At 31.6% G+C, this 125,190-nt stretch overlaps 12 protein-coding genes, 1 non-coding gene and 2 pseudogenes across 20 annotated transcripts; 6 read left to right on the top strand and 9 right to left on the bottom strand.

Moving 5' to 3' along the window:
- Window positions 1-8,430: 8,430 nt before the first annotated feature.
- LOC125835263 (acyl-coenzyme A oxidase 3, peroxisomal-like) lies at window positions 8,431-15,828 on the bottom strand. Of its 3 annotated transcripts, XM_049514405.1 has the most exons (14): window positions 15,378-15,828; window positions 14,400-14,496; window positions 13,199-13,316; window positions 12,989-13,096; window positions 12,688-12,860; window positions 12,475-12,574; window positions 12,056-12,130; window positions 11,829-11,959; window positions 10,651-10,786; window positions 10,450-10,569; window positions 9,604-9,750; window positions 9,421-9,525; window positions 9,231-9,332; window positions 8,431-9,016 (listed from the first exon to the last, which is right to left on the bottom strand). In XM_049514405.1, exons 1-14 carry the CDS (start codon window positions 15,766-15,768, stop codon window positions 8,768-8,770), a joined length of 2,052 nt encoding a protein of 683 aa, XP_049370362.1. In that variant the 5' UTR covers window positions 15,769-15,828; the 3' UTR covers window positions 8,431-8,767. The 3 variants fall into 3 exon arrangements, with proteins under 3 accessions (XP_049370362.1, XP_049370357.1, XP_049370352.1); XM_049514400.1 differs by lacking the exon at window positions 14,400-14,496 and having other exon boundaries at window positions 15,281-15,827; XM_049514395.1 differs by lacking the exon at window positions 15,378-15,828 and having other exon boundaries at window positions 14,400-14,926.
- Window positions 15,829-22,272: 6,444 nt separating this feature from the next.
- LOC125835438 (DNA-directed RNA polymerase subunit beta'-like) lies at window positions 22,273-24,321 on the top strand (annotated as a pseudogene).
- Window positions 24,322-24,345: 24 nt separating this feature from the next.
- LOC125835428 (DNA-directed RNA polymerase subunit beta''-like) lies at window positions 24,346-24,985 on the top strand. The gene is made up of 2 exons (XM_049514558.1): window positions 24,346-24,783; window positions 24,887-24,985. Exons 1-2 carry the CDS (start codon window positions 24,346-24,348, stop codon window positions 24,983-24,985), a joined length of 537 nt encoding a protein of 178 aa, XP_049370515.1.
- Window positions 24,986-31,946: 6,961 nt separating this feature from the next.
- On the top strand, window positions 31,947-35,590 carry LOC125835147 (glucosidase 2 subunit beta). Its single transcript, XM_049514288.1, has 5 exons — window positions 31,947-32,064; window positions 32,146-32,259; window positions 33,953-34,048; window positions 34,782-34,961; window positions 35,048-35,590. The coding sequence occupies exons 1-5, from the start codon at window positions 31,953-31,955 to the stop codon at window positions 35,149-35,151; spliced, it is 606 nt and encodes a 201-aa protein (XP_049370245.1). The 5' UTR covers window positions 31,947-31,952; the 3' UTR covers window positions 35,152-35,590.
- A 299-nt stretch (window positions 35,591-35,889) lies between these two features.
- On the bottom strand, window positions 35,890-37,073 carry LOC125835506 (probable dolichyl-diphosphooligosaccharide--protein glycosyltransferase subunit 3B). The gene has a single exon (XM_049514641.1). The coding sequence runs from the start codon at window positions 36,958-36,960 to the stop codon at window positions 35,956-35,958; it is 1,005 nt and encodes a 334-aa protein (XP_049370598.1). The 5' UTR covers window positions 36,961-37,073; the 3' UTR covers window positions 35,890-35,955.
- A 933-nt stretch (window positions 37,074-38,006) lies between these two features.
- On the bottom strand, window positions 38,007-58,099 carry LOC125835418 (RING-H2 finger protein ATL40-like). Its single transcript, XM_049514547.1, has 3 exons — window positions 58,081-58,099; window positions 56,507-56,847; window positions 38,007-38,513 (listed from the first exon to the last, which is right to left on the bottom strand). Exons 1-3 carry the CDS (start codon window positions 58,097-58,099, stop codon window positions 38,007-38,009), a joined length of 867 nt encoding a protein of 288 aa, XP_049370504.1.
- Window positions 58,100-58,333: 234 nt separating this feature from the next.
- On the top strand, window positions 58,334-66,093 carry LOC125835079 (transcription factor GTE4). Of its 6 annotated transcripts, none has more exons than XM_049514248.1 (7): window positions 58,334-58,657; window positions 59,065-59,202; window positions 59,320-60,596; window positions 60,700-60,745; window positions 60,843-60,944; window positions 61,088-61,192; window positions 65,760-66,093. In XM_049514248.1, exons 2-6 carry the CDS (start codon window positions 59,070-59,072, stop codon window positions 61,147-61,149), a joined length of 1,620 nt encoding a protein of 539 aa, XP_049370205.1. In that variant the 5' UTR covers window positions 58,334-58,657; window positions 59,065-59,069; the 3' UTR covers window positions 61,150-61,192; window positions 65,760-66,093. The 6 variants fall into 6 exon arrangements, with proteins under 6 accessions (XP_049370205.1, XP_049370175.1, XP_049370196.1 ...); XM_049514239.1 differs by having other exon boundaries at window positions 58,481-58,657; window positions 59,037-59,202; XM_049514218.1 differs by having other exon boundaries at window positions 58,475-58,657; window positions 59,037-60,596.
- Window positions 66,094-67,465: 1,372 nt separating this feature from the next.
- On the top strand, window positions 67,466-72,307 carry LOC125835118 (uncharacterized). Its single transcript, XM_049514258.1, has 7 exons — window positions 67,466-67,954; window positions 69,764-70,005; window positions 70,098-70,194; window positions 71,205-71,388; window positions 71,467-71,548; window positions 71,619-71,667; window positions 71,779-72,307. Exons 1-7 carry the CDS (start codon window positions 67,517-67,519, stop codon window positions 71,848-71,850), a joined length of 1,164 nt encoding a protein of 387 aa, XP_049370215.1. The 5' UTR covers window positions 67,466-67,516; the 3' UTR covers window positions 71,851-72,307.
- A 5,097-nt stretch (window positions 72,308-77,404) lies between these two features.
- LOC125835127 (signaling peptide TAXIMIN 1-like) lies at window positions 77,405-78,384 on the top strand. Its single transcript, XM_049514268.1, has 2 exons — window positions 77,405-77,514; window positions 78,078-78,384. Exons 1-2 carry the CDS (start codon window positions 77,405-77,407, stop codon window positions 78,199-78,201), a joined length of 234 nt encoding a protein of 77 aa, XP_049370225.1. The 3' UTR covers window positions 78,202-78,384.
- A 555-nt stretch (window positions 78,385-78,939) lies between these two features.
- LOC125835410 (seed biotin-containing protein SBP65-like) lies at window positions 78,940-81,063 on the bottom strand (annotated as a pseudogene).
- A 1,382-nt stretch (window positions 81,064-82,445) lies between these two features.
- LOC125835179 (protein trichome birefringence-like 39) lies at window positions 82,446-86,282 on the bottom strand. Its single transcript, XM_049514308.1, has 5 exons — window positions 85,990-86,282; window positions 85,092-85,263; window positions 84,647-84,822; window positions 83,136-83,294; window positions 82,446-82,744 (listed from the first exon to the last, which is right to left on the bottom strand). The coding sequence occupies exons 1-5, from the start codon at window positions 86,253-86,255 to the stop codon at window positions 82,456-82,458; spliced, it is 1,062 nt and encodes a 353-aa protein (XP_049370265.1). The 5' UTR covers window positions 86,256-86,282; the 3' UTR covers window positions 82,446-82,455.
- Window positions 86,283-98,529: 12,247 nt separating this feature from the next.
- LOC125835388 (uncharacterized) lies at window positions 98,530-104,241 on the bottom strand. Its single transcript, XM_049514515.1, has 8 exons — window positions 103,928-104,241; window positions 102,525-102,637; window positions 101,639-101,688; window positions 100,572-100,805; window positions 100,245-100,397; window positions 99,698-99,793; window positions 99,584-99,604; window positions 98,530-99,005 (listed from the first exon to the last, which is right to left on the bottom strand). Exons 1-8 carry the CDS (start codon window positions 104,218-104,220, stop codon window positions 98,838-98,840), a joined length of 1,128 nt encoding a protein of 375 aa, XP_049370472.1. The 5' UTR covers window positions 104,221-104,241; the 3' UTR covers window positions 98,530-98,837.
- Window positions 104,242-104,764: 523 nt separating this feature from the next.
- TRNAT-AGU (transfer RNA threonine (anticodon AGU)) lies at window positions 104,765-104,838 on the bottom strand. Its single transcript has one exon. It is a non-coding gene; the product is annotated as a tRNA-Thr (tRNA).
- Window positions 104,839-105,285: 447 nt separating this feature from the next.
- Window positions 105,286-112,148, bottom strand: LOC125835210 (proteasome subunit alpha type-2-A-like). Its single transcript, XM_049514337.1, has 12 exons — window positions 111,994-112,148; window positions 110,911-110,981; window positions 110,739-110,815; window positions 110,258-110,322; window positions 109,468-109,514; window positions 108,731-108,806; window positions 108,228-108,295; window positions 107,277-107,346; window positions 106,943-107,028; window positions 105,988-106,050; window positions 105,592-105,657; window positions 105,286-105,512 (listed from the first exon to the last, which is right to left on the bottom strand). Exons 2-12 carry the CDS (start codon window positions 110,949-110,951, stop codon window positions 105,464-105,466), a joined length of 708 nt encoding a protein of 235 aa, XP_049370294.1. The 5' UTR covers window positions 110,952-110,981; window positions 111,994-112,148; the 3' UTR covers window positions 105,286-105,463.
- A 1,605-nt stretch (window positions 112,149-113,753) lies between these two features.
- LOC125835189 (protein LIGHT-DEPENDENT SHORT HYPOCOTYLS 10-like) lies at window positions 113,754-118,243 on the bottom strand. The gene is made up of 2 exons (XM_049514317.1): window positions 117,631-118,243; window positions 113,754-113,996 (listed from the first exon to the last, which is right to left on the bottom strand). The coding sequence occupies exon 1, from the start codon at window positions 118,175-118,177 to the stop codon at window positions 117,641-117,643; it is 537 nt and encodes a 178-aa protein (XP_049370274.1). The 5' UTR covers window positions 118,178-118,243; the 3' UTR covers window positions 113,754-113,996; window positions 117,631-117,640.
- Between the last annotated feature and the right edge of the window lie 6,947 nt (window positions 118,244-125,190).

Below are 125,190 nucleotides of genomic sequence, written 5' to 3'. Positions count from 1 at the left end.
TGGATACCCGACAATCTTTTTCTCTTATCGCCATCACTCCTTCATTTAAAAACTTAATAATACGTTCTTAATAAAAGTGAATTCATATCAAAGATTGAACTTCTGGATTTTTGGTTAAGAGTGAAAAAAGTATTTGAGAAGGAGAAAGGCAAAATTGTCTTGTGTAATCTATAGGTCACGATTTTGAGTCGCAGAAGCAACCATTAATACTTATTGTATGCAACTAGTTTTAAACATATGGAAAATAAATAAATCACACAAATAAAATCTGAAGAAACATGAATATTTTATTGATACTAGTGCGGATACAATTCTGTTTCTCTCTTGATTCTACTCACCTAAGATTTATCCATGATTCGAGGGCCATTAATGGCGTATTTCTCGAACTAGAATGATTTATATTTGACCTCCACTACAAAAAAAAGGGTTAATTACATGGGGATTTTCCTGGGGATTAGTATGAAAATTTGCAGAAAAACAAGTTTCCTGCGGATTTTCATACTAATCCTTAGAAAAATCTCCATGTAATTCACACTTTTCCTGTAGTGCTCTATATGAATATTCCATGACTTTTGTGGAATATTCGAGATTTTGATCTTTAGAAAATACCCAAGATTTATGGGATATTTTGAGATGCCTTTTAAGGGAATATAGTACCATTTATATAGGCATGGACTAGGGTTTAGGGTTGAGTAACCTCCAAGAATTCTAATTGAAATTGAACACACTATAGTCCAAATTCAAATTGAACATGTCTTGTAGAGTCCCACAAAATTTCAATGTCTACAAATGCCCCCTGTTTCAAGGATTGTCGGAGTGTAGACTCGATGAAACTCAAAGACGAGGCTTGAAGTACTCATTCTTTCACCTTTGCAGCTTCAGATTTTCAGATTTCACTTATGAGAGAAGAGATGAACGGCCGATTTGGTCCCACTGGGCTTACCAATTTGTTTGCAACAAATTTTAAACATGTGGAAAATAAATCAACCACACAAATAAAATCTGAAGAAACATGAATATTTTATTAATAATAGTGCGGGTACAATTATGTACCTCCCTTGATTCTACAAGATTTATCCATGATTCGAGGGCCGTTAGTGGTGTATTTCTCGAACTAGGATGATTTATATTTGACCTCTATATGGATATTCCATGACTTTTGTGGAATATTCAAGATTTTGATCTTTAGAAAATGTCCAAGATTTATGGGATATTTTGAGATGCCTTATAAGGGAATATAGTACACTTTATATAGTCATGAACTAGGGTTTAAGGTTGAGTAACCTCCAAGAATTCTAATTGAAACTGAACACACCTTCTAAAGTCCAAATTCAAACTGAACACGTCTTGTAGAATCCCACAAAATTTCAATGTCTACAAATGCCCCATGCTTCAAGGCTTGTCGGAGTATAGACTTGATGAAACTCAAAGACGAGGCTTGAAGTACTCATTCTTCCATCTTGCAGCTTCAGATTTTCAGATTTGGTTTAAGAGAGAAGAGATGAAGGACAAATTTGGTTTCACTGCCAATTTGTTTGCAACAAATTTTAAACATATGGAAAATAAATCAACCACACAAATAAAATCTGAAGAAACATGAATATTTTATTGATAATAATGCGGGTACAATTTTGTTCCTCCCTTGATTCTAGTCTCCTAAGATTTATCCATGATTTGAGGGCCGTTAGTGGTGTATTTCTCGAGCTAGGATGATTTAGATTTGACCTCTATATGAATATTCCATGACTTTTGTGGAATATTCGAGATTTTGATCTTTAGAAAATACCCATGATTTATGGGATATTTTGAGATGTCTTTTAAGACATATAGTATATCTCCTTTATATAGGCATGAAATAGGTTTTAGAGTTGAGTAGCCTCCAAGAATTCTAATTGAAATTGAACATACCTTCTAGAGTCCAAATTCAAATTGAACACATCTTGTACGGTTCCACAAAATTTCACAAATGACATCACAATGCTCTTATAATATTTGGAAATGAGATTTTTACATAAAATATGTTATACGTAGTGCCTGTTTTTTTTTTTATTATTCTCAAATATCTTGATGCTTATACAATTTGGATCTCATGTGAATGAAAAAATATGCATGGACAAATATCTGAGAAAATGACTAAAATAATATTTAACAGGAGTAAGATTATTTTAGTCTGTTGTGTATTCTATGTACCAAAATGATTTTTAATATATAAAAAATGATTATTGTAATAGTTTATATATCAAATAATAATTGTAGTTTTTAGTGTACAAAAAAAGTAATTATTTTATTACTTTAATATAAATAAATTAAATAGGAAAGTTAATATTACATGCCTAATTAATTATATCTAAGCACACTTTTTGGTGATCAGTTACCCATGTTACCATCATCAATATTTTCTCTTTGATCAATATCTCTATATATAACACATATTTTCTATATGTCCCCCCAAATTTCTTTCAATTCAAAATTCTTTTGCATGATTCTAGGAGCGATATTTGTGATTTGTATAAACTTAAAATATTAATATATTGAGGATACAAGTACTTGTAAAAACATAATGTAGTAATCTATCAAACAAGGTAAAATATAACAATTTATTATATGAACACAATAATTTGAAAAATGGATACATTGTTGTTAAACAAAAAATTAATATACTAATATAGTATATATATGAATACATTGTTGTTAAACAAAAGATGGATACATTTGACAATCTAGAAACAAGTAAAATGAAAAATAATACAACGTGCATGTAGGTATCAAAGTGTACAAGTATTCAGTTGTACAAAAAATTGAAAAAACTAACAAACATCAATCTCTTTTTGGTCAATTTTTTCATGTAATACTGAGGCTTAGTGTTAACTCAAATATTTGTTTATAAAAATAAAATATTAATATATCTAATTATATTTGTATATCCTAATCAACCTTTCAAATTGGATAGAGTACTTATATATCCAAATATATTTATATTCACAAATCACTAGGTCAACTGGTATTTATATAACAATATAAGTATCTATGTATACTAGTATTCTAAAATATATAACTGGAGAATGGAGTATGATGTGTCCCAATTTTCGTTAAAAGGAATAGAATTCATTCGGATATGCCTTCAATAGGTAATTATTAGTTGTTAATTTAATAATGAAACTTTGAGAGTTTTATGGGCGTAATATAAGGATCAGTCCGTTATGATAATAGAAAAATGTCTTATTTAGTTCATTATAATTAAAACTGTATTAATATATAAAAATTAAAAAACATATACAAGAATACAATGAGAAATAGTCATTTTTTATAAATAACATATTTATAGCTATTAAACTTTAATAATCATATAAATATAGTCATTTCGATAAATTACTCTTTATTTTTTATCAAATGTAACTAGGGATTCACGATATGAAAACATATAAAAACATTAAAAGAAAAATGAGAGTGAAACTGTTGAGAATCTTTTATATGATAAGAAGAAAAATCCATTTTGCTATCTTTAATGAAAATTCTTGTATCAATAATCAACGCATGTTTTTGTCTTTAAAATCACAATTCATGTTGTGTCTTTTGCTGTAAGAACAAAAATGATGTTTTAGGGGATGCCAGAAAAATGTACACTCCATTCCTATACTGTTATACATTATAGACTATTTTAATTACGTGATAAATATAAAAAAAACTAGAATAATAATTTTTTATAGATTAAAAACTATTTCAATTACCTGTTAATAAAGGATTAAAATATTCTGATCCTATAAGGATCATTCTGATCATTTTATCGACCATATCCCATATATTTAGTACGAATGAAACTACTACTACTACTAATAATAATAATAATAATTGAGATAGTGTTATATTATTGTATGAATAATGATATATTTGACTTCTATTAACAATTAAGCTCCAACTCATGGTGATGGTAAGTTGTCCATGCATGTCCAATATGGTAGTTCGGAGTGAGTGCAACAAGCATCATTTCATACATCGTGAAGTAGACGAAGGATCTGACTTTATTACCCTGAGTCGATTGTTCGTCATTTTCATCAACAACCATATTATCACTTTCATATTCACTGAATATTCCATCATTGCTTTGATGTTCACGTAAAAAATTATGTAATACAACGCAAACAACTACTATAGAGGATGTTTTTGTAAAGGATAAAAGTTTGATGTAGAATTTGAATTTTTAAAAGCTCCCAAATAACGAGATTTGGCTCAAATTCTAGTTTTTTCTAGTATTTGGAAATTTGGGTTATTTGCCAAAAATATTTGTCAAATAATGGCAAATTGTATGGACAAACACTAATTGCCAAAAAAAATCCCAAATTTTACTTGGGAAATCTATGGCCAAACGGGCCCTTAGTAGGTATAGTAATATAATACACAAAATTATAAAAACACATCAACAGTTTGAAATAATTACAAACATGATAAAAGAAATTCATAGAAAATAAAACTTCTAACATGATAATATATATAGGTATAAATAATCTAATATCTTAACTTTCTAATAATAAAAGAATCATTGTTTCTATAAAAAAAAAAAAAATTCTATCATACGATACAATTTACCCTCCTAAAAGAAAATAATCAATAAAACTTACTAGTATTATACTTAAAACATCACTCCAGCATGAATAAAATAAAATACCTTCCAAATAACTAAATAAAATATGATAATTTTGAGACATGTGACAAAACCATGAGACCAATAATAAGTGAAAATGTAAAATTTCGCTACGTATTTTTAAAATAAATGTTACGTAATATATAATCACCTTCACAGTGTTACCAAATAGTAAAGATGCAATACTATAACTTGAATTAGAGTTACTCTCAATCTTCTTATCTCTATAGAGAAAAAAATTATTAAGTATCATTCATTTATTCAAGAATTATGAGGGTCAACAATTTTAACTAAAGATTTTAACACATAATTTATGTAAGATATGTTAGGCGAGCCCCGAGATTTGGGTGTTGGGCATGCTTAGGGCGTATAGTCGGGCGCTTATGGTGTAAGTCTTACAGAACTAAGCCTCACACTAGAGTCTCGGGGCGTTTTGCTAGAGCCCCCCCCAGAACAATCCCCGAGACAAGTCCCAACAAAGTCTTTTAAAACACTGATCGAGCCCATCAAAAATATTGAATTTAATAGTATCTGATCATAATTCAATAATTACAGAATAAATTGATCCCAATTAATTTTGGAAGGAAGCATAGTTTACATAAACAAGTTCTCAACGAATCTACTTGATATAATTAATATATAATATAGATAGTTTCTTAGGAATAAGTCAGAAAAATTGAAAAAGAAAACCATCTAATTTCAGTCATATACACCTAATTTCATTCGTATACATTCAATATTCACTGGACCGATTAATTCAATAAAAAAAAGGATGGGAGATTAATCATATTAGTTGCACGTGTTCAAGAGGATCGTGCATTTTTTTTTTGAAACCCCAGGATAACCCGCAATCACTATAACCTTTGCCACAGCCTCTGCCCTTCGGGTGAGCACTTTGTGTGCACTGAATAAATCCCCCATTGTGTAATAGCATGTAAACCACACAGGGGATGTAAACCGCACTAGGCAAGCATTGAGGGGGGATCGATCCCGGGTCATCCATGTGGATAACCACCCTCCAAACCAACTGAGCCATCCCGAAGGACGATCGTGCATTTTAATTATATTAAAGTTTATTATTATTTTATATGAGAAATCGTACATTCTAATAACAATATGCCTAGCTCTGAGATAAGATTATTTGAAGAAAAATTTTTATTGAAAATTTATCAAATTAGAAGAGTAATCGAAATGATCATGATGGTTATCAAAAATTTAAATTTGTTTATACACAATAAACTTGAAAAATTATACGATATAATTTAATAATCGATCGAACTATATCATTGACACCTTATATTGCATCAACTTTCCCAAGAACATTTTAATACCCTTATCAGCAACACGCCAACACCAACTCACCTACTAACTTTACTACCCTTAAATACACACATTATGACATTTCAATGTGACCCAAAATACTTAATAAACCACCACAAAATGTGATGTAGTGAAAAAGTTGCTCCTCATTTAATCAGAAGACTCGAGTTTGAGCCTTGGATAAGGAAAAATTCTTAGTAGGAACTAGGAAGCATCCCCACCCCCCCGAATAAGGCCATACGCAATGCAAATCTAGATATAATCGGGCTTCAGACTTTAGTGCAGTTATCAAACACTAAATGAAAAAAAAAAACTTAAAAAACAATGCAATTAATTATCCGAACTACTAGAATAAATCCCCAACTACCAAAAGGAGCACCAAAATCAGAGTTTTTCAGGTGCAATAATTAATATTTTTCCAAAATTTAATAGTCTCTTTTTTCTATGTCTCCATGGAATTTATTCCTAGATATCATTTTTCGTTATTTTGTTATGTTATTTCATCAACCCGAATAACCATTAAAGATATTAACTCTAAATGTCTTGCTTTTAATTATTTGAGAAGCGGAGATTTAGATAGTTGATCCTTGTATCAATAGACACAACTTTATTGTGATTGGAGGATTAGAACTAGATAAAATGAATACAGAGGATTCATATTTCATATAGTCATCCTCACCAATTTGAGAGTGAGATGTGACTAGATTAATTTTTCTTTTATTTGAACTTTGTGAGTTTGAGTTTGAAATTCTATCGCTTATTTAAAATTTATAATTATTTAGTCAAAAAAATAAATATTAATCACATATACATGATTTGAATTAATGTTTCTGGACTCGAATGAACCTATAACTCCAACACTACACCTGCCCCTACTAGCAATTCTGAAGATCTGCTACCCTTAAAAGATGCATGTTGCGGATATGAAGATGTTGTGATAGATATGTTTGCGTACTAAGAGCGACAAGATTAGGAATGAGGTTATGTGAAAGAAAGAGGGAGTGACCTCCGTGGTGGACTAGATGAGGACAGGGGCGTATTTAGAGGGGATGCCGTGGGTTCACGTGAACCCATGCTCCCCTCTCTAGATCATATATAATAGTGTTATATTTTTAAAAAATATTTAAATATAGATGTGTGAACCCACATTTAAAGTATCATATAATAATACAATAATTATTGAGTGCACCTCTCTAAGTAAGGATAAAAATTTAAGTCTTATATCTATCTTGTCCTTTTGAGTAACACCTCCCCAAGTGGTTATCGATTATACTTTTGACATTTTAACTAATTTTTCTTTTGTTTTTTTTCTTTAATCTTTCAAAACTCTTACATTGGAAGTTCCTAAAAAACTTTGCACTATAAGATTTTTATATAATTAAATCAAATGTGTGTATTAAAATTTAAAACTAATAGTATTATATATTTTGGACCTATAATTTTTAAAATTTAATGGTTCATATTAAGAACCTAAAAGTCAAACTTATCAAATTTATATTTAAGATGCATTTTTTCGTATTCGTGCACCCATCTTGACGAATTCCTGGATACGCCTCTGGATGAGGAAAGCAAGACTGAGATAGTATGGTCATGTGAAGAGGATGCATTACGTTGATGTCCTAGTAAGGAGGTGCAAGAGGTTGTTGTAAGGCGTAAACGTAGAGGTAAAAGTAGGCTGAAAAAATATTGAAGAGAGATGATTAGACATAACATGGTAACTTCATATTATTAAGGGCATGACTCTAGATATGAAAGAGTGGAGATCGTGTATTAGGGAGAAGATTAGTAGGGGTAAAGTGTTGTCTTGCCTTGCGAAGGTTTAGGCTTGTTAGTACCTGTCGTAGTACTAGACGTTCCCTTGTAGGTCTTGCATATTATTGTTTATTGTGTTTCGATTATCATATTATTTTGTTGTTATTGTTTCTTTCTTGTGACTTTACAACACTTTTTTTATTAACTGTATGCTTCTTCTTTAACTTGAATTTGAAACGTCTTTTGAAAATAACCTTTCTACCTCCACAAGATAATGATAAGGTATGCATACACTCTACCCTCCCTGAATCCCACTTAGTGAGATTTCACTGGGTTGTTATTGTTGTTGGCTAGTACAAAAAAAAAAAAATTGTTCCAAAAACATTAAGTATAATCTAAACAAATAATATGACACTAGATCTGGTTCAAGAGTCAAAACTCGAGTCTCAGATCGAGAATGAGGTTGAAAGAGAGTTTGAAAAATATTTTCCTTACTTCTATGTATAGAAGTCACTTTCCTTGAATTAGAGGAAAATAAATCGATTTGGAAAAAATATCCCCAAATATTTAAGCCATAAATTGGCTCTGAAATATGAAATTATCTTATTTGTTATTTGTTGTACTGCAATGACCACTACAGAGACATCAATTCACTGATTTTGCTCCATGGTATTAACAAGGCCGACGCAACTCAGCTAGGATTTTAAGTTTATAACTTATATGAGTTCTAGATTCTATAAAGGACAATTTACACGGTTCACACGAACAGAGTTTTACCAAACTCGTAAGCAGAACTATAACTCCGTCCCTGATCAAATGTCATGATATCTTAATGAGAATCTACACACAGAGTCACAGACAGAGCGTCTATACTTTCTATGAGTAAAACAATCTGTCCTTTCATGATTAAAGATAAAAGGTGAAATGTACTTATTTTTTGAGAAAGAACAATGGCAAATAGCCTATTGATTATTCATGGCAAGCACATAAGTTGCAACAACAAGCCATGTTGTGATATCTTTTTAATCAATGTAGTAACTAGTAATCTACGACGAGCTAGTTTTGTTCAGAAGACCAAGCATTGGCTTCAACCCAATTGAAAGCTATTGGGCTCAAGAAGGCGTCAGGTAAGCCGAAGGAACTGACCAAGGAAAGTGCATGTGGCCTTAGTTCACTGCATAGCTTGGCAACTTCTTTTCTCACTATTGCAGCATTGTCCATCGACAGGTATCCATATCGGAGGAATGCAGCATCCTCTTCTAGGGTGACCAGAACATACATCGATCTGACAAGATCCAAAACGTTCTGCAAGAGAATTCACGGAACGGTTTTGATATTAATATACACAACATTAGAAAACTCAATTATCATTTTCTCATTACGCATGCAAAGGTCAAACATTCTGATTATTTCCTGGCAGCGAGACGTTTCATGACTTTGTCCACTGCACCTACCCCTCTTAAGTTAAATAGTTGTGTCTAACGACTATAAAAATGATCTGAAAGACATTTGTTAGTACCTTAAGGGGGCCAGATGTGACGAATGCCTCTGCGTCGAGGAAAGTATGGAGAACTGCTCGGTCTGAGAAGGCTCTCCCCAGGTCTTCAGCAAGTTGATAATTCTGTCGAAGGGGAAACATTGATTTGTTATTTGCAAGCACCCAGTACAAGCTGAATAAGAGAAGAATAAAAATGAAGAGTATGGCTTACCAAAGTAAAAGCATATTCTTTGCTTTTTCCTTGTGCCTGGCATTGCGAAACTTCAGCAGCAAAACGTTCCAACAGGTCTCGTTCCCGTAGGCAGAATATGTCGTTCTGGAATAAAGGCAATCAGAACTCCTGACCTGATAAATGATTCATCTAAAATGAAAAAAGAAACAAAAGCTTTGTTACCTGGAACTGGGCTTGCCTCATTGTAGAACTTGTAAGTTGTGAAGGTATGACGGGACGAGAGGTGTTCATGTGTTCTAATCCCAATCCTTTGAACGGTTTCTTACTCCTTTTGGCTGCCACATATTCCCCAAAAAGTGCCTTGCTTACCTGCCATTACAATTTTTCCATCGAACAACAAAGTTACCTAGTGACTATGCAAAGAGATCATCAATCACGTGTGTGTGCCGTGTAGAGTAGTAGGTTAATGCAGAATGACTCCTATTGCTACAAGATGATGAAATATCTCTTTTCACCTAATGCTGCTGCAAAAATCTACGATCCTATCAACTTTCGACCCAGAGAACCATGCATGCTCTTGAGAGTGTTACAAATTCTTTTTACAAAAGAATCACGGAAGAAAACGTTACTGTTTCATTTTTATCCGAGTCAGAAAAAACTACATATGTACTACAAAGCCATACCCAGTGTAATCCCACAAGTGGGGTTTGGAAGGGTAGGATGTATGTAGACCTTACCTCTACCTTTGTGGGGTAGAGAGGTTATTTCCGATAGACCCTCGGCTCAAAAGGGAAGTTTTTGAAGCAGGATTGCAAGAAAAATATGACAGTAAAATAGCAAGGTACAAACTAAATGCAGCAAACAGATACTAATACACATCGAAGAATAAGAGACTATGCGACTACTAAATAATACTACTAATATTCTAATAAAGAGAGGAGGAGGCTAACTCCCTATCTCTCCCACATAAAGTGTGAAAACATCAGTTGTCTACTAACCTTCTACCCTACTCAATGACCTACATATGTACTATACTTCGTAAAAAAAAAAAACTTTTTTTTACCATACCTGTTGCATAAGAACATTGTTGTCACCCTCGAAAGTAGACTGCACGTCATATTCACCTTTTAGCTGGCCAATCCTATTTTCGGTCTTCAACCCTTGACCTCCACAGGCTTCACGACATTCCTGATTCAATATTTAAAGAATCTTATACAGTTCGGAAGAAAGCTAATCGTTTATAATCCAAGTTCTTCCTGTGCATACTACCTGAAGAGTTCGCATGTTATGCCAACTTGCAATAGCTTTGAATGCACTTGAAACAACATGAATTACTTTGTTCATCTCAGGTGTCCTCTTGACGTACATCATTTTCAAGTGGTTAGCAGCAAAGCTCATAGCATATCTGCGAAGAGTCACAGTTGAGTCAATTAACTGGGGAGACCATAAAATTATACCGACATAACTGACAATTTATGATATGTAGAAGAGTGCCAAAATGGCAGATTGCATGGTTGGTTTTAACAAATGATGATAAGATTGTAGAAGTACAGTAGCTGAAAATAGAAAAAAACATCATGATAACATTGCAGAAGTACAGTAGCTGAAAATAGAAAACAATTGGCCCCGAGGAAGTGGGAGGTGTTGATCTACCTTAAGTGACTCTGAGGACATACTACAAGAAAAACATGACAAATTAGTAAAGGAAAAAAATTGGAACACTGATAGGGATGCGTTGGAAGTCATTAATTTAAGTATTTAATTATATTTTTAGTTGCTTTATTTATTATTCTAGAATAGGATTTATGTTTCAGAGTTTCATAAGGATTAGGTTAAGTTATAGTTATTAGTTTGGAATAGGATTATAGTCGCCTACTTCCATAAGAGTTAGACTTCCTATTGATGTAATAAGACTCCTATTTAAAGGGGCTTTAGATGAATAAATCAGTAAGTCATAATTCAGCAAAAAAACAGGAGATTAGAGTTCTCTCTTCCATTGAACTCTAAGGTTTCAGTCTCCCTTTGAAGAGCTGAAGAGATCGGAGTTCTCTTTTAATGAATTCTAAGGTTTCAGTCTCCCTTTAACGAGCTGACTTATATATCGCCCTGTAAATCGATCCTTCCCAAAAGATTCATAACAAACACATTCTCAAAAGGCTTATTTATTATAAAAACAAGTTTCAACTAGCAGGCATAGAAGAGTTTCTATACATACTTACAGCCAGAAAGTTAACTACAGAGCGACAAAATGGACATTTGAAAGGCTAAACATACTTCAATTTAAAAGAGAAAACAACAAAAGTTTTTGGTTATTTTATCGATGTATCACTGTCGAAAAAAACAAAATAAAAAAGGGGGAAATCATAAACGAAGAATAATAATACAAAGAGCATGAAGGAAAGAATGCATGGTAGAATAAAATATAGTGCATTTCAGTGAGCATTTACGTTTTTGCAAGAAGAGGAAGAAGTCGCCGTTGATGACTTGGGTAATCAAGTATAAGAACTTCTGGTCCATTAGGAGTAACTGAAAACGCTCTTCTTGTCAGCGAGTATCTTATCGCAGTTGCCAAACCAATCTGATAAAGCATCATGAACAGAAAAATGATATGCCAGAAAAATACTATGATTGGTAAATAAAATACGTGTGTAGAAGCAACTGTTGCTTGTCATACCTTTGCGGAGTAAACTGCACTAGATGCAATTGTCACACGGCCAGATGTCAAAGGGGACAAAAATGCTGCAAATCTCTGGGAACAAATTGTCAAAATCCAGTTAGCATTATCCTCAGCAATGTTTCTTGACGAACTGTCAAAACTGTAACAATCTCCTATGATCCTAAAGAATCACTAGAAAAATGGCAGCCCCTGTACTAAGCTCCTACTATGCGCAGGGTTTGGGGAAGGGCCGACCACAAGGGCCTATTGTACGCAGTCCTACCTTGCATTTCTGCCAGAGGCTGTTTTCTCCGGCATACCGTAAAGAATCACTAATAGATAAAAATTATCCTTATTATGCTTCCTTAGAAAAGACTTGTATTAATCAAGCACAACAAAATAATTGGGAATCATTGCCTTAAACGAATTAAGTTTACCTGGTCAGGATCCTTGATAGCAGTAAGATATTTCCCATCTGGAGAAACATCCGCCACTGAATTTAACAAATTTTCTCTGGGTACCCGGACATTGTCAAACCTGAAAAATGAGATTTCACAAAGAGCTTAGCTCCTAACTGCCAAAATGAAGCCATAAACTTTTACTACAATTTACTACACTTAAAGCCAAGTTCAAGTACAGCTCTTCTCTACCAAATTCTGCCATTGTCAACACCATTTAAGCCAATCTTGTGACCACAATCAGCTATGCGGATGTTTGGACAAATGTCTCCATTTTCATCTCTGATCTGAGCGATAAAAGCATGGACACCTTGATTTCCCCCGTCAATGATGAGCTGAGAGAAAACTATGGTATGTGTTGCATGCTACAACACAGTCAAGAGAAATGATATCAATTTAGACTAAGGCTCAAGCAAGAGTTAGCAAGTTGACAAACAAAAAACATCAATCAAATAAACATGCCAAATTTGTTTCCGAGAGGAAGTATAGTTACATTAGCTGCACCCCCAATCCAATACTTCTGAGCTGATTCACATGGAGTATTTATGACAAACTCTCCTGTGCTTGAATCATACGTTGTTACTGTTTCAATACCTCGAACCTGAACGGTACTTGCAAATATATCAGTTAGAATTGCAGAAACAATGGACAATATTTTACTTTCTAAAGTTATATAATATATACTTAAACAACTTTCACATACATTACTTCCATGCCCCAACTCTGTCATCGAGAAGCAACCTTTAACCACGTAATCCTCTGTGTCCTTCAACCATTTATCATGATGTCGTTTGGTACCGAAAAACTGGATTGCACCACCCCTGAATCAATCAACCAAAAAGTTCAATGATATTCTGATAACCTGGAAATTCAATTTATGCAACGACAACCAACCAATCGAGATTGTCTCCACAATAAATTTCATTCATTTAGGTTCTTCTTATAATATTCTTTAATTATCTTTTTCGTGCAATAGTTGACCACCAACATAAAAATCATCCAATCATGTACTTTTCAAGAAAGCTCAGTGGTATGCAGATACCCTGGAAGTCTGACGGAAAAAATAACATAGAATGTCTGTACATAAAAATTCAATGTCTACTTAGGTTGTTACAAGTTAATCAGGCAATCAAGAATGTTCGTGCTCATGACATAGTATTGATTGATGAAACGCGTGGTATAGTTAACGATAGGCTAGAAGTTTGGAGACAAACCCTAGAGTCTTAAAGTTTTCTGATTAAGTAGGACTAAAAGAGAGTACTTGGAGTGCAAGTTTAGTGACGTAACGCATGAAGCGAAGGTGGAATGAATATCGATGCACAAATCATACCCAAGAAAGGGAGCTTCAAGTATCTTGGGTTCATAATCCAAGAAAACGGGGAGATTGATGTTGATGTCACGCATCGTATTGGAGCGGGTAGGCAAAATGGAGGCTCACATCTGGAGTACTGTGATAAGAATGTGCTAGCAAGACTTAAGGGCAAATTCTACAGAGTGGTGGTACCGATATTGTTATACGGGACATAGTATTGGCCAACCAAGAATGTCCATGATGAATATAATGGAGATGAGGATACTCAGATGAATGTGTGAGTACACCTAGGAGATATGATTAGAAATGAAGTTATAAGGGATAAGGTGGGAGCAGCCCTCGTGGCAAACAAGATGAGAAAGGTGAAACTAAAATGATTCGGGCATGTGAAGAGGAGGTGCGTAGATGCGCCAGTAAGAAGGTGTTAAGAGGTTGGCTATACCAGAAATCTAACCAGGTGAGGTGATTAGATAGGACATGACTCAACTTCAACTTACTAATAAATATAAAGGTATGGAAATCAAAAATTAGAATAAAAGGTTAGTAGGTAGTCGAGTGTTGCCGCACTAGGTACTAATGGACAAGAACATACCATAGGAGAAAATGGACACCCATTTTGATGGAAAGAGAATGATCAAAGATAAAAAGACAATCCAAGAGAGCCAATTTCCTCAACTCATCTTCAGGCCCTTTAACAGTCAGCCAATTCTTGGAAAACCCATGTTCAACAAGGTACTCAATCCTCCTCATGGTAATTTCCCTTTGCTGTTCCTTAGATTGACTATAATCAGGTGAAAGAAACACTTTTCCACCCCTTTTTACAGGGTTAAAAAGTTTGCTCTGTAATATCAGACCAAAAAACCAGTCCCTTTCCTCCAAATTGTGACCATCCATGAGCTTTCTCATCTCTTTAATGTCAAAAACAGCAGCTGGCTCTGAAAGCTCAGGTGGATTGTAGCTGAGACATGGCAATGATTGGAGTATAACATTGAGTGTTGGGGTTTCTTGTTTTAGGTGTCTGCTGAGAACTTTAGTTCTGAAATTCACTTTCTCCATTGAAGAACACAAAAGATTGGATTTTTTCATTATTCAGAGTTTTAAAGTGATGCTTGATTTTGTATGAGAAATCAAAAAAGTGCTAGTGAGACTGAATTTTCTACTATTAGAAATGTTGAAAATTCAAGATTGGTTGGCTGGTGGGGTAGGTGATTAATAATCATGGGATAAATGTCAACATTATTTTACGGAAAATTACATTCTATGTCTATTTTTAAAAGTATTTACACCACTTAATTTATACATTCGTATTTAAACACACTATTTAATTAAACATCTTTTATACACTTTATACAAAGTTATCTACTCGTGGTAGATTGAAAGCTACCTAGTGTGGAACCGTGGTGGACCGAGTTTGGTAGTTTGCTATGGTCCACTAAAGCAACACAATGAAGGAAAAAAAAAAAAAGAACATACCATAGGAAAAAATGGACTCCAACTTTGATGGCAAGTGAATGATCATAGATGCCAAGACAATCCAAGAGACCTAATTTCCTCAACTCATCTTCAGGACCTTTACCAGTAAGCCATTTCTTAAAAACCCCATGTTCAAGAAGGTACCCAATTCTCTTCATGGTGATTTCCCTTTGTTGTTCTTTAGATTGATTGTAATCAGGTGAAACAAAAACTTTGCCACCTCTTTCAATAGGGTTAAACAGATTGCTCTGTAACATTAAACCAAAAAGCCAGTCCTTTTCAACAAAATTATGACCATCCATGAGCTTTCTCATCTCTTTTGTGTCAAAAATGCCTGAGGGCTCTGAAAGCTCAGGTGGGTTGTAGCTGAGACATGGGAAGGATTGGAGCAACAAATTGGGTGTTGGGGTTTCTTGATTTAGGTGTCTGCTGATGATTTTGGTTCTGAATTTCACTTTCTCCATTGATGAAAAATGGGATTTTTGCATTCTTGATTAGATTCAAATCAAGATAAGGGAAAAGGGGGAAAAGATTGACTTTTTCTTATTGAAAATGGATCTAAAATTTGCTTTTATTAGAAGAAAATTAAGGTTTAAATAGACTGTATGGCATGTGTGGCTTTTAAGACAAGATGAGCATCCTCACCATTTTGGTCAAAAATCTGTAAGGTTTATTGGCACAGAATTCAAGAAAATTTATGATTTAATAGAGTATAAGTTATTTATAAATTTATTTATTTATTTTGCTTAAATATTTATAAATTATGTTATTAAAGATGAAATGAAAATTTTAAAATTAAATTGTTACTATTAAATACAAGATGTGTTATTTTTTTCTTTTGGAACTAACTAAAAGGAAAAGTGAATCATACTTCCTCTGTTCTCTTTTAGTTGTTGTGATAAGAAAAAATAAATATTCCTTATTACTTCTTCAATTTTTATCTACTCCGTGTTCCTTTTTACTTGTCTATTTTGATTTTTTACTTGTCTTTTTTTATTTATTATTTTTGACAAATCAAGAAAAAATAATATTTTTGACTTATTATATTCTCAATTTATTTAGAGAGTTAATGTTTTTGAAAAAAGGTAAAATCTCTTAAATTAGTAAATTGATTTTGGAATTCTATCAATTAATAGGGATAAAATGATAAATTCACTATGTTAGTTATTATATATGTGTCTCTTAATTCTAGAATAAGTAATGTTAAACGGCAAAGTAGGAAAAAGATAATTAATTCTCTCTTTATTGCGTAAATTGACAATTATTTTGGAACAAATATTTTTAATATATATGACAACTAAAAAGGAGCACAAGGAGTATATATTAAGATGGAAGGAATATAATTTTAGAGATTTAAAATAAAATTAATTATTCTTTTTCATTTTACTCTTCATACCTTTTTTTGGGTAGAATATTCATCATACTAAACATCAATTAATAAGAGTATTCTTGTAATATATTCATATCAATCATTATTTTTTAAGGGAAGTGGAAAATCTAAAGTAGACAAGTAAAAATGAATGGAGAGGATATATTATTTTAATCACATACTCCCCCGGTTACTTTTACTTGTCCAATATTTAAAAAAAAAAATATTTTTATTTATCACTTTTAACATATCAATGAAAGACATTTTTAAATTCAAATAGTATCTTGCCACGTAACTTTGCCATAAAATAAAAACTAAAAACAACACTAACTTGTTCGAGACAGGTAATTACTAGGTACTAATAATAGTGAAACTAAAATTGAACTTACCCCTATTAAGAATTTTTTTTATATATATTTACATCTTAAATTTGAGACCTCCAATTAAAAAAAAAAAACAATTTCATCCATGGGAATACATTCTTGGATGATAAACTATCCTTAAATTATTATTATGCTAATAGGAACATCTAAGAATGCCTTTTGGTTTTGTATTGAAACTGATAAGAAGTACAATATAAAATGAATTGTCAATTGGTTATAAAACCGTTACCATTATAGGCAAAACTTAGGATTTGAAATTTTTGGGTGCATTAATATTACTTTAGCTTAAATATGATAAACTTAAAATAAAAATAATGGAATATAGAATTCTAGCTAGATTCAAACTCAAGTCTCGTGGCCCGTGGGTGGTTCTTTTAGCTTGTACCAGCAGCATAATGACATGCATATGCTCTTTTTTGGTGCACTGTTAATTATATCATATACTAATTTATGTCAATTTCTTAAAATATATATGCATATATAAATGTATTTTTTTTTTTAATTAATGGGTGTATGTGCACCCCACCCGTGAAGTGGTTCCGCCGGACTCACCATTAATAGAAAGTAGGGAAAAAAGACAAATATATCCCTGAACTATCGTAAATGGTATGCAGATACCCTCCGTCATACTTTTAGGACATAGGTGCCCCTGCCGTCCAAAAATTAGAGCATATATACCCTTTATACTAACGGACATACAGTGTCATAATCTTATCCACTGACCCGACATCGGATCGATGGATAAATTTTTGCCACGTGTCCTTATTTAATCCTCCGTTAGAGTGAAGGGCATATACGCTCTAGTTTTTGGACGGCAGGGGCATCAATGTCCCAAAAGTATGACGGAGGGTATCTGCATACCATTTACGATAGTTCGGGAGATATATTTGTCTTTTTTTATAAATGCAGTTTGGTGAAAAGCCAAACTGACGTGAACTTTTCTTGTTAGTTTAAATTAAATTATATGCATTCACAATTTTATAATATTAAAAAGAAATGTATGTAAGTAGATCACTTAATTATTGGTAATCAAATGACTTGATAAATAAATTATTGTCTAAGGTACTCTTTGTTGGAATTATTCTCATATTCTCTTGTTTTAATAAAATCCAAAGCTAAAAAAATACTTTATGGGTCCTTTTTTATTTTTTTCATAGTAAAATCTTATATGAAAGATAAAGTATATTATTGAATATTGATCTTGTGAAAAACTGTATTTAGATTGTTGGCTTACAAGTATTTACCCATTATTTTCGTGGTTTATTTAACGAATAAAATATTTGTTATTTTGACTTTTTTTTATATTGGTATTTTTTATTCGTTGATAAATTTGAAATCTCACACTATAATGTTTCTATTATATGATGCTATAAAAGAGAAAAAGAATTATCAAATCTACTCTATCAAAAATTCATATTAGAATTCATAAAGAAATTAAAAAAATTATCATTCAAACTTCACAATAAATTACTTATGAAAATTCTTGTGTACGTTATGATAACTACTTGAATTTTTCAAAGAAAGAATTTGTTATATATTGTGTTCAAACAGTTTAAAGTCAAAACTTCTGCAAATATAGGAAAGATGATATTTTAAAAATTAATTTTAAAATAAATAGATCTTATTAATGGATCAAAAGAAAAAGCATAGTAGCAATTACAAATTTAAAATTTATTATTACATAATAGATATCACTTGATTATATTAAAATATATTAATATAAGTATAAATATTCGATACAAATAAATTTTTATTGGCAAGTTGAGTAATGGGGTTACGTTTGATACTCCAATAAATAAATAATTTTGGAGTATGGATAATGATTTTCTTGGAAGACGTGCAAAGTTATCTGTTTCTGCATTGTATAATTCTTATCTGATATAAATAAGGCCTTATCTGGTCCCATTACCCATATAACCATGACAAATATTATCGTCTCCGTTTTATTTATACGTTGATTTTACTAAAAATTATGATGGTTAATATTTATCATTTCACAAAATTAATATTTTTCTGTTTATTTTTACTTGTTATTATTTAATTTAGCATATTTATTAAAAAAATAATTATTGATATAATTATTTTATTAAACTATTCCTATTAAATAATGTTTCGTATTAAGTTTTGAAAAAAAGTATTTAATGTTGGGTTAAAGGATGAAAGGACATAATTGTATTTTTCTTGATATGTCAAAATCTATATATATATATATATATATATATATATATATATATATAAGAAGAGGGAATAAGTATTCACCACAAGTCAACATGTGTTTCAATAAGAAGAGAGAATAACTAATATATTTATAAAAAGAAATGACATATAAAATAAAGTGGAGAGAGTATTGGTTTTTCAAAATGAAAAAGGACAAAACACATATAAAATTAAAAGACATATAAAAAAAAGTTGGTTTAACTCTCAAACATAAAAAGTAACATATGTTATTAAAATTTTTAATAAAAAGTACTATAATTTACAATAAATAATAACTTAAAATATCTACAAGACAACAAAAAAAAGACTAATTTTTGTACTGCTTGTGTCACATAAATTAGGATTGGGATGATTTTAAAATTTTAATTTTGGTTATACATTATAAAATAGCCGAAAAATTGAATGATATAATTTTTTTTAAAATAACTGAATGAATCATCTTATCGATAACCCTAATGTTACTTCTACTCTGTTTATTTTTACTTAAATTTAGAAAGATATGCTTCATTTCTACCCTCAATCTTATCGCTACATTTATTTGCTATTTATAATTGAAATTAAAAAGACAAATGACAAATAAGTTTCTATATTAGCTCACTTATGAGCAAAATATATTATAACAATCTTTACTAATTTTATAACAATACATAAACTATACTCCCTCCGTCCCATATTAGATGGGCACTTTCAACTTTATACGGTGATTAAGAAATCATTAATACATTGGAAGACTTCACCATTTTGCCCTTTGTTTATATCAATGCACATTGAAATGAGTTACAAAAAATACACATACAATATATGAATGGTCATATTAATTGTAAGGGTAAAATGGAAAAGAATTAATTGATTCTATCCTAATTTAATAAGTGCTCAAATAATATGAAAAAAATATTTTTAGTAAGATTCTCATCTAATATGGGACGGAGAGAGTATTAGTTTTTGAAAATGGAAAAGGACAAAACACATATAATATTAAAAGACATATAAAAAAAAGTTGGTTTAACTCTCAAACATAAAAAGTAACATATGTTTTTAAAAACTTTAATAAAAAAGTACTATAATTTACAATAAATAATAACTTAAAATATCTACAAGACAACAAAAAAAAAACTAATTTTTGTACTGCTTGTGTCACATAAATTAGGGTTGGGATGATTTTAAAATTTTAATTTTGGTTATACATTATAAAATAGCCGAAAAATTGAATGATATAATTTTTTTAAAAATAACCGAATGAATCGTCCTATCGATAACCTAATGTTACTTCTACTCTGTTTATTTTTACTTAAATTTAGAAAGATATGCTTCATTTCTACCCTCAATCTTATCGCTACATTTATTTGCTATTTAAAATTGAAATTAAAAAGACAAATGACAAATAAGTTTCTATATTAGCTCACTTATGAGCAAAATATATTATAACAATCTTTACTAATTTTATAACAATACATAAACTATACTCCCTCCGTCCCATCTTAGATGGGCACTTCCAACTTTACACGGTGATTAAGAAATCATTAATACATTGGAAGACTTCACCATTTTGCCCTTTGTTTATATCAATGCACATTGAAATGAGTTACAAAAAATACACATACAATATAGGAATGGTCATATTAATTGTAGGGGTAAAATGAAAAAGAATTAATTAATTCTATCCTAATTTAATAAGTATTAAAATAATATGAAAAAAATATTTTTAGTAAAATTCTCATCTAATATGGGACGGAGAGAGTAACAATATAACTTTATTAATGTTGGGCCCGGGCAGCGCCCAGACTTTCTTTACTAGTATATATATATATATATATAAAGGAGGATCTTCAATCAGCTGACGTGGCATGCCTCTATGATCAGAAAATCTACTTATCTATTTTTGGTTTTTTTCTCTCTATTTTTCCATGTAAATAGATTTTAATTAAGGCTATAATAATTAATAGATTCTAATTAATTGTAAAGAGGAAGATACTTTTCCAAATTTTAATTGTAACAGTCTCATTTCCATGTAAATGCAAATTTTAATTGTATGTTGTAACCGTGTACCAACCTTTCCTCTCCCCACATCCCTTCATTAACTTCTGAAAATTAATTTATATAACTCTTCACTTTTTCATCTTCTCCTATAAATCTTGAGCTATATATATCATGGAATTTTTTATTTTATTTTTATCAATTGTCTCATGTTTGATGTGAATCATTGGCATTTATCAGGTACCTTTTTTTAATTAATATTTTTTTTTTGAAATTTAAATATTAATATATTGTAGGATCTTAAGAATGATTTTTGTATCATAATTAAATTTGTAATTAAAAGGTAGCTTTTTATTCATTTTATTGTTATATAGAAATGAATGAATGTGTCAACTATTACTTTTTCATTTATATATTTTCTTTAAAATAAAAGTTTAATTGTTTTTATTTTCATTACTCCACACAACTCTTGACAATTATAACTCCTAAATTAATAGTCAATGACTGCACGTTGAACATCCTTTTTTACTGCACTTTATAGATCCATTTCTAAAAGTGCACGGGACTTTATGGATTGTGGAAGAAAATATTTAATGGTAAAGAAAAATGAATTCTCAAAAATAAAAAGAAAGGATTTGGGTTTTTTATTGGAGTTTTTATTGGGGCTTGTGTGATTTATATAATCCCTCCCAATCTATTAAGGTCGCTTTTTATGTAGGTTTTTCTTTGTTAGTCTTATTTGTATGGTTTTTTAGTCTTTTCATTATCTGCTAATACTAAATGACTTTTATCTTATGACTTTGTTTTATTGATTATCGTAATTATAAAATTAGAATGATTCTTTATGATTTACAAAGGAGGATGAAGAAAATTTCAATACTTTTCATATAGATTCAAAACAATAGCGTGGGTTTAAGTAAGCAAATATGTCATGGTTCCAGGAGTCTATCTATCGCGTATAGACTTTAAGGGCGTGGTGGCCTAACCATCGAGGTGAAGTCGGGACCTAAACGATTGAATGGAACAATATATAGACAAGTAAATCCCTTATGGGTTCCAAGGTATTCCTTTAATTATTAAGAGTTAAGGGATTTATCATTCAAAGGGAAGTAGACTACTCAAGAATTTTCTATTTTATTTGTTGGAATTGAATTTGAATAAAGAATTAATAGAAGACGGAATCACTGAAATCTTGTTTTGTCTTCACTGGGAACTTGAGTAAGGAGTAGACCTTTTTATTTTGGGATTTTATAGAGTTTGAAAACGAGAACTCCTTTCCTTATTTGGTGTACCTACTTGAGCCGGATGAAAGGAAACTTTCACGTCCGATTTTGAAGGGGGGGGGGGGAGAGATCCTATAGAATCCTATCCCAATTTTTCTTTTGCTAGGCCCATAACTAAAAAGCCCACTTTCTTACGATTACGAGGTTTATTCGAATATGAAATCCAATCTTGGAAATACAACATCCCACTTTTTTTTACTACCCAGGGTTTCGATACATTTCGCAATCGAGAAATCTCTACTGGCGCAGGTGCTATCTGAGAACAATTAGCCTATCTAGATTTACGAATTATTATAGAGAATTCGTTGGTAGAATGGGAAGAATTGGGGGAAGAAGGGCACACAAGGAATGAATGGGAAGATCGAAAGGTTGGAAGAAGAAAGGACTTTTTGGTTAGACGTGTGGAATTAGCTAAGCATTTTATTCGAACAAATATAGAGCTAGAATGGATGGTTTTGTGTCTATTACCAGTTCTTCCTCCTGAGTTGAGACCGATCATTTAGATAGATGGGGGTAAACTAATGAGCTCAGATATTAATGAACTCTATAGAAGAGTTATCTATCGGAACAATACTCTTACCGATCTATTAACAACAAGTAGATCTACGCTAGGAGAATTAGTAATGTGTCAGGAGAAATTAGTACAAGAAGCCGTGGATACATTTCTTGATAATGGAATCCGGGGACAACCAATGAGGGACGGTCATAATAAAGTTTACAAGTCATTTTCTGATGTAATTGAAGGCAAAGAGGGAAGATTTCGTGAGACTCTGCTTGGTAAACGAATCGATTATTCAGGACGTTCTGTCATTGTCGTGGGTCCTTCACTTTCATTACATCGATGTGGATTGCCTCGTAAATAGCAATAGAACTTTTCTAGACATTTGTAATTGTGGTCTAATTAGACAACATTTTGCTTCGAACATAGGAGTTGCTAAGAGTAAAATTCGAGAAAAAGAGCCGATTGTATGGGAAATCCTTCAAGAGTTATGCAGGGACACCCTGTATTGCTGAATAGAGCACCTACACTGCATAGATTAGGCATACAGGCATTCCAACCCGTTTTAGTAGAGGGGCACGCTATTTGTTTACATCCATTAGTTTGCAAGGGATTCAATGCCGATTTTGATGGAGATCAAATGGCTGTTCATGTACCTTTATCCTTGGAGGCTCAAGTAGAGGCCCGTTTACTTATGTTTTCTCATATGAATCTTTTGTCTCCGGCTATTGGGGATCCCATTTCCGTACCAATGCAAGATATGCTTATTAGACTCTATGTATTAACGAGTCGAAATCATCGAGGTATTTGTGTAAATAGATATAATCCATGTAATCGCAGAAACTATCAAAATAAAAAAGAAGTGACAATAGTTACTATAAGTATACGAAAAACCCTTTTTTTCGAATTCCTATGATGCAATTGGGGCTTATCGGCAGAAACGAATCAATTTAGATAGTCCTTTGTGGCTCCGGTGGCGACTAGATCAACGCGTTATTGCTTCAAGAGAAACTCCCATCGAAGTTCACTATGAATCTTTAGGTACTTTTTATGAGATTTATGGACACTATCTAATAGTAAGAAGTCTAAAAAAAAAATCCTTTTTATATACATTCGAACCACTGTTGGTCATATTGCTCTTTATCGAGAAATCGAAGAAGCTATACAAGGGTTTTTCGGGCCTATTCATATGCTACCTAATTCTATGATACCGTGGGACTTCGGGGCTCTCCGGTTCAGCTAGGTCCATAGTTCCGAAATTTATACGTGAATCAAGATCGATAAAAGGAAGTTTTACAATCACCGACTCAAACCTATTGTCGAATCCTACTCAGCGGAATATGGAGGTACTTATGTCAGAACGGGCCAATATGGTCTTTCACAATAAAGCGATAGACGGAACTGCCATGAAACGACTTATTAGTAGATTAATAGAGCACTTCAGAATGACATATACATCACATATCCTGGATCAAGTAAAAACTCTGGGGTTCCAACAAGCTACTGCTACATCCATTTCATTAGGAATTGATGATCTGTTAACAATACCTTCTAAGGGATGGCTAGTTCAAGATGCTGAACAACAAAGTTTGATTTTGGAAAAACACCATCATTATGGGAATGTACACGCGGTAGAAAAATTACGTCAATCCATTAAAATATGGTATGCTACAAGTGAATATTTGCGCCAAGAAATGAATCCGAATTTTAGGATGACTGACCCTTTTAATCCAGTTCATATAATGTCTTTCTCGGGAGCTCGAGGAAATGCGTCTCAGGTACATCAATTAGTAGGTATGAGAGGATTAATGTCGGATCCTCAAGGACAAATGATTGATTTACCTATTCAAAGCAATTTACGCGAAGGACTCTCTTTAACAGAATACATCATTTCTTGCTACGGAGCCTGTAAATGAGTTGTGGATATTGTTGTACGAACATCAGACGCTGGATATCTCACTCGCAGACTTGTTGAAGTAGTTCAACACATTGTTGTACGTCGAACGGATTGTCGAGAAAGGAAAGAAGACTTCCATCTCCAAGTTTAACTCAGACGTAGCTCCCTTCTTTTTTTGGGGGGTGTGAAGCAGTGTCAAACCAAAATACCCAACAAGCATTAGCTCTCCCTGAAAAGGAGGTGATCCAGCCGCACCTTCCAGTACGGCTACCTTGTTACGACTTCACTCGGACGAGAGAAGAAGTTTCATTTTGGAACTACTCGGAATTAACTTTCTTAGTAATATATATGTAAGTATATAAATTATTCTCAGTTTTCTAACAAAATAATTTTAACTAGTTTTTAATCTCTGATGCGTTCGGTATGGCAAAAAACATTTTTTCCAATTTATCATGTTTGTTGGACAAGAAAATTGAAAAATATTTTTTCTAAAATAATAAGTATCTTAAAAATAAGAAAATTGACTTTTCAAAGTAGAAGTAGAATAAACAAGTTCAAATGACATTTTGTATCGATTGTGTCTTCGCACCATCCAATACACTTCATTTTCATTCCTACTACGTAGCCCATTCCCACACACCCCTACCCCCACCTCCCATATCTAAATCGTCAATTCAGTTCGTGTGATTTCAATTTTTTTTTTATTTTGAACTAAATAATGAGATGAATAATTTCGTAAGAAGTTTAAATTTAAATAACGTGATACCGAATTGAAAATTGCCATTTTTTATTATTGGATTGTAGATAGTTTCAAGCGGGATCACCCGACCCGATTAAATAAGAATACCAACGCTCCCTTTTTGTTGGAGATTGAAAACTTGGTACATAAATTGCAATATCACGAAAATTTAACGAGACATTTAGTTCGTGATAATAATTTACTTTATTTTCAAGAGATTCAAAATGGATATAACAAATATACAATCCTTGTTCATGTTCTATGGTTTAACTAGGTAACTCAGCCGCACTACGCGCGGTCGTAAAATATTATATCAAAAATATAAATTAACCTTTTCATATTATTTGAATATAAAAGAGTTTTTAGTTCAAATTCAATTAAATAGATAAAAATTTAAATTTGAATTCATTTTATTATTCACATTGAACTAATTTCTAACAAATAAAATATACTATTACATAAAGGAAGGAAAGGTACTTTTTCAGTTTTCGTTAAACATAAATTGATTAATGTCATATAACCAGCTTAAAGATAAATAAAGCTCATTAAAAAAAGTATGTGAGAAAAAAAGAAGAACATGGTCCATTCACTCCATCCATAACAAAGTGAAGATAATTGTATTTATGTGTCGGAAATTATGATGTATATAGATTTAAAAAGTAGAGTTTAGAACATAAAATAAAAAACAAAATCAATCATTTTGTGTAATTTTAAAAAAAGACTAAATCAACCGGTAATTATATGATAATTGAAATGATAATTGAAATAGATTGTATAAGATGTATGAAAATAATTTGATAAAATATAGAAATTGTAATGTCTAAAACGTAAAAATGAGCATTCGTAAATTATATTTAATTTAAATTGTTAAGTATAGTTGGATTGTCTAGCTAATTCTATTATAGACATGAAGGTGACATTTGGATAATCAAAATGTTATAATAATTTTGGTCACTTCACAGATAATAAAGAACTTATTTTAATTTTTTCAATACTTTTTTCACTTTCTTACTTTACAATAAAATAATAAACTTACAAAAAGGAATTAAGCTAGTGAAACGTTCACTTACCTATACTTAGTGAAAATTTAGAGTCCAACTCATTACTATTGTTCAGGTGAGCAAACACTTTATTTTCACCCTCTTTTACGTTGTCCACTTCCTGGTTGAGAACAACTACTACTTCATGGCAATCTAAATTTATAATTCTTTCAGTTTCATCTTTCTGAACCAATGAGCGTATAAGTACATCATCGTTAGAGAGGTTGGAGGAAGATTGCTTATCAAATGCTTTATGGTTCGGAAGATTTTTAAGGTTATCCATTGAGCGAACCTTCTTGGATTTAACATCATTATGGTGGTTGTGATTGTCCAACTTCATGAGATTGTTTTATGTACTACTAGAATTTTAGTAACTTACCACAAACTCGCATATTTCTTTGAGCTCGATCATTTCACACATGAGCGCCACTTCATTTCCTACATGTAGTTCACCATTGTTTTCGTTCTGTTTCGTTGATGTATACTCTGAGTTTGAATATGCTTTTTTGTTTTCTTGAAAGGACGTTTTGGAGACCCAATCTTGATTGGATACAAGATAACGTTATAAGCAGTAAAAAAGGATGTTCAACGTGCAGTCATTGACTATTAATTTAGGAGTTATAATTGTCAAGAGTTGTGTGGAGTAATGAAAATAAAAACAATTAAACTTTTATTTTAAAGAAAATATATAAATGAAAAAGTAATAGTTGACACATTCATTCATTTCTATATAACAAAAAAATGAATAAAAAGATACCTTTTGATTACAAATTTAATTATGATACAAAAATCATTCTTAAGATCCTACAATATATTAATATTTAAATTTCAAAAAAAAATATTAATTAAAAAAAGGTACCTGATAAATGCCAATGATTCACATCAAACATGAGACAATTGATAAAAAAAAATAAAAAATTCCATGATATATATAGCTCAAGATTTATAGGAGAAGATGAAAAAGTGAAGAGTTATATAAATTAATTTTCAGAAGTTAATGAAGGGATGTGGGGAGAGGAAAGGTTGGTACACGGTTACAACATACAATTAAAATTTGCATTTACATGGAAATGAGACTGTTACAATTAAAATTTGGAAAAGTATCTTCCTCTTTACAATTAATTAGAATCTATTAATTATTACAGCCTTAATTAAAATCTATTTACATGGAAAAATAGAGAGAAAAAAACCAAAAATAGATAAGTAGATTTTCTGATCATAGAGGCATGCCACGTCAGCTGATTGAAGATCCTCCTTTATATATATATATATATATATAGATTTCTAAAAGTGCACGGGACTTTATGGATTGTGGAAGAAAATATTTAATGGTAAAGAAAAATGAATTCTCAAAAATAAAAAGAAAGGATTTGGGTTTTTTATTGGAGTTTTTATTGGGGCTTGTGTGATTTATATAATCCCTCCCAATCTATTAAGGTCGCTTTTTATGTAGGTTTTTCTTTGTTAGTCTTATTTGTATGGTTTTTTAGTCTTTTCATTATCTGCTAATACTAAATGACTTTTATCTTATGACTTTGTTTTATTGATTATCGTAATTATAAAATTAGAATGATTCTTTATGATTTACAAAGGAGGATGAAGAAAATTTCAATACTTTTCATATAGATTCAAAACAATAGCGTGGGTAATATTTTTTTTGGTTTTTGTGTGGTGAAAGCAAGTGTTGTGTGATATGAAGAGATATAGGTGAATTCAAAATTTAAATTTTATGTATTTAATATTTAAAGTTTTTAGTACTAACTTTTGATATTTTTTCACGTTGTATTTTTGAAGATCCAATTTTTTTTATGCGTGTGGGGGTGAAAGCAAGTGGTATATATATCATGATATTAAGCCGGAGCCATGATTTAAATATTATATATTTAACGTTTAATGATTTAGCACTAATTTGTTATATTTTTAAGTCATGAGTTCACTTTCATAATTTATTATAATTTTAATGAATTCTTACATACAAATTTATGTATACCACGAATATACTAAACTAGAAGAATATGCAATGATGAATTAGTTCCTGGATGGTGCTAAAAAAATGAATATGTGGCGATCATAAGTTGTCTTCTACTGTTAAGAGTCTTCTTAAATCATTGTTATATATCCACAAAATTCAACATAACATATTATTGTTGTATCTTCAGAAAATTCAACATATATTATCTTATTAGCTAAACTTCAAATTCTTCATTCTTTTTCTTTTTGTTCTTGCAGATCTCCGAATAATATGCAAATTATTTGAATTTCAAGAAGTGTTTTTAAATTTTAATTAACTAACGATGTAATATATAAACTGTAATTTTTTAATTAATTTTCTGCCATCAATTAGTTTTGATTTATTTTTGATTAATTTTTTTTTCATTTCTGCTCGTACATCTTATTGTAAGAATAAAGTCTCAAATATTATTGTTAAGCTTTCATAGGAGGCTAACAAATATGTGTACTTTAGTTTACTTACAAATAAAAAAAGTATGCATATTTTCTGTTAAACTGTAAATTTTTAGCGTTTATATTTATATTGTAAATATTATCACTTTTTTTTTTAAAAAAAAGAAGAAGTTAAATATAAGAATTTATTTGAATTATGTAAGAACTTGAAATAGGCAAAACCTCTAAACATTTGTAACGAATAAATATTTATACAACTTTTTCAAAATTATAAAATGTACTATCGTAGAAATTTAATGAAACTATTGAACATCATTATAACTATATCATGATTATGTGCAAAATACTTTTCTTTTTAAGATATGATTTTTTTTAATTAAGCAAAAAATTAAATTAAAATCTAATTTATTTGAATTTGGAGACTATATAATTATTTTAAAATATTTTTACTTTTTTGAAATAGTAAAAGATTAGTTTGTAAATCTAAAGAGATCTTTCTTAACCGTGCGAAGCGCGGCCAAGTCTCCTAGTTGACAAATAAAAATGAAAAACTTGTTTTAGGAATAAAGAACAAGTAAACGTGAACGGAGAGAGTACTACATAAATAACACTACTTTTTCTATTTTACCTTTGGGCTTTGAGAGTTACTCTCTCCGTTCACTTTTACTTGTCAATATATTTCTAAAATAGATTTTCATTTACTTGTCACTTTTAAATGACAATTATTTTGTTCTATGTCTTACCCTCAACATTAAATACTTATTATTTAAATCATTTTCAAGACCTAATAGTACTTACTAAACATCATTTAATATGAATAATTTGGTAAAATACCTATATTAATAATTATTTTCTTAATTAAAGTATCAAGTCAAATTTCGACTAATATAAAAAAATTAAATGATTTAATTCATGTATATTGGTCAATTTATTAATCAAAATAATTTTTTGAAAACTTAACCTCAAGAAAATAATAAATAAGAGTATAATAGTAAATTTAATTAGTTTCTCAAGGGATGTAAAATTTAAAATGATGACATATAAATAGAAATGGATGGAGTATATTAAAATATATACTTATAAATTCATCCTTCTTCTTCAAGGATTACAGATAGTTGAACAAAGAGACTCGTGAAGAATAATATGCCCTTTCTGTTTCAATTCGTTTTTCTTATTTTGGTTTGATTCATTTAAAGAAGATTTCTTTTTAATAATTTTTAATTTCATTTTTTATCTAACATGTTTAAGATCACAAGATTAAAAAGAATTTGATATATTTGAAAAATCTTTAATTTAATATCATAAAATTCAAAAAAAAAATCTTTTCAACTTTATGTTAAGTCAAATTGAACAAACAAATTAAAATTGAGAGAGTAAGATTAAATTATTAGGATGCAACTAGTAGTAATAATTTGTTATTGACTAATATTTTATGCAAAATCACTCTCAAATTGTTGGAAAAAAAATCATAATATTGACCGTGAATAAACAAACAATGAAATTGATAATTTTATCGATTATAAAGTTATGTCGTGTCGAATTAAAATAACTTTGAAAAGGGTGAAGAATATCTTGAATTATGTGAAATTGAATTAGTCTAAAAATTTATCTGTTATCAATAGTTTGATCTAAAAATATTTATACTATTAATAGCTTATTCTTAAACCAAACTATTAACGACAAATTAAAAACACTTTTAATCAAGATATAATACGTAAACATGACCCTTAACTTAGCGTAAGGACAACTATGACCTTTAGCTTTGGGTGTGCATAAGTAGATACTTAAACTTGTATAAAATTGAAGAAATGAAAACATTCATCCTATATGGCAATTTGGCGTCATACATGTATTATGTCATGTAGGATATGCGTGCTTATTTGTTCAATTTTATATAAGTTCAAGTGTCTACTTATGCATACTCAAAGTTGGATGATATATTTGTTTGTTAAAGCCAATTAAGGGATATTTATGTATTATGTGTTTAATCAATTTCGCAAGAATATTTTTAAGGGAAACTTTCGCATATAGTCACTCATATATAGCTTAATTTCTATAGTTTGCTAATTATGATTCGTAACTACATGTTATAGGGAGGAGAGTGACGAGCGAGACTGGGAGAGGGAGGAGAGAGACGAGTGAGAAAGGGTAGAGAGGTGAATTGTATATGTATATCGGTTAGATAATTGTATATATTTAATTGGTATACATATGTATTTGTATATCTAGCAAGCGAGATTGGGAGAGGGAGGAGAGAGGCGAGCGAGATAGGGCAATAATTTGTATAGTTTGCATCTCGTTTGTATAATTCGTGTGCTTTTGTATAATTTTTGAGTAATATAAAGTCTGAAATTATACAATTATGATAAAGATCAAAATAATGAATTGATACAAATATAAACATATGAACTTTAAACAATTATACAAATTGCAATATATAAATTATATTATACAAAATTAGAAAACTACACGTTTATACAAACTTTAAAAAATTATACACAAAAAGATTGAATGTATATAGTGATAAAACTGAAAAATCGAAGGAAATCATCGTCATATACAAATACAAATCAAACGAAGAATTATTAGTTGCAAATTATACAAATGTAGCGAATTATACAAACGTGACTAATCGTACAAACTCGAAGTCAACCCAAATAATTAGTAGTTAATGTTTGTCGCGAGAGATAGTTATAGCAAATTATAACTAATTAAATAATATAAGTTTACTTAATGACGTAATTTTCCCAATTTTAATTCTTTTCCCAAAAACAACTGTGGTGGGGGTGGGGTGGGGGATTTTCAAAAAAGCCACAAACTCACTAAAATTCTAAAATTAAACACAAACAGTCAGACGTCAGTCCATCAATGGAGACGACGACTCTCACTCAGCTAACAAGTCTCCTCCTCCTCCTCAGCTTCTTCTTCTTTCATGTCTCCAATTCCTCTACTGATTTTCCCATCGGAATCCATCCTCTAGGTTTTTCTCACACTGCGTAAATCTCTGTATAAATTTTTAATAAATTTCTTTAATTTTTTTTAACAACTGATGATTTTGCAGATGAGAAATACTATGCTTCGGATGTGATTAAATGCAAAGATGGATCTAAATCCTTTACCATAGATCGGCTTAACGACGATTTTTGCGATTGTATTGATGGAACTGACGAGCCCGGTAAGCAATGCCTTTTCCTTATATTCATGTTTCAATTAGAAGATCAATGCATTCTAATTAGGCACAGTACATAAATAAATATGTTTTTTTAACTTGGCCTCAACTAATATTTACGCCCTCTAACTTTGAAGGTGCACAATTAGACACTTAAATGTGTATTTAATTGAATAAGTAGACACAAGTGTCATATGTAGCATAATAGGATGCCACGTAGGATATCACATAGGATATGTATGTCTATTTGTTTAATATTATACATGTTTAAGTGTCTAGTTGTGCAAATTCAAAGTTGGAGGACATAGAAACAAGCTGAAGTCAAAGTTAAAGGCATATTTATGTAAATATGTGTTCTAGTTAATCATAGGTACCTCTGATCATGCGCAAATTTGTAGCCTAAAATTGGGGAACATGAATCATTGGTCTGTGTATATTTTCTTAATTTAATATAATTATATGTTGGCACCCATGCTACACCAACACTAACAATATACCCAGTGTAATGTAGGGTCAGGGAGGGTAAAATGTGCACAAACCTTACCACTACATTAGAGGTACATAGACTATTTCCATCTAAGAAAAAATAGTTCAAAGTAGTAAAGGGAGATATAATGTAAATGAAGACAATCATGCGAAATAATATAGACAACATGAAAAATCATCCTAAATAATAGTTGGTATAATACATAAATATGTCATTTAACTTGACATCAGCTAACATCTATACACTCCAACTATGGGTGTGCACAACTAGATACTTAAACTTGTATAGAGTTGAACAAGTAGACACATGCGTCCTACATGTCACAATACACATAGGACGTGAATTGTCACGTAGGACGTGTGTGTCTACTTGTTCAACTCTATCCAAGTTTAAATGTCTACTTGTGCATACGACATAGATGACAGATGAGGCCAAGTTAAAGAACACATTTATGTATTATGCCACAATGGTTATAACAAGCTACAATGATAATCTTAGTGTAATTTTATTTTATTTTTAAAAATCACGAATAATAACCAAACTCAAAGGATAAAGAAACTACAAGAAGTACAACTAATAATAAAGAGTAATAAGCAAGACAACGCTCAAGTGACTAACTAACTTCTGGCACCCATGCTATAAAAAGTCTAAATGGTGCACTTGCTTGGAAGTTGAGTTATTTATATAGAGAACTAGGGATCAATTCCCACTAAATAGTGGTGCACCATGTTCTAGTAATCTTAGAATGTCATTTCTAGAACGGGTAATCTCAATTCCCAACATAGGAGAGTTGACGTTGTCTACCAAAAATACCAACACAGGTAACCTCAACCTGGAAAAGGGATAGTTAACATATGCCATTTCTTATATACACTAGCCTAAATTTGTTTGTCGATGAATCTTAATATATATCTAAGCAGATAAAATATATGATAGTTTTGCATGGATTTTCAGAAGAGAGCTCCAGTAGTAACTCCAAAATGTTAGCTTAGACTAGTTCCATTAGATATGATGGGCGTGAAAGTAACAGTTGGATGCTCTACTAGTAAAGTTTTGTGTTTCACATCATTCATCCTTTTCTCTTTAGTTTGTATACTTTCTGTTGCTCTTCCCCATCACTTTTGATGGTTCCACAGTTTTGAAAGCTATAAAACATTGGCATATATTTTGTTTGAGTTCTCTTGTCGATTAAATCATTCTCTCCTTTGATAGGAACGGCTGCCTGTCCATCTGGAAAATTTTATTGCAGGAATGTGGGCAGTACGCCTAAATTTCTGTTCTCTTCTCGTGTGAACGATGATATTTGTGGTAAGCACTCCTGGTTAAGTTATAGTATGTTTTTTCTTAAGAACAATTTTATACAATTAATTTTGCTTCCATTCATGTGTTATTTAAAAGTTTGTCCTCTTATCTGAGGCTTGTTTGTTGCTATGATACATGAGTCGTTTATGTGTATGTATTGAATTGGGATATATGCACGTATCAGGGGACAGGGATGGGTAAGTTAAGTTTGTTTTGCTTATTTCACGTGTATTTGAATAATCTGCTCGAAACACCCACACCCTTATCACACCTGTTCAATGTGAATACGTCAAGGCAAGTGAAGGATTTGTGTATCATGGATTTGTTGTTGCTTCATGAAAAATCATCTGCTGTTTTTAAGGATAAGTTATTGATGGTCCTGACATGCATATGTTTGCAAGTGGCATTTGCCATTTGCACTTCATTGAAGAAAGAACCAACACATCCAATGTGGATATGTTTGAAGAATTATTTCCTTAGTCCTAAATTATTACTTAAGCCTCGTTCATTCGCTTGAGGCAGAGTCTCCTAGAGAATCTTTTAATCACCGTGACGGCCTTATGACTGAGTTTGTAACTAAGGACTTAAATGCTTTAGAATATGTTTCTTTGCTCCTTTCATGTTCTATATTTTATACAGTTGTTTCCTTTTTGGGCATAGCAGTTGTTGATTTGTTAATCTGTATCTACCACTCTACCCTGTGGTTTGGGTCTTGCTTGCTGATTTAAGATATTTTCAGACTGTTGTGATGGAAGTGATGAGTATGATAGTAATGTCAATTGCCCCAATACCTGCGTAATGGGTGGGGATTTTTCTTATCAAACAAGAAGGTATCGCTCAAGAAGAAAACATCTCGATCGGATTGGTGGAAGAAATGCTAATGAGGTGAATATGGCTGACTCGGCTCAGAGACTTAAAGGTAATTCTATTCTCCTCTTTTATTCTTAAACCTCTGACATGAACTGTGAGCCATCTGATGTGGCAACTATTAAATGGTCACTGCAGGTCTGAAGATACTGGTACTTGTACAGGTCGCCTTTATCATTATTTTTCTGGTTTCCCGAAAATTATATCGCCGATCCAGGTCTAAAAGAAGACATTCGCGTTGAGAATTGATCCAAGGATTATTGTTCCTCTGTCTTTCATCGTCTCCCAAACATGATTATTGAATCTAACTTCGGAGTGCAGTTGTGCTCCAGAATGTTTCTGAAGGTCCCACTTGCTGATTGTTGACGTTCTTCTTTATAATGAATCTTACATACATCTATCTGGAGACGGGATTGTGACAACTATTAAGTCCTGCACCAGTCCTCGAAGTATCATATTATCAAGTGTTCCTTTGAAATTTTGACTATCTCGGTTGATCAAATTGACAAGTAAGTTGGATACTGCAGCACATCTTTTCGCCTTTTAAGCTCATTGCATTGAGCATGTATAGAAAATCATTTTTGTATGCTATTAGTCCATCTCACACTTTATCTATGGCATCATACAATCGGAAATTGTATATTGTGTTTTTAAGGTTTATATGTGGATTTGAAGAGGAGACATTACTTGAACAAATGCAGGGAGACTATACCCGCGGGTATGCAATTTTTGTAGATGATTATCTATATAGGCATGTTTTTATGTACTGTGATTTAACTCAAAGATAATGGTTTAGAACACACCTGAAGTATTACTTTTTTGCAAGTTTCATACCTGAACTATCATGTGCTTGCGTTTCCTACCTGAAGTCTTGAATTATCACCAACTATTTATCAAAACACATCTCAAAAAAGTGATACTTCATGTGTGTTTTGATCATTATCTTTTTAACTTATGACCAGTTTGTTGGAATTGAGTCGACTAACATGTAACAACTAGTATAAACTGATATAGTTCTCTTACATATTGTGCATCAGCCAAACAGTTCACCCATAAATAGGACCAAGCCCAGTCTTCCAGTTATAAAGGTAAAATACCTTCTTTACAGCCCAAAATGAAACAAAGATTGCCAAAAGCATCACAAACCTCTGGATATTCCTGTTCTTCACATGGATAAGAACATGAGTGACAAAGGCCAACATCAACCCGAAAATCGTGTACAAGAACCCAACTGTAAACCCCTCAGCACCCAACTGCATCCCAGATCCGTCGTAGAAGAAAATCAGCTTTCCTGGATCATCTCTATCCATCATAGCTATAGGTATCTTGTTGATTATGTTGTACATTGTCCCTGAAACACTGAAGAAGTACACGAAAATCGACCCTGCCATCCATATGTTCTTATCATGCAAAAGGCTGTTCCCAGATACAATCTTTTTCACTAGAAATGGACTCAAGATTAGCCCCAGAGCTATGATACACATCCTCTGCTTCTTGGAAATAAAACCTGGTCGATGAATTGTACCAACAGTGTGTTCACTTTTGGCCTCCACGAACTCTGCCATCGATTCAGCATGCCTCCAGATATCAGAGGACTCCATCTGAATCGAATCCCTTTCGAAATCAATGGCAAAAGGGGGAACTAAACATATATGGGGGAGAGACTTGACACCAAATAGAGCAAAAGAAGCTTGTGATTCTTGAAACTCAATGTCAAAGAAGAAGAACTTCTTGTTATCTGGATTGTTTGTGTGAAAAGAAGACGAGAGAACCAAGAACTCGTTTTTGAGTTTGGGGAGTGAAATCTCTGAATCTGAATGTAGCTTCTGGGAATCAAAGAATACAAGGAGAGTGAATGGCCTAGGGACAGGTACCGATAAAATTTGCCAGAGTAGTCTGTTTGAAAGGTGAATGACACCAGTAGAAGATCGAGAACGAAGGACAGTTAGTTCAGAAACCAAATCATCTGAGTTTAAGGTATGATTGATAGGTACAAGGAGTAAAAGAACAAGGATGAACAAAAAGGAATTTGTGTTATAAGAGATTGCCATTGTAGTTATGTTGCTTCTATCTGTTCTATTTCATGCTATTTAGTAGAACTTTTGGGCTGCGGGTTGTTATATTTTTTCCCATACTTTGATTCCACATGGTGTGTTCCTAAGATTTTTTTCATCTCTTAGAAGCCTATTTGACTAGACAAGTCTCCTTTACTGGGGGTTCCCACATAGAAGTACTCTTGCTCTAGCTTGCCAAAAGCGTTTGATATTGAGAATGTGGATGCATTACACGTTGGTGGAATTGCGTAATAAGGCTTTTAACTAGCTTAGTGAATCGATTTAAACTATCTGTTTTAGGATTACTAATTTAATACTTAGCATATAGTTCTGGATTTTACTATTTTGACTTGGGGTTATTATTTCAACATTACTCTCTATTTCACATTATTTCGTTGTTGTTATTGCTCTCATATTTGTCTTCCCTTTTTCAATTGTTTGGAAATGCTTTATTTAGGTCGAGGGTCTATTAGAAACAACCTCTCTATCTCTACGAGGTAGGGGTAAGGTCTACGTATTCTCTACCCTTCTCATGCCCCCACTTGTGGAATTACACTTGGTATGTTAACCAATCAGCGTATTCTCTACCCTTCTCATGCCCCCACTTGTGGGATTACACTTGGTATGTTAACCAATCAAGGTTATGATAGATTATAAGTATTCCTTCCTCCTTAATTAAAATTTTTGGGTTCGAGCTCTGAGTATAAATAATCTTTGTTAGGGAGCCTTATCCTCTCAATGTGAGATTTCTCAACCCTTAATATAAAAGCTGCTAGCTATGGCTAGAAAAATAGTTTATCTATATGTCTAACGTAGTATGGAATATATGTACAAGCAAAATTGTATTATAAAATTTGTACTATCGAAGAAAAAAAAAATGGCAATCATACGTGGCGGATTCAACCATGGGTTTAAATTCGAACTCTTTTTATATACATGTGTCTGCACATATCGATATGGCAAAAACTCGTGTATAAATAGATTTAGAAATACGTTTTGTGAAGATCATCTCTCGCATCGTCTAAATTCTTGATTCGCCACTCTCAAGGTGGCATAGGACTAACAACCCCCTCTCTAGGCTCGGGCAATAGTCGCAGTTCCGCCTCGGTGCGACATACGGGGCACGTTGAGTGATAATTGAACCATTTGTCAATACACTCAACATGAAAATTGTGCTTACAATTAGGCAAAACCCTAACCAATTCACCATCTTCAATAATACTCAAACAAATTGAACACTCAATAATATCATCATGATGATCATTTCTCTTATAAAGAAATAATGGTAGTGAAGTTATGATGGTCGGGTCAAGACCATTTTTGGGTGGATCAACCCACGATACACTTGTCAAGTCGGAAATTCGAGTATTTCTAGTAGTGTAGAGTGTCGCCCGGCCTTGAGCCTGGCGACGTCTGATGTACATACGAAGAATAGTAACGAGAAAAACAACTATACATATTGAAATTAAGGCAATGATCATGATTTTGTTAATGATATTATATTTGTTTTTTTGATGAACAAATTGATTATCATCAACAAAGTTCATGGAGATAATAAGAATGGTTTAATTTTATGGATTTTTTTGGTATAAATATTGGGTTTTTCTATTGTTTGGTAACGTTGACTAATGGAAAACGGGTATTCATGGAAAATGAAGGGAAACAAGTAATGAAATTGTTTAAGAGGAATTTTTACCTTTACTTAATTCTTAAGATATAATCTCTCGTCATTAAATATATATTCTTTTGAAATGTTTGTAATTTTAAAAAACAATTACTACTAAGGATAAAATGTAAAAAATAATTAATTTTGTATTGAATTTCTAAAGTGACAATAATTTAAAACAATTCTATAGTACTCAGCAATTTATGATGTCTTTCTCAGCAATACTTTAGAAATTACAAGAGAAATTTCCTCCATAATTTCCTTTTGGCAGAAATAAAGATCAAAACTTTTTCTTAATTTAATTATTTTTAATTTCTTTAGAATCTTTTTCATGTTTCATTTTTAAAAGTAAAAGATAGAATGTCAAAGAGTCAAATATATATATATATCTTGGTAAAAAGGATCGTTCATGAAAGGGTTAAGTCTTTAAATTGGTTTAATTTTTCTTTTATTTCTTTAGATTCTTTGTGGAGATGTTCTAGTATATATATATGAAAAGGAGAAGTATGTGCTCTGCACAGTCAAATCACCATTATTTGAAATTTATAATTTTTATTTGTGATATTTTTAATTTTTTAAATATAATAATATTTGTTTTTTTTTCTAACTAATAATATTAACAATCTAACATTAACATTACAAATCAAATTTAATATGGATTAAAAGATTGAGAAATAAAATAATCAAATGTATTACTTAGTTAGTAATAATAGAATTTACTAGAATTTTGGACGATTAGACCAAAAATCAAAATTTAAATCATTGGGATATTTGCTTAGTAGTACTTATTTAGTATAACTTATTTAAAAACCTGCATAATTAACGAATTATCAATGATCGGGTTAATCATTTTTTCTCCACTTAAGAATAGTGCTTACTTATTAAATAATACGTGATTTAATATAAAATAATATTAAATTAAAATTAATTGCATCCTTTATAGTTATTTTTCTATTGGATAAATAATTAGCCACATGATTTTAACCTTAAAGTAGAGTAAATATTTAACAATAAAATTCATTCAAATTTCATTATCATTTTTATATTTTTATATTTTTATAATTTTTAATTTTGTTAAATATATTTTTAAGAAAATATTCCTCGAAGATCAAATAAAAATAATCCTTAAATTCCAAGAAAAAAACTTCTTGTCATATTTTCAAGTAACTTCCTCTAAAAATCTTCAACCAAATTCACATTAATAAAATCCCCAAGTAATTCTTCAAGTAGGAAAATTTTCAAGTAAATCCTCAAAAAATAAGTTCCTAACAAAATTCGTAGAACATAAATCCCTAGATAATATCATATATAAAATTATTTTTAGATAAATTTTCAAGTAATTATTTTTAGCTAAATATGCAAATAATTTTATCTAGCGATTTTCACACTAAATCGATTTTAATTTTTTTTTTTTATCATTACTTGCGAATTTACTTGTGAAAATGATACTTGCAATCAGTTTCCCCAAATAATTTCCCAGGTAATAATTTTGCAAAAATGGCGCCAAATTTCCTATCAATGTTTTTGGGGAAATATTTTTCCATGTAAAAAAATTTAGAATTTAGGAATTTCTTATTTCCCCATGAAAATTCTTAGGAAATTTATGCAGAAATAATCCCCAAGTAAAATCTCCAAGTAATTTACAATTTTCTAGTAGTGTCGGATTATTGATTAATCCATTACAAAAAATAATTCAAACCGTTAAGAATCAATAAACATGATATCTAAAGAAAATCAAAATTGTTATCGAATCTGGGCTAAATCAATATTCCATTACTAATAAATCAATAAAACTTTTTTGGTTCAATTTTGAACAGCCTTATCTAGAAAGTGGTGTCAAGTGACATTGCGTCAATAAATAATTTGACATCCCCATTGAATCTAATAAAAATAATATTTTTTCTTTACAGTAAAACTTCACTAAATTAAAACTTGGTAAATTAATAATCTCTCTAAGATAATATTTTCTCTGATTTTAACTTAGGCCAATGGAAAAAATCACATATTTCAATAAGATAATATATTTTTAGAAGACCCCTATGGTCCCATTAAAATTATAAATTAATAATTTTTTAAAAGTACAAATATATCTAATACAATTTAGTGAAATGTGATTCTATTGTGTTTTATTTTTTTGCTAAACTTTAAATCTAGTTGAAGTTCATCTCTAACTTTTCTTTTTGCATCCAAAAGTTTCGATGTTCTATTTTCGAACTGCACCATAAAATTGTAAAGAGATCTATATCCGATAAGTGCTCCCTTATGTGTAACTGGTTTCAAATGTATTGTATCACCTTCAACTTCATTATCAACGTTATTTTTTATGAGATCCACAATTTCTTCTAAGTTCCGGACCTCTGAACATGTATCATTTTCACATGGTAATCCGATAAGTTATTGACGTCCATTTTATTTCGGTAATCGAGATCATTAATCATGACCTTAAGTTCATGAATGATGTTTTCACAAGTAGGTTCATTAAAATTCTCTAAGATTTCATCCTTCTAACAAATTTTACTACAGTGTCAAAAATAATTTGTTATTGTCTCTTGTTGAACATTATATTTGTCGTCCAAGTCGGCATTGCAAAATTGATAGCATCCAAAATATTTTTTTTTTCATGGATCAGTTTGTCTCACTTCATAAGCTTTCTAATATCCTACGATAAATTAAAGTTGTTGTGATAATACATCTTGAAAGCTCTTGTTATCCTAGCATCACAAGGTTGAATCCCAAAACACTCTTTAAATTAATAAATATTAATTTATCGATTAAATAATACCTTTACAAAATAATAATATTTTATGGTCCCAACTATATTAATTTAGTGAGATTTTACTCTATTGTAGCTATATACATATCAAATAAGAAAAATATCTTTTGCAAATATTTTAATAAAATTCCTCATGTATCAATTTAGGCTACATATTAGCCCAATTTTTTTTAGATTGATAAGTAATAAATAAGCAAATTAATAACTAACCCAAATTTAAACAAATTAAATGGACTATATTTTCTTGAGCTAACCTTAACACCTCTAATTACAACTTACTGACATGCAGCTACACTTTACACTACTTGAATGTAGGACTCGAATCCAAGAGTAGCTCAAAGGGAGGCTAGTAAAACATATTCTAGACCCTCAACAAACTGTAGTTCATCTTATATTTATAATATTATTTCCATTTTAAAAATATTGATATTTGTAAAGAAAAAAAATATAAAAAAGAAAGAATGAAAGAAGAATCATTTTATAGTAGAATATTTTAGAATTTTAAATTAAACTATTTAAATATTCATAATAATAAATAATTTCTTGTAATGATATCCAAAATAACATATTAGAGACATATAATTAACATCTTATTAACGTGAATTAATTTCTACCAATATAAATTAAAAAAATTCATTTGTGATGTTGAACATCTTATGTTTTTATCCTACTATAACTCTAGACTAAGCTCAAGGGAACAAGTAAAAAGTTTCCATTTCTTCTCTCTCTTCTCTATATTCATATTCAGCTTAACTCGTTTTTATCTATCAACAATAAAAATAAAAATATCATTAAAACATATAAAAGTATTCCATAAACCCTCTTATATTTTTATTTAGAAAACAATAAATTATGAAAGTATCATAGAGATGTATCCATACAATAAAAATAAAAATATCATTAAAACATATAAAAGTATTCCATAAACCCTCTTATATTTTTATTTAGAAAACAATAAATTATGAAAGTATCATAGAGATGTATCCATACAATAAGGGGTGGCTTAACATAACACGCTCTGAACCCTCGATAAATTCACTCATACCTCCGGAAAAAGATATTTGACCACCCCTAAAACATATAAATTATAATGCATGTTAATACATTTTAAAATTATCGTTACATAAAAAGATAAAATATTTTCTACTTATAACTAAATACATTTGGATTCAATAAGTAGGTTGCTGCAATGCACCTAGTATTGCTGATAGAAATAATACAAAATATGCTTTATAAATAAAATAAAAAGTTAAGATAACTTTTTTTTTTTTGCATTCCACGGCTAATAATGTGAATCTGTCATTTCAAAATTGTTATTTTTCATAAAATTATCAATTTTGTAGTGGTTGGTTTGTTTCGATTGAGTTTGTATAAATGATACTGCTAAAAGAAAAGGGAATGAACACATAATTGGATGTCGACATGCCTGTTTCAGTTAGGGGTGTGCACTATTCAGATTAAACCGAATAACCAAATCAAATCAAATCAAATATTTATTTGGATTGGTTTTGGATTAATAAATTACTTTGTTTGGTTTTTTGGTTTGGTTTCGGATTTTAAGAAATAAAAATTGAAAAACCAAAAAAACCCAAATTTATATATATATATATATATATATATAAAATAAAAAATAAAATGAATTTCACTTGTATATCCAATTTATATTTATTTTTTTGCAAGCATTAAAATTATATAATTTCTCTATAGTAAGTTATTAAATGATATTTATTTACAAATATATAATTATGTTAAAATATAACTAGTAAAATCTAAATTAAAATAATAAATGCCACAGATACCAAATAAGATATACTATCAATTATTGATAATAACTTTCTTGCACTTTAAATTTATAATTTATTTGCATTTTTAATTTTTTATTTATAAGATTTTTTTTATGTATAATTTAAATTTTATTTATGTTTAATATGCTTAGTTATGAATGTTATTTCATAGGAAGTGTGAGCATAAGCTTTTTATGATATGTTAGGTGACAATAATTTATTTTAAATATATAAATAGTTGTTATATTTCACTTTTTAAGAGTCAAATTACATGAACATTAGCCACCATCTTAGGATATATTTTTGTACCATATTTATATGACATAAATCTGATATATTTTTTTGTGTAATTATGAATTTTTAAATTGTATTTTGGTACTTTTCGTACCACATCGGTGGAAGACACCAAATATTTTGCATTTATAATGTTGTCAGTAAGAAAAATGATAAGAGTGAAATTTGAGGAAATATGGGCGGTGGGCGTTGGGTAGTGGGTTGACTCTACTTTATTGGCAGGGGAGTTAAAACTAGAAATCCAAAAGTGAAGTGTGTATGTGGTTGGGGTTTAATGAACAGAATAAAATAAAATATATTAATAATAGGATGATAATAATAATTAATATTGTTTATAGAAAAATCGTTTTTTTTTTTTTTTTTTTACCAAAAATATTTGGGATATTTTTAATATTATTTGCAAGAAAATTCCCAAATGGTTTACCTGTGAAATTTTATTCCCTAGGTAAATTATTTGTGGATTTTGAAATTCGCAGGAAATAATTACCTACGAAGGTTTTACCTTCGGATTTTTTTAAATAGGAAAATCCATAGGAAACTAAGCGAATTTTTCTATATAATCTCCAGGAAAATCCCCATATAATTGACACTTTTCTTGTAGTGCGATAGTAAATTTACATTTATTATACTATTTGGTATATAAGGCCTTAACTTAATTAGAGTTTAGTTTCATTCTTTTATTTCTCACTCTCTCATTCTCTCCGTTATTCTACAAGGTGTCAATGTTTGCTTCTAAGCACATGATGCAATTTGTTAGTTCATGTGCATGGTTCTTGGTTTGTGACCTTGTTTATAAGTGATTTTCAATTATTTTTTAGTGTGAAATGTTAATGGTTAAACAGATAACAATCCATAACCCGATAAAATTGATATCTTAATAGTTATATAGCAATTTAACATGTGTATAAAGCAATAATCGACAATCAATAAATCAAATTGATAAATTTCAAAATCGAACGAAATTAACCGATACGCAACCCTACCATTCCCATAAAATGCATGTGAAGAACCTAAAGTAGAGAGTTATCATGTGTATGTGAAAGAAATCAAAAGAGGAAATCGAAATGCGTGAGAGTTAAAAATTAGTCTTTGAAAGCAACTTTGTAATTAAAAAATGTGAAGAAGCCGCAACTAAGTGTGTGATTCTTGCTCCGGAGGAGGGGCTCGCGTCTGTTAGCTAGTTGGAGCAGGTCTCTTGTAATCATGATTTAAATTATCGTTTTTCATTGAAATTAAATTATGTAAAATTGTAAATAGAGTAAAATTCCCTTTGACATGTGATGACAAAATTCAAATTTAATGGTGAAGGAGGTTCAAAATTGTTGTAGGTCATGTGTTCAAATTAAGACCGTAATATTCTAGAATGTTTTTGATACAATGCTTAGATGATTAGGAATATTAAAAGTAGTTACTACTATTCATTAGTCACAAAAACAGTTGTCACTGTTCACTGTTTGTTAGAGTTTGTTAGAGCAGTTATTTCATTAGCTGTAGCTTTAGCTTTCATTTCAATTCTATAAATAGAGATGTAATACAATTGTTAAGGCATTGAATGATATATGATAATTCTTCTCTTCTCTCTTTTACTTTGTTCTTCTTAGCTTCTATCTCGAAATTACCCTGATATAACTATCTTCTTCTTCGAAGTTCAGCCTCCTAGTTGATATTATCCTTTCAATTACTGTTAATTGGATCAGTTTTTATTTTCTCTTGTATAAATTTCTAATTCCGCCCTATCGGTCGATAGGACTGTGATTAGAAAGTGGAAGAATATCTTGATTTTGATGATAGCTTAGATATTCTCTAAAAGATGTAGGAAATATTTTTGTATAATTAACTCTCGTCATTTTTTGTTCCTACAAAAAAAAGTTAGGAAAACCTCTTTAATTCTTTATACCAATAAGAGAAAATGGTCAAATGAGCCCCCAATCTATTATCGAATTTCCAACTGCACACTTATACTTTACGGGGGTCCTATTAACCTCCTGAACTATTTAAAACTGAAATTATTACCTCCCTAAATGCTTACGTGGCAAAGTGAGTGTATTTCACTTTCTTTGAGAGAATGAAGACCAAAAATAAATATTAAAACTTTATTTTTAATACTCTTTTCGTTTTTATTTTTTATTTTTTCCTTTATTTGTTTCTTTTTTTTTTTTTTTGAAAAAAGGAAGTCCAATAAAAACACCCTAAGTAATTGAAAAATCAAAACAAAAAAAAAAGCTACAGAGAACAATTTGAAAACTAAGCTCCTTTCTTCCTTGGAGCTCCAAGCGATGGTCCAACGCCTGAGCAGTGCCGCATTGATGCCGGAAAATCAAGGTACAGAGTTGAAGCCAACTTCAATCACACCAAACTTGAAACTCCTATGAAATTGCTAGCTATATAACTCCCATCATCATATATCTGTCATGGAAATAACACAAAAAACTTGGATAGATTTCATCCAAGACAACTATCTCATCTCTAATTTCTTTTCTTCTTCTTAGCAACTTAGTAGAGCATTCATGACAACCATCAAATTTCACCATCACGATCTGGAAATCAATACCATTACAATATCTATCAACACCACCACAAATTATAGATAGAAATCTCACTACTAAAAAAACAGTGAATACCGACCTAAAAATATCGACCTCCGGAGGTCGGTATTCCCTGAAATACCGACCTAAAATCGACATCCCAGCTTAGGTCGAAAAAAGCTTGGTCGCTATTCAATACCGACCTCTGGAGGTCGGTATTTACTGACCTCTCGAGGTCGGTTTTTATTTTATGTCGGAATATTCATTTTTTTAAATTCCGACCTCTGGAGGTCGGTATTTTTATTTTTGTAATGTTGAAATTCCGACCTCCGGAGGTCGGTATTTTTATTTTTGTATTTTTGAAATTCCGACCTCCGGAGGTCGGTATTTTTATTTTTGTAATGTTGAAATTCCGACCTCCGGAGGTCGATATTTTTATTTTTGTAATGTTGAAATTCCGACCTCCGGAGGTCGGTATTTTTATTTTTGTAATGTTGAAATTCCGACCTCCGGAGGTCGGTTTTTTGCTGCAAAACAGGCAGCAAATTGCTGCAATTTTTAGTTGCCCACCTGCATATTTATACCAAAACAACCCAAAACCAAATAAACTTCATCCAACCAAAACAACCCAAAGCCAAATAAAATTCATCTAACCAAAACAACCCAAAGCCAAATAAACTTCATCCAACCAAAACAACACAATATTTTCAACATATACAAACTATTTCAAAATAAACTTCATCCAACTTCAAAATAAACTAAAATACGATCAAATTAAACAATTCTAAAAATATAGAAGTCTAAAATGTCAAATAGATACAACTACTCTTCATCACCCTCACTTTCCTTATCATTCTCATCACCCTCCTGATCAGATCCATCACTGCTAGCCGGACATGGAGGAAGAATATTTCCTGATTCAAAAAGAAAAGTTAGTTGGGCCTGAAGCGCTGCATACCTCTTGTTCTCTACCTCCTTTGCTGTCAAAATCAGAATGCATCCCAAAAGCATCATTAATCATATCTGACATTCTAGAACCTTGGAAATAATTATGCTCGGTAGATCTACTACTTTCACCGACAACAAAGTTATTAAACATAGTGTCACTTTCAACCTCACCATGGCTAGTCCAAACTGTTTACCCTGGTTTGAATCCATTCATCATAAGATGCATAGCAACTGTCTCTGTTGTATGATATCTCACATTTTCACAATTAACACACAGACACCTAATCAATCTTGAATTTAAAAAATCATCAAGTGTCATTGCATGATTTATAAATCTAGTGACACCTTCTGCAAATTCTGGAATCATACCCGCTCGACCATGATTGTTTCTATTAGACATCCAACTACGATCAGGATTCATCTACACAAACAATAATGATAATTTTAATTCCATCAACTAAATAACATTTGAATTTATTTAAACAACTTAACCACTTTCTAAGTCTAACTAGTTTTGACATATTTATTTTAACTTATTTAAACAACTTAACAACTTTAACTAGTTTAGTTTTGACTTAATTCGAACAACTAAATCCACCAACTAAACCACAATATTTATTTTAACTTATTTAAACAAACTTAACTTTTTAACTTTAACTACATTAGTTTTGACTTAATTCCAACAACTAAATTCACTAACTAAACCGACATTATTTATTTTAACTTATATAAACAACATAACAACTTTAACTAGTTTAGTTTTGACTTAATACAACAACTAAATCCACCAACTAAATCACATTATTTATTTTAATTTATCTAAACAACTTAACAACTTTTTAACTTTAACTACATTAGTTTTGACTTAATTCCAACAACTAAATCCATCAACAAAACCACATTATTTAATTTAACTTATTTAAACAACTTAACAACTTTATAACTTTAACAACTTAACAACTTTTTAAAGCTAAGTGTCAACACTAGATGGACACAAATCGATCTTCCAAGAAAATCAATTTTGTCATCTATAGGATCAACTGGTGTTGATACTTATGCTTAACAAACACATTATTCCTAAATTAAAGCTTAATAGCAACACTAGATGGACACAAATCGATCTTGCAAGAAAATCAATTTTGTCATCAATAGGATCAACTAGTGTTGATACTTATGCTTAACAAACACATTATTCCTAAATTAAAGCTTAATAGCAACACTAGATGGACACAAATCGATCTTCCAAGAAAATCAATTTTGTCATCAATAGGATCAACTAGTGTTGATACTTATGCTTAACAAACACATTATTCCTAAATTAAAGCTTAATAGCAACACTAGATGGACACAAATCGATCTTGCAAGAAAATCAATTTTGTCATCAATAGGATCAACTAGTGTTGATATTTATGCTTAACAAATTTATTATTTCTAAATTTAAAGCTAAGTGTCAACACTAGATGGACACAAATCGATCTTGCAAGAAAATCAATTTTGTCATCAATAGGATCAACTAGTGTTGGTACTTATGCTTAACAAATATATTATTTCTAAATTTAAAGCTAAGAATCAATACTACATGGACACAAACACATTATTGAAAACAATTGTACTTGAACTTTAGAAATTTAGAAGCACCAACCTTATCTCCTACTTTGATGAAAGAAGCAATATAGTCTTATATCAACTTTTTTAGATGTTGAGCTTCCTCAGTTGCCTATCACGAAAAGTTCTAAAATTAGTTATATATAAACTTCAAATCCAAGAATATTAGTTTTATATATATATATATATATATATATATATATATATATATATATATTCAAGTTTTAATAAGTTCAAGTTTTCAATTCAAGTTCATATCTAATTTCTAAAATTAATTAGTTATATATTCAAGCTAATTAGTTCCAAGTTCAAGTTCTAATTTCAAGTTCAAGTCTAAGTTCAACTTCAAATTTTAAGTTCATGTTCTAAGTTCAAGTTCTAATTTCAAGTTCAAGTTCTAAGTTCAAGTTCAAATTCTAATTTCAAGTTCAAGTTCAAGTTCTAATTTCAAGTTCAAGTTCTAATTTCAAGTTCAAATTCTAAGTTCAAGTTCTAATTTCAAGTTCAAGTTCAAGTTCTAAGTTCAAGTTCAAGTTCTAAGTTCAAGTTCTAAGTTCTAAGTTCTAAGTTCAAGTTCAAGTACAAGTTCTAAGTTCAAGTTCAAGTTTTAATTTCAAGTTCAAGTTCCAAGTTCAAGTTCAAGTTCAAGTTCTAAATTCATGTTCAAGTTCTAATTTCAAGTTCTAAGTTCAAGTTCAAATTCTAATTTCAAGTTCAAGTTCTAAGTTCAAGTTCAAGTTCTAATTTCAAGTTCAAGTTCTAATTTCAAGTTCAAATTCTAAGTTCAAGTTCTAATTTCAAGTTCAAGTTTAAGTTCAAGTTCAAGTTCTAAGTTCTAAGTTCTAAGTTCTAAGTTCAAGTTCAAGTTCTAAATTCATGTTCAAGTTCTAATTTCAAGTTCAAGTTCAAGTTCTAAGTTCAAGTTCAAGTTCAAGTTTTAATTTCAAGTTCAAGTTCAAGTTCCAAGTTCAAGTTCAAGTTCTAAGTTCAAGTTCAAGTTCTAAATTCATGTTCAAGTTCTAATTTCAAGTTCAAGTTCAAGTTCTAAGTTCAAGTTCAAGTTCAAGTTCTAATTTCAACTTCAAGTTCTAAGTTCAAGTTCAAGTTCAAGTTCAAGTTCAAGTTCAAGTTCAAGTTCAAGTACAAGTTCTAAGTTCAAGTTCAAGTTTTAATTTCAAGTTCAAGTTCTAAGTTCAAGTTCAAGTTCTAAGTTCAAGTTCAAGTTCTAAATTCATGTTCAAGTTCTAATTTCAAGTTCAAGTTCAAGTTCTAAGTTCAAGTTCAAGTTCTAATTTCAAGTTCAAGTTCTAAGTTCAAGTTCAATTCTAAGTTCAAGTTCAAGTTCAAGTTCAAGCTCAAGCTCTAAGTTCAAGTTCAAGTTCTAATTTCAAGTTGAAGTTCTAAGTTGAAGTTGAAGTTCTAAGTTCATGTTCAAGTTCTAACTTCATGTTCAAGTTCTAATTTCAAGTTCAAGTTCTAATTTCAAGTTCAAGTTTTAAGTTCAAGTTCAAGTTCTAAGTTCTAAGTTCTAAGTTCTAGTTCAAGTTCAAGTTCAAGATCAAGTTCTAAGTTCAAGTTCAAGTTCAAGTTCAAGTTCAAGTTCAAGTTCTAAGTTCAAGTTCAAGTTCTAAGTTCTAAGTTCAAGTTCAAGTTCAAGTGCAAGTTCCAAGTTCTAAGTTCAAATTCTAAGTTCAAGTTCAAGTTCAAGTTCAAGTTCTAAGTTCTAAGTTCAAGTTCAAGTTCAAGTTTTAATTTCAATTTCAAGTTCAAGTTCAAGTTCAAGTTCAAGTTCTAAGTTCAAGTTCAAGTTCTAAATTCATTTTCAAGTTCTAATTTCAAGTTCAAGTTCTAAGTTCAAGTTCAAGTTCTAAGTTCTAAGTTCAAGTTCAAGATCAAGTTTTAAGTTCAAGTTCAAGTTCTAAGTTCAAATTCTAAGTTTAAGTTCAAGTTCAAGTTCAAGTTCAAGTTCAAGTTCAAGTTCTAAGTTCAAGTTTTAATTTCAAGTTTTAATTTCAAGTTCAAGTTCCAAGTTCAAGTTCAAGTTCTAAGTTTAACTTCAAATTCTAAGTTCAAGTTCAAGTTCTAAGTTCACGTTCAAATTCTAATTAAGTTCATGACATTCAAACATTCATCTTCTACTCATAACACTTCAATTACTAATTTCTAACTTCAAATTAACACTTTACTAACTAGTCCTAAAATCAAATCCAAAAAAATCTCAATATAACCTCAAATTACATATTCTCAAGTTTAAACTAGTTCTAAAATATAAAAATGCTAATTCTTCACTAACTAACAATGCCCAATTTAAAAATGCCTAATTTCTTTTTTAAAAAACCTTAAAATAAAAATCTTCAATTATCTATACTTAACTAACAATAATCAAATCAAATTAACAATTGAATAACACAACCAACAAACAAAAACAATAATATACTAACAAACAATCAATTATAATTACTAGCATTAAAGCCAAGTATTAATACTAGATGGACACAAACACATTATTCAAAAACAATTGTACTTGAACTTGAGAAATTTAGAAGCACCAACCTTATCTCCAACTTTGATGAAAGAAGCAAAATAGTCCTGTATCAACTTTTTTACATGTTGAGCTTCCTCAGTTGCCTAGCACGAAAAGTTCTTAAATTAGTTAAATATAAACTTCATATCCAAGAATATTAGTTTATATATATATATATATATATATATATATATATATATATATATATATATATATATCAAGTTTCAATTCAAGTTCATATATAATTTCTAAACTTAATTAATTATATATTCAAGCTAATTAGTTCCAAGTTCAGGTTATAATTTCAAGTTCATATTCCTAATTAAGTTCAATTTTTAGTAAATTCAAGTTATAATTAATTATAAGTTCTAATTAAGTTGTAATTCAAATCCCTAAAATTCTAAATTCAAACTAGCTAGCTAGTGTCCCAACTTCAAACTATTAAATTAGTCCTAAAATATCAAATATAATTCAAACTATTAGTCCTAAATTCCAAATTCAAACTAAGCTTAAAATCACAAATTCAAACTAGCCCTAAAATCCCAAAATCTAACTAGTACTAAAATCCTAAATTCAAATTAGCTAGCTATTCCTAATCCCAAATTCAAACTATTAGTCCTAAAATCTCAATAATAATTCAAACTAACTCAAATAATACCCAAGTTCAAACAACTCCTTAAATACCCTAATTCAATCTAATCTTACAATTCCAAAATCAAACTAATTAACTTAAGAAATACCGAATTTCAAACAAATCCTAAGATACCCTAATTCAAACTAACCCTAACATTAAAATTTTCAATTCACAATCAACAAACACAAACTAACAATCAAATAATACCTAATTCAAACTAACAATCAAAAACCCTAAATCATTCACGTACTAACTAACAATCAATCAAACTAACAATCAATAAAACTAAGTATATTAGTACTCTAATTTTGAGATACTTCAACTAAATAGAAACAAAAGTAATCTATTATGGAGGTTCTAAAAATTCACCTTCACTAAGAAGGTCGGGGATGTAGGTGCTGGTCGAGATGGAGGCGGCGCCGGTCGGAATGGAGGTGGCGCCGGTCGGGATGGAGGCGCGCGACCTCCTGCTGCTGGGCGTGACTTCCTCTGCAGCTGCCGCGACGTCCTCTGCTGCTGCGAAGGTGGGTGGCTGCGGTCGGGGATGGCGGCGTGGCGCCGGTCGGGGATGGGTGGGGATCGGCGCTGATGGGGGTGGGTCGGGGGTGGGTCTGGAGTGGGGAGTGAAAGTGGACTTAGGTTTTGAGAGTTAGTGTTTAGGAGTAAGACTTATATTGTCATTCTTTTTTTAAGAGAATTCTTTAATTTACCGATCATGGGATGTCGATATTTTTTAAAATAATTATCTATATTTAAAAATATTTAATAAATACTGGCATCATCAAGTCGATATTATTTAAATAAAATAATAATTTAAATATACCGACCTCTTTAGGTTGGTATTTATTAATTTATTTTAATATAAATTCACCTCTAGAGGTTGATTTTATATATATATATATATATATATATATATATATATATATATATATATATATATATATATAATTTAACTACATATCAACAGAAGTTTAATTTAATAAATTTAAATATATGTATATATATATGTATACATACATATATATACATATATAACTACATATCAACAGAAGTTTAAATTTATTAAATTTAAATATATATATATATATATATATATATATATATAAACTCACCTCTTGAGGTTGATTTTATTAATTAAACATATATATATATATAATTATTTTAATATAAACTCGCCTCTTGAGGTTGATTTTATTAATTAAACATATATATATATATATATATATAATTATTTTAATATAAACTCACCTCTTGAGGTTGATTTTATTAATTAAACATATATATATATATATATATATATATATATATATATATAATTATTTTAATATAAACTCACCTCTTGAGGTTGATTTTATTAATTAAACATATATATATAGAATAATATAGAAGTAATGCAAGATACAGAACGATAAAAAGAAAAGAAAACTATGCTCCCTATTTTAATATAGAATATCCCTATTTTATCATTCTAGAAAAAAAAATATCTATATATATATATAATTATTTTAATATAAACTCACCTCTTGAGGTTGATTTTATTAATTAAACATATATAATTTAACTACACATCAACATATAATATATGTATATGTATACATACATATATATACATCTATGTGTATATATATATATATATATATATATATATATATATATATATGTAAATTTATTAAATTAAACTTCTGTTGATGTGTCGTGAAATTATATATATATATATATATATATATATATATATATATATACACACACACATATATATACATAATTATTTTAATATAAACTCACCTTCTTGAGGTTGCTTTTATTAATTAAACATATATATATATATATATATATATACACACACACATATATATATACATAATTATTTTAATATAAACTCACCTCTTGAGGTTGATTTTATTAATTAAACATATATATATATATATATATATATATATTTATATATATATATATATGTATCACATTAAATTTTAAGAACACAAAATGGTCCTCCGGAAAATGATTTAAATAAAATTAAATCAAAATAGAAAATAATACCGACATCAAGAGGTCGGTTTTTATTGTAATTCATTTTCTGGGAAAAATTCCGACTTCTTGAGGTCGGAATTTGGTTTACCCGCAAATCGCAAACCGACCTCCGGATGTTGCTTTTAAAAGTAATTAGATGAAATAAAAATACCGATCTCCGGATGTCGCTTTAATTAATAGTCGAAATAAAAATACCGACCTCATGAGGTCGGTATTTTAATTACATACTATTTAATTTTTACCGACATTCGAAAGTTGGTATTATGAAATATTTAATTGAGAAAAAATTCCGACCTCAGGAGGTCGGAATTTTTAATGAATTACAATAAAAACCGACCTCTTGATGTCGGTATTATTTTCTCAATTAAATATAAAAAATACCGACCTCATGAGGTCGGTATTTTATATTAATTTATTTTTACTATTTAATTTTACCGACATACGGAAGTCGGTATTATAATTTTTTTTGTTTTTTATTTTACACAAAACCTATTGAGAAAAAATAAAATATTGTCATTTATTTATTTTTTTAATACCGACATCAAGAGGTCGGTTTTTATTGTAATTCATTTTTTCCGAGAAAATTTCCGACCTCCAGAGGTCGGAATTTGGTTTTCCCGCTTTCCGCAAACCGACCTCCGGATGTCGCTTTTAAAAGTAATTAGATGAAATAAAAATACCGACCTTCGGATGTCGCTTTAATTAATAGTAATTAGATGAAATAAAAATACCGACCTCCGAATGTCGCTTTAATTAATAGTAATTAGATGAAATAAAAATACCGACCTCATGAGGTCGGTATTTTAATTACATACTACCGACATTCGGAAGTCAGAATTATAAAATATTTAATTGAGAAAAAATTCCGACCTCCTGAGGTCGGAATTTTTAATGAATTACAATAAAAATTGACCTCTTGATGTCGGTATTATTTTCTCAATTAAATATAAAAAATACCGACCTCATGAGGTCGATATTTTTATTGTAATTCATTTTTTCCGGGAAAAATTCCGACCTCCGGAGGTCGAAATTTGGTTTTCCCGCTTTATTTTGCATAAAAACCGACTACTTGTAAATACCGACCTCCGGAGGTCGAAAATTACCGACCTCCATTTGAGGTCGGAAATTTTTAGGTCGGTATTCACTGTTTTTTTAGTAGTGTCTCCTTCCCACTCTTCACACAATCAAATACTATTAAGAAATTATTTTACACCCATTTTCAAAAGCAACTATTAACCATTAAAACACCATTGAAATATCATCTTGAAGCTATTGTAACAAGCCTTTTCAGTTAACAAAATCCATTCAAATAACTTAATAATGATGGAAATCTCTAAAAAAAATGTTCTCAAAATATCCTCACCGGAAAAGATTTTGACGGACAATTTATTTTTTAGGTCAATTAAATTGACAATAAATCTTATCATTTATGCACCTATTTCATAACCATAAATTTAATAATAGTTTTAGATTTGACAAAAAAGAATTTAAAAAGGGAAGAAAAAGTGGCATTGATGTGTTCAAGGATTTAAAGAAAAAGGAGGAAGAGAAAGGAAACAAAAAAGGAAAGGATTATCAGTCAAAAAGGTAAGAAAATAAAAAAATAATAAAAAATTACATGTGTCAAATGTGTGGATTTCACCGATCCACATAAATGTGGCTGTGACTTTTTAGGGAGGTAATAATTTCAATTTTAAATAGTTTAGAGGGTAATAGGACCCCATGAAGTATAAATGTGTAGTTGGAAATCCGGTAATAGGTTAATGACTCATTTGACCATTTTCTCTACCAATAATGGTGTAGACAATCACTTTAGAATTTAAGTGAAATTAAGTTTCTTAATAGATTAACCAGCTAACTAGCATCACTTATAGATGAACTCGATCGCCTTATAATATTTTTTTTTTCAATAGAGAACATGGGTCGAGAAGATATAGTTAATTAGAGGTAGGGTCTGAGCTCGCTGAGAGCGAAAGTGTTTAACTGAACCTCCTTCAATGGAAAATTATACTATATATATGTATAGTCTTCGTTGTTGTTGTAAATATTGTAGATGTTGAAATCCCCCTATCTACTTCTTTATATTTTGAAGGCCCTTAGTGAAAAATTTGATTACACAGTTGACAAAAGGACATCAAACTAATTAGAGTGTCAATGGAGAAAGGATTGATGGAAAGAATTGTCAAAATATGTCAATGTCCTCTTGACAACTTGCATTCATATTTCAAACATGGGGTAACCCATCGGTGGCCCCTTAAATTTGGCACGAAATTTCACTTAGACACCTTAAGTGGGCGATGTTCATTTTAGACACCTCATGTAGGGTCTCGCTGTGTCATTTTGACACTTTTTTGCCAATCAACAAAAATATATGAAGTGTGTGTATTACACTCGCGAATGACGTGTAAAGTGGCGAATTAAATGACGACATTTGTCAAAAACAATTTGTAGATAATGAATTTTGAGTAAAAATATAAAGTAACCAATGACTCAATGACACGTGGATTTTTGCCAAATAATTTTTTTAAAACAAATTAAATCAATAAAATCCCCACATGACCCCCCCCCCACCCCACCCCACCCCCCCCCCCCCAATTGTCTTCTCCAAAAACCCATACCTATTTGGAGAAACACCTGCCCCCCTCCCTGCCCCCCACCCCACCCCACCCCACCCCCAATTGTCTTCTCCAAAAATCCATACCCATTTGCAGAAACTCCTGCCCCCCTCCCCGCCCCCCCCCCCCCCCCCCCCACCTCACCCCACCCCAATTGTCTTCTCCAAAAACCCATACCCATTTTGGAGAAACACCTGCCCCCTCCCCGCCCCCCACCCCACCCCACCCCATCCCTAATTGTACATTTTTGTCTACTTGATCAGCTGTTGCTGGCCCAAGTGCTTGAGCTGTTCCCTTTTCAAATTCAGCAGTATATGAATATTCATTTGCATTTTCAGCAGCCAAATCATCTGGAGCTTCACTCTCCTGGAGATCAAGGGAGACTTTGACTCTGTCTTTCCACCCCTCAAGGGCATCACCCACACTACGACAAGGGTTAGGTTGAATCCTTTGATGTTGGATAGTTAAGTTTGCAAAAATGGTGACTGAAAATGGGAAAGAAGAAGAAAAAAATAATTAAAAAATCGACTAAATAGGTTTTTCACGCGCGCTCAACAAGTGTATTACACTCTCTAAGCCATGTAAGCAAAAAGTGTCAAAATGACACATCGAGACCCTGCAGAGGTGTCTAAAATGAACATCGCTCACTTAAGGTGCCTAAGTGAAACTTCGTGCCAAATTTAAGGGGTCACCGATGGGTTAGCCCTTCAAACATAGAGAATGATATTTCACTATCTTTTATTTAATAACATAATATATAAATGCCACTATACCAAAAGTAATTAAAGTATTTATATTGATTGATGAATTCAAAATTTAGACGTTATAGAATTTGAACTGAGCAAGCGGATTTTGAAATGCAAATCTAATTCACTCTTACAACATGCACTATGTTTCCCTTTTTTTTTCAAGTAAAGGGTGAGAAGACTGAAAATGACTTATGATACGTCTTTTCTGAAGTAGTGCACAAAAATTACTTCCCGATTTAAGTTTGTCTTTGGAAATAATTGAAGAGATAAAAGTTTCCTAACAATTTCTTTTGAATAAGTACAAGTATATCAAGTTCAACTATAAAATACTGGGTTCTATTAAATTCACAAATACATACTTGGATATGTCACTGCATCTAAGTAGGTAGGTATGAATTATTCCATTATTATTTTGTGACAATTTGTAAGAACTCAACGTAAATAATAGTTTTGAAATTGTTCAATCATACATAGTTCGAACAATAAGATAGTAATAGTTTAGAAATTGTTTTTTTTTATGTGTATGATTAAACTAAGTTTAATTAAGCACTATTTTATTATTACCGTATTTATGCTATGTATTTTTAAGTTTAATTTGAGTAGGAGTGGATTTGGAAATGTATATCTAACTCTATTTTTATTTGTTTCTTACACAAATATATCGAGTCCAATCATAAAATATTGGATTTTATCGAATATGCAAACTCATGGTGGATCCGGAATTTATCACCGCATCTATGTAAATATGTATGAATTGACCACTTCGTCCACTATCTATTCTTTCTAGTCGTTTTATTATTAAGTTTGTTTTATGTTTTCTCAATAAATACGAAAGATCACTCATAAGAGCAAGCTTATGAAAATGGAATTTTTTCTTTCATAAATTAAACAGCATACATGCACAAACAATTTATTACTTTCAGTTTCATTTTTTTTCTTCAAAAAGAAAATTCAAATTATTCAACTTGCCTTTAAATCTTGATAGCATATTTATCACACAAAATACTAAATGCAAGTCTTCATTTTATCCATCGAGCTCCAATACGATGAGTGATGTCAAAATAATATATATGTATCATATACAAAATTACCTATTAACAGTTTGGCTATATCTTAAATAGGGGTTCTTAAAGTGGCTATATGTGCACTTGCCTCCAACGAAAGAGTTACTATTTGAACTTTGGGCCCAATAACCTTTCTAACTCTACAGAACCAAACACTTCCCACGCGCCACCCTCAACGCGTGGATAACATCTGCAAACACCAAGACAATGTCGACGCTCCGATCAACCCGAAATCCACGCCGTCGATCTCTGACCTTCTTCGCGATGACAAAATCCTAGCCGTCAATACCGTCGTGGCCAGCACGCGACTCGCATTTCTCCCTCCTCTCCTCCACTTACCGACCACTATTCTTCTCCGATATTTGGAAAAAAACAAAGAGCGATTTGCAGTAAACAGCTCAATCGTAGAGAGAGAGACTGAGCAGCTGATTGATAGATAGAGAGAGAGAAACTCTGTGTGTGTATGTGAAGATCTACTAAAGGTATGTGTTCGTTATTGTGTTCTTAGTTTAAACCCTAAATCTCCATAATTTGATTCAATAATTTACATAAATGCTAACCTTTTTTGCATCCATGAGTATTTACGGCTTATGCTCAGCTTGCGAGTGTGTAATGATTTGTTTTTTGTTGTTTGAGCAGTATATTTGAGCTATGAAATTGTTTCTGCTTAAGGACTGTTTGCTTAGGGTTTCTATCACTGTACATGTACTAGTGTGTGCTTCTACGTGTTATTTGTTGTAAGATTAGCTTACTTGAGAGGAAATTCAGTGTTTTTCTTTTATCGGTAGGAGTTAAGTTTTGTTGAAAAGCAAGAGATATTAACATATATTTATGTAATTGCTTTTTTGAACTATGTGTTAGGGTTTTGTTGTTGAATGTATGACTTCAGGGACAATGATGAATGGTGAAAATGGAGGATCGGAAGAGCAGCAGAATATGACTGAAAGCAAAGTGTACAGACGGAAGTCGTTTAAAGGGTTAAATAACATAGGTGATGGCTTACAACATCCGCATTCTGAAATCCTAGGTATGGAAGACGTCAATTCATCTCGAAAAATAGTTGGTTTGCACTTAGAAGCGGCTTCAGAAGGCTCTTCGAGTCTGAATCGTGCGCTAACATTGGAGAATACTGGAATATTCGCAGGTAGTGGTCAAGAAAATAGTGCTAGAATCAATTTAACGTTCAAGTCCAAGCGGGAGATGAGAGAGCTAAGAAGAAAGCTGCAGAATGAATTGGACTTGGTTAGGAGTTTGGTGAAGAAGATTGAGGCAAAAAATGTACAGAAGACTGGCCCTGGAATTGATAAGGATAGTGGGGTGCAACGGGTACATTCAGACGTGTCAAAAATGGGGCAACATCTTGAGTCCAGGCCTTTGAATCAGTTAAGTGTATCGGTTTTGGAGAACAGCCATGGTGTGGGTGAGAATGTGGAGAAAGAGAAGAGGACACCAAAGGTAAACCAATTTTATAGGAACTCAGAATTTTTATTAGCCAAGGACAAGATTCCCCCAGCTGAAAGCAACAAGAAGTCGAAATCAAATGCAAAGAAAGTGAGTGGGCCAGAATCAGGACCTGGTATTGAGCTAGGGAAGTTCTCAAATCAAATGCTAAAGAATTGTCGTGCTTTGCTTGAAAGATTGATGAAGCACAAGCATGGTTGGGTGTTTAACCAGCCTGTTGATACAGAAGGTCTTGGTTTACATGACTATTTTGACATTATTAAGAATCCAATGGACCTGGGAACTGTGAAGTCCAGGCTTGAGACTAATCTGTACAAGTCTCATAAAGAATTTGCTGAGGATGTGAGACTAACATTTCAAAATGCCATGACGTATAACCCAAAGGGCCAAGATGTTTATATGATGGCTGAGCAACTTTCCAAGATATTTGAGGAGAAATGGCCCACTATAGAGGCTGATTATATGCGCGAGTTGAGATTGTCAATGGACTCTGAGGTGAGTTTGCAGACTCCTACATCTAAGAAACCTCCACCATTGCGGCCCTCTGGAATGAGGAAGACTTTAGACAGATCAGAATCAATGACCAGACCTGTTGGTTCCAAGACTAAATCTGTCGCTGTCTCCCAATCTGGAAGGACCCCTGCACCAAAGAAGCCGAAAGCAAAGGATCCCAATAAAAGGGAGATGACATATGATGAAAAGCAAAAGCTTAGCACAAGCCTACAGAATTTGCCATCTGAAAAGCTTGAAAATGTTGTACAGATCATCAAAAAGAGGAATTCATCTCTTTGCCAACAGGATGATGAGATTGAAGTGGATATTGACAGTGTTGATACTGAGACCCTATGGGAGCTTGACAGGTTTGTTATCTATTACAAAAAGAGCTTGAGCAAGAACAAAAGAAAAACTGAACTTGCAGATCAAGAAAAAAAAGAAACCGAACAGAATGTTCAGGAGAAGGTAAATTATTGAGCATTATTTTTTCTGATCTAATCCTCTTTTTTTTCCTGTTTGGGTAATATTCTTTTGTTTCATGTTTTATGCTCTCCTTGCTATTTTGCAGAATGCTAACCCAGTTGTGGTAGAAATTCCAAAAGAAAGCAAAGCAGGTAAGTTTTTAAATTGTGAGATTTGCCAACTCTTAGGTATGGTAACCCAAATATCTATTTTGGAGAGAATTATTGACTCAGTTATATGTGCTGGCAGAAGAGAAAGGTACTTCCTCCAATCTTGCTCAACTAGAAAATCAGGGGAAAAATATTAGTCAACCAGGCAGCTCTAGCACTGACTCTGTGTCATCATCAAGTGGTAATTTTACTTTTTTCTTTCTCTCTGATTTTTGTTTTGATTTGCCTTTTGCTTTTGTGTGTGTGTGTGTTGGGGGGTGGGGGTTTGGGGTGTCAAGATTGGATATTTTACTTTTCTCTATAATTGTTTCATGTCAATTGCAGATTCTGATAGTGAGAGCTCCTCAGGAGGTGCATCTGATGCAGAACATTCACCAAAAAGTTGACTCTGTTGTCCAGATACAATGTTCTCTTATTTAATGTCTTGTGGTAAATACTGGACTCTGTTTCCACTGGTTATGTTGTTGTTGTTGTGTTTCCTCGGTCGATGCTAACTAAAATCTTTTGACTTGCCGCCATTAGTGCAGCAGCTGTCCAACTAAGGTTCTATTTACTGATACTAATTTGAATAATCCAAATGCCTTTATAATCGTGATTTATATTTCATTCTTTGTTTTAAAGTTTTTCGGTGATAGGCACCTTTAAATTCTACAAAATGCCAAACACAGGAATGTGCTGCTTAAGTCTATTGTTTCCAAACTTTAAGGATTTGCAAAAAATCGTGGCATAGAACTTATAAAGCATACAATGAAATTTTTTAAAAGAGTGATAGAGCATAATATAGGGATATTACAAGGGAGATAGAGGCACATTTTAGGTTTATTCCTGATAGATTTATAACAAAAGCTATAACTTTTGCTATAAATGATTGATGGAAAGGTACCCATCGTGATGGCCCAGTGGTTTGGGCTTGGGACTTCCATGTTGGAGGTCTCAAGTTTGAAACCCCTTGCCAGCGAAAGCAAGGGGCTTGCCTTTTGGGTCGAGCTTGTTGCACCGGGCTTGCCTAGTATGGGTTACCTCTTCTATGTGGTTTGCAAGCTATTGCATAGGAGCTTGGGTTTTACCCTGTGCGCACCCAAAGGGTAGCGGCTGCGGGTTTCCCTTGTCATCAAAAAAAATGATTGATGGAAAGGTGAAGGGTGAGGAAAAGTTATCTCCAATGGAATATTCATTGATGTTGAGAAAGTATAATGTCGAAAAATCTTTTGGTGGGTGCTCAAGAATAATAAAGTTCAAATAAAATGTTTAAACGTCAAAAAGGACATGTATCAAGGAGTGCCATGTTAGCAAGATGAGAAGATTTGAGATATTCAATTTTTTGGGTGATACCAATCATGATTTGCTTAAAAATCTCTAGAATAATAGAAGCTGACTTAGAAAGTTGGAAGAAATATAGAGGAGTTTCTCGTATATATTGCCTTACATTAGATATTCTCTTGAACCCATATTTATATATCTTACTAGTTTTGGCACGTACATGTGTTGCATGTTTTATTTGCACCTGTTAATAGAAGTGTATAGAATATAGAATACAAATGCAGTATGAATTTAGACTTGAACCTGTACAATGAAGTATGATTGAACATATTAAGAAAATTTATCAACTTATGCATAGACCCCAGATTGTACAATAATTAGTTCAAATGAGTTGAACAACACACAGACCATCATCCTTCAAGTTTGCCCAGTCTCTAGGTGTAGTTTATTTACAAATTCCTTTATAATATCAGAAAAGGTATTTATATATATTTACATATTACTCCTTGCGTCCCAATAAATGTGACACTCTTGCCTTTTTAAGTCTGTCTCAAAAAAATGACACATTTTATATTTTTTTTGAAACTGTGTTAGTTTTATCTTTTTTGAAACTGACGCCACCTTTTGTATTTAGTGATAATTTAACTTTAAAATGTTCATTTTACCTTTATGAGATGATTCATAGTCATACAAATATCTATGGTTTATTTTAGACCACAAATTTCAAAAGTTTTCTTTTCTTTCTTGAACTTTGTAACCAGTCAAACGTCATTACATAAATTGGGACAGAGGAAGTAATATTAAATATACATTCAACAACAACAACATACCAGAGAATATCAAATATAGATTCAAAAGAATGGTTTGAGCCAAAAAGAGAGGATTTAACATATTAGGAAAAGGGAAAAGGGTCATAGTTGGCTTTCGTTATACTTTTTTGATATATTTACCCTTGTCATCCAACTTTAAGGCCACATTTACCCTCCATCCATTAAATCCCCATATTCTCACAAAATTACTAATGTGGCACTCATGGATTTTAATTTTTTCTTAATTAATTTAACCTATTCTATACGATTAGATCCGATCCACTAACCAAAATAAATCCAACTTGCTTCCTGCTTAAATTTTCTCTACACAAGCGTTTCTATACAAATAAACAGAGAAAATTATATATCTCCTCTTTCATATCAGACAACAATCAGATTAAAAACAGAAATAGATTTTAACATTCAATTCAACGTCTTTTGTTAAGTATATTAGAGCCAACTTTCATCTCTAATCTTGACACACAAAATTGGTTAAGCATTTTATTCAAAAATAGATGTAGTTTTTGGTTGTGAACATGATGGGCGAACTTGGGCAATTGGAGAGAACAGAATTCAAAGTCTATAGTAGTGGAATAAAGATGAATATGGGCAGTGGAAAGAATGTGTTATCACAGAGGAACTGCTTGCTGGCTAGATCCCAATTCAACCAATAGTTGGGAATGATGATGCGAGTAACCAGAGAGGGGGTATAGAGGGGACCTAACTGATTTGGGTAGTTTAGTGCTTCAGATCAGCTTCTAAGCAAACTTGCTTGGGCTTGACAATACGAGGTGATTTGATCCGTTGCCCGCTGAACTCTGACCTCTCCTACACAGCCTGGTATGTTTTCTAGTCCTCTCAGATTTTCCAAATCAATCAATAAAAGCTCTGCAATATTCACTCCTCTGCTCAACTCCATTGACCCATCTCATAAAGCCACCAGAAAACATAAATGGAAACCCACGCTAGTCTCCTGCTCCGTCACACCAGATCCATGGACACTCAACGACCTGCTTTTAGGTTTATTTTGGTAGTAGATCGGGCTTAATTGTGTGGGGTGGGTTAAAATGATAGAGATTAGATTTAATTAGGGAAAAATAAAATCCACCAGGCGCCACATAGGTTATTTTATGTGGGAATATGGGGATTTAACAGATGAAGGATATATGGCCTTAAAGTTGGATGACAAGGGCAAATATATCAAAAAAATATAACGAAGGACAACTATGACCCTTTCTTGAGAGTACAGGGGCAAATATGACCCTTTTCCGTTAGGAAAATTTATTTCCTAATGCATTGACAACACAATATAATAATTAGTTTATATGAGTTGAATAACACACACCGATCATTTTTCAATTTTGTCAAGTATTTAAGTGTAGTTTAATTACATATTTTATGATGAAGAATGTAAAATAATATCACAATGTTTCTAAAATAATTATTTTCAATGAGATAAAGAGAAAGGTCTACCTGAACCGATGAATTCGTGAAAATGCTAGCTAGATTTTCAAGGAAAATGAAAAAATATCACTTGAGATGATTTGACCATATCGTTTGTATACATACCGATGTCGTGTGGTGGTATGATGACTGAAGGAGCTAAAGGGTAGATCTAAGATCACGTTCAGGTATGTTGTCTCGAACTCTATGCCGACTTAAGTAACAAAATGCAAAGGTACCATATAGGTAATACCAGCTGGCTGGATTAGGAATTAGTTGTTGTTACACTTATATTCGATTCGGTGTTTGTTTGAATATAGAGTACTTGTTGTAGGAGACTAGAGACCAACCAAATGTTTTAAAAGACAATTTTTTTTAGTATTGGAATAGGATGAACTGGAAAAGAGTAGATTGATACAGAGGCTACAATTTAAAAGAATGGAATGATAGTGGATTCATATAGTTAAAACCCCAATTAGTTTAGGATCGAGTTATACTTATTGATTGATCTTGTGAATTACATGGAATGGATGGTTTACCGGAGTTCAAGGCACCCTTAAATTCCTAAAGGTTAGCAGTCAATCAGAGAAATAAAGAATGCTGGACATAGAATAGTGCAGCTTAACATTATGGTCTTGTGGTTGGTGAGTATCTTTTTTCTTTCTAATTATTTAGAATGTATGATCGCTGGAGGTTAAGGTAGTATCGATAACACTAACTTGGCAAATGATATAGAAACTGCATATATGATAGATGATTGTATTTTGAGTCTCGTTGGCATGATTTTATGCCATTTTATGTAGGGGTAAATATATGTATCCCAGAGAGGGACCTTAATATGAATTCACTTACATCCTGAAGGTAATGCAATTATAGCCCGGTGTTGGTAACACGAATGATGGAAGTTTCACATATGTGAAATTGTAGAGGTCTGTACATCATAGTTGCGTAACATGATTGACGAAAATGGTTGGTATTCTGTTGAACCGCTATGATATCCTTTTGGGTGAAGTTTTTGAGCTCCCAATATCCTGGAAAAAAGATCTTGAGCATCCCATAGTCTTGTTGCTCTATCAGGGTTGTCTGGTGAAAGACCAAACATTTAACATCAGAGATATCTACTCTTTAGTTGAATTTAACTTTTGAAAATGAATTTTCTGATCGAGTGATGCAGAAACAAATTAGACCTATGTTGCTCAAACTCTTCAAAAATGTTCTCTGGTGCATTTTTTTGAGTATCCGACATGGGTGTGGTAGCATTTTTGGAGAGTCTGAGCAACATAAAATTAAGCAATATATCTTACTCTGTGTGGATTGATACAAGTTTGCCAGAACTAGAGTTGGTAGCTATCTTTTCTGCTGAATTAATCTTATCCATGCTATCCAGTCCATTGTAAAACTGATCATTAATATTGCTCTCTAAGTCATATGCTTGAACTTGAACTCGAACTCAAGTCGCTAATATTTCCTAAGTTTGTTTGCAGATTTCAAAATCGCGATCATGCGTATGTGGTCCTTCAATCAAGAGGGTGCTGCTGCAGATGGTTGTGGCATATGCTAGTGACTGGTCTCAATTTGTATAATAGTAGCATCTAGTTTGCAGCAGCTTATGTATATTTTGCTTATGGAGTACTGATTTGTGCAGTTTGAAGTCATTGTTTAGGTCACATGGACCTGTGTACTCAGTGAGTGATTGAATCACTTGAATGTGGTGCAACTTTTTTTTATCTCTTCCTAACTTGTACTAGTTTTAGGTGCTCTGTGTATATATATCCTATGCTTCAGTGACGTAATAAATTAATTAGGACAATTATCTAACTTCTAGTATGTTTCAATGAATAATTGTTTCCCTATTAATGCATAACATGTGTTGGGTAAAACTTACATGCACAGATTGTTTACGCTAAATTAATGAATGCATGATATGTGTTTGTGTAAACACAGGGTACATATAAGTTTTTACCCTAAATCAATATGTTGGTGTAAACGGTAGATACGGATGAGTTCTAACCCTACATTGTGTGCAGTTTGTTTAACCAATGGCTATTCGTCTTCTCTCTTGTTCTTTTTAAAAAAAATTGACATATTGTAAATATGAATCGTTTCTTTAAAGAATCGAAACATCGAGAGAATTTCATATCTAAATTTTGGGACTGTTTAGAGGTGATTTTGAGTTGATTGAGATTGAATAGTTGGTGTATATTTCATGTATAGTTAAATCAATTAGTATGGTAACATATCTTTTACAAGATCTATTCAACTTTTTGAGTGTATTATAATGTATAGTAACTCATGTATAGGTAGCTATATTGTATAGTCCGTGATATTTTTCTATGACTTTTGACAAACTATATTATATAGTCACGATATATTTTCTATGATTTTTTGCTATTTTTTAGAAGTTGAAAAAAATACGTTTTCCTCAAAAATACTTTTAAAAATATATATTTAGAAGCATTTAAAAAAATTTAGTCAAATATTAATTGTGCTTATTGAACAATACATTTTAAATTAATTAGTTAAACATAAATATTGAACTATTAGAGTTAATAGTAAAAACATGGAAGCTATCACCTTTTTATAATTTCATGTTTCAACTATCCATGCTTTTATTTATCTATCAAAATTATCGCATTTTTATTAGATTCATATCTCAACTATCACTCTAAAAAACATGCCTTGATGGTAAATTGACCTAAACACCTATTATGGATTGAGAAAAAAATATCTGACCAGCTCTATATTAAAGAAAAGCTCATCTATATTCACTTTAATCATTGCAAAAGTTGATATGAAACATTAGAGTGTACGTTAATATAAAAAGAGTAAAATATCAAAAACACATTTAAATTATTTTAAATTTTCAAATTTCTATGCTAAATTATCATTTGTACAAATTTTTAATCGGAATTATGATTAATTCATTAACATACACTTCAAACTATCCATTGTTGTCTTTTCTTAATTGAAAGACGATAATAGAAAAACTAACTTTACAGGTTTGCAAAATATACTATTGTTATGTATATTTTTTTAATTTTCGAGCTCGATTAAATTTGAATTTGTATGAAAATACTTCTTAACAAACATGACTTTGTACTTAACATTGATTGAGGATGAAAGATTACAGCTCCACCACAGCCCTTACAGCGGCCGCTGCTATTATATTTGCTTATTCTTATACAGTCGACAAGAACAAACAGAGCCTTTCTTACCGGGAAACCACAAATTTCATCCAAAAATGGCATATACTATCAAATTCAGACCCATAATTCCTTCAACACTAAAGTTCACTCTCTTTTCTCCTCCCTTTCAAACCATTTCTACTACAAAAAACACCATTTCTAGTAGTAGTATTCATTACCCAGAATTACCAAATCAGTGGACGGGTCTGCACAATTGGAGACACAGTTCCCTTAACCACCACCGATTTTGGGGACCCAATGGACCTGATAATGTACCGCAATCCTCAAATTTGATTCAAGAATCAGCTTTGTTGGATTCGATTTCGTCTGCTTCGTCACTTGCTGAAATGGGTGCTGCTGTTCTTTCTACCAGTGACCCTTTATTGAAATCCAAGCTTACCCATTTGGGTTATTGTAGGTGGCGTGAAGAAGGTCTCCCTGTTGGGAATTTTGAACCCCCGGTTCGACCTGCTCGACCCTCCAAACCTCAACTGGTTTGTTTTTCTGCATTTTCCTTCCAAGTTTTCTTTTTCTTTTTGTTTATGTGGGTTCAATTTACTTGCTCTTTATATCGGCATAATACATAAACAGACACTCAAATTTGGTCTCAGCCGGCAAGTAGGTGCTCTAACTTTTATATGTCACGTTAGCTTCGGGTGTCCACGAGAAACAATGGGGATGAGTTGGAGTGTTTAGTTATTACTTAAGGTCAAGTTGAGGTGTCTTAGATGTGCATTTTCAAAGTTAGAGTGTTTACTTGACGGTTGAGGCAGTTGAGTGTCTTGTTTATGTAGTATGCACTTTATGTTTATTTTCTTAAGAGATGTATAGGCAAAGAGGTGAACTTTACTTTCATTGATTGTTGTTTATAAGATGTTTAAACTTGAATAAATTGTTTTAGTTGAGTTTTGCTAGTCACTTTATCAAAAATGCATAGGCAGATGCAGTTTCTTAGCAGTGAGTGGGTGTCCTACAGTCTTCGACTTAGACCGTTTGTATAGTTTTGAAATTTAGAAATGTATGTTGTTACCAAAACCATACCTATTGTCACAAAAGACTAGTGACTTCTGTGATTTTCCGCTCTACATTTTAACTTATTTTTTTATCAGATAATTAGCAAATGAGGTAGATAAGACGAAAAAATAAGTTTAGGGTCCCACTTAGTTTAGGTGTGTAATTGAAAGTTTTGCCATAGTTTAGGTGTGTTTCTAATTCCGCACTAATTGGACTCCTTATTCTAACATATACACATAATATACACGTACACATACTAATTTAACACCTATTGTCATGAAGGAACAGTGGCTTCAATGATAGTTTTGCCCCCACTTATTTTTTTTTTTTTCTGACAAGGGAAACCCGCAGCCTAGCCCCTTTGGGTGCGCATAGGGTAAAACTCCCGCTCCTATGCAATAGCTCGCAAACCACATAGGAGAGGTAACCCGCACTAGGCAAGCCCGGTGTGATGAGCTCGATCCAGAAGGCAAACCCCTTGCTTTCACTGGCAAGGAGTTTCGAACTTGAGACCTCCAACATGGAAGTCCCAAGCCCAAATCACTGGGCCACCCCGAAGGGTCCACTTATTTATACTCATACATCTGCCTCTGCCTACAGTTACTAGGTTTGATATAGCCTTATAGTGTAGGGTTCAAATCCCACTAGACACAAATTATGTGATTTCTAGGCATTTGCCTAGACCTTAAATGAAGTTCTCTTCGGGACCTACAATTGCCGTGGATCCATGCGAACTTAGTGACAGATGGAACACAATGTAAGAAAAAGACCGATATATAGGCGATACATATTAGTGTAGAATATATTTTTATCATGTTAGCACTTCCATTGTAGGTTCGATGCTTTCTAGGAGTAGTTTAGCCTTTCAGAAATTTATACATTTAGAAAATATTGAACATTTCTAACACTTATTATTTGTATTTTCATAACATTGGCATGAAATGAGTTTAAATGGAGTAACATGACCAGGGAGGATTCATATGTGTGTGTAGCTTTTTAATTTTACCATTGACATACATTTGAGCTTCGAGACTTGAATGTTTAGTGCAAACAGTTTATCTTCTCTTTCTCCTTAATTTTGATAAGGGAAATGAATATTTCAATTCTTTTTCCTTGTTTCCAATCCTAGATACCACTATATTTATGTACACCTGCTTGCAATACATCTTTACAGGTCTTGGCATTGAATGGGGTTCAACCAAAACCTAAGATGTTGGTGTTTTTATTTTCTTGTGATTCTTTTGCCAATTTGTAACTTTAGCTTATATGTGTATGATTCTTGTGTACAGGTTCCACCAAAGGAAATTCCATCTCCTAAACACTCGGGTTTATCTCTCAATGCATATATGCTTCATAATCTTGCTCATGTGGAGTTAAATGCTATTGACTTGGCATGGGATACTGTTGTCCGTTTTTCACCGTACAGTGACCTTTTGGGTGATGGGTTCTTTGCTGATTTTGCTCATGTGGCTGATGATGAGAGTCGCCATTTTGCATGGTGTTGCCAGAGATTATCTGAGCTTGGAGTCAGGTGATTAATTAATAGATTACCTTCTAAGTTTGGCATGAAAGGTTTTGTAGTTCATAAAATGGATGCTTATATCTCTTTGCTTAATTAAACAGCTATGGTGACATGCCCGCTCATAATTTGCTTTGGAGAGAGTGTGAGAAATCTTCAAATAATGTTTCTGCACGGCTGGCTTCAATCCCACTTGTCCAGGTCCTCCACTATTTTACTAAGAACGATAAATCAACTGCTTTAAATTTTCGATATTATGTATTGAGTATTGTTCAATTTACTCCGCTTGTTTGTCTTTGATTGCTTGAGATCTATCTTATAGCTGTGTGATTATGATATATCCAGGAAGTGTAACAATATTTGTAATTATTTTTTTAAAAAGGTCCATTTTCGTTATTGTTCTTTCTACTGTTTGTTGAATAATGCTGTCCATTTCGATTAATTTGTTGTTGTGATTGCTCCCATATCTGTATCCCCCTTTTTCAACTGTTTGGCCGAGCAACATAGGGTTGAATTACTTCTCAAGAGCTTCAGTATTTTCCTTTTGTAATAGTTTTCTGTTTTACTTGAAGATGGATGTGTAACATAGTGTTTGAATCTTTATGAAAATCATCAAAGGCAATTGTATAGCCACTTGTGTCACAGGTAGACGCAATGTCTTGTACTGCTTAGTCTGCACCTAGGTGAGGCTAATTTTGTCACTAAAAGGTGCTGTGGTCAAATCTCTGCAATGGTGTTATCGATTTAATAAGTGGATAGGTGTGCACAAGTTCATAATATGGTGCAGGACTTCCCTAAGACCGTGTTAATAATCTCATGTTAGGTTCTCATATCAGAAATTCGGATATATGATTTAGCTAGAAGTTCCAGTAGTGAAACTTGGCGAGTTCCTATATGAAGTTCTCGCTATCATTTTTCCTCACTTCTCCTAAAGGAATTTCACAAGTACAACAATATCATCTACGCCTTAATCTCAAACTAGTTACGTCGGTTTATGAAATTTCAATTTCCGTTTCCATTCTGCTGTATGCCGTATCTGGGCCCATTTTATTAAAATGCTTTTTCACCAGAATGCTGGACTGAAAATTCGTTTATCGTTTGTGCGTTAGAGATGTGAATTGTGGTTTCTGGATGTACTCGTTTCTTGCTATATTGACATTTCTGCATTTTGATTGTGTTATGTGTATTCATGTGTTGTCTTATTGCTATAGGAGGCAAGAGGTCTTGATGCTGGGCCTCGGCTGGTGCAAAAACTGATTGGTTTTGGAGACCATAGGACTTCCAAAATTGTGGCTAAAATTGCTGATGAAGAAATTGCACACGTGGCTGTAGGCGTCTTCTGGTTCGTTTCGATTTGTCAGAAAATGGGACGCACCCCTTGCACTACTTTCAGAGGTCCATTTTATTTTATCCGTTTTGTTAGGTGTAGCCACTCTCTAGCCTCTTAAGCGAATTCACCAACTTCTCTTACAGATTTACTAGAGGAGTATAACGTGGAGGTAAAAGGACCATTCAACCATTTGGCTAGAGATGAAGCTGGTCTTCCACGGGAATGGTAAGTCACAATTATATAGATCACATTTGTTCACCGATTAAACTGAGAACACTGTATTTTTGGTATCCAGGTATGATCCTTTTTCAAGTGTAGAAGATAAGCAAAAGAAGTTATCTCAGGTATTCCGTCCTTGGACCTCAAGACCTGAAATGTAGAAAAACTCCTTTTCTACACGTTTTTTTTTTTCTCTATTACATCTGAGAACTGTGAGGATATGGAAAACGATGCAGGTTTATGATCGATTGGAATGCATAATTGCTATGGAAAAGGAGAACTCGAGTTTAGATAGTCCACACCGATGATTCCTATATCGAGGAACTGATTGTACTTGGAAGAACAAATTACTGACAGCGGCAAACGCTCCTGCTAAAATTTCAACGAGCTGGTCTGCCAATTGTAAAAAGACTTGTTACCTCTTTGATCTCACAGGGCCACAACCTGAGCACGATTTGCTGTCATCACTCTAACCTAGTCGCATCGACTATCAAACAGAGCCTAGACTATTGACTTTACAATCTTGAATTTCCAGCTAAGTTCTGATGTTTGGCAGACTAGATTGGCATTGGATTGGATCGAGGACGGCCTTTTCTCGTGACAGAACCTGGCATACTGTCGAGCTCTTCAGCAGTGGCGGAGCCACATATAGGAAAGAAGGTCTAGTTGAATCCCCTTCATCGAAAATTATACTGTACAAATAAGGTAAAAACCAAATTTTCTTGTATGCATATAAATATTTGAATCCTCTTGATATAAATATATATAAAGCTTTTAAGTGTACTAGTGTCTATGCATTCTGGCATTTTCTAGAAAATCTTTAGCCGGCAGCTGTGCACTTGAGCTCGAGGGTCTCTCGGAAACCATCTCTCTACCTTCCCAAGGTAGGGCTAAGAATGCGTACATATCACCCTCGATCCCACTTGTGGGAAGACACATGGAGAGGTTTTTTTTTTTTTTGATGGAGAGTTCAACTTACGGTTCATCCATACTCACTAGCTCTGGCTCGAACGCTATTCACTTTCTAAGTACAAATAATGAATTTAAAACACAGTAAATCAAATGAGTTTGTGATAAAATATCAAACTCAAACTCATAAAGTTCAAAATCTGAATCGATTTTTGCTCGTAGTCTTGTTATATACTATATGCTTTATTATAAGTGACTTTTTACATTTTAAACTTTTTTTAGGCGCCCATTATAACAAAATTTATTTTTCTAAGCTAAGCAAAAGAAAGCAAAGTGATTTTGGTCTTTATTTAATCATTTTTCCTTGAGGTAGCAAAAGAGGAATCCAATTCATTCATCTTCCAATTTCTTCATCAATAAATGAAAAGGAAAATAAAAGATCCATCCTTCTTCGAACCACACACATAATACGAATTCTAGTATACTGAGCTGGCATTAACTAAAGATTTTAAATTTGAGCTTTCAAAATAACTATTTTAATAATATAGAAATTATTTATATTATCGATATATATAAATTAAACTCGAAAGAAATATTAAACCAAATGGAATAACCTCTTTTCACACAAAAGTATGTCTATCAAAGAAAGTTTCAACCCAAAAAGAGAAAAGTAAGACCACTAGGTTAAAGCTTGTCGTTCTTTTGGATGAAATGTAGGGTTCACATCTTTTCTTCTTATTTTACGAGTTTAATATCTAAATTGTTAAGTGATTGTGTTTTCTATCTGAATTATCTATTAAAACACACATTAATTAATATTTGATAATGCGTGGTATCACTCTTTTTTTTCTCCAACTTTTATATAAAAATGATGCTAAATGACACTTCATGCGAATTTTAAAAAATAATTATAAGATCTGATCAAAGATACATTTGAAGTATCGCCTTTTTTTTAAAACTATCATGTGATTTTCTTTTTCTATAACAATAACATATTCAATATAACCATGCACAATGAAATCTTAGATAAATTATTTTCGATAGATTATCAGCTTAAGAAAAGTAGTCCAAAGCTAAACTTTAAAAAAAGAAAAAAAAAAGACTATCACCAACTATTAATAAAAAAATACCTCAAAATTAATGAATCAATTGTCATTTAATAAAGGTTTATGTGCATGGGTGTTCACGGTTTGGATAAAAACCGATCCAAACCAAAAAACTGAACCAAACTGATTAAATAAATCAATTTTTATTTGGGTTAGGTGTGGTTTGGTTTTAGATTTTTAAAAACCGATAGTATATGGGTTGGTTATGGTTTTGTTCGAAAAAAACCGAAGAAATTACCGAACCGAACCAAATCGATAAATTATATACCTATATTTTATTATTATACATACATAATATATTATTTTTATAAACAATTTTAAAGATCTTATATGTGTTTTCATCAAAATTTATTTATAATTTACTTATGAAAGAGAATGCGTAAGGTGAGAATATTTATCTTATTGGTTTTATGTATATGAGTGTGTCTATGACAATCTATATATATATAAAGGAGGATCTTCAGTCCGCTGATGTGGCATGCCTTAATGATCAAGAAATCTATTTATCTATTTTCTCAAATTTTTGGGGTTTTTTTTCTTTCTATTTTTCCATGTAAATGAATTTTAATTAAGGGTACAATAATTAATATATTCTAATTAATTATTAATTAACATTTAAAAGAATTTTAATTAAGGCTACAATAATTAATAGATTCTAATTAATTATTAATTAGCGTTTAGTAAAGTAACGCCATGCAACTGTTTCTCTTTCGGCCCACTATCACAAGTTGACATCTATTTTCTATAAAAAAAAATTCAACACCCTCAATTAGCATTACATAAAACTTTCATATTCCTAACAGTAAATCATTAGTCATTAATAAATACTAAATGTTCAAATAAGACTTGTAAAATTCCACAACAATTGTAACGTTAACATAACTGCAGCATTAACAACAAAAGAAACAATAACCTTATAAAAAATACTGAATTAGCTATAAATTTCAAACACATCATGAAAATAATGGGTCCTTCCTGTTTGATGCATCATTACTCTCATCATATTTTGCAGGTCATTTTCTAATTTCTTTATCAAAATTTATTTGGATATATATATATATATATATATATATATATATATATAATGGAATAATAAACAAAATCTGTAAAGTAGAAATTTTGTCTTTTCTATATTTTGCAGATAAAGAAGGTATATGTGTACAATGTGATGCTTGGTGATGTTAAGATATTGATGGATAAATTCTTTTATTTCAGTAAGTGTCAGGTTTAAATCTCATATCCTTCAATTCTTAGTTAGAATTTTGAAAATAAAGTCATCAATAATAAATATTTATTTTGTAAATTAAAGTCTATAAAAACTCACATATGTATATCAAAATAAAATTATTACAAAATCTAACAAAATATGTATTAAAGAAACTCAACATACCGAAAATCGACAGTCAGTTTATGAGTCTTAAGAATGACGTTCATTACAAAGTATCAATTCTTTTCTTTCTATCATGTTGATTTACAAAGAATGAGGACTATTGGATATTAAATGATATGAAGAGTTAATTAAAAATGAATTTATAATTATTGTTTTTAAAAGTAGTGATTAAATTTAGTGTGATAATGGAGTAGAATGAGGAGGTAGAGATGACAACTTATAAAATAAAAGGAAAAAAATATCAAATTAATTGGAAAGAAATAAAAAGAGATAGGTAAGAGACAGAAAAATCTAAATATAGTAAATAAATAATAACCATTAAAAGGTAAGAAAATAAATATAGAATATTAAGTTAAGTTGCCTTTTGTTTTATTTATAAAGTAACTTAAATATAAACTTTATGTTGCAATTTCGTTTCCTTGTATGCTTCTTTTTAATTTATCAATTATACTTTTTTTCATTTTTTATCTTTATTCTTAATTTTTAATTAAAGGATAAAAAAACAGCAAAAGTATTTCTTTTTATTTTCAATCTTTGACCTTTTACTTATTTTTATTAGTATTTTGTCCTTTTTGTTAATTTCTTTTGTTGTTCACTTAGAAAGTTATTCTATTTTATTTTATAACTCAAAAGTCACTTAATTATTGATATTCCACTTAAAAAATCACTCAACTATTGATATTTCATTTAGAAAGTCATTCTATTTTTCGAATCAAAGAATAAAAGTATACTTTGTATAATTATCTTAAATTAATTTAATGTATGAAATTAGAATAACAAATTATTCGTAAATATGTAAGTTATTTTTAATTTTATTTAATTCAAATATTTATACTATATAATTTTTTTAAAATTATTCTTTTGCTTTAAAATTATCTTTATTATATTTAGTTTAGATGTAGTTTTATTTGGGTAGGACTTTCAATATAGAAAATATTTGATTTTTTTAGCATCATCATGAGAGAAAATATAGTATAGGTGACCAATTTAAAGTGGGATGGAGGAAATAAGAAAATAACAATTAACTTTGACACTATTTTAATTGGAGAATATAAAAAAAGATATAAAAATTAATAAAGAGTTTTCTTAATATAGTTAAAATAACTAATAATGTTACATATAGACAATAGAGTGAATATAAGATCGATGAAATTGAATTAATTAATAATTGTGCGAAGCACGGCCAAGTTCCCTAGTTCTTTATAAGATTGAAAATATCACTCTCTTTCTTCTAGGACAAAATAATGAATTTTGAAGATTCATAGTAAATTCAATGGTTGCAAGTTCTGTAATGTCAGTCATTCTAACTATTTTCGTTTTAAATGAATTGTTGTCACTTTTTTCTCGTTTTGAATGAATTGTTTCTTTTATTTTTGTCTATGGTTAATAACCGAATAGCCAAACCAAACCTAACCTAACCGAAACCGATATCAACCAAATCGATAAATATATACTATGTTTGGTTTGGTTTTGATAATTTTAAAACCGATTAAGTTGATTTGGTTTTGGTATTGACCAACAACCGATTCAAACCGACCCGTGAACACCCCTATTAAATTATGTGTAAATTAAGTTGTCATATGCCTTTTAGCGATTGTATTCAAACACTTATGGGTCGTTTGATAGAGTGCATAAAAATAATACTAAATAAAGTATATTAATAATGTTTGCATTAATTATACATAGATTATTTCTTATGCGTTGTATGGTTGGTATATTAAAAATAGCATACATGACATAAAAATATTTATTTATAAAGATATCCTCCATAATTGTGGTAGAAAAGATGTAAAAAGAATTTTAAGGGGTAATGCAGTCTTTGACAGAGGTAATGCATATATTATTTTTGTTAATATACTCTACCAAATGACCCTTAATCTAAGTCATCTTCAAAATGTGTCGTAGAAAACACAAACACATAATAATTCAGATATGAAATTCGTAAAAAAAAAAAAGATTCTTTAAAATATTAAATGTGTTTGCGTGTTCAATCTTCTTCTTCTTTTTTCTATGTATTCTTATATTCCTTTATCAAAATAGCATCCAGCCTCCCACTCTCTTATTACTAAAATATTACCCCTCTGTTCCAATTTATGCCACAATTTTCGTTTTTGGAGAGTCAAATAATTTAAGTTTGATCGAAAATTTGCATATGAAATTTTTAATTTTTTTGTAATAAAATTTTTATATTTATAAACTACGAAAAAAGTACTATAAATCACAATAATTGATAATTCAAAATGTTTAAATGATAGATTTGAATTTCAAAATTCGAAAAGTGTCATATAAAAAGGAACGAAGGGAATAATAAAATCCAAATCTATTACTATTACGTGCCTGTATACAGTTTTTTTTTTTTTGGTATTATAGAAAGAAATTACAGAGACATTTTATTCTATTCTTCTTCACAAATTAAAATTCTGTTCTCCAAATTTCAGCAGAAATTAGTTAGTAATAATGTGCTGTGGAGATGGTGAATGTAGGCCGTTGGCTTTTCTTCTGGGTCTCCCGTTTGCTCTCCTTTCTCTTCTCGTCTCCGTCGTCGGCGTAATCGTCTGGATCGTCGGGTTCGTTCTATTTCTTCTTCTTCGATTACCTTTTGAAGTTAAATTATACTAGCTGATATGGTTAACCTTTTGAATTTGTGTTTGATCGATGTTCTAAAAGTGTTTATCTCGAAATTTGTTTTTTTTTTCAACTTTGGGAAACAACTTTACTACTAGCCTATGGATTTGGTTATAGATTTTAAATAATTTTTTATTTTATTTGAAATTGGAATTGAAAATTAAGTTATATTTTTTGCAAAAAAGTATTTGTGTCAATCTTCATGTTACACAATTTCAAGTTGGATTTGAATTTTGATAGCTAAAAACACTGAATATTAAATAAAGTAATTTTTTTTTAAAAAAATTGAATAAATTTTATGGCCAAAGGAGTTATTTTTCCCATAGAAACATGTTCAAACACAGAAAATAAAGCACTTTTAGTTAGCTTCTTAGAGTTATCCAAACAGACTATTAAATTAAAAATTATCTGAAAAATACTATAGGTAAATTACAATTTCTTATCACGATGGAATACTTTACTGTTACTAATGGAATTATTGATTTTCTTCTTTTTTTATGTACAGGTTGACATTGAGTTGCATATGCCCTTGTTGCCTTTGTGTAACTGTGTTGGTTGAATTGGCATTGGAGTTGATAAAAGCCCCAATTCATGTTATGGAGTGGTTCACTGATCAAATCCCTTGTTAACACACTTTTTTTTTTGTGTACACAATATATTACTTTCCCTTTTTCATTTTTCACATCTCTTACTATATTATTATTATTATGTTGTTGTTGTTGTTGATTGATGTTTGCTTCCATCTTTTATGCATGTAAAAATTCACAAGATCTTGTTTTGTATAAATACTCTGTGTGTATTCTTTTGCTTAATTTCGAGTTCTCACATCCTTCTATTGTACTGTATAATGTATATGCCTCTTTTTTTATCGTTCTTGAGTAAAGTCTACATACATCTAATCCTCCGAAACCTCGTATATGCCACAACCAGAGTCAACAGAGTTCCGATTTCCTATTAAGATAGGAGCGGAGAGAGAGCTAGACGAATCTTATTAGGCTAAAGCAGGTTAGAAATGGATAGCTCGCGGATGGAATTAACAGGATAAATCAGGAGGAGGTTCACCCAAGTGATCACAAAAAAGGGTAAAATATACCATCATTGATGAACAAGCTTAAGATGATCCTAACAAAAAAAAAGGAGGATACTAGCTGTTCCATCTTTGCTAGCAATCACAAAAACAAGTTCCAGGGCCCTTAAAAATTAGGCCCCCCCTCAAACTGGCCCTTGGAAAAAAGCAAAAAGAAAGCGACAACCTGATGACAACCTGATGCACAAAGCATTCTACGTTCACAGAGGGTCGAGAAAGAAAGGACTAAAAACACTTGAGACAGAAAGCAACTAAGATGTGCTCTAAATGCTCAAAATTTCTATTGTGACTGATCTTTCTTCTCCATGCTAACTGATTCTTCTACATGTCCACGTCCAGCAATAAGATCTGTGGCTGTCTTGCCTATCTCCACTATAGTTTCACCAATGGCTTTCAACAGTCCTCCTCCTTGCTTCTGTTGCTGCTGCATGTTTTCCTCTCCTCCTGCTGATTCGAATTCTTGAAAATCATCATTTCCTTCTTCTTCCCACTTTGTTTCTTGCTTTTTCCCACTAATGAATCCACTTCCAGTTTCTCCCTGCAAAGATTTATATCAACCAAATAATACATAGAAATATCTAACATAGTGATGCATAAGCAAGAAAAAAATTTAATTACTCATGTTTTTACCTTGAAGTCATATGATCTCTTAGCTTCTAGTTCCCTCTCAGCTTCAGCTTTCTTCCTAGCTGCATACTCTGCTGCACTTTCTTCAGTTGAAACCACATAGTCCTTTGCATCAGCCAACTTGTTCTCTGCATACCCGAGAACGTTCATTCCAGTGCCAGCAATTGCATCCTTAGTGGCCACCGCCTTTTCCCCGATGTACCCTGCAACATTAGAACCAACACCAACCACAGCTTTTGTGGCCTCTGCAGCTTTCTCTGCTGTATAATGTGCAGCTCCCCAACCAGCCACAGCAGCTTTGTCCTTCACAGTCTCGGCTACTTCCCCTGCATATCCCAATGCTCCTTTTCCCGTTTCTAATGTGACGTCTTTCGCTTCTACTGCTTTCTGCCCAACATAACCTGCTGCATTCTTTGTTGATTGAACTGTAGTTTGTCCAGCACTTGAAAGGGTATCAGTAGTTGCAGCATAAGCTTGCTGACCCTTACCAAGAACTGTGTCCTTGGCCTTCTTTGCAGATTGAGCTGCAGTTTGTCCAGCACTTGAAAGAGTGTCTGTAGTAGCAGCATAAGCTTGCTGACCCTTCTCAAAAGTTGTGTCTTTAGCATTCTTTGCTGATTGAACTGCAGTTTTTTCCTGTGCTTGAAAGGGTGTCTGTAGTAGCTGCATAAGCTTGCTGACCCTTGTCAAGAACTGTGTCCTTAGCCTTCTTTGCAGATTGAGCTGCAGTTTGTCCAGCAGTTGAAAGGGTATCTGTAGTGGCAGCATAAGCTAGCTGACCCTTATCAAAAACTGTATCCTTAGCATAATCTTTAGCTTTCTTTGCAGATTGAGCTGCAGTTTGTCCAGCACTTGAAAGGGTATCTGTAGTAGCACCATAAGCTTGCTGACCCTTGTCATGAACTGTGTCTTTAGCCTTCTTTGCTGATTGAGCTGCAGTCTGTCCTGTGTTTGAAAGGGTGTCTGTTGTAGCAGTATAAGCTTGGTGACCCTTGTCTAGAACTGTGTCTTTGGACTTCTTTGCTGATTGAGCTGCAGTTTGTCCAGCACTTGAAAGGGTGTCTGTGGCAGCAGCATAAGTTTGATGACCCTCGTCAAGTGCTGTGTTTTTAGCATAATCTTTAGCTTGTTGTGCTGATTGAACTACATTTTGTCCTTTGCTTGTAAGGGTATCTTTAGTTGGTGAGTAACCTTGCTGGCTCTTCTTGAGGGCTGTGTTTTTAGCAGCTCCAGTCTTATCAGCAACATAGTCATGTCCACTTTGAACACCATGTGTCATACTATCTTTGGCTTGTGCACCTTTTGATGTTGCATAAGCACCTGTACCAAAGACGGATTCAAGATTGAAAATCATCATATATTCAACATATACCATTGGTAAACATGTAAAAGATCTTGAAGAAATAGTACTACACATTATGTTTTGAACATGAAATCTTAAATCTATCAAATTTAAATCCTGAATTCGCTTCTGACCTGTGGAACCAAGTCCATGACTTGCCAATTCTTTGACATTATCATTACCCTTGTGTCTCTGGCTATGTACTTCAAACTTGACACCTCCTGGCCTCTCTTCAAAAGAATGTTTATCAGAATCATTTGTAACATGAATTGCACCAGGACCAGCAAGGTGAAAATCACTTCCAACTTGTACTTTCACACAAGTAGCAGCAGCAGTGCCACTACCCCTTTTGGGGTCTCTTGTTTTCTTGATTTGGATTTGATGTTGTTCATCAATAATGTTGTCATCTTTTCTTCTTACTTGTTCTGAAGCCATTGGTGTTGGTGGTGGTAACAAAAAAAGTACTAAACTTTGATAATTTTGGTTGGATCTTTTTGATTTTGTCTTGTGTTGAAATGTGAGTGATGAAAGAGGGTATAAAAGAGAAACATAGAGGGTGTAGGTTGTTGACAAGTGGTTCAATTGGTGGTGAGTATTGAGTTTTATGTCATGACACGTGGTGAGATATGGTGGATTTGAGAAAACTTCACTAGTCACCAATTACTTTACAAACGTGTCACTCACTGGATTTGTCTATGTAGCAACTTTAATCTCTTTTTCAGTACATAACTTTTATCTTCTTTGTATTTTTTGAGAGATCAAATTGTCACTTTGTTGAATTGACCTATGTTCCAAGAAGCAAGTTTTGTCTTCTTTGTTCTTTGACATCATTATTAGTCACTGTTTTGTTTAATTATTTATCAGGCACAAGTATCCCTTAGAGCATGATTGAAATCTCAAAGACATACCTTAACTAATTAAGGTTCTATTATCTTTTTGAATTTTTTTTTTTTTGTAATTTTATACACTTTTTGACTTACGGAGTACACTCCGTGACTCCACGTTGTTGAGACGCGTGAGAAATGTTTGTATGCCACATAAACTAAAAAGGTGTACAATATTACAGAAAAGTGGGTTTAGAAAGTAATATGACCTTAATTTAGTTAAAATATATCTCTGAAATTTCGATCATAGTCTAGGGATACTTGTTCCTTTTATCCTATTATTTATCTTACAAAACAACTTGGACTAAGGCATCCTTTCATGCCTAAAGATCTTACACACATTTTACAATTCAAATATCATCCTTCTTATTTTGTCATTCAAATAGAAGTCAATCAAATTCCTAAACAACATACATTTCCCTAGTAAAATAGAATAATGATCATACATAACACTAGAATAAATGACATTTTTTGTGACAACTTTGTTGCCACAAAACTCTACAAGGGACTTTTCATGACGACTTGAAGGCCATTAAGAATAGTTTTGCTGTTGAAATTTATTCGTGACGACCCTTAAAGAATAGTCGAGGTCATTGAAACTTATTCATGATGATCCCTAAATTTCTTCATTATATGTTACTTCCCATGGCAACTTCAAAGGTCATCACTAAAACTATCACTTTTTTTAGTTACGACATTTCTAGAGCGGCCACTAAAACTCTTAGTTTTTGTGGCAACTAAAAAGGTGATAGTTGTAATGTAATAACGATCTTTGAAGTTGCCATGGAAAATAACATTTTAGGGGTCACCACCAATAAGTTTCAGCGACTAGACTATTCTTCAACACTTTCAGGTCATCTTACTTTTCGTGGCAACACTTTTAGAGCGACCACGAAACCCCTACTTTTTGTGGCGACTAAAGGGCTGTCTTGTCGCCGCGATTTCAACCAATAAGAATTGTATAAAGAAGGAGGTTCCAAGTATCAGGCAAACCAGGTAGACACCAATGGCTACAATCTGATCCATGCATATCACTATAATATCCTGGATGTCCATCTTTTCTATATTGTGAAAGAGTTGTAATATCCAATAAATAAACTTTGTTTTTAATGTTTTTGATTACTTTGTTGACCACATTTGCTTCTTGTGGTGTCCCTGCTGGATAATTTGTGCCAAAAAATGGTTGTGTTTGCCCTTTGCATGATTTTGATGGTTCATTCCAATCCTTGCCCCTGAAATTTTTTACCACATTAGCACATTGTAGTTACACATTCGATCGCTCAATAAAAAATATTTACAGTTTCTAGTTATTATACATATATTATACATTTGAGAGGGATAGACATTTTAGTTAATTCTTCTTTCTTTCGTCTTTTATGAAAAAAGTAGAGTGAATAGCTTATATAGTCATTCAACTATAGCAAATCTACTGAAGTCACTTATATTTGTTTTGTATTAATAAAGTTACTCAAGTAATTAGACTAGCTTTTTAACAAAGTCATTATAGAACTAAAAATAGAGGGGATGATTGCATAGATCGTCTTTCAAACTTGGCTTCGTATGAAATATATATATATATATATATAACTCGAGAAGGAATCAAGGAGCTAGATAATTGCTTACTGATAGTGAGTGGGGGAAATTCCTTGGAAGAATACTTTAGTTTTAGATGGGTCAATATTTTTATCGACCCATCTAGCCCAAGTGGTCATTCCTTTGGAGAAAGCAACCAAACGGTCCATATCTTTGACAATTTTCCCCCCATCTTGCATGTAATCCCACCTGCGATATTTACACAATTACGGATGTTAAGTGGATAGCTTGAACTAAATTTATGCAGATTAGAGAGGTTGAATTAATAAATAAATGGATTAATGTTTGGATTGAAATCAAGTTTAGGTAAGATAGACAAAATAATATAGGATAATCTAGTTCGTCCAATTTGATCAAATTCTATTTATTTTTTCTAATATTTTGTTTCATTACCAAATAAAGCTTTTTGTTCTTCATTATAATTACACATATTTTCTTATTATTAATTTGTCTTGTATATTTAGCTAAATCAACTCAAGTTTTAAAAGGATTGACATGAGATATGAGCAAATTGACCTACCATGAAATTAATGGGATAAAATTCACAAACAACCAAAATAACCACATTTTAGTTTCTATCATTAAAAAATAACTATATTGTAAAATTTCAAATTTCAAAGATATATTTGAAAGGTGTTTAGTTAACATTATTTCTATATAAAAATAGGAGAAACTATCTAATCAAACAAATATTCATATCATGTTTACTAATTTTCTTTATAGTTTGAAATAACTATATTTTTTCTCATTATTTAATAATTTCATATTAAATTTCAAGTCAGATACATGCGAATCACATTAGATACACACTGTATACATGTATCTGGGATACCAAATACGCGAGCGAGATATGAGAGTGGCGAGAGATATGAGAGAGAGGTGAGTGAGATTTGTCTATGTATCTTAGATACATGTGAATCACACTAGATATACAATATACATGTATCGGATTTGATTCGCATGGTGTCGTGTATTTTGGGATACCAGATACGCAAGCAAGACATGATCGAGTGGAGATGGGATGGAGGCAAGTGAAATTTGACTATATGTATCTCAGATACATGCAAATCCACTTAAATTCAGTGTATCTAGAATAAATTACACTTAATTTTGAGCACATATTTTCTCGAGATACATGTATCTAGACGCACCAAAATCATGTAACATATGTAATATTGCAAATTAGCGTATATCTAAATGACTAGCCCCTAAACTAGTGAATTTTATATAAGTTACCCATAAAAATATGTCCATCTCAAGTGAGCCCAACCTACTCATCAAATTTAAAAGAATTGGACAAGTCACACTTTTATGAATTAATTTTGCCACCCATATACACAAATACTCAACAATTCCAACTTTATAACAATACTGTCACTACAATATCCAAATTTTCTTCCCAACTGATTTCTATGTTATGTTATTTTATATGTTCTTTATAATAATATTTCATTAAAAAGTTAAAAAGAATATAAAAAATAAACGATATCGTTATAAAAAAATTAAACGGTATACAAATAGATGGACAAAGTTCAACTTACGGTTGAGAGCTGCCAGTGTGAGTCCACCAATGCCATGAATTGAAAATCAATACATCCATTCCCATCCAAGCTTTGCCATCACTAATGGAATCCAACTTCAAAACAGTGCCAATATTTTCTTTGACCATGTCCACCAAGTATGGAGTACGATACATTGACAATCTAACTCCATAGTCCTATACACATTTAATTGTTCGATCAAAAATATTTATAGTCGTTGAACTTAATATACATATATTATACACTAATTATACGCAATTGATTTGTATATGATAAAGAATAATATAAAAATTCATAGATAGTTGAGGGATTAAAAGTGTATCTTTTCCTTCAATTTATGAAATGACAAGCATATCTTGCTAAATATATAGTTGACAAAAAGTTGAACTAAAAAGACAAATAAATAGAAACAATTTGCATGTGGATAGAATTGAATTTCACTCACCAAGAATGCAATTTCAGCAATTCCATTTTTCTTTGTGAGTGAAGTTTTAGCATTTGGCAATGAAGAGTGAATCATGCAACCCAATGACTCCCACATATTCAAACTTAACGAGTCACCCACAAACATTATATTCTTCCCCTTGTATTTTTCCAAGAAAACCAAACCATTGAACCTACAAAATATTTAATAATCAGTTTAAGTTTTATATACTGATAATATAAAATTATTTATATAACTTAGTAAAAAACTTTATTATTGTCAATAATGACGAATAAAGATAGAATAAGGATTTGAATCAAATGAATTCTAGATTCTACAATACAATGTTAACTAAATTCGAAATTTAATTTTTTAAATAAAATACTAGAATTTGACACTTAGTACTTGTACCTATCATTTTTACAATTTTGAGACCTTTTTTCCTTCACACTAGAATCATTTCTTATATCAAATGAATTCAACCGTTTATATATAACTAAAAAAAAAGTTTACTTTTACTATGCTTGTATAGTTTAACTTTTCAGTAAAAGAGATTGGATTCGATTTAACCACCATAACTCTATATAGTTCCATCAGCCAAGAGTCTATCGAAAATAACATTTCTATCTCATAAGGAAAGGATAAGGTGTATGTACTTTCTACCCTCCTCAGTCCTTACACATAGAATCACACCTCTAATAACTATCAACAACAACAAATTCAGTGTAGTCCCTAAACAGGGTCAGGAGAGAATAGAATTAATATAGACAAACGTTACTCTTACCTGATGAAAATAAAAAGGTTCTTTCCAAAAAAGCAAAACTTCGACTCAAGTAAGACACATCAAAGCAGGAGGAAGTGACAAAAGGTAATGAAAAAAAAAAGGCAAAAATGGAAAAAAGAGAAAGTAGTACTCTACCTTGGGAGGTTGCAGGAGGAAGGTTGCCATCTATATTTAAGGTACAAATTATCAGGCCTCTTGTACTTCTGGCAATTGAATTCATTATCAATAAATGGACATTTTGAAAAATCATACATAGGATATGAAGAATCAAAAACCCATTTTCCAATAAAAATATTGCACCCAATATTGCTAATTGCATCTATTGAATAATTAGTAGCATTTACATAATTATTTATTCTTACAAAAAATATCAAGAATAGAGAGAGTAACAAAAATCCCATCTTAAAAAGATAGCAATTTGTATAATTTGTGAAGTGAGAAGAATAGGATGATGTACTATATATATAATATATAGTATGAATATTATAAATTAAATTTGCAAGAATTTTGATTTGTTTTTTTTTTATATGAGATGTGGGGGCATCATGGTGTGGTTTTATTTGAAAATTTGGAACAACACATGATTGATTATTTTTTCGCATGGATTTTATTTTGGAGGGTAGTTTGATCCCAAAACTTTTTGCCATATAGGATGTTTCATGGAAAAAGAAAACAGCTAGGTAGGTACTTGAGTTCACTTTTTACTTATCTTAGCCAGCTTGGAGTTTTGATAAAGTTGTAATTGCTCCGTAATCTATAGGTTACGAGTTTAAGTTGTGGAAACTACTATTAATATATGTATTAGTATAAGTTGTCTACATCACACTTTTTAGGTGTGGTCCTTTTCTGACCACCATGTGAATGCAAAATACTTTGTATATCGAATTGTTTTTTCATAGCCTTTTATTTTATTTTGTATAAAGATTCAATATTCGGAAAATATTGATCTCATTAATATTGATTTGTATCGTGTAAGGCTCATTCAAATTTCAGTGTATGAACTCGAGATCTTAATTTTGTTAAAGTTAAAGAAATCTCATTCATTCTACCATATTCTAACTTGATATAGTTCTTCACTATTTCTAATTAGTTACTCCCTCCGCAGGGGGGGAGCCAACATGTCTTTAGGGGTTCATTCGAACCCCCTTTGGTGGAAAATATTACTATATACATGTTTAAAATTATTTTTTAGATGTATATAATAGATATCGAACCCCCTCGACTAGTTCGTATGTTTACTCCTTTGGATTTTGAACTCCCTTATTAAAAATTTTGGCTCCGCCATTGTCCCTCCGTATTATTTTATATAATGTGTGAAGTTATATCCATCCCATCATATTTTTTTATATAATTTCTTACTACTATTAATTAGCTACTCATATTGTTAATCGCTATTTATGTGACGATTTTTGATTGGAGACAAAAAAATAATAATTTTGAAATATCTTAAAATTTATAATCTTAAATAAGTCGTAAATATTTATGCGACCATTATAAAATGTTGGGTTGGGAAGCATAGGGAAACAATAATGTATTATATTATATATGTAGCCGGAAGAGAATAAACTAAAATGATGTTTGTAAGAATTATATTTATTATAAATGAAATGTGGGGGCAACATGGAGTTATTTTATTTGCAATAAATTGGAACTACACATGCTGATTATATTATTTTTTTCATTTAAAAATGGAGGAAACTAAGCACTCTTTTTTTGAAAAAAGTTATTTTCACATGGATTTTCTTTTGGATGGTAGTTGATCCCCAAAACTAATTTCACCATAGAATGTTTCATGAAAAAGGAAAAAAAATTACAATATATTTTTTTTAATTTTGTAAAATAGCAATTTAATCTTCAAAATTGAGGATTATGCAGTAGTTGAAAGAGTTGCTCGAAAGCTTGATGAAGAAGCGAAAAAAACCTATACATTCTATTTTCTCAACTTAGTGAAGGATTTTTTTTCTTACTAGTCAAGTGGTAAGGTAGGGCGTTATTCGATGAAGAAAACAGACTTTAAAAAAGTATCTGGTTAGAGGAAAGGACTGCAAATTCTTATGTTAGATGTTCGAATCCACTTCTAAAGCAGACAAGATTTAAACCGTAGTCGAGGGTGAGCCATGAAGTGCTAATCTAAAAATAGATTCAGAATTTGAAATCTTAATTCGAAAGGTCATGAAAACTATTTACAAAAATAATAATTAAAAGAGGATAAATTTTCTAAACATAATTAAGGACCAAAATTAGAATTTTGCAAATAATCATTACTTTCTTATGTGTTATATATGACCCCTACCCAAGTTGAAATTAAAATCTGAAAAATACTATCTGTCCACATGATTAATTCCACTATATATCACACTCAATTTACACACTAAAATATTGAATACATATTAATATTTTTATGTGGATTTATGTATAAATCTTGCCAACTCATGAGAGTTGCCTCATAAATTATTTGTTTCTACAAGGTGCTTGATTTAGTATGCACATATTTTAATTAATTTATCATATACAAATAACATTATATTAATATAAATATTGAATAACTTGAGTGTTTTTGTACTCGTTGAAATTTGAACTTGATATACTTCTTATTCGATTAAAAATTATTTGCATCAAATGCATAATAATATAAGAAAAATATCTTTCACATGCACATTTATCATTATGTCATGATTAAGTTGTATATATTTTCACTTTTATTAAATTTTTATTGAGTTTTCCTTGACTTTATTGATCACTATCCGTGCAACAACTTGGGTGCTAAATTTTTTATACTTTCGTAACGATTTAATTTGATATCTTCATGTGGATTTATTATTTATAGGTTAACATCAATCAAGCATTTTAATTTGAATAAAATTATTGTGACAACTATTGTCCACATTATCACCTTCTAAGTCAATGCAAAATTAATTAGTATAACAAATTCATTTTTTTTCTAGTATCCTTTTTTCCCCATTTAGATAAGTGTGTGTATCATTTCAAGAGTATAGTCATAGCATGGACTTTGGCTATCGTGAATTTATTAATGTAGGCACGTCAATTATTTTATTTTTCATTTGGTGTCTGATATTTATTTTAAGGCTTGATTAATTTAAATTCACATAAAATTTTATATATCCATGTCATAAACATGAAATGTTTGATTATTGATAAGTGAATACTTACCACTTGGCATCGAGATGAAATGGAGGTGTGAGATCGGGGAAGGGTGTGTGTATTAATATATGTTTCTTCATTTACTTTGTATCTTACTAACTTATTTATGTTTTCTTACTACCTTGCTTTGAAAACTATTCTTTGAGCCGATCGAGGATCTATCAGAAATAGTCTCTCCAATCCATAAAGATAGAGTAGTTAAGATTTGTGTACATCCTAACCTCTTTAGACCCTATTTATAAGACTACACTGGATATATTATTATGTAGTTGGATCAGAGCAAAGTGTTTCGGTGGAAAGGAGACAATCAATTGTGAATGATACTTATGGAACTTCCCTACTTCTCTACGATGCACTAAGGTAAGTCATTTTTCTAATTTTTAAAAACTTATTTTTCTAGATAAAATAACTAAACATGGAAAAAAATTGTTTTGTCATACCAAACATACTTTTAATAACAATTTTTTTAGCCACATAAATATTACGATATGTTTTAAAAGCATAAATTTCAATTAGGAAAAAAAGGGTAAAGAATAAATTGAAAACATGAAAGAAATTTTTTTGTCATACCAAACATACTTTTAATAACAATTTTTCTTGCCACATTAATATTATGATATGTTTTAAAAGCACAAATTTCAATTAGAAAAAAAAAAAGAGGTAAAGAATAGATTGAAAACAAGACTCTTATCTTAATAGACTAATTGACTTCTAAAAGAAGACAATTAGTTGTTAGATTAGGTTGTGATAAATAAAAGGAGATTATTATCCTCTTAATTAGAATATGACTTTCCTTCTAATCAAGCATTTCAAAATTATCACTCGAATATAATTACATTTTCAAAAGTATATTATATACTTTTAAAAAGTGTGGGCCCACCAGAAATATTATAAATAAAGCATCCTCCCAATTAATTAAAAATAATATGAGTACCATACATGAAGAACTAGTAAAGTGAACCTAAAAAGTCATGTGTGGTCATTAATTAACATAACTTTCTTTCATTATTCAATGTTAGGTTATCTACGACATTAATAACCATTGAGATAGGGGTGTGGGAGAGGTAATGGAGTTATGAATATTACTAACCTAGTAGTGAAGATTATGGACATTCACTCCTAAATAATAATATTTAATTTATAACACTTCATTTATATATCATAAACAATTTTTAATTAAAATACAACATTTCCGCACAACGAATTACATTGTCAGTCTCCTAATTGTCAGATATATAGATCGTCTTTATGAATTAATGAAAATGTGCAAAAATTATATTTGCATTTGTCATTTTATGAGTCTCTTCCTTTTTGTGTATTACATCGTCACTATTTTTACAATACTCACTAGTTCAGAACTAATTATGGAAGTCATTTGATCCAAACATTATCGAGATACCGCTAATAATCAATGAATAACAAATATTTTTCCTTATGACCTTTTTTGACCTAAGAATGTGATGAGTCAACATTAAATATCAAACGACTCCATCCATCCGAATTGGTTCTTCCTAGAGAACAAAGAAATAGATCATCTGATCTTGAAATTTAACAATCAATTTATAATCTATAAAATCAGAAGATTATATCTAAATATCAAGAGCTAGAATTTGTTACCTACACACCTTTTCTTCTTTAATTAATAACTATCCCCAGTTGTTCCAACTTTCTTATAAGATGAAACAAAAATATAAATAACAAGAAGAAAAAGGAAATGAAGTTAGGATAAAATAACAATTGACAAATAAAGTGTCCATACGTCAAAGCAAACATAACAAGAAATTTGATATGGTATGAAAACTATTGTCTTTAATTTTCTTATCATATTTGAGTTTTAATTTTTTTTTAAATAAAAAATTAAAGTATTATCTAATTTTACTTATTTGAAAAAAATAAATAATTAGACCTCATTATTCACAACTGGCTACTCCTTTTTTGAAGAAAATTTAGACCTCTATCAATTGAAAATCCATCTTCTCATATCATAACATAATAGCATTTACAGTGTAATCGTGTTAAGAGTAATGAGAGTGTGAGTGGGGTTAGGGGGTCCAAGGGGTGGGTGGGGTAGGGTTGGTGTGATGGGGATGGGTATGTGAGAGGACAGAGGTGGGAGGGAAGATGGTGTGAGGGGGTGGGGTAGAACTGTAGAAGGGACACGATCAACATAAAATGTCATTTATGGGATTTATTTTACTAATTTCACCAACAAAAAAAAGTCATTTTCATTATCTTTAAGAAATTTATTTCTAAAAAAAATATTTAATTTTTTTTTTGACTAATCAAACATAAAAGAAAATAAAAAAATTTGAAAAACATTCTCCTCATCCCATCCCATGCCAAAATACACCTAAGTGGAAAAACATATGAAACCTTAGAAGAAAAGGCACAAAATTGAAATTATGTTATTCTCCTGTTTCAATTTGTTTGTACAATTTTTCTTAATCAGTTAAATAAATTTTTATTTTTTTTTGACAATTCTTTCATTTCAATTTTCCGCATGACATATATAAGATTACAAAAATAAAAAATTATTTTGATATATTTGATGTATCTTTAATTTATGCTTATAATATTCAAACGTTTTTAAACACAATAGGACAAACAAATTAAACCGAAAGGTGAATTAAGTTTTGTTTGTGTCAAAGGCTGGCCTACTGAAATAGCTTGCCGTATCTGAAATCCTAAACAACAGACCACCTTACAACAATTTTTGGAATGAAGCATTTGCACATTAATAAATTAATTATTAAGTGGGGTTTAATTGGTTGTATATATTTACCTAACTATTTTATTAATGGAGTGTCAATACCAAGTGTACTAATTAGCTGCCAAAGTTCATAATTAGATTATTTGGTGAAATCCTATGTTTACGCAAAGGATGATCTCATTATATTTGTTCTATTGATTGGACTCTTTTGACTCTTTTTCATGTCTAAAAATGTTATACTGACAAACACCCTTTCTTTTTAATCAATTAAAGCTTTTTGACATTAATAATTATGTTTTTTGATGAATATATAAATAATAAAATATTATTCTAAGTATAAATATATACGTAATTTAGATGAGTATTATAGGAGATCGGAGTGAGGTTGGATGGGGGTTACGGGGTGAAAGTGGTGATGAGGTTTATTGAAGAGTAGAAATGATATAATCAATATGAAATTTTATTTGTAGAACTCGATTTATCTATTTTCATCCTCTTTAAATAACTTATTTTCCTAAAGAAAATATTTTCTAAATTTTTTAATCAATCAGAAAATTAGAAAGCATTTTCAAGAAAATATTTACCTCCATACCGAATATACCCCATAAATGCCCAAAAATGTAGTTAAAATGGTGAGATATGTGCGTACTTCTCCTCAACTCCGTATGAAAGATTCCATAAAGGTTTCGCGAAAATATCAACCATAAATTTTTAGGAATTGGGAAATTTTTTCGTGTGTTAGCCGATGAATATTTTGGTGACATGACTTTCAGATTATCTTTGTGGAATCTTTACGGAACCATGCATAGGGCGTTAAGAGCAGTACATTGTCACGCCCCGAGCCTACACCCTGGGCGGGGCTGGCACTCGAGAACCATTTCTAGCCCCAAGCGAACCCTTGGCCTGGCTAGACTCTCAGCGAAAGACTCTAAGCATTATTACAATGATCAAATGCAATTATAAAACAACTGTCTCAAATTAAACTCAGAACATTTAAGGTTAAAACATTCAACTAGCCATAGATGGCAACTCAACTCTTAACATAAGAAATAACAATGTAAAGACAACTGAACTACTAACTGTCTCTGAAGCAAGGAGGAATGTCGGAACAAGACCCCCGATCATCCTAACAACTAAAGTACTAAAGCAATGCAAAAGGAGCCCTCCGAAAAGCAATGAGGCTCACCAACTGACTCTGAGTGCTCAACTGGATCAACAAGGCATTGGATGTTGATCCTGGTTACTTGTGTCTGCATCATAAAAAGATGCAGGCCAAATGGCATCAGTACATTGAATGTACAAGTATGCGAGGAGAATACTAAACAAGACATAAACTTGAAAAGAATCTGAAAGGAACACTTACCTTGGCTTTACTCAACCCATGAATAACTCAACTCAACTGCGAAGTAAAACAACAATAATGGTGTAGTTATACAAAGCATTTAAAACAGGAGGTAGCAACTCAATTTGTTAAAGAAATGCAATAACAACTCAGTTTACATGTAAAGTAATATAATACCGTGGGAGTTTTTCTAATCAACAACCACCATTATGAGCCTAAGTAATGATACAACGTCTTGCCCACGCTGCCAGAACTATCCTATACTTTACCGTCATATAGACGCCTTAACTAAGTAGATCCACTAGTCTATGCTAAAAAACACTAAGGAATCATCTAAAAAGTATGATCATTTTCTGCTTATGATGGTTACATGTTTATGGAGACTTGATTTATTATGAACTCGCGTCCCCATAGCGGTGCTCAATATTACTCCCAAAATATATTCAGCTTATATGTTTATAAAACAAAACCCTTTCTTTGGTTTGAGATAATTACTCAAAACTTAGTTTAAAAGCTCTCTTGGAAATCGGTGTTTTCTTTCTTGCTCAAATGTGAAAATATTTTAACCCTTGGGAATACTTAGTTCCCGTATAATCTTTGAAGAAAATGAACTTTACTCTTACTCTTTACTCAACTCAAAGCTTAAATCTTAAAACAAAGTTAAAACGTTTGTGAAAGACTTTTGGAACACTCTATGAACTTCTCTTGCCTTAACTCTTAACCTCTTGACTTAACTCTTAACTTCCCTTGAATTGAAGTATGGATTCAAGGCTCATGATCTCATATTAATGATGATTTCATTATGTTTAGACATACCTTAGAGTATAGAAATCGACTAGAAAACATAGGTACATTGCTAAGGAACTAGTACGGAAATAAGGGGAACAAGGTGGAAGAACTGGCGTCCCTGGCACTCTGAGAGGCGCAAGGTGCCAACCCTTTAATTTCAGGGACTGGGTTGGGGCGCTCTGGCTAGCGCGACGCCCAAGAACCCAAATTTCAGAGCCCCAGTTGGGCGGCACCCAGCCCCCTGCCCAGGTGGGTTTCGACTTTTCTTCTTCGTTTTTCAACTTTAAACCCCCTACTTCAACCTAGTTCTTTCCCCAAACACTTAGAATCAACTATACCATCAATATATGTAAGATTCTACTCGAAATCACACCTAAAATCATGAATCAAACTCAAGAAACTTCAACAACAAGAACCTACAAGATTTCAAACGAATTATCATCAAGAACTCATAAGATTTGCTTTCAAAACAATACAAATTCGCTGAATTGAATCATGATTGGCACGTGGGTGAACTAACCCAACGCTATGTGATCTCACATACCTCGTAGGATTGAATCATTGGCGAAATCCACAACCAAATTGTATGACCTTGACGAATCTTGATTTTTCTTCTCTTTTCTCCTCTTTTTTCTTTTCTTCAAGCCCTAGCGTGAATTTCCAATTTTCTAAACTGATCTAATTCTGATTTGACCTCAATTAAACTCCTAAAATCGAAATAAAATAATCGGCTAAGGAAAATACCAAACTACCCTTCCAAAATCTGGATGGGACTTTCCTTATCCAAACAACCCAACTTCCAATGGGCATATCTCACTCATACAAACTCAGAATCGCGCAAACTCGACGGCGTTGGAAAGATAATTCCAAGATATTTCCTACGGTATCTGGAAGCATACCTTTGATCAAAATCTCAAACTTAACTTAACAAATTTCCAGATTTTTTTTTCATTCTTTCCTAAAATGACTCTTTCCAATTCTAACGTTTTCTAGTTCTTTCAAATAGCGAGATGTTATATACATACCGTCTCAAAATCTTTAGAGTCCATTTTGGGAATTAAGCGGTTAATTTACAAGAATTATGTGATTATCTCAATTTTTCGTGTGTGTTGGCCCATGAATATTTTGGTGATATGACTTCCGAACGATTTCTTTGTGAAACCTTTACGGATCCCTCCGTAGAGAGTTGGAAGAGCAATATGTACAATCTCATAATTTTTAGAGTACATATTTTTGTATTTAGGGGTCAATTTATAGGAATTAAGTGATATTCTCAGTTTTAATGTGTTAGTTAGCCCAAGAATACTTTCGTAATATGGCTTCCGGATAATTTCTTTGTAAAACCTTTACGGAACCCTCCGTAGTGAGTTGGGGAGCAGTACCTATAGTCTCACAATTTCTAAAGTCTATTTTGGGCATTTAGGGGCCAATCTATCGAATTAGGCGATTATCTCAGTTTTTCGTGTTTGTTAGCCCATGAATATTTTGGTGATATGACTTCCGAACTATTTCTTTGTGAAACCTTTACAGAACCCTCCGTAGGGAATTGAGGAAGCAGTATGTACACACAATTTTTAGAGTCTATTTTGGACATTTAGGGCCAATTTACATGAATTAGGTGATTTTCTCAGTTTTTAATGTGTGTTAGCCCATTAATATTTTGGTGGTATGACTTCTGGACGATTTCTTTGCAAAACCATTACGAAATCCTCTGTAGGGAGTTTGGGAAACGGTACGTACAGTCTCACAATTTTTAGAATCCATTTTGGACATTTAGCGGCAAATTTACAAGAATTAGGTGATTTTCAAAGTTTCGTGTTTGTTAGCCCAGAAATATTTTGGTGATATGACTTTCAGACGATTTCTTTGCAAAACCTTTACGGAACCCTCTATAGAGAGTTGGGGGAGCAGTATGTATAGTCTCACAATTTTTAGAGACCATTTTGGGCATTACGGGTCAATTTACAGGAATTAATTTTCTCAATTGTCGTGGGTGTTAGCCCATGAATATTTTGGTGATATGACTTTCAGTCGATTTCTTTGTGAAACATTTGCAGAACCTTCCGTAGGGAATCAGGCTAGCAGTACGTACAGTCTCACAATCTTTAGAGACCATTTTGGGAATTTAGAGGCCAATTTACAAGAATTAGGCAATTTTCTCAATTGTTTGTGTGTGTTAGTCAGTGAATATTTTGGTGATATGGCTTCTGGACAATTTCTTTACTAAACCTTTACGAAACACTCTATAGGGATTTGGGGAGCTGTAGGTACGGTGTCACAATTTTTAGAGTCTACATTGGGCATTTAGGGGCCAATTTACAAGAAATAAGTGATTTTCTCAGTTTTCGTGTGTGTCAGGCCATGAATATTTTGGTGATATGGATTTTGAACTATTTCTTTGCGAAATTTTTATGGAACCCTCCGTAGGGAGTTGGAGGAGAAATACGTATAGTCTCGCAATTTTTAGAGTCTATTTTGGGCATTTAGAGACCAATTTACAGGAAGTGAGCGATTTTCTTAGTTTTTCATGTGTGTTAGCCCATAAATATTTTGGTGATATGGTTTCTGGACAATTTCTTTGCAAAACCTTCACAGAACCCTCTGTAGGGAGTTTGGGAAGTAGTACGTATAGTCTCGCAATTTTAAGAGTCCATTTTGGACATTTACGAGCCAATTTATAGGAATCAAGCGATTTTTTAAGTTTTTCGTGTGTGTTAGTCCATAAATATATTAGTGATATAGATTCAGAACGATTTTTTTGCAAAAACTTTAGTTTTTTTTTTATAACCGAGAAATCCGTCTGTGACCCGCCTTTTGGACCAATCACAACTTTCTAAACTCGGTGGAGAATGGGCCCACCCCTCTACCCTTCTCCACTTAAACATCGGGCTTCGCTTTGCATGGTGTGGGGCTTGAACCTGCGACCTAAGCCACAAATCATCCACCTTTTGCCACTTGAGCTAGGCCTTGGGGGCTTCTTTGCGAAACCTTTATAGAACTCTCTGTAAAGAGTTGGGGGAGCAGTACGTACAGTCTCACAATCTTTAGAGTCCATTTTGAGCATTTATAGACCAATTTGTAGAAATTGGGCGATTTTCTCACATATTTTTTTTGTGTGTTATCCCATGAATATTCTGGTGATATGACTTCCAGATGATTTCTCTATGAAATCTTCATAGAACCCTCCATAGGAAGTTTGGATAGCAGTACGTACAGTCTCACAATTTTTAAAGTCCATTTAGAGAATTTAAGGGCCAATTTTCAAGAACTAGTCAATTTTCTTAATTTTTTGTGTGTGTTAGCCCATGAATATTTTGATGATATGGCTTCCGGGTGATTTCTTTGCAAAACTTTTACGTAACCCTCCATAGAGAGTTTGGGTAATAGTACGTACAGTCTCACAATTTTCAGAGTTCATTTTGACCATTTAGAGGCCAATTTACTAGAATCGGACAATTTCTCAATTTTTCATGTGTGTTAGCCTATGAATATTTTGGTTATTTAGCTTTCTGATGATTTCTTTGTGAAACCTTTACGGAACCCTTTGTAGGGAGTTTTGATAGCAGTATGTACAACCTCACAATTTTTAGAGTCCATTTTTGGAATTTAGGGGCCAAATTTTTGGAACTAAGTGATTTTCTCAGTTTTTCATGTGTGTTAACCAATGAGATAACACACGAAAAACTGAGAAAATCGCCTAATTCCTGTAAATTCCAAAATATGTCCTAAAAATCATGAGACATACGTATTGTCCCCCCAATTTCCTATAGAGGGTTCTGTAAAGGTTTCGCAAGAAATTCGACTGGAACTTATATCACCAAAATATTCATTGGTTAACTAACACACGAAAAATTGAGAAAATCACCTAATTTATGTAAATTGGCCCGTAAATGCCAAAATATATCCAAACAAATGGTGAGACTGTATGTACTGCTCCTCAACTCCCTACGAAGGATTCAGTAAAACTTTTTCGTAAAAAAATCAGTTGATAGTCATATCACCAATATATTCATGGGCTAACACACGAAAAACTGGAAAAACCCCCTATATCCTGTAAGTTGCCCTTTGCTATCCATGATTTATTTGGTATTGTAATCATAGTTGTTTGCCATTGGATGCCAACTCATCTAATTAATCCAGATTCTTGTCGTGTGAAATTCACCCCCAAGGAGAGAAACATATTTGGTCTTACACTGAGTTTTTCTATTCTCAAGACTTGAATCTAAGATCTCTAAAATAATCGTATGGTATTCAACCATTCAATACGCACTCATCTAATTAATCCAGATTCTTGTCGTGTGAAATTCACCCAAGGAGGAAAACATATTTGATCTTACCATGAGTTTTTCTATTCTCAAGACTTGAATCTAAGATCTATAAAATAATCGTATGGTATTCAACCATTCAATACACACTCATCTAATTAATCCAGATTTCTGAAATTCAGCAAGTGATCTATTCCATTATCTATAGATCATATTTGGAGGCAATTTAAACCCATCACTCGGCTCTAAAATTCACAACTCCTTCTAATATGCATACAACTTTTGGTTCTCTTAATATATATTAACAAAAGTTAGTTATCTTTTGTTTTAACAGTATTTTGTAAAATGAAATAAAACTACTACAGTAATATCACAACTCTTCCAGATGAAAGCAAATAATTAGAAGAATTTTTTTTTAAAAAAAAAAACATGCAATCTCATGTTCACTAGCACTAATTAAATTTTCTGCATTTTTTTTTTCTTTTCTTCTGAAAAAAAATAATCAGTTCCAACTTTACAGATTATATATGTTTTCCCTTACAATTTCTTGAGCACTGATGGTGAACAAACAAGTCTCAGCAACAACAACAACTTACCTAGTGGATTCCCGCAAGTGGGATTTGGGGAGGGTAGAGTATACGTAGAGCTTACCCGTACCTCGTGGAGATAGAGAGGTTGTTTCCGAAAACATGTCTCAGCAAGTAAGGAAAGAATGTTAGTAAGGGACGGTGGCAGTAACAGTTCTGTGTCTGGGATCAGTGAGAACAGTTTGTACATTAGCAAAACCAGCTTCCTTGATCACTCTTTCAAGATCAGTCAGGTAGTATTCATCCAGAAAAGGTTCTGTGCTCTTCATCAATGTAAACAACACGGGTGGTAATTCCTGTACATTTGAAATACAAGAGAAGTTCAGTGGTGGAGCGACATTTGCTGAAGGGGGTTCATCTGAATCCCCTTCGCCAAAAAATATGGGGATAAGACACAAAATAAAGTATCACGTTTTTGTGAGTTTTCCTAATCGAATTATCAGCTGCCGTGTGGATGAAATATTATGGCAAAATTAAGTTGTCACGTGCGTTTTGGCAATTGTATTTCAAACACTTGGTCTAGTTAATTTCGAGTATGCTTTGATAAATAGTTGGTGATAATTCAGGTAGGAAATGCAAACATCTATCGTTCAGGTATGAGACTCGCAAAAACATGATATTTCAGAAAGGGTTTTGACCATTAACTCAAAATTGGAAAAAAGAAGTTGTGTTGTTGAATCCCCTAAACATAACAGAGCATTTTTTTAACCCCTTGATGAAAATTCCCATTCACGCCGTTAGCTGGACTCATAAATAGTTTGTTTGTAGTTTGTAGTTTGTGTTAGAATTGTTAAGTATAACAGAACAACCAATTTGAAACTTCGATATTGAATTGTTTGTGATTGAAAATGTGCAAGTGAAAGAACAGACATACCTGAAGAATCTTCGACTTTGGCTGCAAAAGAAAGCAAGAAAATGTAATAAGAATGATGTGAAATAGTACTAATAACAATAATTATCAGTTAATTACAGCGATCTGGTAAATTACCGAGTTATCAGTTATAGCAATAGTTCCTCCAGGTCGAAGCAGACGGAATGACTCTTTCACTATATTTCTTATTGCTCTTTCAGGACATTCATGAAACTGCGCACACAGTAAAAAGTCGAAGATGATTCTGTGAACATACTCTTCAAACAAAATCTGCATCCTTCAATTGTTGTTTTATGATTATAGCTGATATCCATCAATCATGAGTAGGTGTTTGGATATGAATTGAGTGATATTTGAAAAAAGTAGTATTTGAAGTTGAAGTTGAAAAATGGAATTTGAAAGTTGAAGTTGTCAAACTTCGTATAGGATTCGTTAGAAGATCAGTAACCATCCTTTATTTTTATTTGATCGATCTCGGGTACTTATCTAACAACTAATGTTGCTTTGAGCAGTCACAAGGACCATATATGTTGAAAAAAATGATGTTATCATGGATTCTCCTGTACTGTTCATATGAAACGGAATACTAAGTGCAGGACAAGGATGCAAGCTAATTTTACTGTAAAGTATGTGATTTATCGCTGCAGTTTGCTAGACAACATACCACATAAGGGATTGAAACGAGATCAAATGATTTGGAAGGCAAGCCAGTGTTTTCACCGTTTGCGTGTATCCAGCTGATAGGATTCTTTCTCTGGTTTCTTTTCTTTTCTTTATATTGAGCAACAGAAAGAAAATAAGGTGAAAGATCCAAACCCTGCAGAAGACGATCATGAATAAGAAAGATACTAAATATTTAAGATTGACCAAATCATAGTTATCAACAGTAGACTTTAGTTTAGATGCATTTAAGTAGTTATTACAATGTATAGCATTATCTAGTCTTCTCTTTCTCTTATGCAGATGATTATAAATGTTTGTTCATACTCACAGTCACTTTAGCAGAAGGAAATCTGTCTGCAAGGTATCCAGTGCTCACACCAACCGAGCATCCAATGTCAAGAATGTCTCTGATTGAGAAATCTGCTGAATATTGCTGATGATGTTTTTCTATTGCATCAAGCCAATTTCCGCGCACTATCTGGTTTGCTTCTTCAAGTGAAGACGCATTAGGTATTGCACGTCTCACCATCGACATAGTTGCGGCGTCTGCTTCAGCAGCAGCCTGCAGTAGTAAATTAAATTTCACTCTTTTGTCCATGCAATAACAAAAATGACACTTCCGGAGAAGTTTTCCCTTCTTTCATTCTGATCTCGTGCGATAGAGATGAATTTAGGTCTAGTCCTTGAATATTTTCATCACAGATAGTGAGAACGAGGTCTTCCTCTGGTGGATTTGGAAATGCACCACTGTAGTAGTAACTTATACTCCCCCATCTTAATTTACATGGCGTAACTGGGTATGGAATTTAAGAAAAAAGGAAAGACTTTGGGAACTTATAGTCTTAAACATACCATGAGACTTCTTTGGCTATAAAAGCATGCCATTAAGGGTAAAATGAGAAGTTGAAAGTTAAATTGTCCAAATAGAGAAAGATGGTCTTTTCAGGATGGACTAAAAAAGAAAGTGTCACATAAAATGGAACTTAAGGAGTATAACGTATATATCAAAACATCGGAAATTATATATAGAAAGGAGTGGGTGGAAAAGAATGATGGAAGTAAAACCATGTGATGCCTAGAATCAGCCAGTTTATGGGTTAAAAGTAGGCATATTAGTTCCCTCAATAAGAATGCAGCAGTTGGACAAACTTGAACTTTTAAGCAGCTTCATAACCAAATGAAATCAACACTAGAACCATAAGCAGATAACCCGAAGGACATATCATAACCTCAATAACTTAATCATCAGAAACAAAAGAACCAAAGAAGCACAAATAACCAATGCTACAAACGAAACCAAGAGTCATTTCAACCTAGATGACTTGACCAATAGAAACTCAAATGTAAAGAAGTTATGGCCTAAACTCAGAAGAAGTGTTGGATTTTAATTCTTACCAGCCAGGACAGGTTGCCCTCATCATACGCGTGGAAGGGATTGAGATAATCTGGAAGAAGAAATCATCGTGTCAGCCAGTTAGTCTTTTTGGAAGGGTGATCCAGTATAGTAAAAATTCAAAAGAAAAGGTTGTGAAGTTCTTAAACACAGATTCTAAGAGGAGATTGTGTTACGAAGGACAATGGTTAGGCCTATGCCCCCACCTCACGTAATAATTTTTCAAGCTAATAAAATATTCATCTACATCTCACAGTTTGGAATAAGGTGATTCCTTAATTTAAAAATGGATCTATAATTGGTAAAAGTCAAACCTTTCAATGTCACCTGAAATGAGATGTTACGAGGGCTTTTAAGAATCAGCAGGAGCTAAACACAGACATCTTAGAAAAATAGCATATGCTAGTTATGCTATTTTAATCTAGAAAATGGATTGTACATAAGGGATAAATTTGAAGCAGCATGTCCACCTCTAATCATAGATTAAACTTTTGAGTAACTAGAGGTAAAAATGAATGACTTGGAACAGCTCGATGAATTTAGTACGTCGTTTAGGAGGCCCTAATAACTATAGATTGAAGCTATCTAATTTTATGGTATGATGGTTGATTTTTCATGGCCTAGTTGTACCTACCGTCTTTTCTTTTAGATTAATATCAGCAATGCAGGCCTTTTCTCTTTTTTGGTATGCCGCTCCACAAGCAAGGAGTGCAAGGCATGAGTGGAGCAAAAAGAAAGCAAGAGAATTCTTCTCTATTTTGGGAAGAAATCCTTTGATTGCATACTCAATACAGATATTTTGTCTTTCTTGTTCCACTGGTTAGAACCGTTTACAGGCAGGGTTACGAAAAGGAACAAAATGCTAAAAAGGTTTCATAAGAAACTCACAATCAGGGTAGACAATAGCAGGATTCTCAATGCTCTCCAACTCTTTGTAAACATCCGAATCCAGTATCTCCTTTGTCATCTCTGTCCATGGAATATTAGTTTTCTCAGCTGTACTGTTCAAACCCCACTAAGTCAGATCAATTCATTTTCATTCTAAGAACTTCTCAAGAAAATAGAATAACATCAGAAATACCAAAATTGTCTCATTCTTCAAATAAATGTATATAAGTAAGTTCTTATATAAATGTATTGAGCTAACTCATACATTTCAATATAGTATCAGAGCAAACAAAGTTCTGAGTTCAATTATGTCCTTTACAATATCAACAAAAGTATCTACAGGTAGGCGTAACTGATTCAAGAAAAATAATCTGACTGCACGTGAGTAACATACTTCCCAATTTTTTGGTTAGTGCATGTCCAAACATAACTTCAGCTTTCAAATACCATTTTTTAACTTTAACTTTAACTACAAGAATATTTGTTTTTCAAATATCAAACAATTCATGTCCAAGCGCATACTTAATTTTAACCAATGTTATATTTTAGGGACATTCATACCCTTCTCCTTGGAAAATTGTCTCATACTTGCCCTATGACCTAACTGAGTTCCCACCAGGAGTATAACGTCTAGTAATTTATACCATAGTCAAAATTAAAGGGATAAATTTAGACCTTTTTTCGAAGTATTTGGACATGTAGAATCCATCCGCTAAAGGCACATGAAATTTGCTACGAAGAGTCCCCAAAGTATAATGGAAAGGGTAGAATTAAAATGTTTTCTATGAGAAATGAATCTTTCCTCATAAGAAATACATGAAATAGTTTGTTTCCTAACTGCATCGAAAGGTGTGGTCAGTGAAGTGGGTCGAGAACAACGAGATCTCAGGTTTAAACCCCAGCTGAGACAATAACACTAGGTGATTTCTTCTCATATGTTCAAGTCTTGGTAAACAAAGTTACCGATTACCTATGTTGTGAGTTGGATGTTATAGCAGGTACCAATAGAATGAGTCCAGATGTGCAAAATGTCCCAAACACCATAGCAATAATGATTAAAAACACTCAAAAAATCACTTTTTGCAATTTTCCAACTTGAATTGTCATGTATTTATGTCTCCTATAGAAAAAAACTATCACCAACTATTTATCAAAACACACCTCGAAGCTAACTAGACTAAGTATTTTAATACAATCATCAAAAGGCAGGTGACAACTTAATTTGCCCATAAAATTTCATTCACATGGCAGCTGACTTATTAATTTCAAAGCATGTTTTGATAAATTAGGAAACTCTCAAAAAAAAAAAATTGGAAACAGTTTATTTTCTAACTGAGTCAAGTTCTATGTTGAGACAATTCAACAAACAGATAGTGTGCATCAATGAAAGTAGTAGAAATGACCTTATAAAAACCTGTCTAGCACCAAGTTTGAGTATAGAAAATAGAGGTTTGATGGAAATGAGAGTTCCAACAAGACGTGAAAGTGGAGTTTCCCCTGACCATCGAGGTCTTTCAAGTTGTCCTTCTTCAAATACCTCTGCACTTCTACTACTACTACTCGAAGAAGAAGCAGAGACCTTAAAACCCAAACTTCGTCTTTTTGTTGCAATTTTCAGTAATGGGTCATGGATTGACTTGTTAGTAATGGTGAAGAAACTGGGATTTGCAGTGTCAAGCTTGAAGCTGAAAGTCATTTTTGCAGTTCTTGAAACAGAGCAGTTCTAACTTCTAACCAGCTTTTGTTTCTTTTTCCTGCTTTCTTTTTTTTCTTGTGGCTTGAATTGAAAGACTTGACAAAATCTCTAAAATCTTAATGGACCAATGAGAAGAAAACACGTGTACTTTTATACTTCTATTCTATACGATAAACTTCCTTCTATTTCTATTGGCATAATAAATAAACATGACATTTAACTTAACTTCAATGAATAAATATGCTCTCTAACTTTGAATGCGCATAAATAGGCACTTAATTTGTTCAATTTTATATAAGTTTAAGTGTTTACTTGTGCACACCTAAAGTTAAAAGGTCATAGTTGTCAATTGAAGTCAAGTTAAGGGTCATGTTTATGTGATATGTCATTTATATTTTGGGTATCATAAAGAAATCAAGATCTCGAATATCTTATAAACTCTTAATATATTTATAACGAGATCAAAATATGCTAAATTTTTCTTAATAAACAAACACTTCAAGAGGATCCACAAATACATCCGCAAAAAAGGTTATTCAAAAATTGCTCTCGTTGAGAGTCGAACTCAAGACCTCCCGCTTACTAAACGGGTGCTCTAACCAACTGAGCTACGAGAGCTACTTGATGTACTATTTTCTCATATATTATTTAACGAAACCATCTATTTATTTTGATTTTTTCTTAAGAAGGATACCAATTTAGTATACCGATGAAAGATACTCATGAGGTTATACACCAAGTGCGCGTGTGTCATCATTATTATTGTATTTCATTTACTACAACATATTTCTTTTTCTAACATGCTTTGATATGTTTTACGCATCATTCTCTTAGTCTTCACTTATGGGACTTGTTGATGTTTTTTCCACGATAAGTTAAACAATGCTTGCTTGCACCCCCTAAAGTATCAAGACACTAAAAGTTTCTTGTTTACTTTTGAAGGCTATCTCAGAGAGAAGTCTACTTTAGACGCACAAGTAATTAAATTACATATGTAATCAATCTATCATGTCTAGCAAAAATAAAATTAAGCTTTTGGGGTAAAAGAAAAGATGGGAACAACCATAACTAAGTTAGTTTTGATAAAAGGTTTAAACTTGTCAGAAAGAAAAATCAACAAGATCCTCATATAGCTGTGCCATAATCAAACTGTCACAAAGAAAGTTCCACAAGAGACATTAAATCCACAGTGCTTTTTTTCCTGACAGCTAAATTTCGTCAACGTTCTAGTCGTGAAAAGAGTTTATTCCACTTCTTGTAGGTAATCGTCGATTTCAGCTGGTGTGAGAACTCTGCAAAGAAATGAACCAATCGCTTAATAACCAGCCCAAAAAAAATCATCTTTTGAGTTAAGGACAAGAGAACACTTGCCTGAATACTTTGTCATTGCCAATGATGCCAATCTCAATGTTTTTTCCGGAGATCTGCCCCTCAAATCTGAGAATAGATACACAAGGTAACGATTATTGTTAAAGATTAAAATATTCTGGTGTAATGCAGTGAGCGAGTATTGATCACACTTATAATGAACTGAAGGTTCAAGTGCATGGCAATTTCTGTGTATCCTACTTTTGAGATGACAAACAAGGAAACTCGTGTTTTGATTCTGATGTTAAGCGACGAATCAAAAATAACAGAGGGGATCAGATCATCCGAATCACATCCTTTTCCAAGAAAAGTAACAGGGCTGTGTAGGAACACATTGTACCAAGGGGAGTAACTCGACTACAACAACAATATGTATGTGAAAAAAGTCGAGATGATTACCCCTCCTTCAGGGTCAGTATAGCAGTGTGTACAGCATCATCAAGTTCCAATTCCTCCGTGTACCTGGCAGACGCTTGAATATCAGTTTTGAAAGCAAGTAAAAATTCACCAGTAAACATAAAAGCCGCTTCAGATTGGCTATTAGTTGGCAAATAACATGATAATCCATTTTTTATAGGAACAATGGGGGTAACATTTTACAGGTGGAAAAGGAAAAATACTTCACATCCTTCTGGGGCCACAAGAGTTTCAACAATTCTGACCGCCAGTGGCTGCTACTAGCAATTAGCAAAAGCTCACTGGTAAATGCTTGTTTCAGAAACATTATCAATTATTTACCATCTCTTTCACTTGACCCTCCGCTTTAGTAGAAGTCTGGTTCATTCATTCATGTGAAACTTGCAGACTTTATGATCCCATGAATTCATCAATCAGTAGAGAGGATTTAACAATTGACACACTAGCTTTGCTGGCTGTCTTCTACACCTAAATTATACCCAACTTGATTATTGCAAAATGATGCAGGTTCCTTGCTCACCAGTTTTACCTCCAACTAATACAAAGTTATACTCGCACAATAATATATACACCAAAATATGTTGCCTACGGAGAATGTTGCCACAGCAAATCAAATGTCTCAACCACTTTCTAACTTCTGGTAAAAAACAGAAGTGCAAGGATATAATGTGGTATTAAGAACGTGAACACTTAAAGATGGAGAAAGTTTGTTGCCAAAAAAGGATTAGGTGGAATTGGATGTTTGCGGGCATTATCAGAAGGTAGTATAGTGCTATAATATACCAAAGATTTTAGAGTTCAGTTCACAAGGTTGTGTCCAAGGAGAACCTTCTAAAACTTCTAATGGTATTTTCTATAACTTGATCTGTGTTTGAAGTGTAACTTTTTGAATAGAGTAACTGTGATTGGAGTACAACAAAATTCCATAATAACTTACCTCTTCTCTAGAAATGTCTTTGCATTGGACACATTCTTCCCCATGGCTGAGGCCTTCCAAGAGAAGTAAGAACCTGATGGATCCACCTAAATGAGAAAAATAAACTGAATATTTGAACATTTCTAGTATCATAAATCAAGACCCTTTATAGGTTAAACAGGTCATACAAAGAGGTGTTCTCTACCATAATCAAGTGAGAGAAGTAACAGGTGAAGCATGGGAATGAATGTATAGACCAACCAACATTAGGTAAGTAGCTCATATGCACCATAATAACATTAAAGGATAGAAAAAGACGATTGAACACACCAGAACAAAGAGGTAGATAATATACCTGATATAGTTGAGGACCCTTGTCATCATACCCCGCAACCAAGAGTGAAACACCGAATGGCCTTACACCACTGTATATAGAACAAACAGGAATAGATAGGATTAAGAGATTGCAAGAATAAGACTACACAGGATGACTCATCCTTGTGTATCTGACATTAAGAATCACAAACTGATAAAGACCAAGGAAATCTAGTTTAGTTTCATAACATGAGCAGTGTGCTTTCCAACTGATACTTTCAACCCAAGCAAAACAGAGAATGGAGAAGTGGAATAAATACTAACGAAGAACACAGAGAACCGAGAACACAAGAAGATAAAAATTGTAGCAGTATTTTCACTCTCTTCCCTTCTCACATGATATTCACATACAAGGTAAAGCTGCTGCTTCTTTTCCAAATTCTTTACTACCAACACCGACATACAAGTTTTAGAGTTTGCATGCCTTCAACTACAACTGTGTAAACAAGATTCCACTAGAAAATGAGGGCAACGATGCTTTCAATATATGTATATCCAGTATATGTCAAGGAATTGGTTGATTACACACACTACAGTACGGGCCATTTTTTCTACCATTCACTAATACCATTTGAGGCAAATATGTATCACCATATTAGCCACAAGCTCCCACATTTAACAACAGTAGTCAAAGTAATGTGCTTCATGAATTTTAATGGTGTCAAATCAACTAGTAATAGGCTGACTTCCTTCGAATTTTACCAGTAAATATATCATAATGATGATTGACCATACTACTAAGAGAGGCCAACAACATCACTTAATAAGAAAAATATCAAAGTTAATATTTGACAAGCCACAAAATGTGTCAATCAGCCTCATAATAACAACAGAAATTAAATGATTCAAAATGAATATACAAGTAAATGATGCAAATTGCTAATATATGACACTCCATGTTCAGTGAATTATGATATAAAACAGCAGTTACCCTGATTGGGTGAATTCCTGCATGACAGCAGCAGTTTCCCTCACCAGTTGTGTGACAGGTATTGATTCCTATATAAAGACACATTAGGCAAAAACAGTACACATAAGTTATGCTTAAAAAATCAACATCAAACAGGCCCGATGCAACACCAATAATATTACATTTAGTGGAAAAAGGACACAACAATAACTATTATGCACCGATCCCTAACAAGTTGGATTGGCTTTATGAATCTTCACTGACCATACTGCTCCTAGTTGAAAAAGGACAAAGGGGGAAAAACACACATCTGCTCCGAGAAAGCAAGGGAAAAATGTACTCTTGACAACAGCAATACCAAGATAACATACTCTCAGATACTCCTTCAATGTCCTAATTATGTTAAAGGTTAATTTTTAAGATAATTGTACCAAATACCAGCATACTGGTTAGGATATTATATCACACAGTAACTCCAAACACAACATAAATCAATCTTAGCAATGGTAAAAACTAATTCATACTTTATAGAGTCGATAATATTGCTCAGCCTGCTTTCTACTTTTTCGCACCAAAACTCGAGAATCAGGGCCCATGCCGCTGCAACAAAGATCATAAGTGTCAGTCAAGAATCTGTCTTGACCATTAGAAAAATTGAGGAGGTAAAATTAAATATGTTCAAGCTGGTTTCATCAAACTAAGGAGCTCAGGTAGGGAGAATATGCACCAAGTCACATTTCACAGTGAAAGCAAAGTCCTTCCCCACATATTTTATAAAGTATTTTAAGCTGACTCCATCAAACTATCAATGCAAAGATACATAAGATGTGGCTTTTACTGAACCTGATGCTGCTCATTATGAATAATATTGAATTGGGATAATTAACTGACTTGCACATTCTTTTCATGGAAATTCTGCAACTGAATTCCATAATCTATCAATTGTAAGTGTGTTCACTGGGTAAAATGTGAATAAATATCCAAGAGCCCCACCTCAATTTTTTTATATAGTTGAAACCAAAAGCTCATTGTATTGAAATGAACCTCTAGTCATTTCATGGTTGACCTTAAACATTTGAGAATAGAAACCATGAACTAGGTCAATTAACTAAACCAACAAAAGAGCTCACCCACCACAAAGGATGGTCATTCATAATCTGAAGACAGTTTTACATCCAACTCTAGCCAAGTTCACCACACATCCTCATATCCTGGAATGTGAAAAGGATAACTGGAGCCAACAAAGATAAAAGGATCTCACCTGTAAACTACTCCAATATTTGGTGTCAAAGTCTGAATCTTTTGCACCTGAATTACACATATAAAAGAAAGAGTATGAAGATGGTTAGTATGACAAGTGTTAAGGGATATACAGCGAAAAAGTGAGAAATCTATTGATATTACCATGAATTCCAAAACAAACCAGTTGTCACGAAGCTTACTACTAATATAAACAAGAAAACAGGAAAAAGGAGATCCACAGTGCTACAGTATAGAGGAGAAGCATTTAAGACCAACAACCATGACTTTGAATGCACGTGTTGCTATGTTGAATGACAGTATTTCGAGATATTTGCAGACTTACTCTCCATAGCAGTAAACTGAACACTACTATCATCTTTGTACAACCTTGATATCTAAGAAATTCCTACTGACTGATTACTAGAAATAAACACAAATCTATAAATTCTTTTTTTTTATGACAAGGGAAACCCGCAGCTGCTACCCTTTGGGTGTGCACAAGGTAAAAACCCCGCTCTCATGCAATAGCTCGCAAACCACAGGAGAGTAACCCGCACTGGACAATGCGACGAGCTCGACCGAGAAGGCAAACCCCTTGCTTTCGCTGGCAAGGGGTTTCGAACTTGAGACCTCCAACATGAAAGTCCCAAGCCCAAACCAATGGGCCACCCCGAAGGGTCAAAACTATAAATTCTTGCAATCTAGATGAAGTCATAAGGATGTCACACCACGGCTTTGTCAAAAACAAGTACAATCAGTCGTGACTCATGAGTAGACTATGAAGGATGACTTTAAAGAGAAATACGTACAGATGTTTCATCAACCAGGATGGATGGTAGTTTCTTCTCAGTTGCAATTACAACACCATTAGCGGCTGCAATCATCCAATTATAAATGTAAAAATCACTATAAGAACTAGAAATTTATTGTCAAATAAAAAGGAAAGCACAATTATCCAACTTAATTACAAAGAATCCTTTTTATGATTATAGCAGGATACATCCATCACATTACAAATACATTCTTGACTAAATGAAAGGCCTCAGACAGGATCGGAGAGAATCATCTATATCCATTGAGATCCAAATCAATTATAATAAGTAAAACGGACAAGATCTAATTTGAAATAATCAAGAGCTACCATCTCCGGCATGCTCTAAATAAATTTATTTGTGGATTTGTGACATAATACTAACCAACATAATGACTGGCATAATTGGACATTGCTAGTTAACCATACACTCAAGTACCTAGAGACATAAAAGATGCCCTTATTATAGCTTGAGTTACCTTTAATCCCCAGTGACGTTTGACCCGATCCAACTGCTGTCAAGGCATGTTCAATCTGAACCAGCTTTCCAGATGGACTATTTCACAACAAACCATGTTAAGAGAAATTGAATCAAACGAAGAAAAGGTATATATAGATTGATATGCATACAGTGCTCCCATAAATTCCTACCTGAAAGTAGTGAGTGAGAAAGAGTATTGACTATCACCCATTGGATTATATGCTAGTCTTCAATAGAGACCCTGAGAAGTAACGAGCCAAGGGAAGGCGCTATTAGAGATTAGGATTAGGAGTCATTGACTTAATTCTGGGCGTGTCCTATTTACTTTAGATGTTGAAGAATCATTTTAAACCATGAACACAAAATTTACAGCAGGGAAAAGAATCAATTGCCAACACTCTTTTTTGACAAAAGAACATCTCGTACTTTTCTAATTTTCAATCTACATTTTGTTTTTTCCCAATATATAGTATAAGGGCCAGCTTGTGTACACCTCGACATATCACTAGCCCACCTGCTATAGCCTACCATAGATCTTTAACCAATAAAGGAACTGAATTTTCTCTTTCTTTTTCTATTTATAAAGAACCACTAAGTGAACTAACGGCAGAATGCCAGCAACAAAACATGTGTCAAATAACTAATTCACTGTCTACTACCAGTGTGGTGGACTTAGATGAGATCTGCTAGATAGTGCTGGGAGTTAAATACTCCTCATTTTTCTCAGGTAAATAATCATAAACGCTTTCTGAAAAACAAGAAAGATAGAGAGAAGAAAAAGATCAAAAAACCTTTAATACATAAATTACCAGTCTAAGTCAAGAAAAAAATGCAGAAATTAAAAGATGGGGTAGGAGTAGGGAGCTCAAACCCTACCAGTTTTCATCTTTATCCTTCTATCTACCATTTTATGGAGGAACTAGAGAACCCTAGAAAACAAAACAAAACAAAAATCCAACTTTCCTAGTTCCTCTCAGTAGGTCTAAACAAGGTGCTAAATAAAGTACCAATCACAAATTTATCATTTGAAACAAATCAGCAAACCTAAGTATGTCAACAATCGAAAACTCACAAACTAACAATGCTAAGTTCACAACAACAGCATCAGATTCATAAGTTTAGCCAAATAAAGATAAAATACGATTAGAATCCAGTTCAAATCAATTTCACTGACCATTTAAGCGATTTTAAGGGCGAGAATACAAAACTCAAAATAATGAAACATAGAAGAGAGAGATAGAGAGATGGATTACCGGATTCCGGCAGTAAACCAAAGGGATTCCGACGAGGAGCACCGAACGAGCAGAATATCTTTTCGAAGCAAAAATTAGGGAAGCGGGTCGAGTGGGAGCGGAAGTATGCTTTGGGCTACAAATGGTCGGACTTGGCCCTTTCTACTTTATTTCTTGTTTTCTTGAGGAAAAAGAAATTTAATTTTGTCCTTTTTTTAAAATTAAATCGAATAAAAATCGATGAGTATATGTTAGTTTGATACTTTGATTTGATTTTGATTTATAAATCATTAAATATTTTATTTTGACTTATAATCGATCCAAACTAATCCATAAATATATTTATCCATCAGTCACTACAACATTTCCAACATCTAATTATAAAAACAAATAATGATTAATAACGATAGGTGTGGTTGATATTGATTAATAACATCTGAATGAAATTATATATAAAATTTTGAGCAAGATTGAAGGTGATTTATGCTGATTTAGGGTCAAAAATCATATTTAAAAATTGTCAATATAACATGTGTATATCACATTGGATGTCCTGTATATCAGATACAAAGATTCATGGATATATACATCTATCTCTCTCTATATATAGGACATAAATGGATATACATTAGGGATACACAAATGAATTCGTCTGCAATCAACAAGAGGAGGTTATTCAATGATAAGCATCTTCCAGCTTTAATCTTAAGATTTTGTGTGCGAGTTATTAAGGAAGCCAAAAAATATATTAAAATTTCTATGGAGCGATTTTTTTTTAAAAAAAAATTGTTATACTGTCAAGTTTTCAATTTGAAAACCAACTTAAATTTGCCTCAAATTAAGGGTATCCAATACATTCAAACTTCTTGAAATATTTCCAACAAAATCAGATGTATTATCCAATCGAAAAAACTCATAAATATGCAGATTCAAAATTCAAAAGCAAACTTCCAATAGTCTTTAATAATGCCTTCATGTCCTTCTACGTGTTTCTTTTTTCCTAATGCATTCTTTCAACATATATATATTTGGTCTTAGGATCGTAAGTTTGTATAAATATAAAAAATTCTACGGTGTTATAAAGAAGTTGTTAATTAAATCGAGAACGTTAATTCAAATTTTATGACATAGAATTGAAAGTTTGAGCTATTAAGAAAATCATAATCTTATTTAATGAATTTTAAATATCGAATATAATATTATCGATGAAGAAGCCAATAAAGATGCACGAATTTGTGTTGGTGGCTATAGTTTACCAAAAAATTTCAACTTAAATTGTTAAACAATAACAATAAGAAGAAATTTGGTTATTTAACTTGTTATTTAGCGGATCGGACGATATTTTATGTCAATTTTATTTAGGTAATTTTCTTTTTAAATTGTTTTGATGTGTGTTACTCGAGCTAAGAGTCTTTAGTAAATAACTTATTTACCTCCACGAGGTAGGGGGTAACATCTTTGTACAATCTACCCTCCTCAGTCCTCACTCATGATATTAAATTGGGTATGTTATTATATATTGTTGTTGTCTACTCTTTCTGTTCAGATTTACTTGTCCAGTTTAGATTTTACACATTCCTTAAAAAATAATGATTGATATAAGTATTTTACCACAATAAGTTTCTCTTGATATGCTAAACTTGTATTTATAGTATATTGGAAAAGTAAAAATGAACGGAGGAAATATCATTTTACTTCTTCCCTTTCGTTTCTTTCTTGAAAAAATCAGTTTTGGGGAACTTTATTGCTTAGTACTAAAATTACTTTATTTACCAAAAAAAAAAAAAGGATAAACTTCCAATTAATTGGCCTGGTAAATAGAAAAAAACTCACTTGTATAAAAGAGTTTAGAATACAAAAAAAAACTTAAAATTTGCTTAAGGCCTCTATAGAACCAAATTATATATAATGATGAAGTAATGGAAATTCGAATTAAATGCCTTTGATTACTGCTAATTGTGACTTTAATTGGCAATAAAAATTTTCCACTCTTTGCAGCAAATCCCTTTTATCCACGCAAAATCCTGCTCATGAAATATAATAATTATATTAGTAAAAATAAGAATTTAAGTTTGATAGAATGACGATATAAAGAGTTTTTATTTTACTAATAATGCATCGTTAGAACAAATTATTATTCTACATCGATAGTGCATTCATGAATTCTTACTTTAAAAATAAAGAGTTTAAATTATATATATGAACCATATTGTATGTAAAAAATATTTTACACTATATAAGTTTGTCTCCTTACAATATGTTAATTTGTAATCTTTTAATAAGATAAATCAGCTACTATAATAAGTTAAGAACTTAATTGTATAAAAATATCTTATATTAACGATGTATTATGTTCCATGGATTTAAAAAGAATAAACATACATATATATATGACTATTAAAATAGAGTTTAAGTTATATAATTGAGTCTTTAAAATTTACAATATAAGTACACATTAAATAATTAATTTTGAACTTGGTAAATCAAATAAGTTAAATCTCGAAATTGTCACGTAGCTCAAGGGAAAAATACCCACCGTGAAGCCCAAAAACCTTGAAGTGACACAAAAAGTCGAATCAAAGCAAACAATACCTTGATAATTGGCCGGTCCAATCAAATCCGTAACACAAAGTTAAGTTTAAATATTGAACATTTAAATTTTTTAATTAGCTTAAATTATAAAACTCCACACCAAAGGGAGTGAGATGATTAATAGTTTGTCTTAAGAGGGAAAATCTCTATATGGGGATGATTACTACTAAAAAAGAAGCAGATTAATAATAATTAAGCTGCCCTTAATCCGATTTCAAAATGCTTATATATTTTTAATATACAAACAGCTTGTTTAAACATTAATTTCTGTAAGGTGGTAAAATACTGTTTTTTTTTTACTTATAATTAACCTTCCCTCTAATTTTTTTTCTCATCCGATATCCGATATTTACTTTAAAATTCGACTAATTTAAATTCAGGTCATAAAGCTCACCTCACTTAGATATAGTAAAACACTCCTATCAAATGCAACTGTTATACCTAAGACTCGATTCCAAGACCTTTGTTTTTTTTAATCAATTACCCGAATAGAGTGTGTTGTATTAGCACAAAAGAAGTAGAGGGGGCTAGACCTGACCTCAATACAACACTGATCAGTCACAAAAAAACTAGAAGGCTTACAAAATCTACTATAGAGCCTTATGTAAATTTATGAAGAGGAAAATAGCTAGCTTACAAAGAAATTTGCTTTACCATATTTGCTCTGAATACTAGGCCAAAACTTTTTATACTTAAGGATGAAGTACTTATCACTTCACCACAACCTTATAGTAATATCAGCTATTTATAGCAGCAACTTAGACTATTAACATAACCTTTGGTGATAATTCTCTTCTATATCATGTCATTATTGTCGAGAGTAGCTCGATGCACAAAGCATCTCGTATTCACGTAAAAATTCAAAGTCCCCAAGTAATATGTCATAATGCAAATATTAGCAGATATTTTCAGAACGCGTCAACTATATTCATTATTGTTGTTATATATATTACACACACCCAAACAAAAAAAATACTACCTGCATGTCATGAAGAAAATATTTATTTGAGGATATCAATTATGCATGCAATACATATATATTTTAATGAAAAATGTACTAGAACAATCTGACAAAAAAGTGAATAAGTGTAATGCCCACAAGATCCAATATACACAGTAAGCAATCTTGTAAAGATGCTAAAGGACAATTTTAAACATTATAATTGAGATGCAAAATTTCAAAATTTTGCCCTTCAATAAGATATATTTTAAGTGCTCATTAATATGAGATTATATAATTTATTAATTTAATACTAAGTTAAAAATTGTTTTAATATCTATATGGTTTTTAAGTACGTAAATATCTCAAATCATGAAAATCCAATGAAAAATGTCCCCTTTCCCATAAAGAAAAGGAAAGTTGCGGATATATTCTCTAGCCAACTAGTTTACTAACATCGTTGAAATATATACAATATATACATCATTATATATACGTGAGTATGTGTGTATTTAGTATAAAATATACTCTATCTATATATTTTATATGTATTTTCTTAAACTAGATGATCGAAGTTCTCTACAATAAATCTAATTTGATTATATATATATATATATATATATATATATATATAAGACAATGAATAACTCTTATAGTCATACAAATACATGTGTTGACATGTTTAAGACGATATATTTCAAATATTGTATAGTCACATAAATATTATAACATATTTAAAAGACAAGTTTCACAAAAAGTTATTAATTATCTATTCAATAATACTCCGATGAAAGATGCAAAACCGTATATATAGTACCTCAAATGGTTATGTACCGAACATAGTACTAAAATCAAAGATTGTGATGGAGGTGGTAAATCTATCTTTACGTATTGAAGGTCTCAAATTTAAACTTAGAAAAAGGAGCTACCTTTGGTAGAAGTTTTCTATCTCCTATAACTCGACGATGCAAATTCAAATTAATCAAGCTTACCAAACATAAAGTACCAAATATCTGGGAATTGACAGCTTTATTCATGGCAGAAAGTAAGGAAATTAAAGGGCTAAATTCTTGACCTTTGACCTTTCTTCATACTTCACATGTATCAAATTCCTTTTTCTTTTTTTTCTTCTTGTCATGTTTTAAGTTCTCGAAAGTTGATCGTTAAGAATTATGATGGAATAGATAGAATCTCTTCATCAATAACTAGAAACTTTAAGGTTGAGCCGTAAAAATTAAAACAATACTGATAAAGAATGCTTCCCTCTTTAATGGGCATTACGCGGCTCCAAAGAAAATATATAGTAAACATCGGAAAAGACTTCTTTTAAAAATGTTTTGCAAGACTAACTTTTCAGGTAGCTTTAGTTATAATATATATTGAATCGTGTAATAATCTCATCTAAAAAGATTAATTTTTTTTTATTTACTAATATTTGAACCAAATATATGTCATTTTTATATGAAAGAAGTAGAAGTAAAGATTTGAACCCAGAATATATACCAAGAACTATAGTTTTGTAGTTGTATATCCACTAGAATTAATTTCTAGGGTTTGAATTTCAGTATCTACTTTTATCTCCCACTAGGTTTTAGATTAATTTTTTATCATCATTAATTTGGAGATTGAAACCTAATTGAATTGGAGACGGATTCAAGATTTTCAGCTTATGAGTTTTTGGATTACAACTTTTTATCATGTTGCGAATTCTAGATAAATTATTTTAAAAAATTTTATAACATAAAAATAAAATTTAGGTCAAAATTATTGATTAGATACTGCTGAAATCATAATTTTAACCGTAAAACCATCCTTACAAATACTTAGATCTAGTGTGATGAATGTACTCTGAATCCTCACTTCATCTTTGAAGGAAGATCTTTAGAATCTAACTTAATTATATACTAGTAGAGTATAAATATTTTCATACTATTGTTATTATACTTTAACATGGTCATGTATAGCCGCATAAGTTATCTGCTTTAGATTTTAGATTACAAAAAACACCTATATATCTAAACATATCTTACTTCTCATAGATATTATAAAAAGAAAATAAGACAAGCGATCAAATTGACAAATTAGCAATTTAAGTGAAGTGGTAAAAGCATTGTAAAAGATTTTACCATTTTATAATCAAGAAAATGTGAGGAATCCTGGAGAACTTGCATCATCATGATCTCCCTTACTTGGGCTATTAGCCAACTTCTTTTGTTTCTTCTTATAAGCAATGCCACGTGCCTTGGCTTGACATTCCTTCACTTCCCTCAAATACACTCGAATCCCAATGCTCGCGAATGGGTTCGTCTCACTTGACCCACCATTCTCTTCATAGGCAGCCCTAAGCCTGCCTATGAGTGCATCCAGGCTTCCCCAGGCTTGTCTCAATGGACAAGTGCAGGGAGCTGGTGGGTCAGGTTGACCGTAGAACATACAACCCAGTAAGTGAACCTTTGTTTTCCCAAATTGGTCAAGGTACCGGAGGAACTCTAGGATATGGTTGCTATGGCAATGAGGAAGGGGGATTGGTGGTCTTTGATTCTTCAAGTAGTGGTTGAAAGTGTTCCAATCTCGACGTTTCTGAGACTCGTATCGACTAGGTGGCTGATCACGACTGGGGGATTTTGACGATCCCTCGGCCAAATCTTTACCCCTAATATCACTACTTGACATGGCTAGAGGAAAAAAATAGATCAAGATTTTGATCAAATTTGTGTAAGTGTAATTGAGTGATACACAAAAAAAGTTGAAGGAAAAAATAAGGTGAAAAATTGGAGGGATGATATATTGTTGAAATCACATCAATGGACCAATTGAGATGATGACAAGAAATAATGGGCCACATGAGTTGCTTTCTTAGTTGCTCCTTTTTCCTCATACATTGTAATTAGCCTCTTCTTTTCTTATATTTTTTAAAGTTATACATTTGGTCGATCGATGAAAAATATTTACACTAATTTATATATATAGAGAGATTATTATTTTAATGGGTGGCTATGTATATAGGGTAGTTTTTCCTATTTTATTCCAAAAGGCCAAATTGGTTAAACATTTCCATTAAGTCATTAACTATACATTTTCTACTAATCTACAAGTATTGTTATGTAACTTTGTCAACATTATCTACTAATCAGTAGTTGCCCAAAATTTTGATGTCAATTAGTATCTTTAATTTTTATTTATAATAAAAAGAGACAATGATTTATTATTAGTCCCATTCTATTACTCTAGTTGTATTTCCATTTTATGTAATGGCTTGGTAGGCCGAAAATGCCTGATTTATCAATTTATTCGGTTACTAGAGGATAATCTTGAAGGATAATATTTTTTCATCCTTAATAGGAGGTTTCGAGTTTGAGTTTATGATATGAAGACATTTTTTTATAGGAATCGCTTTACATACAAAGTGGGACTTTCTGACGCAAATCTAGAATAACATGGTCCCAAAACGGGTACCTAACATCAGTGGAAAATCCAAAAAAAAAAAAAAAGTTTTATCCCTCAAAGTGAGATTTCTTGACGTGAATCTAAATTAGTTGGGGCCCAAAGCAGATACCAAATATCAAGTGGAAAAAATAAATTAAACAGTACATACATATAAGAAACAAATCAATTTTCAACACAAATACAAGATGTATTTATAATCACTGAACTCAAATTACAACTTAGAATCCAAAGAACAAGGTAATAACAACAGTAACTGAGGAGAGAATACAATGAAGAAGGTAATCACAAGGGAATGATATACTACAAACGAGAATGGAGATGAGAGATAACCGACAACCAAAACTTTGACATAATTTGCATAACCGTTCTTTCTAATTCGTAGACCTTGTTAACAATAACTAATTAGGCCTAAATCTCAAATAAAACTCTCTAATATTTTACTCCGCCCAATGATATTAACTAAATTAATCTTATTTATCACGTCTAGCTCATATAACCTTACAGAGTTGTCTTGTTTCAGAGTAAATGACATAAATAGTCCCTCAACTATAGGAGTAAGTCTAAAATGGCCCCTGAACTATACACTTAACGGATTTAATCCTTTAACTATTCAAAAATTTGTCAGCTTTGGTCCCTTAACTATACACTTACCGGTTTTAGTCCCTTAACTATAAATTTATCGATTTTAGTCCTTTAAGTATTCACAAACTTATCAAGTTTGGTCTTTGTCCATTTTTTTAAATACAAATAGCTTTGGTTTTTAATACACACCATCCTAAACTTTGATAGTTTTTGTTCGAGAAACTTATCATGCATCATGCTAATCAATGCGAATTTTATTTAATTTACTCAAATTTCTTTACGTTAAATAAAATGAATAGAATAATAAAATTGATCTATTTAAAAAAAAAAAAAAATGAAAAAATTGCAAATCTACCATTTTATAAATTACCATTTCTGAAAAATTAAACAAATTCCGTTCAATGAAATAGTTGGAGTACAAACTTTGGATTTAACGGATAATAACTTTTTTCTTTTTATAATAAAGTTTAACATATTCAAGTCATTAGTAACAATATTATGCTTCATTTTATTTATTGTTGAATAAAATTATGACTTGTATTTCTTTCCTCGTGAATTTTATTTTAAATCGTTGAGGTTAAGGTTCTTCGCGTAAGGTTAATTTGAAGAAAAAGTAACGGAGAGAGAACCAACAGAAAAAGTTGCTAAAGGATTTAATTTCTCGAGGCATAGATTCTATTAATATAAACTTAAGCTATTTGTATTAAGACAACAACTGTAAATGTTAGCAATGAGTTATGAATTTAATTTTTGTTATGATGAATTTTCTTAAAATAATATATAATATGATTCATATTAAATTTATTGAATTCTACCGAACTCCGTAAATTAAAACTTATAAATATCTCCTATTGCTTATTTGGAGAGAGAGAGAGATAAGTAAGGTAAGGTAGATGTTGAGTATCTTTCCTATAATTGGGGCTTTTGAGTTCTGTTTAGGTTTATGGGAGCAAGATCTTGATTATTATATATATTTTTATTATATTATTTTTTGGTACACAATTTGCTCGAAAAAGAAAGGTATATTTTTTAATTTTTTATTTATCGATATAATTTAAGACATAATAAAGATTATAACTTTCAGAATTTATTATTATTTTTCTCAAACTCCATCTATTTTAAATCAAACAATAAAATAAAATAAAAATACGCTTTTCGTGTAATCTTCTTCTTTAGGCCAAATCTAAAACTTTATTCTGGTTGTGTTTTTTTAATGTTTATCATCTTTTTTCTTCATTGAGTCGGAAATCATAATAAAAAGGAGAAGAAAGAAATATAATTCAGAATTTAGATTTAATAAATTCTGTATTTAAGATATTTATATAGATCTGAATTATTTTATTTTGAAATCAATGTTTATAGGAATTTTAGTAGATTTTTATATTTTTATGTTAAAATATTGAATTCAATTGATCTGATAAAATATTTTACCGTCAAAAAGAGGGAGTGGGGGGTGGGGGAACAAACCCACACCTGAAAGGTCTTTGGCTTTGTTTTGTGCATTTTGTTAAGAGACAAAGCATGTTTCATTGTCATATCACACTTTTAAGAGGAATAGTTGAAATCGAAGAATACGACAAAAAAAGGAATCAATATATCATATTATTTTTAAAATTAATTTCAGACTACATAAATTTATTATATTTTTATTTGTTAAGTTTTTCTAAAAAAATAACTAAAGTCATCTTAATTGATAATATATAAAGTAAGCATAGTTTTACTCAATGAGTTAATTCATTAGTGAGATTTATGTATAATTTAAGTTCAGAATGATCTAGTTGTACTTTGAAAAAATAGATTTGACTAATTCATACATATGTTTTACTTGATTCGAACGATAGAGTTATGTTCCTGCAAGTACATTTTGATTACTAGTTGAATATCTAATTATTCATGAGATAATGATAATAGCTTGTATTTAGTTGATATAGAACTAAAAAGAGCCCAACAACAAAAATAATAAATACTAGAGTATATTTATTTGTTGGTTGAGTGACTTAAGCTTATAAATATTTACATTGTAAAACAATAAATAAAACAAGACCATTTATTGAATAACTGTCTCAAAAAGGAATAATTGTAAAATATTGCACTTTTAACTCTCTTTGATGGGATGATTTATGAAAAAATGGTCTTGAATTTTTTATTTTCTTAATCATATACTTTAAAAAATGATTGTTGCTCATCAAACATATGTTATGAGCATAAATTAATTTTGTTTATAAGATAAAATTTTGGGTATAGTGATTGAACGCACTCAATCGTCCATAAATTCTAGTATACCTTACATGCAAAATTATTTGAATAGCAAATTTGGGCCTTTCATAAGGAAATATTGGCCCAGTGGCTGAAAATATTGTCTTACCATTATTATTTCAAGATAAATATTGGGACAAATTATATAGATATGTTTGTTCGGTCCATAAAAGATAATTATATTTATTAATTAAATTTATATAAACAAATATTTATAATATATCAACATGTATATTTTATGTATATTATATATTAATATATATAAATATATATTTATTGGCTATTATTTGAAAGAACGATTATTTATGTGAATTTCTGTCTGATGTTTGGGCCATCTATCAGAAAATTTGCATTTTGTGTATTTCAACGTTTTGTTCATTATTAATTAGTTTTCTCATTTTGTTAATTATGTATTATTTATGTAATTTGCTAACATATTATATGTTATTTACACTGTCAATTAAATTTGATCGACTATATCAAGTTGTTTATTTTATTTTTTCTAGTTATTAAATTAGATTTGTCACAAAACATTAAATATTGTTATTAGTCAAGTTAATCTGATGACGTATCACTGAGAATGAGAATTGCGAGTGATAAGATCCTTTCATTTTAAACTAAATTTCGGGATTCAAATATTAGAGATGAAAACAATCCTGGTAACAGAGCACTTCAATCTTTTAATGATCCACACACAACAAATCTAATTAGTTGGGATATCATTACATATCCAAGGCTCGAATCCGAGATCTCTGGTTAAGGGAGGAGCAGCCTCATCCGCTACACCACATTCTTTGATGGTAAGATGATAAAAATTGCTATTCATATCATCACAATCTTTTTTGGTGATTATATATCATTTGTTTGGACACGAAGAATTGTATATTATGCGTGATTAAGAAAAATACATGCTAAAATTTGAAAGGGGATTTAAATTATATACACCGATAATTTATATATATATATATATATATATATATTTTGAAGGATCAATGGGAACTAACTTTGTTTTGTTTGCCGACTAATATTATGAATATGCAATAATTAATCCATTTATCATGTCATATTTTTTATGTCAAATTGTAGTGATTATATGTGTTGGTAATAATTAGTCCTACAAATTTAATCATTTTTAGCTAGCCGCCTAATCAACAGTTGAAAAGCTAAATATTTAATCATACAAATTTAATTTCAACAGTGATTATATGTCAGTTTATGAAATTAACACTTGTATTAATTTTTCTGATAATGTTTCTAGTAGAAATTATCACACCTTATAATAAATAAAATGATGAAATGTAAATTTATTTTATTTTAAAAAAAAAAAAAAAACAAGAAAGAAGAAGAGGGTAAGTTAATGTTGTTGAAAAGCTAAGACATATACCCCTAAAATGCTTCCAACAAAAAATTACTACTACTATATGGTTTTATCATTGTTGTCGGGGTGGTGTGATTAGACTTTTACGCTTATCGAGAAATTCCACTATAAACAGTATCTTAATAATTGATTCGTAATTCTGAAGATAACATAATAAGATGTTTTGAGCTAATTTGAGAGAATCTTTATTACTATTATGACACAGTATCTTAAGAATTGACAGTTCAACTTACGAGTCATCATTATTAAAGTTAAATTTATATCAAAACGAAAGTTTCCCTAATTATGAATTTAGTTCACATTCATGCATTGATGTTCCAAAGGTCTATTAATAGAAAAAGAAGTGGCATTCTTGTGTATAGATGTCTAAAGAGTGAATGATCATGAGGGGGACCTAATTCATATCCACCTAGCCATCTTATACGTGTTTTTTTTCATTCGGTGTTTGCAGTTCTTATTGAAGTTCCGACAAAATTTAAATCGTGCATTTCAGGGTCCATTCGGAGGTGGTGCTTCCAACAAGATTTTCTCCATACCCAGGATTCAAACCCAATACCTTTTATTAAGAGTGAACAGTTTCACCACTGCACCGCAACTCATGTTGATAGCCATCTTACATGTGTTGTTCAAGAAAAATATCAGGAAAACATAAAAGAAAAAAAGACAAGAAGAAAATTCAAATTTAATTGAACTTTGATGCAAATATCAATCATTGAATCGAGAACATAACAAATAAAAAAAAAAAAAATAGACCGTAGGAATTTATCAAACCAAGAAATAGATAATTTTATTGTTGAAATATCCGCCAGAAATGGACTCAATATTTTTTTAATATTTTTTTCTTTTAACCATCAAGTATTTGAAGTCGATTAGCCATACTAGTTCGAATTCATGCCAAATAGGTCCACCATTTATTGGGTAAATCTTTGTTTTATCAACAAGTTTTTTTAATTTTTAGGTTCAAATTCAGGACTTTTAATTCAGAGTAATCTCACCGTATTCGCTGATATGGTACTATCCCTTTAATTAATTACTATATCGTGCATGAATATCCAAAGGCGTATATAGACGAGTTAGAGATTTGACAGAACCCAATATAATTTTAATTTAAATTCTATAGTTATATTTATTTATTTTTTAAATATGTATAAATAATTTATTTAGAATCCAAATGAATAGTTAAAATTGTGTTCCAACTTTCTGTTTCCTTAAGTAATTCTCATTTATTTGAACTAATTAATCATAGAGATATTAGTTAGGCTAAGCCCATGTTAATTGAACTACTAAAACAAATATTTTCTCACTAAAAAAATAGCCAATGACTATTTACACAAATATTTTGGTTAAATCGATGAGAAAAGAAAAAATATAATATTTTTCATACAAAAAAAATAGAAAATTTTCACTATTTCAATAAGAATATGTTTTTCACAATGCATTTTTCTAATAAGGTGGTCTGTCGAAAATAAATAATTTTTTAAATATTTTATAGCCTAAATTTCTCTCTTTTATATTTCTAATAACGTTGTCCATTGTGATTTGATGTGTTTGGTGAGCCTTTCCTTTCATAAGTTAAACCCTAACCTAAACCAAAAGATCGTGGATTAGTTTGCACAATTGTGATTACATGTTGTCCATTATGATTAGTTTGCACAATTCGGTCTTGACACGCCTGTTGAGAAAATAATGATTGATATAGTGATTTTATTATTTTACTCCATTAATTGATAGAGTCTTAAACATATTTACTCACTATATTTTTCAAAGACATTAACTCAATATAAATAAATTAAGGGTATATATAAGAGAGAAGAAGAAAATGTCCTTTCTTAATTTATCGAAAATAACAAATAAAAATAGAAATTAAATTAGAAAATATTTGATAAATAAATAGAAACGGAGTAATTAAAAGTAATTAATTAATATTAGTTGAGGCTGTCTATGTCTATTTCTCAAGTGGCAAGTTTAAAGCTAGAATCTTCTACTTTATTCTGAATTTCTGATCATACTTACCCTTTTTGTT

Source organism: Solanum verrucosum, unplaced genomic scaffold (assembly GCF_900185275.1).
Source record: "Solanum verrucosum unplaced genomic scaffold, falcon-dt-bn FXZP01000119.1, whole genome shotgun sequence".
Taxonomy (NCBI): Eukaryota; Viridiplantae; Streptophyta; class Magnoliopsida; order Solanales; family Solanaceae; genus Solanum; species Solanum verrucosum.
This window is presented reverse-complemented; position numbering and strand designations above follow the sequence as displayed.

Coding starts and splice junctions, on each gene's coding strand:
- LOC125835147 (XM_049514288.1), top strand. CDS start 31,953: ATGGAGACGACGACTCTCACTCAGCTAACAAGTCTCCTCCTCCTCCTC. Junction 32,065..32,145: donor CATCGGAATCCATCCTCTAG/GTTTTTCTCACA, acceptor ATGATTTTGCAG/ATGAGAAATACTATGCTTCG. Junction 34,049..34,781: donor TGTGAACGATGATATTTGTG/GTAAGCACTCCT, acceptor AGATATTTTCAG/ACTGTTGTGATGGAAGTGAT.
- LOC125835189 (XM_049514317.1), bottom strand. CDS start 118,177: ATGTCAAGTAGTGATATTAGGGGTAAAGATTTGGCCGAGGGATCGTCA.
- LOC125835118 (XM_049514258.1), top strand. CDS start 67,517: ATGGCATATACTATCAAATTCAGACCCATAATTCCTTCAACACTAAAG. Junction 70,195..71,204: donor CTTCAATCCCACTTGTCCAG/GTCCTCCACTAT, acceptor TTATTGCTATAG/GAGGCAAGAGGTCTTGATGC. Junction 71,549..71,618: donor GCTGGTCTTCCACGGGAATG/GTAAGTCACAAT, acceptor TTTGGTATCCAG/GTATGATCCTTTTTCAAGTG.
- LOC125835179 (XM_049514308.1), bottom strand. CDS start 86,255: ATGGGATTTTTGTTACTCTCTCTATTCTTGATATTTTTTGTAAGAATA. Junction 84,823..85,091: donor TTGCTGAAATTGCATTCTTG/GTGAGTGAAATT, acceptor AAATGTGTATAG/GACTATGGAGTTAGATTGTC. Junction 82,745..83,135: donor ATTTCCCCCACTCACTATCA/GTAAGCAATTAT, acceptor AAAAAATTTCAG/GGGCAAGGATTGGAATGAAC.
- LOC125835388 (XM_049514515.1), bottom strand. CDS start 104,220: ATGACTTTCAGCTTCAAGCTTGACACTGCAAATCCCAGTTTCTTCACC. Junction 102,638..103,927: donor GCTAGACAGGTTTTTATAAG/GTCATTTCTACT, acceptor GGGTTTGAACAG/TACAGCTGAGAAAACTAATA. Junction 100,806..101,638: donor AGGGCAACCTGTCCTGGCTG/GTAAGAATTAAA, acceptor TTACTACTGCAG/GCTGCTGCTGAAGCAGACGC.
- LOC125835263 (XM_049514395.1), bottom strand. CDS start 14,893: ATGAAAAAATCCAATCTTTTGTGTTCTTCAATGGAGAAAGTGAATTTC. Junction 11,960..12,055: donor GTGCAGTTTACTCCGCAAAG/GTATGACAAGCA, acceptor ATGCTTTATCAG/ATTGGTTTGGCAACTGCGAT. Junction 9,017..9,230: donor TCACATCTGGCCCCCTTAAG/GTACTAACAAAT, acceptor ATTCTCTTGCAG/AACGTTTTGGATCTTGTCAG.
- LOC125835079 (XM_049514218.1), top strand. CDS start 59,055: ATGACTTCAGGGACAATGATGAATGGTGAAAATGGAGGATCGGAAGAG. Junction 60,746..60,842: donor TCCAAAAGAAAGCAAAGCAG/GTAAGTTTTTAA, acceptor ATGTGCTGGCAG/AAGAGAAAGGTACTTCCTCC. Junction 60,945..61,087: donor CTCTGTGTCATCATCAAGTG/GTAATTTTACTT, acceptor TGTCAATTGCAG/ATTCTGATAGTGAGAGCTCC.
- LOC125835506 (XM_049514641.1), bottom strand. CDS start 36,960: ATGGCAATCTCTTATAACACAAATTCCTTTTTGTTCATCCTTGTTCTT.
- LOC125835428 (XM_049514558.1), top strand. CDS start 24,346: ATGGAGGTACTTATGTCAGAACGGGCCAATATGGTCTTTCACAATAAA. Junction 24,784..24,886: donor CTCGAGGAAATGCGTCTCAG/GTACATCAATTA, acceptor TCTCTTTAACAG/AATACATCATTTCTTGCTAC.
- LOC125835210 (XM_049514337.1), bottom strand. CDS start 110,951: ATGGGTGATAGTCAATACTCTTTCTCACTCACTACTTTCAG. Junction 108,296..108,730: donor AATATTATCGACTCTATAAA/GTATGAATTAGT, acceptor GTCTTTATATAG/GAATCAATACCTGTCACACA. Junction 107,029..107,276: donor AGGGTCCTCAACTATATCAG/GTATATTATCTA, acceptor TTTCTCATTTAG/GTGGATCCATCAGGTTCTTA.
- LOC125835127 (XM_049514268.1), top strand. CDS start 77,405: ATGTGCTGTGGAGATGGTGAATGTAGGCCGTTGGCTTTTCTTCTGGGT. Junction 77,515..78,077: donor GTAATCGTCTGGATCGTCGG/GTTCGTTCTATT, acceptor TTTTATGTACAG/GTTGACATTGAGTTGCATAT.
- LOC125835418 (XM_049514547.1), bottom strand. Junction 38,514..56,506: donor GAGAAGACAATTGGGGTGGG/GTGAGGTGGGGG, acceptor ATTCTTATTATC/TCCATGAACTTTGTTGATGA.